This window comes from Phaethon aethereus (assembly GCF_964289735.1).
Source record: "Phaethon aethereus genome assembly, chromosome: 12".
Classification (NCBI taxonomy): Eukaryota; Metazoa; Chordata; class Aves; order Phaethontiformes; family Phaethontidae; genus Phaethon; species Phaethon aethereus.
Window position 1 is genome coordinate 19,175,314 of NC_138588.1, and position 144,179 is coordinate 19,319,492.

The 144,179-nt window shown below is 39.9% G+C and overlaps 1 protein-coding gene across 1 annotated transcript; it reads left to right on the forward strand.

Annotated features, from left to right (window-relative positions):
- Positions 1-3,283: 3,283 nt before the first annotated feature.
- On the forward strand, positions 3,284-113,716 carry TLN2 (talin 2; the record flags this gene model as incomplete). Its single annotated transcript, XM_082004923.1, has 56 exons — positions 3,284-3,419; positions 6,118-6,215; positions 6,881-7,010; positions 8,380-8,532; positions 9,251-9,393; positions 10,858-10,985; positions 16,274-16,337; positions 18,440-18,544; positions 20,414-20,569; positions 21,443-21,544; positions 24,220-24,296; positions 25,923-26,103; positions 28,017-28,130; positions 28,788-28,896; positions 29,601-29,809; positions 30,653-30,751; positions 33,088-33,255; positions 34,775-35,069; positions 37,370-37,536; positions 38,654-38,782; positions 40,401-40,514; positions 42,456-42,569; positions 43,889-44,023; positions 44,994-45,122; positions 45,756-45,858; positions 48,392-48,600; positions 49,410-49,529; positions 50,572-50,769; positions 52,937-53,076; positions 55,076-55,169; positions 58,165-58,254; positions 59,395-59,517; positions 60,867-61,010; positions 61,200-61,361; positions 62,469-62,609; positions 63,793-63,974; positions 65,060-65,192; positions 66,876-66,977; positions 68,872-69,042; positions 70,953-71,099; positions 71,915-72,016; positions 73,371-73,490; positions 75,624-75,770; positions 77,575-77,741; positions 79,159-79,342; positions 81,386-81,511; positions 83,055-83,171; positions 85,428-85,613; positions 90,929-91,036; positions 94,833-94,938; positions 98,170-98,294; positions 105,174-105,299; positions 107,994-108,056; positions 108,154-108,336; positions 112,090-112,215; positions 113,156-113,716. The coding sequence occupies 56 exons, from the start codon at positions 3,284-3,286 to the stop codon at positions 113,282-113,284; spliced, it is 7,629 nt and encodes a 2,542-aa protein (XP_081861049.1). The 3' UTR covers positions 113,285-113,716.
- Between the last annotated feature and the right edge of the window lie 30,463 nt (positions 113,717-144,179).

Consider the following 144,179-nt stretch of genomic DNA (forward strand, 5'->3'; position numbering starts at 1 on the left):
GTTTCTTCCGACACATTTTTATGGTTTCTGTGGTGCATGATCACAAAATGAAAATATTAACAAGCTGAGAAACTACTTAATGTATTGTAAAAGAACTCTTTCGTCTAAATTTTAAGAAATGGGGCCTCTGCTGCTTTTAAATTCATCAAGTGTGTGACACAATGCTGCACTGGCTAAACTGCTTTCAAGTTCTGACTTCCTCTGTTCTGGATCTCACAGGTTAAATGAAGTTTATATGAATGCTCTGGTTTGCTAAATTCATGCTAACCTAGTAAATGCAGCAGCACAAACCGAAAAATCACAATAATTTTACCAGAATATTTTCTCTTATTTTTTTATTTTTCCAGTTAAAATTTCATGGTCAGTCGTCACCATTTGTTTTTTCTTTGCCCCTTTTTCTCCATTCATAAGGGGAGATTAGACACTGGACTGAATTTGGATGCTCCTTGATGTATGTTAGTGCCCTTTTCTAAAATCCATTTTTGAGTGTTACACATAAAAGTGTTATGTATGTATGTTACATATACTAACATCTTTAGTGTTACATACACTACAAGATTAAGTAGATTTTTCTGTATCTATTTTCTTGCCATAGCCTTGTAACCCTTCACCTTAAAAGCAAATGTTCTTTTCTGAAATATTAAAAGATTCAGCTATACAGAGGAAGCATATTACATCACCATAACTTACATGAGACCCACTACTGTCAGTGCTGGTAATACACTATTTGCATGGCATGAAACTTTCAAGTCAGGTGCTAATTTATGATTATTCAATCACTTGACCACTACTCCGTACCAGAAAGCAGGCAATCATTTCATTACATGCAAAGATTTTTCAGGTGGATCCTATTTTCTACCTTAAAAAGAAGCTTAGTTCGACCTTTCAGAAGGTGTTGATGTATGCCTGTGCAACTGTATTATTTTCACTTTGCTTTAATGCCAGAGAATACAGATTAAGCCATCTGCATTACTCCTTTATATTTTAGCAGAAGAGAGGAGAGATCTTTCAATGCCGCTACTCAAGATATCTTTTTAGAAGATGATTGCTGAATGTGCTTACGTTTTTTCTGAATGACTGTTCCCTTTAACCAAAGTCATTCATACCCAAAGTTAAGACTGCAGCTTGTCTATGGTCATGGATACTGACCTTTTCCTGTCACCTTTCCCCATGAACAAGATAATCAGATGAAGTCTGAAGATGTGATGTGTGTGGCTTGCAAGTCTTAGCTTCAGGTGCAATAGAAAGGAAATTGGAGAGGAAAGCTTTTTCTAGAACTTACCTGTTCACTGGTGTCACTTTATACTGTTTCCTCTTTCTTAGAGGAGTAAAAAAAAGGGGAGAGTTCAGAGGGTTTCATTATAATGGCTCTGCTCTAACACATTGACCAGAGGAAGGAGCAGGAATTGCGTCTCACCTTACCATGCTGGAAGTTTCAGAGGTCATCTCTGCGTTAGAACTGCTTTCTGAGCAACTCGTTCAGACTGTTTTTTCAAGCTGATCTATCTCTTTTCCAGCTGTTTAGTGTGCCACCCTTTTTAGTAACAGTACACATAAGCACGCATGAACATATTTATTCTTCCTGGGTTTATTCTGGATTGTGAAAAACTGTTCCAATCTGTGGTTTCTTGGGATATTTTTGTTAGTGTAATGCTGTGATGTTTGCTTATGTATAAATTATAAAATGCTAGACTGAACCCAGTTATGGTGAATCTCTGTAGAAATACTGTAGAGATTTATTTCTTGTCTTGCATTTATTTTGTGCTGCTATACTGAATGATTACTACTAAAACATAAAGACCTTTTGGATGGATTTTAGGAACCAAAATTTGGTAGTAGGGAGAGATCTTCCTTTATTTATCAGACCTCTGCCTAAAATGATTGGTTCAAAATACAGATTGTTTTGTTATTTATCAGTCACTGATACATTAGGAGAGCATTGAAGTGTGTACATTAATGTTTCTTTATGTTTTTTCTCTCATTCACCCCTTTTTCTTTGTCAGATAGTCTTATATCTAGCATTTCATACTGGTAGTGAGTGATCTTGGAAGTACTAAAAAATCTGAAATAGGATGATTTGCTTTTGAGAGTCAGATGGATGGACTGCCACAAAAACATGGGGGAGGATGACATCTTAGAGCCAAAACTGCCCCAAAATGTTGTCGGCAGAGACATTTGTCTGCTGTCTGTGCCTTGGAGGAGGGATGTAATCACAGACCTCAGTGCATAGGTGCATTGATGAAATGTAAATAGTGGTTCCTTCCTATTCCTTAAAGTGATTTTGCCAAACAGTACTGAGTATCTGGGCTGTAAAAAAGATGCACAACTGGGGTTTTAAATTTTTGTTTAACTACTGGAATTTGTCCTGCTCAAATTATCATCAGCAGCAGTAGTCCACAGAATCTCATGTCCTCCTATTTAAAATACACATCATGAATTTATGCAGAAACGATTTGGGGATTCTAGTAGATTCTGTATTTGTGCAGAAAGGACTTCAGTACTGAAGAGTTCTTGGAGATCACTATGGAAAGTCTAATGATGGAAGAGTGATTTGGAGTGTTGTGACAGTAAGAGAAGACACTGAAGACAAAACCCAGACTATCTACAAAATGAAACAAAACAAAAAGCATCTGTAGCTTCCTGTTTCTGTAGACAAATGCTGTCAAATTCAGTGAAGTTTCTGAAATAGAACAGAAATGAAAAACAGCTCATCCTTGAAGCTATTTTATGCTGTGCAACAGAATAAAAACATCTAGCAGATCTGTGTGGAGATATGAAAAAAGCCACAGCAGTATTGCACACTTTAGAATCTTTAGAAGGGAGAAGTTACGTACTAAGAAAATCCTGCGTTCATTTAAGTAGTTATTCTAAGCTGCTAGTCACCAGCTAATCAAAATAGTGTAATAAAAGAGTATGGTGAGAGAAAAATCTTTTTCTGTCAGTAGTAAATAAGTTGGCTATATACACAATAAGTGTATTGTTTCCCTATGCACCATTTTGATATTCCTCAAAGTATAAACATTTAAGTATGTGTAAACAAGGGTTGGGAAAATTAATTTCCAATATACCAAGAAAAATACATGTTTTGGATAATTCTTAGCTTGATGCTGCTAATGAGACTTTATATAGAACTGCATTTGAATACATACAATTCTACTGAAGTAATTTCATTTTTTTAATGAAAAGTTGAGTATATTGAAGCATTAAATGGAAAACTTGAAGCAATAATGCCATTACTGCTTTTTCAGATACTTTACTAGGAACTTGCAAGTGACTTGACACCATGGTAGCTCTTTCCTTGAAGATCTGTGTCCGCCAATGCAATGTAGTGAAGACGATGCAGTTTGAACCATCCACTGCAGTGTATGATGCCTGTAGAGTTATTCGTGAACGAGTGCCAGAGGCTCAAACAGGGCAAGGTGAGTTCCTGTATATGTCCTTAGTCAATTCATGGGCTGAATTGAAAATAAATATAGACCCACAGTTTTTTGACCGTGTTCTGTTCCTCCATTTATCTTTCAGATAGGAGGGTTTGTTCTTTTTTATTTAAATCCTAAGGCTCTGGAGTGAAAGGCACAAAAGGCAAACAGATTTTTAAGTGACAGAAGGTAGCTGCATTTTTTTTCTTCCATCCTGACAGAGATTTTTCTACAAAGGATGCTTTTTGATGGAACTTCAACTTCTTACATAAATTGCTTGCTTGCATGGAAGATGATTCCCACCCCTGCACCCCGCCTCCGCTCGGAGAGCAATTTTTCTGGTACCATCTTTTTAAAGCAATGTTTGTGGCAATGCTTTCTAGGAAAATCTGGGCAGACTTATTTTGTGCCTCAGCAAAGGAAGGGACAGGGTCAATATGAATTACAAACGAATGGCTGGACATCTCCAAAATATGCAAAGGGAAATGTTTGAAACTGGTTAATAAGTAAAAGCATCACCGTATTCACAATGGTGCTACGTGTTCATCAAATTTAACTGTCTCTGTACCTATTGAGCAGATTAGATGAATGCGGACTGAAATATGTCTTCACTTGGACAAAAGCTCTGTTTTAAATGTAGTCAAAGTTGTCAAAACACTCAGATTCTTCAGAAAATCCTTTGGTGTTGTACTGTATGTAATGCCACTTGACATATAATTCTTCAAAGCAGATTGTTTGTTGAGTTTTATGTACAGCTGTCAACCTTTAAAGCTGTTTCAAAAATCTTATCTGAACTGTTAGAAAAACTTACCAGTAATGGACAGTATTACTATTACTTAGAAATGCTTCTCCTTTGCAGGAGTTCTTAGGAAGTCTAGTTACAGAGCTTCAATTTTCAGATACAAGCTGTGCATTTTTACCATACTGATCTCTCAAGGCAGTGATTTTGAACAGCAGTTGAATTCAGAGAAGTTGAGTAATAAATATCCCCAAATGTCAAGAACCTCATAGAAAAGCCTATGAACTCTCCTCAGATTATACAGTCGGGCTTTTCCTTTATACATGATTGCAGTGCAATTACAAACTTCAAACGGCTTCATAAAGTTGAGTGATGAATAGAAATAAAATTACTAATATATCCTTTCCCCTTCTTTGTGGCTGTTAAAATGTGTGTGTTTTCCTGTTAGTTCAGAAGACTCATGGATCAAACTAGTTCCTGCACAACAGAAAATGTAACTGTCCTCCATTATGACTGTCAACCGTGCACATTTCACTTCTCCAACAAGCTTGCATGCTGGCACAAAGGTGGCCATGACGTTAGCATGGAAGTCGCACAGCTGCTACTATTTCATTACTAGGGTGCATCCCCCAGAAATGACTGTCGGAGCAGTCTGTGCTTCCTTGGTAATTCTGTGCAAGGTGCTTTGTGTGCTTCTGAAGGTCACAACCTATTTATAGGCACAAATCTAAAATTTTACGTAACTGATTGTGTATTGAATTTGTGTCATAAACATCTCTGTACATACGGATCACTTGGCTTTTCAGGGGAATTTTTAACTAAGGTCTACAAGAAAAGCTTTTCTTATTCAGTTGTTTGTGGAAGGATTCTTCCTTTGAAATTGTGTCTGTCAGTCAGTTACACTTTCATTAATTAAGTGTAAGGTCTTTTATATACTTGCACCAGTAGCAGTGTGTTTAATGTAAATGCTGTTAAATGTAAATTGTTGCTAGATGAAACAATGTCCAAAAATTGTAGCTATTTTTGCCTGACTTTTTGATCAGAGGGTCTGAACACGTGGCTCAAAGTAAACAAGGTACCATCCCTGCACCCAGGCTGTGTGCGTGCAGCTGGCCAGCTTGTCTGAAAAAGGCTGTTAGCTTAAACTGTAGAACTGCAGTTAGAGCAGGCTCAGCTGATGAACAGTAGTTTACGCTGTTTGTGATAGCGACGTGTACTCTATCAATTCTTCACGCATACAGATGGGCCTTAAGTCGACAAGTCATGGTCCTTCATTTTGTATACTTTGATGCCTAAGCCTGGGTTTGTTATTCTCTGTGGCAATGAAAGTTTTATCATTTACTTGTGATTCTGAAAGAATCAACTGGCGTGTGTTTAACCTGCAATAGATGCATGTTTTTCCTGAGACTGTTATTATGGATATAATTCTAAAAGCCTTGTATTTTCTTTAAATGCCTAAACCTGAAGCATCTACCAAAAAGATTCCGAAGTTTAGCATAAACTCAATATGAGAAGGGTTGGAAATAAAGTGGGGTTTTGTTTGTTTTGTCTTTTTTTTTTTAAATAGAACTACTGCTTGAAATAGTTTACTATGTTTAGGCCCAAACTGCTTGTATTTTTGGTTAGTCAATTCCAAAGCAGGACCTGTGGGCATTTAAAAAAGGTAATCTTGAAGAGAAGTAATGACAAATATAATACAAATTACACAGTAGATGTGACATGTTCTTGTCTAGTGAAGCTTTTGTTCAAGCCTCCTCTAAAGCCTGACCTACCCTGCTATCGGCTGCTAAGCTAAATATTTTCTGAAGCACAGAAAAAAATTTCTATCCAAGTTCATTAAGAATGGAAAGTAAGTGTAATGGAAGCTTGACCCTGAAGCTGAATACCCTTGAATAAAACCATGTTGGCTTTATTAGGTTTGATATTTTTCAGTGAGTCTCTGTCTCTTCTGTTCCACAGCCTCTGACTATGGATTGTTCTTGTCAGATGAAGATCCTAGAAAAGGTATATGGCTGGAGGCTGGAAGAACACTGGATTATTACATGCTGAGAAATGGGGTATGGGGCAAGTCTGTTGCTTCTTTCATCAACACATTTTCAGAAAAACTGTTTCCCATGTAGCAAGAAGAATGTTTAGCATTTGGAGGCGTAGGAGGGTCTTGAGCCTGTTCCTGACATTGGCCCACTTCTCTTCCTTGCTGTGCCTCAGTAGTTAAGTTTTTTTCCTGCGCCTGGCTGTGACTGTGAGCTACTGTGGCCAGCAGTGTCTTCACAGAATGACTAACAGAAAGATAAAAAGTAGATTTTGTAATAAGCTTTATATTTGAGGTGACCTTGCATTATAGTGTAGGCTTCTTGTATACTAAAGATGTTGAGGTCATACTTGCTCACATTATGGCTTGCATTACTGATTGCACCCAAAAGGCTTTGCTATCTCTTTTAAATACTAAACTAATTTTTGCAGCACAAAGGTTCTTTGGTCTGTTGTGCCCTGTCTAGGTTTTGGTCTTGCCAGCTAGGACAAGTTCTTGAAAACTGCCGTTGTCGGAGCTAAAAGTAGTCACTTCTCAAGTTTGTTACAGGAGTAAGTTTGCCTATACTATAACAAAGGAAAAATCTAGCTTGGAAGGTGGGGAGGGAATCCTGATTTAGTCATATAAGTTAGTGGGTTGGCTTGTGCTGGTTTCCAAAAGCATTTAGAAACAGTATTGTTTGCTTCCTAGGATATACTGGAGTACAAAAAGAAACAGAGACCTCAGAAAATACGTATGTTGGATGGTTCAGTGAAAACAGTCATGGTGGATGATTCAAAAACAGTTGGTGAATTACTGGTTACCATTTGCAGCAGGATAGGTAAGATTTTGGGTCTCGCATGCTTAAGAGTTTTGTTTTTTACACTTTTTTGAAATCTGTTGTCCAGGTTCTATGAAAGCCAGTAAAGTTAGCTATATCCTTAAACTTCAGTATTTAGCAGCTGAAGGCACAAAATTATCTGACAGTACAGTTACACATTTTTTATTATATGTTGCCTTTTACAGATGCTTTCCTTCTATGTGGGAGAGAATTAGAACTAAATTTATACCTAATTTTAATGGGATAAAAGATAAATACTGTTGACTGTGAAATATACCTAAACTTAGGGCTCTATATTGTTATGATTAAGAGCTTATCACAGTACTGTGTCATTTGTGAAATGATATATGGAAGCCATCCAGAGCAGCTGGTCAAGAGTGTTTTATATTGGTTATAGTCTGGTTTTGTATTTATCAAAATAGAGACATTTTGGAAAACTAATTCGTATTATATTCATATAAACATGCTCCAATATGGATTAGTTTAAATCATCTTAAAGCCTTCCTTAGTTCTCATTTAGAATTAAAGTGGCCTTAATTTGATTTAGATTAATTTACTTGGAAAGTGAATTAGCTAAATTTAAATCCATCCATTTCAATTCTTTTTGAGTGTTTCTATGCTGAATTCTAATGTGCTGTAACTAGTTTACTTCAAAAATTAGTTTGACTTATTTTCATGAATGTGGTCATGCAGGTGAACATTTAAGTCGCTTTCCTGTAAAACATAAACATGCTTTACCAAACAGTGGAATAAACCCAAGCAGAATAAAGAAATGAGAGCAACTGAAGACATATGCTAAATGTTGGGAACTGATTTTTGATTCAGTTTCATGTAAAATTCATAGGAAGAGTCGAGTTTTAAAACTCTGAAAAAAATAATATATTTCACATGGTTTCTGTTTCTCAGTCTGCTCTGCTACATTTCTTCCACACATTGTGGGAAAGCTGAAATTACTCAGATCTCAGGAAGCAATTGTAGGCATTCATGAAAGAAAATTTTCTATGGCATGTCTCCATTCTGGAATTTACTGCTATTTTAAATTCCATCATGTTTTTAAACTGGCAGCTTGTCTTGATAAATAATAAAAAAAAATTAGTATCTTTCTTAAAGTGGCAAATGCAGCATATGACGAAGGAATGATGTATTTGAAGGATAACGCCGGATACTGGAGAGATGTCTTGAATGTGAAGTTTTTGATTATTGTTGGTATCTCCTTCCTTACACACTGTTTTAGCATTTAATCTGGAATATCTTTACTATACTTGAAATTAACCATTGGTGTTTTAATATATGGAAAAGAGTATTTGACCCATCCTAAAATATATTAAATTTTTATTGTTAAAAACACTGGATTTATCTGTAATTCCAGGAATAACAAATTATGAGGAATATTCCTTAATCCAGGAGAGCATCGAAGAGAAGAAAGAGGAGAGTACAGGAACACTTAAGAAAGACAGGACGTTGTTGCGTGATGAAAGAAAAATGGAAAAACTGAAGGCAAAGCTTCATACAGATGATGATTGTGAGTAGTGTACTCCAGGATAATTCTTTGATTAATATCTTTCCACAGTATAGTGCAATAAAGCCATACAGGAATGCATTTTTAGATTATTCAGTGTGTCTCAGTTGATCCCTACCTGTGTTTTGCACCCTTTTATATATAATGTCGTCTACTACTGAGTATTTTTAAAATTAGGTAAATGGACAAGTTGTTACCTCTAGCTATGAGAGTCAGCAGGTGTTTTGAAGTGTTTTTTTGTTATTTTTTTGGTGGGGGAGTTGTAACTTAAGTGTGAAAAGTTATTTCTATAATGACCACTTTCTCCCCTTCATTGAAGTTGGATATTTAAATACTGATGCCTACTGAAAGCCATCAAAATGTAGTTTTGTCTTTGAAGGTATAAATTTTTGCCAAAGAACTAAGACAGTATTTGATTTGGTTTATGTGTAAAGTCATAAGAACAGTTTCTTTCTGTTTTATGTTAAGGTACTAAGATTAACTGGCTGGTAGGAAGATGTTTTAAAATTATATTCAGGGGTAAGAAAAGTAAACAGCAGTGCTGTTCTTCAGTTCTTGTTTGTAGCAACTTTCAACACTGATGACTAGAAACAAATGAAAACATTTTTTGCAGAGTTCCCCCTCAAGTGGAAATGCCAGTTATCACATGATTTTTACAACAGCTTTTAACACTGGCAACACTGCGTATTTAGTAATGTGCATGTCTATGGTTCTGTTACAGTAAATTGGCTAGATCACAGCCGAACATTTAGAGAGCAAGGAGTTGATGAAAATGAAACACTACTGTTGAGACGAAAGTTCTTTTATTCAGACCAGAATGTAGATTCAAGAGATCCTGTTCAGCTTAATTTGCTCTATGTTCAGGTACAGTATGTGGACCAGAAGTACAGGTTGTACCTTGTCTGAGGAAACTTGTGTAGGTTAATTAGAAAAATTTTGTTGCTGAAATACTCCATCTTCTAGAATTCCAGTTCTGGATGTGCTTTGATTTTCCATTTTTGTCTGTCCCTCCAGGAATACGTGATAACGCAGAAGCTTTGCTGATTTTTTTTAATCAAATACTTTCAACCCAATAATGGACACTGAACCAAAAATCCACTGACTTTCACATCCCGTTTCCTTAAAATTCATGAATGTCTATAGTCTTTTAAGTTGTTCTTTCTAGTTCTTCTCCCCATTCTCTTCTATAGGTGATGCTTTCTTTGTAATACAAAATCTCAGGTCAGTCTTGCAAACAGCTTTCTGCTTCTCATATCTTTTTCTCTCCACCTGATCAGTGAGAGAGCTTCTTCTTTTTCACTCCCCTTCCAATCTGCAACCCAGACAGCACACAAGGCAAGCAGGATACCTATTCAAAGTGGACCATATCTTGTAACACAGTGGGCGTCTACCTAGGCAGGTTCCCCGCACTGTTAGAGGTACTATACATATGTTAGCAAAGCCGAGAGCTTTATGCAGAAGATACTATTTAACTGAAGGCTCCAGTGAAGTTGACTGTAATACAGTCTGAGAAAAGCAGGCTTTTAAACTCTTTAAGTTTTTTTAAAAGTAAAAAAACCCAAAACAAAACATTGAAAGTCAATGGAATGTTCAGTAGTTATACTTGCAGCTGATTCAAATGGGATTGTTCTAAATTGCATTTTAAAACTCTGAGTCAAAAGGTAAAGATGGCATTGCTTGTAAAACTGCATTACATTTTTCAAGTACGTTAGAAGATTATCACATTGAGCTGTTCTCCTGCCAGTTAGATACTTAAGGCCACTGTTAAGACATTATGTGTCGATGCTGCCTTGTCATTGTTTTGTCTATGGATGGAGGAGCCTTCTATTGCCAAAGCTATAAAATCTATCATCTTCTGTAACCTCTAAATTTAAACAAAAGGAAGGAAAATGCTGTTTCCCTTCTCCTGTTGCCATTTCTATAATACTAATTTGTTTTTTACTTACTAGTTATGCAGATCATTTTCCCTGCTATTACAAAGTGGTAAGATAAAGGGTTTTACATGTGTGTATGTACACACACATATATGTGTGTATACACATATGTCTTCTATATACACGTATGGCAGGAAATGGGTGTCAAGTCCTCTTTTTGATGCAAGTTGTTGCAGTCGTGTTTTCAATAAATGTCTATAGATATTCACCAGAAAATAATCTAGCCCTTTGATTTTTTTATTAGTCATAAACACATCCAGAATGGAATAATAAAGATATTCAGACAGAAAAGTGTGTTGCTGGATTCTTGGGCCATGTTCAAGCTTTCAGGGAATTTCAGAGATGTAATAGTTATTTTGGATGTCCCTGACATGTCTTTACTTACCTCCTGCAGGCTCGTGATGACATTCTGAATGGTTCCCATCCCGTCTCCTTTGAGAAGGCCTGTGAGTTTGGAGGCTTTCAAGCACAGATCCAGTTCGGACCTCATGTAGAACACAAACACAAACCTGGATTTTTAGAGTAAACACATCTAACTTCTAAATTTGGGTGACCTCAAGTGTAACTATTATTGAGCTGTCGCAAACTAAATGCATTTTAGTTCTTCGGGCAGAGGTAATCAGATTCAGTGTGTTTTCTGTAGCAGTCTCCCTGTGAAAGGAGCTTTAGTGCACAAATCAGCAACCCCAGATGATGAGGGGACCTTTGGCAGTGGCTTATTAGGCAGCCCAGGGCGCCAGCTCCTCACAGGGTGCCTGTTAAGTATGCAGCTGGATTCCCCAAGCACCTGGTAATGTGTGAGAACTGAGATTTTGTTCTTCCTTAGAAGTCTACTTCCGCCTGCGTTTAGTAATGCCATGTGTGAATTAAGCATGCATCAGTATATATTGCAGATGTTTGATTTGCTAGGAAAGTACACTAATAGAAAGATGGTTTCTCATTTGAATGAAGTTAATATTGCTGTCTGTAGAGGTTAAATTTTCCAAACTTTTAAGTGGCATTAATCAGTTGTTCAGATTCGTGCTCTCGTGGCATTGTGTGAATGGAGATCTAGAATTGTGCTCTTTGTTTCAGGTGTGGACAGGAGTCCTGCTTACAAGTGGCCCATCCTTTAACCTTTATTGTGATGCTTACTTTACTGCTATCAGCAGGGCAAGTTTAGTTTGACTGAAATTTAGATGTCTCATTTTTCTACTGATTTTGATTGGTTTGCTGCAGTAGAGTTTTTCTCAGCCAGAGTCTGAGGAAAGGAATGTAGGAAGGTTGAAGCAAGCTATTTACTGCACAGTCCATCAAGCCTTGCCTAGATATGAGGCTCATAGATCCCTTAATGGGGTGCACAAAACAATGTGTGCATATTTGGTTTCTGTCCTGTTCCACTGGCCAACTGCTCAGTGCTGACTCTCGTACTTCCTTTGTGAGCCTGAGTCTGGGGTTTACTGTATCTCAGGGAATCACTTTAAAATGGTGGCTTGCTTTGGAACATGCTGTGCTGCAACATTTGAAACAATTCACTTTTGAAAGATTTTCCTGAAGTGTAGCAGTTCAGTTATGCAGACAAACAATGTGAACAAATATCCTTCAGTTCCGATTAATAATCAGCTTTTCTTTGTAGTGTCTGTCTGCTACTGATTGGCCTGTGAACCTTTCCTAATAGAGCTACTGATGTCTAAGAATTATGGGGACTCAGTGTAACAGCTTCAGTGTACTCATGGTTCTTTTTCCCTAGACTTGTGACGAGTTATACAACGATCTTCCTCTGGGATTTGTCCATTGTCTTCTTATTCTTCCTTTCTCTGTCCACTCAAGAGTATTCGTGCAGCAAACCACTACTTTTAGTGGTTTTAGTATTACCTCATGACAAGCTAATGTTGTGTCATGGTAATGATTTCAAGAGTTAGGTGTTGCCAGCAATAGTTGTTTTTAATTTTTAAAGCAATAATTCCCCACAAACCTAACCATCATTTTTTGCAAACTGCTGCACAGAGTTCAGTTGCTTAAATTTTTCTAGGTTCTTCTAGGTGTTCTACTTGGTCTTTCAGTATAAAAATTTTTTTTTTTCTTTTTTCGAGCTCCCATATATTAATGGACTGAAACTGCTGGCTGGATGATATTTCTGCTTTGTATGCAATGCTAAATATTTTGAAGTCCATCACAGAATAAAGGCAGAACACATATAAAGTACTTTTTTTTTTTTTTTTAATCCAAATAGGCGTAAGGCATAAATAAGTGAACTGTATGTTAGAAAGAGAATGATACTCCAGTGGAAATCATTTAGAACTAGAATTCCAAAATTTAAAACATTGTTATTTTCTGCAGGGAATTTTCTCTACTATAGGTTTATTTTCATTGAAGTGGGCTTTGACTGTATTAGGATCAAGCCTTGCAGTAATTGCTCACTGTTCTGGTGTATAATCAGTTTCATAAAATTAAGGATTTCTCATTTAGAAGTAATTCCCTTTTTGTCCTCTGTAGAGAATCCTGCTCCAGAACTGTAAGTCCCTAGTCATTGCCTTCAAATTTCAAGTGTGTATGTTTATGATTTAACGTTGTATACATTTGGCTGTAGCCTTCATGACAGCTGTTTTGTGAAACCTCATGCTTTTGTTCTGTGAGTCTAAACAAGCCAAGCGCTCCTGACTCATTATGAACAATATATATAAATAGTTCAGATAAATGCTGATTTTTCTTTTTCTGAAAATGCATCCCTCGTCCTTTCAGAAAAAACTTGTTTTTTTCTTGAAAAAGATTGAGATTTTTTTTAAGTATCATCCAACTATTTCCTATTCTTTGGTGGATGAGCATTGATTCTTTTCAAGTATGAAAGGAATTATGTTTTCTGTAAACTGTATGCTGTAGCTCATTATGTGAAATGCATTTGAAAGCTCTGCATTCACTCACCACTGAAATCTGAACATGCTACAGATTCTCTTAAGGAGAATCTGTGTCTGCTCATACAGAAAACATCATGTAACAGACTAGTATTAGTATTTCATAGCATTGTTTTGAAACAGCTTAATTTCGTTTCCCTTATCTGCAATATGTTTTTATAGAGAGATCTTTTGTATCCTATTTTGTCATTGATAAATGATTCTTGGCACAGATGAAGATTATTGCCTGCTTCTTATTAAGACTTTGGTATTGATTATTGGAATTTCCTTGAAGCTTATGCCAAAGTAAATTGTGAAAACTCTTAAACTATCAAATTGCAAATAGTCCTTCTTCATGCCCTTCCGCACAGGTGAAGTTTTGCATTGCACCTACAGAGGTACACTGTATTTAAACTTGCTGAGAGAATATCTAATAAAGAACTCGTACTGTTCATATGCAGATAGGAAAGGAGCAGCTCAAACTGCCCACTTAAGCTTTTTATTTCCAAGCACGCTTGGTAACCAATAAACTCAATTCTTTAATCTAGCCTGTTTTACTGTCTTAAACTGCCTTTTTTAATAACACTGGATATACTTTTATACTCATGAAAAACAATATGTTGCACTCGTATAACTTTTTTAAGAACTCTAGGAACAAACTCACAGTAAATGAAGTTAAATAAACACTGCTTGCTATTAGATGTTTTTTTTTTAAGAGTTCATTGTCCATTGTAATAATGTGTAATTAAGAGATTTAAGAAGGCTAAATGATAATATATTCCAGCTGTTTTTGCTAACTCCATTAAAAAAGCTGCTAAACAAAGTGAAACTATCGTTGCATCGTAAAGAAAGTATCTTAGTTATAGGTAGCATTAAAATAATTTCGGTCTGTTTCCAGCTAGGATTTCACCCTTTCATTTGAGATGATTACTTGTCTATTGATTGAAAAATAATGGAAGGTGACACAAGGAAAAAGCATCCAATCTAGCTGCCAGCTACATGTGCAGGAGTATACCAAGTGGTGCTTAGTGGACAAAGTGCAAAGTTGTTTTCCTAACTCTTGCTGATTAAGAAGCTCCAAATAATGTTTGCTCAGCAGAGTCTTCTTAAAGGGTATATTAGTTAACAAAGTAAGTACACATGCTTAAAAATATAATGGTCTCGATAGATTATCTATATACAAATATCTGAACAGATTAACTCTGGTTAATAAAAGATGAGAACTGGAAGTGCCTTGATAACTATCATTTTTCTATCTATATCCATTTCCAGAATTAAACTGGGTTTAACTGTGGTTTGGGGAGGTGTTTTTGTTGGGTTTTTTTATTGTTGTTGTTTTTTGTTGTTTGTTGTTTTCATTTGCCTTGGAAGTGAATTTAACCAAACTGGTTTGAATTTATGAAATTCTGTATAAAGGCACCAGTTGTTTCAGAATAACCGCACCAGCTTTTTAGGGTAATAAGCTGTATTCAGTCCTTATCTACAAAATTAATTTGGCTCTCCAGCCTTCCCTACCCCATGATGTGTCTGTGTAAATAAATTCTGAAAAGAGATTACATTATCATGTATTAGTGAGATGTAACTACTGGAACATTGGAAGAAAGATTAGCAAGAACAGTTGTTCTTAGTTTGATTTATATTGCTAGAGCTTTATGGAAAGAACAAAATGAGTGATACTCTTCTCAGTATTTTGGAAGAAAGCACAAAATTCCGATTTAGTCTTTTGAGTTATTTTGTTTGTTGTTTGTAATGGCAGGCTATTGTGTTGAAAAACAAAAAAACCACACTAAACAACCCCCCCCCCAAACACCCGCCCCCCCCAAAAAACAAAACAAACAAACAAAAAAAACCCAACCTGTAGAACAGCTGAGCAAATTTTTTGCCAATCTTTTTTAAAAAAATCCATCCTTCTCGAAACTTGTAGCTTTCTATGATAGTGGGTAGTTCTAGCTTTCTGTGTTAGTGTGCTTGCTTACTGAATAAATCAAAATGAGGAGATTCTCCAGTCATACTTTCTCTGTGTCCAAAGTCGGGGGCATCCTTAGAAACCAATTTTTTTAACTGTGGAAGTTTATTCAGGCTGAAAATGAACCGCTGAATATATGACACAGTTTCATCAGAGTATGAAGATGGGAGGGTGCAATCCAGAAAAGAACTTATGTTTTTTAAAGCATGATGTTGATATGTCTTCAAGATGAGGTGATATTTGGCTGAGATAAAGGGTTTATTTTAATATACAGCAAGGAGGTACAAGTGGTGTGTTTGAAGATTCTTTCTGACTAAACTCCATCATGGAGGCTGAATTTGCTTAGTTTACTTTGTATTCTGAGACCCTTTGTATCTATCTGCTGCAGAAATTAGGACTGGTTATTTATGACACTGTTTTTGAGATGGTGACTGGTATTAAGTGTCCATTTAAATAAATGGCTTTGCAGTTTTTCAGTAAAATATTAGTGTTCTAACATTTCTTGGAAGATGCAGAGGAAGAACTTGGTCCTGCATGTCAGTAAATCAAAGTGCTACTGGAAAGTAATAGCAGTGATCAGAACTCAGACACAGAGCTGACTCAGGCTTTCATGTCCCCTTCTTCCCTGAGATTACAATCATTGTATTTGGATTTAGATGTGAACACCTCTGAGCTGCTGAGGGACATCATACAGTTTAAGAATGGGAAGTGTCCCAGCTATTATCTGCTTTTGATGACTCTTAAAACATGAAGAGGTATTACATGGGGTTGTAACTAAAGTGTTTTTCTTAATTATGCAGGGTATCCTCTTGCTCTCAACCCACTCCGAGTTTTGTTCACTGCATAGATATTTTATGCCCATTTTAGGAAGCTTGCAGGACTTAATGCCAATAAAGGAGCATAAAAAGTATCCCTCCTCAGGAAGGCGCCATTAACTATGGAATTGTTTGTTGTGTTGTTTTTTTTTTTCCCAGCCTAAAAGAATTCCTGCCTAAAGAATATACCAAACAAAGAGGGGCTGAAAAGAGAATATTTCAGGTAATTGTGAGGCTGAAAAACCTACTATAGTTTCACTTCCTGTGTAAGAAAAATACGAGCTTTCACAGGTGTAATACTCTATATATACTTGAATTATGTAACTATCAGAAAAGCAAGTGTAAAGAATCTGACAGCTTTGCTTTTGTTTCTTCAGCAGATTTATTGTCCTGGTCCTTTTTTCTTCACTGATGATTATTCAGTGTAATCTGTTGAAAGGAAAAGAGTCAGTATTCAATACTCTTAAGATCTTTTTCTCAGTTGCATTAAAATGTAAGGATGTGTATTTGTACTAAAATAGAGGCACGTTTAGGAAAAACAGTTTTAATTTCATGCCTTCATTATTCAAGCATGAGCTTCAAGTGATATGGAGTTCTGCTAGCTAATGTTCGAGATGTGTCTGGGAATCACACAGTTGAGTATAAAATGTAGTGATACTGTTGCAAGTGGTCTCAGAGTTTGAGTACTGTGGATACACTAAACGTTTGTGCCTACTGAAATACAAGTTTGGCAATACAATGTAAGTTGAAAAATTCTGAGGTCAACAGCTGAAATAGTCATACAGCTTCTGGAAGGACATACCAGTGACCTGTGATCTCCACTTGGGAGACAAGTTGAAGAGCAGGAACAGATCACATACAAAACTGGTCTGTTCCACTCCCAGTCTAGGAATTCTGTAGCTCAGTAAGGCTGTTCTGCCTGCAGCTTGTAGTACTTCCTTGTAGATGAGGTTGTCTAACGCTTTTCTGTATACCTTTAGCTGGTGGCAGTGATGTTGCAGTTTAACCGAAAGAAGATTCATTCACTTCTGAGTATTGCTATCATGCCATTCATTGCACGTGATTTTTTTGCCCTTGTCAAATACGATCTCTAAGTAGTTTCAGTCATCACATACAGCAGTGCACAGACAGGAAGTTCATCAGTGAGGGCACTGATGCTGGGCAAAGACACAACAGCAAAGTAGAATAAGCAAGCTGTCTTTTTGAAAAAATCAGCTGTTGCCCTGAGTTATAAAATTCTTGAATTTGGCAGGTGATTTTCACCAGATATTCCATCTGCAATGACTACATTTGAGCTCCTTGCTGTTTCAGGATCCTGGTTGTGTTCTTTGTGCTGAATTTAGATGCAAAAGGGGTTTTGCAGTTGCAGTTGCTCCTCCCACTGCTGCTCCGTGGAACATTGTCAAGATGGCAACTTAAACTCGAGTGGGAAAGTGTTTCCCCATGTTGTTGGTGCTCCCCCTGCTGCCATCAGTCAGCATGAAAGAGGTGGCAACCGGCAGTTCAGAAGAATGAGAGGAAGATAGGGCGTGACAGGCAATCCCACAAACAGTATTTAAATATCAGAAAGGTCTAGGGTAGGAGAGCAGATGCTGAGATGAAGTTTGAATAGGTAATATTAGTAGTTGTCATTACTTACAGGTAATGAAGTTTACTAATGAGTAAATTGTTTAAAGGATAAATAGAAGTTGAGTTACAAGACACACCTAGATGAGTATTTCAAAATGAACTATTTGGAAAAATCATTGCTTCTTCCTCACCTGTAGAATTCTTCTCATGTGATGGAAACAAATGCGGATACCTGTGCAACTGGCAAAAAAAGCCCATTGAAAATGCCTACAAGAGGCGTGAAATGGTCAATCACAAGGCATGAGGCTCTCACAAATCAAAAGTTTTGGGCACAAAGCAGGAATAAATAGTCTGTTTGTGGGAAAAAAAATATGGATGCTGGGTCTTTGAAATTATTTTAACACACTGAGTAAAGAGGCATTAATTATATGAATTCCAATGGTGTCAAATAGCAGCAATACCTAGAATTTTAAACTGTTTCAGAAGTGGCTTAAACGTGCTTGTTGATTTGAGGCACAGATAGAATGGATCATGGTCAAAGAGGAGTGTTCCATTTGCACAGGTTGTTTACGTTCTCCAGTGTGAGGACTTATGGGATACAGTCTTACTAACAATTCTAGCCAGTATTTTTTTCAAATATTCTAATTGTAATGTTTATTAACTAAGCATCATTAAACAGGTAAAAGCTATACCCTTTTTTTGTTTGTTTCCAGTCAGCATTGTTTCTGCCTAAGTGATACTGAACTCTCATTGCAGGAACACAAAAACTGTGGTGAGATGACTGAAATAGAAGCCAAAGTGAAGTATGTGAAGCTAGCCCGTTCCCTGCGGACTTACGGAGTGTCATTTTTTCTTGTTAAGGTAATGTAGGTCTTGCTGTGACCTTATTGTATGCTTGGTTATGTATTACCTCAGATTCTGTGCTAAGCAAAGGTGAAAGATGTTCTTTTGGCCTTCTGTCTGAAAGTAGCATTTGGAAAAAAGTGTAAATTACTACGTGGAATAGAATTATAATTTCAGTTTAAATCCTTGTCATACCGCTTCCAGAAAGAAAGTTGAGTCTGACATGATTTAATTTTAAACTGACATTTCTCCTGTTTTCTTTTGATTACCAACAAAGTACTGTCTTCAGAAAAATATTCACAAAGAACTCATAAGTTGTTCCTCTTTAGAAGTTTAATGATAATATGAATTGCATGCTGAAAAACTGCATCTGAGGAACAACTTCATCAGCTGCATGATTAATTTCTTTTAATCCCTACAGCAAAAGAGGTCATGGTCTTAAGGCTGTTGAAACAATTTGGTACCAAGATACTGATGTTCTACTGTGAAAATGGGACTGAAGCATCAATGCCCGAGTGTTCAGTATCCACTGACATAGAATTGAAAGGAGGCTAAATTTAGGCAAACGTTTTCATTCTTATGTTCCCACAGTTACAGCACAGAATCTCTGTGGGGAGCTGAGTATCAATAGGTTGCCTTTTCCTAAAGTACTTAGTCATCCGCAAATTCTAGTGAAGCAGAATGAAGGTGAAAATACAATGAAGAATGTGCAGAGGATGCTACTATTAACATGGCACGCTTTGAAAGACCTCCTTGTTCTCTTGCTTCCTTTAAGGGAATATGTCTTGTTAGGCACCATTAATGCTGAAAGGTGTCTCAACTCTAACAGAGCTGTGTATTAAAAGCTTTACTAAAGTTATGATGTGCAGTTTTCAGTAACTAAAATATTAAAACTACCAAGTAGGCATGTTTAGAACAATTGCTAATTCAGTGGGGGTTTGTTAACACAGTGTAGCTAAGCTGTATGGTAACAGGTCAAAATATCTTTGTATTTTTCATTAATACCTTGCTTTCTTGTGTCATAGCTTAAAGCAAACAATAATTGAATCAAGTAACCATGTCATGAAGCTTCTGCTGGAAGGAATAATTGGTCTTTTTAAAAGTCTATCAAATGACCTACTATGTAAATAGGAATTGATTCTTTGTGGCCTACATAAATTCAGGGGAACGGGATATGTGGATTCATTTCAATTTTATGGTAGATTTTATGTAGCAAATTATTCTTGGGTCTATACTCTGCAACCTTGGAAAACGAAAGAGGCAGAATGTCCAACAAATTGGACAGCTGGCAGCATGCAGATTGACCCTGCCCCCTTCCTTGTGATACTTGCGTGGGGTAGGATGTTCTCATGGATTGAAAAAAACTAAGACTTAAAATCCAAAATATGGGACAAATTTGGGCTGATCTTGCCTAATTATCAGCCCCAGGGGGCCTTCCTTTCCTTTACTTTTATAATTTTATAGAGAAATGCTGAGTGCAACCTAAATTCTCACTCCTCCTGATGCCAGTTTCCCACTCAGCTTCTCTAATATGGTTTTTACAGAGCAAGTCTTGTGTCTAGAAGGACTCCCATCATGTTTTCTTTTTTGAAGTAACTTCCAAAGATTTGTTATCACAATCCCTAAAATGCTGCTTTTTGCTAGAGGAGGAAGAAAAGGGAGTGTCTTTTGAACTGCAATAGTAAAGATCCAGTAAAGACCAGAGCTCCTTAATGCTAATGCATTGCCTGAAAATCACTGTCTGTGACCAAACTGAGCCTGGAGTTTTAAATTGTCCTCATCTGCATGCCAGTTGCTTGCCTTTGTCAGTATATTCCATCATGCTTTTCCTTTCTCCTACGGCAATCTCCATTTGAATGAAAAACAATCTTTCACACCTTGTTGTAGGAAAAAATGAAAGGCAAAAACAAGCTGGTTCCTCGTTTGCTGGGTGTCACCAAAGACTCGGTGATGCGTGTGGATGAGAAGACCAAGGAAGTGTTGCAGGAATGGCCACTGACAACTGTGAAACGCTGGGCTGCTTCACCTAAAAGCTTTACTCTGGTAATCTTTTTGTATATATTCAGAGGAAGAGGGATCTATGTGGCAAAGAGAAAGGAAGATGGACTCAGAACAGTTTTCTTTAATGTAACTTGTTCTATCCGAATTTTCTAGCATTAGAGTCACTGAGACCTAAACTAATAAACTGGCCCATATTGGTGTCTAGGGTCAATCCATATTTTGATATTTCTCGATGGACCAGTTCCTCAAAAGTACTGTTTAAATCTTTTTCCAAAAATACTTCCTAAATCTGTTCTGCGCCTAATGACTAAAACAGTTAAGAAAACATCACTATTCACACCTACTTAAACTCTTAGGATGCTTGCCATTCATAATGCACTTTGTAACTTGCAAAATATGAGCATAAATAGAGCTAGATGGTTCATTAATACATTTGGTAATTACGGATTTAAAGAGCTTGCATGAATGTGATGGTGTTTTAATTATTTGGTCCGTATCCACTGCATTTGGATATGAAAAGATTGTTTAAAGTGGTAGAGCAAGAGGCAGGGGCTAGAAAATTATATGCACTTTAATCATGTGCATCTAATTTCCAATTGCATGGGTGATTATGCTTTAAAATAAAATACTGAAGACTTTTACCCATTCTTCAGTGACTGAGTCTGATAAAGTCAGACTCTGGCATTTCAATTTATGAAACATCTATGATTCAGCTGCAATAAAAAGCATCCTTCCCCTTTCCTCACCCTGGTTTAGAATCTTGGAGCAGTTTCATTTATAGTTGGATATAATGAAATGTCTATGCGAACAATTTTAAAATTTGAATTCTCTCACTCATATTTGGTACTGTTTCTTCATTTATTTATTTGCCATTTTCAAAGAGCGTTTCTCCCTCCTCCCACTCTTTTCCTTCAGGATTTTGGTGAATATCAGGAAAGCTATTACTCAGTACAGACCACTGAAGGAGAACAGATCTCTCAATTAATTGCAGGTTACATTGATATCATCCTAAAGAAGGTATAGTATTAAGCTGACATGTAGTAAAAATGCAGTAAAAACCACTGTACAGCAGTGCAAAAGCTCAAATGTGCAAGCCGCAGTTCTCTTTCATGGAATCAGTGTTGTATCTTATGTTTTGACGTTACTAATTTTTACCTTTAAGTAATACAAGCTCTTTCCCTTTAACTTAAATGGGTGCTTCTGGAAAATATCAAGACTGTTAACTATAGCGGTAGTATGGGTCAGGTTCAGTACAGCATGCTGGGACTTTGTTTTTCTGTCTGGAAGGTGAATTGGTGCCTATGAGTGTATATCCAGAAAAGAGTCCAAAGCTTCACCTGTGGATTTTAAGCTATGGACCAAAGTGGTGAATCAGGTGGGAAGAAATGATCCCCTGGAAGCAGCATTTAAAACTACATTAAGGACTACACAATAGTTGTCTAGCAGGTCTTGTATATAATGCATCAAAGCTGAGAACGTTTTTCGGCAAAAATGAAAGAAAAAAAATATTTTTTAAAAATCATTATATTACATTAAAAATACTGTGATCAGTAAAGCAAAGAATTACATCTCAGTTGTACAGAGAGAGGGACAAAATCAGTGTTTGTGAAGAGGCCAGACTATCTTGAAACTTTTTATGGAGTGTGCCTGCCAGGAGAGAGGAGAGGCTGATGCGCATCTCCAGCATTCAAAATACTCACAAGCAAATAGGCGCAACAGCAAAAAGAAAAACAAACAGTTTTGCCAACAAATGTGGAGCTGAACAGTCATACTCTAAGCATGTTGTATAGAAAAGTGAGGTGTTTCAAATAGCACTGGTTGCTTCTTGACAAATTTTTACTTAAGTAAGGTTCAACCAAACTACATCATATTTGCTGTAATAGATTTTAATAGTAAAGAAATGACAGAAAACTAAGCAGCTCAGGAGAATTTATTGCCTTTGTTCATGCAAACAGTGTAGGATGTAACATCAAGTGTTATGAAATCAGAGATTGAGGAGGATTGCCAGAATTCATCACAGTACATACCTTTTTCCCTGCCAGTCACAGATTTAATAAATGATAAATAAACTGCAGGTTTCTATAGCTGGTTTAAAACGTGATTCTAGCTCTTAAGCTTCAAAAGTAGCTTTTCTCTCTAACGCCAAACAAAAGCAGCCTTTCTGTCTTGATAGAATACAGATGTGCATATTTCCGCTCCCTTACAGTCCTTTGACTTCTTTACAATCTGCTGACACAGCCAGTCTTAAAAAGAATGAATTAGGAACAGGTTAAGTAATAAACACCCGTGATGCGTATGAGAAGCATGCAGTTTCCAATTGTCGAGCCCACGTTCTCTCTGTGATGCATGCCTCAAAGTATGGTTTATTGCTCTCCTTTGCAGAATGTTAATTCTTGGTGTGTTTCAGACTGTTCCAACTCATTTGTTCTTGTGTGGATTGGTGGCACAATTTTTCTGCTAAAGTATTATTGGTGCAATGCTCCCCACCCTCCAACCCCTCTTGTGCTGCAATTTTAGTGATAGGTCATTAATCAGTTGACAGGGAACCCTGAACTTGAGTTACTTTTACCATTTTTTAATCTAGATTTTTTTTTTCACATTAGTTATGGGAGTAAGGCACAATCTTGGATCGAAAATAGGCAGTTTTAGTTCATGCATAAACTCAAACTATAATAGTAAGAACTTCTTTGGAGAAAGTTGGGGGCAGGAGGGGGGTGTATAGATGTGCAGGAGGAGTTCCCGTGAAAAGTGCTCAAGGTCATAGTGGATGTTTCTCTGTTTTTTTAAATATATACATTCCTACTACAATTCTTGTAACAAGGTAGAAAGCAGACAGTATCTTTGCACTAGGTCACAAGTAGAAATAGACTGTTTTTACAAGGCACTATTTGCATGACTTACAGTAGTTTCCTGATGTTTCTAGTAGCTTAGACTTACTCTCCTTGTGTATATTTACCTGTCTTACACCAGGTGTATTTTATGTACTTTTTTACATTAAAAACTACTTCAAAAAGTCAGATGTGCAGACTGTCCAGAAGTTTGAAGTAACTATGGTAAAATAACTTGGATACAGTATTAAATTTATCATCTTTCCTATGGACAAGCACTTTTACTCTTCCGATTCTCTCCCCCGTCCCACCATGGCGGGGTGAGCGAGCGGCTGCGTGGGGCTTAGTTGCCAGCTGGGGCTAAACCATGACACAAGCATTTCCTAATGATATGTAGCACCACATAGTAATATTTCAGGATGCTAAATATGACTTCTAGCTGAATTCTAGTTACCTGAGTCAGTCTGGTGTTCCTGAGTTAGAAGAGAATGGGAAAAGGGGATGGTACGTGTCCTATCTGTGCCGGGGTTTGCTATTGTTGCATATCACTCGGTCCTCAGAACATTTTTTTCTGTGAGAAAAGATAGTATCTCAGCACTTTCTTTATACCTTTGTTGAAAACAGCACCAATAGGCTTTTTTCCTTTATACACTTAATCTGTGAGGGCTTAGAACCTGGTCTGTTAGATGCTGAAGGGCACCTTTTCTGAGGTGGAGGTCACACACTGCCAAAAAGCATGGTGTTCAGCACTGGACAGAACTGCAGATTATTTGACTAGGTTTCTGATAAATGGCAAGGAAATAGTGGAGAGAAAGCAAAAAGCAACACATGTTGTTTAACTTTTTTTTTTTCCCTCCCCTCCAGAAACAAAGTAAAGATAGATTTGGGCTTGAAGGTGATGAGGAATCAACCATGTTGGAAGAATCTGTTTCACCTAAGAAGTGAGTGTATACAACAGGAGGAAATGCCCTTTACTTAAGAGTGACACCTTTTAGCTGTGGCAGCTTTTTTCAAATGCAATAGTAAAGTTATTACTGTTAAGGAATTATTATTTCAATAGAAGGAAGTACTATCCCCAGGCAATTCAGTAGGCTCCTAGCTTCATTCAAGGGTTGAAGAGCAGGTATTTGTTGCAAAATTGTTGGCTAAGGTAACCACCAGTGGTAACTTGACCCTTCAACAGAGGAACACAGGCTGGAATTCAGTAAAATGCTGGGGTGGTGGAGGAATGATGCAGAGCTGAAAACACCCTATTAGATATTTGATCTTCATGCAAACACCTAGGATTTACAAGGTTTTAGTTGCTTGTGTCTGCTAGGTCCATGGTTTCCAGTAAATTTGACTCTTGTCAGTTTAATTGCACACTGTGTCATGAACAGAGGTGGCTTATTTCACCAAACCACTTTAGCCAAGCTAGTCAGATGGGTGGTGGGGGTAAAGGTGAGATTTTGGTACTAGTAGGTCAGACTATGGATCCGATGGGAGAGTAACTGAATATAGCAAAAAGCAGAACTGCAGAGCTGGCCGTACTCTTGAAAATGAGTATTAAACCTTTCCTTGCAGTGAAGGAATAGAAGTAGGTTTGTGACATTATAAGCTGTAATGAGCCACTCAAGTCTCCACTTGGCGCACTGAGGATGGCAGTGTCAACAGTGTGTATGTGAAAAGTCTATTTGATTTATTGTTAAACATACAGTTTATAGGAGATATTTAATGTGGCCTTATGTGAAATTTCAACTTTTGATGGATCGCACATGTTCAGATGTGCTTTATTTTGGCATTGCCCTTTCCAAATCACTTCCAGAATATACTGTTAAGTAAGTGCGGGGCAGAAAAGCCCAAAAATTGTCGTAGATGAATACAAGATTTTTCACAATTTAAATTACTTTTTTCCCCAGCAGATTGTTGCTGTTAAATCCAAATTTTCTGTCAATGCTTCTAGCTGTTAAAGCTTGAACCATATTTAAATATGAGCAGTATATATCTGGCAAAGCAGTTCATGACCATGGAGGACAGTAACTTCGTTATTCTTGAAAGGATCCTGCCTTCCAGCCCATTATCTGATAGGCTGCCAGACTATTAGCAAGTACTGTGTGTGCGTGTGTGTATAAAGAGGGAAGAAAGAATGTTAGTGTTTATCCCAAATCTAGGGTTTGCTTGCAAAACGCAGCTCCACAGGGTTCACGCTTCTATTTTCTGTTGATCAGCCTATGATACAACTGAAGCAAAGCAGTTGTTATGCCATAAACCTTGTTCTGGTTCTGTCTATCATGCATCTTAAAGGGGTAAAACTATTGTACCACATATATCAAAACTGCACGTTTACCTTCTTTCCTTGGTGCCTGCTCATTAGTGCTATTAAAATTTGATCTGCCAGAAACCTTAGATTAATTTTTTTCAAAAAGGTTAGAAAATGATTAGAAAGTAAAACTGTAAAGTTTTCCAGCTTCTCCAAATGTCATGAAATGCAATCTGAAAATGTAGAGAAAGAACCATCCGACAGGACTTGATTTGCAGGAGCTAACTAATTCTCTCTGTGTTGGATTTCTCCTTTTTTTCCTTTTTAGATCTACCATCTTGCAGCAGCAGTTCAACCGAACAGGGAAGGTGGAGCATGGCTCTGTGGCACTACCAGCCGTTATGCGTTCAGGGTCCAGTGGCCCAGAGACTTTCAACATTGGCATCATGCCTTCTCCCCAGCAACAAGTCACTATTGGTCAGATGCACAGAGGACATATGCCCCCGCTTGTGAGGAACTTCCTTGTTTTGTATATGAAACCTTTTTTTTTGCATTTGAAACTTGTCTGTGCTGCAAGTGGTCAGAAACAGCATGTTAAACGTATTACTAAGAGCAGGAGGAGTATATTGAGTGTGACTTCCTGGCTATCCTGCTGAACATAAGTTTTGAGCATCCTTGGAATATTTAGGGTATCCCATTTTGACTTATTTTCGCATTTTCTTTAAGGCCGGCTCTTCCAGCCTTCTTTTTACTTCCAATTAGTTAAACTAGTATTCAAAGGGTAGGAAAAAAGGTTTAAAGGCTAGCAAAAGTAAGCAATTTTAAGAAAAAGGCTTACATTTAGCTTATTGCTAGCCCACCAGTGTAGAGTTTTTTAGCAGGCTTAAACCTGATGCTGAGTTTTCTCATTTAAAAGACTATCAAATGCCCTAAACAGGCTGTAGAGAATATAATCACAATCATGACGTACCACTAGAAGTGTAGTATGTGTAGTGGGTTGATCTTGGCTGGTTGCCAAATGCCTACCCATCTGCTCTTTCACTCCTGCTCCTCAACAAGATGGTGGGGGGGAGCAGAAAATAAGATAAAAAAGCTTTATCTGAATATAGGCCAAGACAAAGGTAGGGAGATCACCAATTACCTTCATGGGCAAAACAGACTCAACTTGGTGAAAATGAATTTAACTTACTGTCAGTTAAAATAGAGTTAGATGGTGAGAAACAGACATAAACTAAGACACCTTCCACCACCCCCATTTTTACCCAGACTCAACTTTAGTTCTTCATTTCTGACTATTCTGTTCCTTGCTCCCAAGTGGTCAGTTTATAACAGTCCCTCTGCTGCCCCTTCCTCCTCACACTTTTTCCCAGCTCCCATGTGGGTCCTTCCTATGGGCTGCAGTCCTTCAGGAAAAACTGGGTCCAGTGTTAGTCCCCTATGAGCTGGATTTCCTTTCAGGAGAGCCTGCTCCAACGTGGATCCTCCACAGGCTGCAGCTTCTATTAGGACCCTGCTCCAGTGTGGGTTCTCCTTAGGCTGTAGTTTATTTCAGGGAAATATCCACCTGCTGCAGTGTAGGGTCCTCTGTGGGCTGCAGGGTGGATATCTGCTCAGGCATGGCCTTCTCCACAGGCTGCAGGGAAATACGTGCTCCACCGTGGTCTCTCCCGTGGGCTGCTGGGGAATCTCTGCTCTGCTGCCTGGAGTGCCTCCTCCCCATCCTTCTGAGACACTGGTGTTTGCAGGGTTGTTTCTTGAACTTTTTTTTTTGCCCTTACCCATGTTTTCCCAGAGGTGCCACCAGCTTGGCTGTTGGGCTCAGCTGTGTCCTGTGGCGGGTCTGTTGGAGCTGTCTAGAACCAGCTGTGCTGGACATGAGGCAGCCCCTGGCCTCTTCTCACAGAGGCCACACGTGCAGCCAAAACCTTGCCACAGACACCCAATGCAGATAGCCATCTTGCTCTGCCTAAAAACCTTCAGGTTTCTGTTAGCTTATGCATATTGATGAAAATTTAGTTTTAGAATTGTCCTTGACTACATCAGTAGGCTGTTCCAGGAAATCGATAATGATATCCTAGAAGAAAATTCAGTTTTCATGTTCATATTCCTAGAATGCAAGTCAGTAAGACACTTTGTGTTTTTGTGTATATCTGTTGGGCATTGTTTGATCTGAGAAAATTCAGCACTTTATAAGTGTGCAAGTACAGAGGAGTATAAAATGGCACAGGCAGAATCAAGACTGTGAGAGGAGTGTTAGGGAGCTCTACTTTCTCCATTGCACCAGGGAAAAACTAGCTATCTGAAATGGCCTGGTGTGATTGTTGGATTGTTGTCACTCACCGTCTCTTCATGCATATGTAGCATCTTCTTGAAGTGCCATTTGGAGCGTAGCACGCAGCCATTTCCTCGTTTTACCTTTCAGACCTCGGCTCAGCAGGCCTTGATGGGGACTATTAATACCAGTATGCATGCTGTTCAACAGGCACAAGCTGACCTCAGTGAAGTTGATAACCTACCACCTCTAGGGCAGGACATGGTGAGTTTCTCTAATCCCTCACAGAAATGGATCTTAATGCTTTGGGGTGTTTGCAGATGAGTTTAGTCATTGTCCCTGGATTTAAAGTGGTATTACTAAAGCTTTTAAAGTGAGATAAAATTTTTGTGCTCTCTTTAAGGAATTCATGTATAGTGTTCCACCTTACTCTAATCAGTCTTCTGAGATTAGATGTAGCAGACTTCCTTACACAACCATGTCTGGAATCCTGTTTGTTTCATGTCCATATGTACAATTAAATGCAAACTATGGGCAATATTTATGGTGGGAGAGACTGCCTCCTGGACACTTGAAAAATAAGAACAAAATACAATCCTGGCATTCCTGGTCCAGGTGAGGGCAGGAGGACTGATCAAGAGACTATTGCTTATGGGGGACTGTCAGTCAAGAGTGTTTAGCCTTCACGGATGCACAGTTTATGGCATTTACCTTTAAAGGGCAGCTGTTGAAATATGATAGCAGATCTGTAGTGAATGATTTGGCAAAAGGAAATGCTTGCCTTCACGTTTCTCTTTAAGGTCTCGGTTGTCCTCTGTTTCACTTTTATAGGTTCATGAAAGAACAAGAGATTTACATAGTATCTCCTCTTACAGAACCTCACTGCAATCCTTAATTCCTGTTTTTGTTATTGCTCTTCAGGCATCAAGAGTATGGGTTCAGAACAAGGTTGATGAATCAAAACATGAAATACACTCTCAGGTTGATGCTATCACTGCAGGAACTGCATCTGTTGTTAACCTTACAGCAGGTAAATTTCAAAGGGAAAAGGATTTCCTTGCAGTCTTCTAGTTATTTATCAGTCTAATTCAAGTAACATAGGGACTGAGTGTGGGGCAGCTGGAGAAAAATTTTCTTCAGAATACCCCAACAGCTAAGTGCATTGATGTGCGGAACAAGCTTTCTGTCTTTCCCAACACAATTTTTGTATCTTCAGTTTCTCTCTTACGCTAAAGGTATGACCATTGATGAAGATAAAATGTAGCTTGCTTATTCAACAAAGTAGAGAGTGTTTGCAAGGTTGCTAGAAAAAAGCATTATTGATCTGACAGTTTTTAGAGAGAGATTATGTGTTGACAGTGGGTTTTTTCTTCAGCAAGTTACAAGTTGAAGGAGCTGGGAGTGGCTTAAAGAGGTCAATAACTGTATTACCTTGGGTTCTTTCAACATTGAAAGACAGCTGAAACTGTGGACTTCTCAGCAAATTGCATTGAATCAAGAGAAATTGATTTTTATTGAAAATTGATTTATTATTAGAAGATAAATTCTCATAGAAGAAGAAATGTAGAAATTGGAAAAAATCATAGCAATCTTTAATTTTTTTAAAGTGATAATTGCGTTACTCAGTAGGCATTGCTTGGCTATCTTGAAATGTCTCTTTCATCTCTCACCAGTGTAGCTTGTCCCTTTTAACCACTAAAGCACTCTGATCATGAAAAAACATTTGCTTTGCAGGGGACCCAGTTGACACTGATTACACTGCTGTGGGATGTGCAATTACAACCATCTCTTCCAACCTCACTGAGATGTCTAAAGGTGTGAAACTGCTTGCGGCTCTCATGGATGATGAAGTTGGAAGTGGAGAAGACCTCCTGAAAGCTGCTCGAACATTGGCCAGTGCTGTCTCAGACTTGCTGAAGGCTGTGCAACCTACTTCAGGAGAGGTGAGCGGATGGAAACTTCTCAGGTTCCTCTCTTTGAAGTGCATGGCGTTGGCTTTTTTGAGACATGTTGGCTTCTAAGTCTCACCTGCTAATGTCCCCTGTGCAAGCAGTTCTTTTGACTACTACTTATTCCTTCATCTGTCTCTGTCTTCATGCCTTTAAATCTTTCACCTTGATATTAGAATGTTCTGTGTTATATGCAGAGGTTAATTGATTTGTGTAATAAATCATTAATTTATCTGAGTACTGTATCGTCTTTTAGAAACAAATTTCAAACAGTACTATGACTCAGTTTAATAGGAAGTGGAGAGACACTCATTCATGTTTTTTTTTTTCTTTACTGTCTTTGTCTACTTTGACATGTAAAACAAGAAGTTAATCCCTCTGTTGTAGTTTTCCAGAAATGAGAGTAGCAGTGACCAGGATAGACTATCTTGAGCAGTTAGTTATGAGTCTGCGTTTGTCTGCAGCCAGTTTGCCTTAGATCTGTTCTCTTCAGATATTTATGTTTTGAAGAATATGAAATCTCTTGATGTTTCACATTAGTTGTGTATTGACTGTCCATCCTTTATTATCCTTGGAGTTATTACAACAACAACTATTCAAGTTCTTCAAAATCCTTTACACATTCTCTGTAAGCACTTCAGATGAAACTCCTGAAATATGGGTGTGCAGTTGTGCATGTGGAAAAGTAAAGATTTTTTCCAAAGCGTTTTGCTTGTGTATATTTTTTTTTTAGACATATTGATTGCACGCTAATGCAGTTCCTTGAGGAAATCTAAAATTCAAGTAAAGCTCGTTTTCTTTGAATTACTGTATTTTTTCACCATTATATTTTCCCAGCCTCGACAGACAGTTTTGACTGCAGCTGGAAGCATTGGGCAAGCAAGTGGGGAGCTACTGAGACAAATTGGAGAGAATGAAACAGATGAAAGATTCCAGGTAATGAGGGTGTTGCTTGTCGCTGTCAGAACTGTGCAGCTTTCTAATGAGGAGGCCACTGCATAAAACCAGGCATCCCAAAGTGTGGTTAGGAAATGCTAGATTTGAAGTTTCTCAATGCTAATTGAAGTTAATCCATTATAAAATAGTTTTTAATTACACAATCACAGAGTGCTGATTTCATAGGAACCTGTGCTTCATTGTGTGCATCATACAGATGCTTTCTTGCTTTATGGAGAGCTGTTTGCATTGTACTCCCCTCAGTTCTTAAAATGCATGGCTCATGGTATGTACATAGGGTCAGACTCTTGCTTTTCAAATTCTACTCTGCTTCTTACTTTCACCACTATGTTCATCACTGGTTTCTTTTATGGTGACTTTCAGTACCTCAATGTTGCACAGATAACATCTTTTATAGCTTTCCTGTAGGATGTGTCATTCCATTTTACAGGTGGAAAATTTGGCATTGAAGTCCAAAGATCTGCTAATTTCAGATACACTACAATCTGTTGATCTTTCAAATTCTTGACCTTGTGTCACACTTGATGTGTTTGAATCACAGTTCCTATTTGCTTCAGTTGCAACAGAGTGCAAGTTATATCGCACAGACACAGAAAATAAGGAACAAACAACTTTTAAAAACTCTGCCTATCTTCACTAAGTGCAGTGTGTCAGATGCAAGTTTATAATTGAGTTTTCCAGGGGGGCATGCATAGTCTTAATCAATTGTTATGAATGCCATAGGGATTTTTTGAGAAGCAGTGTATTAAAACCTGCACATACACACAGACAACTTCAATCCTTGCCCTTCCTTGTGTTTCACTGTCTTTGCAAGCTAATGACCTACTATGCCATGTATTTATGAAGAATGAATGTTAATTAATAAATACTGAGTATTCTCATTAAATACAATGGTTTTCACCTAAGTGTTTGCTATGTCTGTATGTATGCGTGTAAACCAAAAGTTTACACAACCTCTTGGTATACTGAGTAGACGAAAATTACTGTATTACAAACATAATTTCTTTAAGATTACTAGTATTGCCAATTATCAAATCATAATGCCTATCTGACTTAAACTGCTAACAGCTAACACTGTTATTAAAACAACTGTTTTTAAATGCTCTGTTAAAAACATGTCTGGATTTTTTCACTCAATGCCGAGAACAGTTTTGCACCAGAACTAAGAGGGAAGTAATTTACGGCGACAGATGGACCTTTGGAGTGCACTGTATGCGCAATGTCTGCTATTATAACTTACGGGCCATTTTAAACACTTGAACCACTAGTAAATCTATCTGCAGGTTTCATCAGAGTTCTCATTTGTATGCCCAGTTGACTATGTATTTCAGCCCTCTCTTTCTTGGGTAAGAGAAAGAACCTAAACGTTCTCATAATTGCTGTGGAGTGGTGGAGAAGGTGGGTAAGGAGAGGGATGGCTTATCATACCTTCATATCCTAAAAACAAAATGAAAACTAGTGTTCTTAATTTTTTTAATCCAAGGTTTTCTTTCTGCAGTGAAGTTCAAATTATGCATGAATGTATCTAGTATCTTTTTACAGGAAAGCCAGGTCATTTTAACAGTACAGGCATTAGGAAGACTCCATCCCGCTAAAAACTGAAGTAGATGGAATATAGCGTTTAAAGTGGGGAAACGGGAAGAAATTTTCTGAACTTTTTCGTTGCAGGAATTAACACATGAGTGTGTTTGAATTTTGCAGTTTCAAGAGTTAACTAAACTACATTCTGGAATTAAGACTGGTTTTGAGTTATATTTTGGAGCAGTAATTTATAGGCCTATATTTACATCATGGACAATGAAATATTGTGGTTGGATTTTGCATTTTCAAAAATGGAACGGCATTTGCTGTTACTGTTAAGCACAGTGAAGTACTTGAATTTAATATTAAGCCAAGTACTGTCAGTCCTCAGCAGTTTGCTCCTTCAGGATGTCATCCTTATTGCAGATATTTATCACATGTTTAGTGGTGGACTCCAGATGTTTTTGTACTAATAGTGTACTCACAGGAAGTGAAGATAAGTACATTGTGATTTGGGACATAGGTTTGTTCTTATGGACTTTGAGACAATTCAAAATTTGACAGTCCGTACTTGTTCAGTCCAGTAACTTGATCATGTAAATAGAGAAATGGTTGTACTGAAAACAGAAAACTGTTGACTTTTCTGAGTAATAGCCATGTTTGCTGCTTTACACAAAACAAAATGTTTAAGTTTTGATACAAGAGAACTTCTTACCTTCAGCAGGCTTGATCGTAATATAAAAAAGGTATATAATTTTTCTTCATAAGACTGAGTTTTCTCTTTGTTTTACCAGGATGTTCTGATGAGTCTGGCCAAAGCTGTTGCAAACGCTGCTGCCATGTTAGTGCTGAAGGCCAAGAATGTAGCACAGGTTGCTGAGGATACAGTCCTGCAGAACAGAGTCATAGCTGCTGCTACTCAGTGTGCACTCTCTACTTCCCAGCTTGTGGCTTGTGCGAAGGTGAGGCTAACAGTATTCGTGAGGTGGCAAGGCATCACTTCGAGTGTGTGCTTCTGTGTATTTCCAATGGTCTTAGGCAATAGACTGTGTTAATATCATAGCTCTAGATTTATGCAATATCAAAGTTGTTTACTACTAAATTGTCACCAATAACAGTGGCAAACCAGGAGCCCAGAGGATGTGAGGTGTTGCTATAATCTCCAGAGAAAGTGCCACAGATAACAGAGCCCATCTGATGAGTTACTAATATTGATAAAATAAAAAAAGTAAAAAATACTAGTTCAAGAAGCACAGCTTGCCTGGGGGACTGTGTAAGTTTTCTAATAAAGCCTAGAATTAGGGTAGGTTCGCCTCATCTAAAGCTAAATAATTAAAAGTTGGTATTCTTGCTGAAAATAAAATCAAGCTGGTGATCATTGATTTTAAATATATTTGCACCGATTTGCAGTAGCCCAGTCATTCTAATAGATCCATTGCTTTTGTCCAAGTACTGATTTTCAGTCTAAGCAAATTACAAAGGAGTGGAGATCAGACCTCAAACTCTGAAATCTGCAATTGGAGTGTTACATCGTCGGCAGCCTTTTTTGTCTTAAAATTAAATAAATAAAATACTAATAATTTTAAAGATCAAACAGTTTGTGTTTCCTACTTGGATGCTGCTTTTGAAGTCTGCAGTGTCAACTTTTGCAGGGAAACGGGTATTCAACTGTTGCGAAACATCCAGAAGGTTTATATTAAAATTAATAGCCAATATTAGGTATTAAATTTCCAACATTTTCAATATTTTCTGCTTTATGTCTCTGGCTGCAAGGGCTTTTTGGAATGCACACATATGAATTTTCATTATTTGGACTTGATGTTCTTACTGCCTGTGAATTTCAATATGGTCTGAGATACCCAGTAGCACCCTGTTTTCCTCATAAGATGTACACAGTTTTCTCATTGATAAAAGCTGTATGCATATGCCTGAACAAAATGGGGGAGGGTTGTTTCTAATCTGTAGATAACAGGGTTTATTAGTTGTCTTGTGGCTTCAGAAGTAGAATGTTGTTTGATTTGTGCCAAGCACTACTTTTATTTAAACAAGCAAATGAAAGGCTGATACAAGAAGGCTTTACAAGACCAGTTCCAGTTAAGATTTCATTTTAGTTGGAATTCCAGGGTACAGACGTCTGCCAGTGGACATGATTACTCTGGAGGAGTTTGACCCAGGCCTGCTCTCCAGAACCACTATCTAGTGTTTTCTCAGTTCAGTAGTTGCTGAAGAAGCATGAAATAAGGTGGGGGCCTCCATTCTCAGAATCTAAATTGAGATTAAATTAACGATAGGCAGAGCCCAGATTCCTAATCTTAGATGTCTGAAGCTATGTATTTAAATACTCACTTTCAGAGTTTTCTGTCTAGGGAAAACAGATAAGGTAAAGATTAAAAACTAATGTAGTAGATGTTTCACTTGTTAGTAGTTAGGAAATTTGCAAATAGGCCTTTTCTGAATGCTTCGTGTTCTTTCCCTGTGCAGGTTGTGAGTCCCACCATCAGCTCTCCAGTGTGTCAAGAGCAACTGATTGAGGCAGGGAAACTGGTAGACCGTTCAGTGGAGAACTGTGTGCGGGCCTGCCAGGCTGCCACAGACGACGCTGAGTTACTGAAGCAAGTCAGTGCAGCTGCCAGCATTGTCAGCCAAGCCCTGAATGACCTCTTGCAGCATGTCCGCCAGTTTGCGAGCAGGGGAGAGCCCATTGGACGCTATGACCAGGCTACGGATACCATCATGTGTGTCACAGAGAGCATTTTCAGTTCGATGGGAGATGCTGGTAAGTTTCGCTAAGACAGTATTCTTCTGTGGTGCAGAGATGTGCACGTTTCAAATAATGCAAGTGAAAAAACCTTCCCTTAAGAGTACTGTGCTTCTAGGCTAGTGCTGTCATGATGGGTAGTCATTCAACCCATAATATTAAATCAGCAAAATGCATGTAGCTGTGTGCTGGATAGAATGAATATTATGTGAAAACAATTAACATCAGGCTAAAAGATCACTGTAATATTTTGTCTGCTTTCTACCACTGCTTCACAGAATCGTGTAGCAATTTCTCATCTCCAAATATGAAGACAGGTGCCTGGGAGAATACTTCCCAGTGGTTCGTTTTATCATGCCTAGTTTTTGTTGTAGGTTTTGAAACTTCCTTCTGCTTTTTCCTGTGATGTTTCTAAAACATGCAACTTCTAGAATGAATGAAAGCTTGAGATGCCAAAAATTTAACCTAATACAAATTTTTAAAGAACAAGTAAATTACTTAGAGTGCTGAAATTTCAATAGTTATAAGTATTATGAAGTAGCAACAGCATGGAAGGGCACTGTCGAAATCAAGACAATTCATATGAAGTTTAAAAAGGGATCACTTTTAAAAAGCTGTTACGGGGAATAGTATGGTTTTGGTCTTTTCTTTCATGTTATATAAATGCAAGGTCAGGAAAGAAAATATTTCAGTCACAGTTGTATTTGCGTTATTACAGTCGATAAGAAAAAACTAATCTTTTACTGTAGAGTCAGCTGTTACGTTTAAGAGATAAAACTTTCAGACGTTTCTTTTTTTTAAGGAATTGTCATTTCAGACATGCAGCACTCTTCTAGAGTAACTAGTAAAATTCTCAGTGTATTTTGACCCTAGAACCTTCTTTATGAGAAATCTCAGTGATTAAAACTTCTAAAAGATGCACAAAGGAATGTTTGCTCTTAATCTTCAAATTGAAAGCTGTGGAAAAAGTTTTCTAATGCTCTGTAGCTATCATAAGGAATTCAATTACTGTAGATGTGTGCAGGAAAGCATGCCAAGTTTTGTTTAGACGTTCACTTATTACTCAGCTTCAGTATGGAAGGATGCAGTAAAATAGATGAATTTGGATAGTATTTATTTTCTGTTCACAGTCAAATGTCTTGTTGTGCGATAGGTTTTATTAGAAGACATTCAGATTACAGTTTGTGTTTCCAGTTTATCATTGCAGTTCTGTGGTTGCAATTTTAACAGCAGAGAGACTCTGGCTTGTGACTGCTGTATTATTGCCCAAGCAGATTATTCTTTCTGTTTGATTTACTGGCTTAATACTGTAAGAAAGGGCATTTAACGGGATTTTTTTTGAAGTGGAGTATTTGGATTGGGAGCTGAGTTAGCCATTAGTAGTAAAAATTTTAATTGCAAAATTGCGTACTGGGGAACAGTTGGTAACAGCTAGAAAACTTTATTTTTTTTATCTATGCCTGACCAGAGGAGCCTGGTAAGGTGGCAGTTAATTCTGAAGACCACAAGTCACCTTACACATGAGAAAAATGCTGCTTTGGTTTTTCTTTCCCATGATATTTTGAGAGCATTTGAAAAGAATGAGGCCTTAGACCCTTGATTTGACTTGATTTGACATGTCTTACTTGATTTGACAACCTATAGAAAGCCAAAAGTTTTATGGGTTCAAGTCTATTATGAAGGAGTTCAAGTGTATGTTTTAGTGACCAAATGAATTTGCTCTAGAAAGGGTATGTATCCACTTCAGAAGCACTGCTGTTTCGTCTCTGTGCTTCACCATGACCAGAACATGACTCCAGTGTCTTACACATATACCTTATTTTGGGCCAAAACCACCTAATTCATGCTGAGTCTCTTCTACAGAGTTCTTAAGTTAGTTTATATTAGATAGAAGATAATTCCCCAAAAGAACTTTCCCAAAAGAAGAATAGGTGAAGGATAGGTAATTTTTATTAAAAGAGTGAAGTCTTGTCTATAATTTGAAAGTAAAATTGTTAGTCTTCACTGGGCCAGGAGTTTCCTTGAACTGTATATTCAAGATTACCTTCAAGTATTGATTTTTGGGGTTTTTTTCTTGCTCTCTAGAATGCATATACTATGTTTTTTCCTAATCCCCACTGTAGCAGTTTCCTTCATTTCTATTGTGATCCAAGATTTTGTTTATGAAACTTCTGAGTTATGAACTATTTGTGTACCATTTTAATGTCAAAAGAATACTTCAGCAAATGTAACTTTATTTTCATCCTGTTGAGATGACTTTTGAAACCAAAACTGAAATGCAGAGAGAAGGAAAGTAAAAACGTAATTGTGTACCACAGGTGAAATGGTACGGCAGGCCAGGGTGCTGGCTCAGGCCACTTCCGATCTTGTCAATGCCATGAGGTCAGATGCTGAAGCAGAAATTGACATGGACAACTCTAAGAAGCTTCTGGCTGCCGCAAAGCTCCTGGCAGATTCTACAGCCCGCATGGTTGAAGCTGCAAAGGTACCAGGAAAAGGAACTAACTGTCATCTTAAGATTGTACGGCTATACACAAAGAGATGACATGTGGGATATTAGAGATAGGATTTCACTGATTGTAGAGATGGTTTTTCTTATCCTGTAAATGTTCTGCATTTAATGACTTACCCGAGGTATGTTCAGAAAAAACAATTTATTAGTTACCTGGGTTTGTTTTTTGGTTTTGTTCTTTTTATTTTGTTTTAAAAACCCTTCTTGCAACTGCTTTGCTCACCTGCGTGCAGGGTGGTCATGACTCAAGCCATCTGGGGCAGTTACCACCAGCCATAACCACTGTGATGCAAAGTCTTGCACCAATCTACCAATACAAATGGAACAACAAAGCCATAAGCCATCTCTTACAAAAGCTGTTAACAAAGCAACTCTGTCTCTGTCTTAGGAACAGTTTCCTCAACCTGGGGAATCGTGCCTCTCTTGTTCCCCCCACACCCCTGTTCTCACAAGAAAGACAGATATCTAGCTTTTTCTTTCCTTTCTGTGCTAGAAACCTGTTTAAATACACTAGGGAAGTCTATGTTCTTTGAATTGTTTCCCAGATCCTGCACTTGAATGATTTTTACAGATCAGGGCCAGCCATTCTGCTAGGGCTATAGCAGACCTGTATGCCCAGCTACAGAGCATATCCTTGTCTTTCTAGTACTTTCTCAGACTTCAAATGGAGAAAACCTACTGTGTTAAATCTCAAGGTTTGGACTGCAGTTACTGAAAGGCATATTGAATTGGGAACTGTAAAAACTTTTCTAAAACCAGCATTCATCAAAGCACATTATTAGAGATCATAGTGGAAGCAGTTTACAAAGGCTTTTTTCCCAAGCACCTAAAGTAGTACACGAAGCAAAAGTTCAACTCCCTTCCTTAAAGTACCTAACATATACAGTAACAACATTGCACTAGCGATAAATTTTCCACTTCAAAGTCTTATAACATTTTAATATTCTTCTAACTTTGGTTAAGATAATATAAGAAAAATAAAGGGTGATGTAGCAGACAATGTCTGGAACTAAAGCCTTGATATTCGTCTACATTTTCTCCAGGAGCTTTTACTGAGGCTCATGATTTTTTGCTCTGCAATTTTGTGCAGGGAGCTGCAGCCAATCCTGAAAATGAGGATCAACAGCAGCGTCTGAGAGAAGCAGCAGAAGGACTGCGAGTTGCTACAAATGCTGCTGCACAGAATGCCATCAAGAAGAAAATTGTCAACAGATTAGAGGTTGGAAAGTAGATATTGTTGAATTTTCAGTGTACTCTGTTTTGATAATTAGTATCTCTAGGTAATTTCAAGCAAGTAGAAATGCATATTTCAGGAAAAGTGCTAAGCACAGAATGATAGCACTGTGTTAAGCTATCCTGTACCAGAGTACAAGGCATGGAATTACAGATGCTAGTATGTGATACCATAGTCCTCAGAAAATTAAGCAAATTGTATGACTGATGTAGTAAAGTCGTGTAAGAATTTGACTCTGAAGGCATTTGATGGTGGCTTAGTTGTGAAGTCAGAACAGCTGAGGTTTCAAACAGCTGAGCTGAAACAGCTTCATTACTGTTTTAATTTATCTGTATGATCTGTTACTTGCACACAATATCTTTTGGTGATTTTACTGGTATATCTGCCAGAGTTCCATGTAGATTTCCATAGAAAGATATGTTGAGTTGCAGCATATCCAATTAAACTGGTAAGTTATTCAGAGAATCAAAGAACCAGAAACAAAAATGAAAAAGATACATCACATCTGGTAGGACAGCCAAGGGGGAGAAAGGCAGTTTACTGTGTACTAAGGATAAAATATCTCTGAAGTTTGCCTTGTAGGCAAGGTTTGATCTTCCCATTCTCAGCTAAAATGTAGAAGAGAGAGATTAAAAAAAAAAGCCTTTCATAATTCCTAGTTTCCACACATGGTTTTACAGTCGCCTGATTTAAGTGCAGTGAGATTAGACAAACAAGGACATGTAAGTAGGTAACTGTGTTCCAGAAGTGCATTTAAATTACTGTATCTGGCTAGAACCAAAAATCAGGAGTATTTCAGGACATAAAGGCTGATGTCTCAATTTTCTACCAGCATGCAAGAAAGCTTTCTAGAAAGGACTTTTTTGTTTTCCTGTTACAATATATACTGCCTTACAAAGGAGTGAAATGTGTGATGATGAGAATGAACTTCATGCTTGGTTGTATAAGTGGGCCAGTTAAAGGAAAGTATTGTACAAGGTGTTGGAATACCTTTGATAACTTGTTGAATTTTTAATTTTGTAATAGGGAGACATTGATAATATGACTCCTAGATATTTGAAGAAGGTCTCCTCGGTGCCTTTAGACTGAGTAATACCAGTATTTTGTACCTCTGTGTCATTTCAGTATTTTTACTTTTGCCATGGAGCAATCTCTGTGAAGAAGTTGGCTCCCTTGAGTCTTTGGTCGGAGGTGTTAATGTAGCAGTGTGAAGCACTACATGTGCTTTGCTTGTTTTCTCTGGCCTTCTTTGTAAGGAGCTAATTGATTAGACCATTTCTGGTCTCTGTAATTGACTTCTTTTGGCCATGTTGCAACCTAAGCTATGAAGAGTAAGAGCTTAGAATCCTTCTAGTTCTACCTTTTTCTTCATTGGCAAATTAGAGACGGATAACAGTGCTCAGCTCATTTTCATCTTGAAAGAAGAGCAATCCTGAGTTTGCTTAAGGCAAATCAAATTAATCAAGAAATATAATGTATGAATCTGTCAAAGTTGTTACTATAATATGTATTTCATCATCAAAGTTACCTATAATATGTATTTCATCCTCTGAATTACTCAGACTTTTGCCACTGATTTAACTCTGTTTCTTTTTCTTGAAAGATTGCAGCTAAACAAGCTGCAGCTGCTGCTACTCAGACTATTGCAGCTTCTCAGAATGCAGCTGTTTCAAATAAGAACACAGCAGCCCACCAGCAACTTGTGCAGAGCTGTAAGGTAAACACATCACAACCCACTGACAAATAACTCTTGAAACTCTGCTTTATGGGGAACTGAAGATCACCTTCTATAATAATACTGTTGCAACCTCAAAAGGGGATTTAAAACAAAAAAACCCCAAACAACTAAAACCAACATCACACACATTCATCTGTATGGATTCTGGAGAACCCTCATTTATTATATTATCTGTAGTTGCCATACATTACTGTATGAAGAGCTTTGAGAAGCTGAGCTACTGTAAGTGCCATGTAGTATTTGGCTGTTACAAATACACCTGCAAACACCTTACTAGAAAGGACTGACAGGCTTATATACCTCAGCATGTGTCTGTTGAGTAACAACCAATTCACCTGAAGCAAGTGTTTAAAGTAGAAGTTTTGCTGCAAATCAGTCATCAGTACTGTATATGCAGAGCTATGCTAGAAGCACTGTGGAAGGGTCCAGTTGCTCAGAAGTTTGTACACTGGCAGGAAGTCTTGGCCACACATTCAGTGCACGAGAGTGCTTTTCAGCAGGTGAGTAGCTCTATGATCATGAAAACAGGCTGTTGAACGATACATGCAGTGAGATGGGACTGAGGTCTGCTATAGAATAAAGGTAACCTTTGAATTTTCCACACTGAAGGATGGATTAGCAATAGTGATTTATACTATAAATGGAGTGAAATCCTTATTTAATGTACTGGTTATATAATTGGTTATATAACTAACAACACTGATCCTGCTGTTCTGCTGTTCAGCCTACAAGCAACTGGGGCCTTAAATATCACTGTAAAAAATAAGTTATAGACCTTACTATGGGGTTAACCTGATTCCTAGCTTGAAGTTAAAGCTGCCAAGACCGCAGATTTCAAGGTATGCCTGAAGTCAATCATATTTTTATAGTTCCAAGCTAGAATTCAGAGTCTGGTGAGAAGCTCTCTTGTGTTTAACCTAGATTTGGCAGCTTAATTTCTAGCTCCGACTAATGTTGCTTCAGGTTTTTTAAAGAAATTGCATTTAAACAAAAAATTGAAAGAGACAATAGAATGTAAAAGGGTTTTCTCCTGGATGGAAGAGCAGTTATGTGGGGAAGGAGAACAAAACCATTGAAGAAGGCATCCTTAAAAGCCACATTAACATTCAGCAATTATTTCTTGTCACAGTGGTAATCCTAAGAAATGTTGGAATTAAATAAGCTAGCTCAAGTACATCTCAGGATTGTGTTGTAGGCAGCTATTTCAGTATGAATTAAAAAAAAAAAAAAAAAGCAAGCTGATTCACTGTACTGTTTACAGTTCATTCTACTTTGATCTTGATGATGATGTGTCAGATAGCAAAGAATATCCAATACCTGCTCTTCTACTTTTTGGGGGAGGTGGGGGGGAAAGAGAGAGAGAAGAAAAGAGTACAGCGCTACTGAAGTAAGTGTTCTTGTGAAATGGATGGACAAACAACGTGAATCTGGGCAGTCCAGGAATAAAGTTTTAGCAATACACATTTCAGGATGCGGCAGCCATACTATGACGTTTGTATTAGAAGTCAAGGAAAAATAGGCTGAGGTGCTTGTGTGTAAAAGGCAGTGTTTTTCTGAAAGCAAGAAAATCTGTTGAAAAATCTGTCACCTCCACTACTAGCATTTGAACATGCAAAGGAAGTAATTCGAAATACTTTGTGTACATAATTTTGCAGAAAAATCTTACATTGTCTTGTTGGATATTTAATGAGTAGCTTGAATAAAAATTTCTTTATTCAAGTAGAAAGTCTCTGAAAAATCCTATCGTGTATTAATTCAGTTCATGGAATCCTAAACGAATTTTGTGAATGTACAAGAGTATTGTACCTGTGATACTACAGGTTGTCTTTAAGAGGGGTGGGGAGAGGGCTTGCTTTTTAGTGTCAGAGGGTTTGGAGTTTTTATTTATCTACTAAAAGCTTCTCCCTTTGTTTATTATAGAACGTTGCAGACCACATTCCTCAGTTGGTACAGGGTGTAAGAGGAAGTCAAGCTCAGGCAGAAGACCTCAGTGCCCAGCTTGCTCTAATAAATTCCAGCCAGAACTTCCTTCAGGTGAAGTGAATCAATCGCTGTAGTAGATTCCATTGGAGCAAAAAGCATTTTTTAGCGCTGTATGTTTTTATTTGTGATAAATAAGCAGTAAACTGTTTAGAACCATGTTCGTCACTGACTGTGAGCCATAGCTAAGGACAATATAGTTCCTCAGGTCAGATGACCAAAGTATGTTGAATCTTGTGGAGAGTGAAAATTGCCAAAATTGCAGATAAAAGTAACAAGAAAACTGAAGTGTATGGAGAAGAAATATTCACTTGCCTTCTGGGAAAGAGTTTAAAGAGTGAGATGGAGAGAATTCAGCATCTTTGTAAGCAGAGGTCTGAACATGTGAGACACTGTTGTAACCTTTCTCAATGAAGGTAAAGTTAGTGTTGCAGCTCCAGAGTTCTTCACAAATAAAAGGGAATATTACCATGTTTTTTCCAGATACTAGCCTGAATACATAATGGATCTTGATTGAAGTTTTGAACAAAACACAAAATTTGACTCTGTGCTTCTTCCAAAACATCTTTTTAAAAAAAAGTATTGAGCATTGATAACAAAACTATTGGGTTTATTGTTGACATTACGAGAAATGAACAGAAGAAACCTATTTTCCATGTAACGACATGTTCATTACTTGGCATCGGTTAGTCCTGCCTTAAATGTGGAATGGAAATGAATCCTTTCATTGGTTGCTGTTAGCAGGTTCTTTACGTGCCCATGTAGGCAGAGGTACCGCGAACCACGCTTTTGCTCTGTTTGAGTATTTTGCTGTATGATTCCCTCTGGAGTCATTAAAATGATCCGTCTGCCTTCTGGCTGCACGTGTGTAGCATGGTGATGGTAAGAATCAGCAAAGTATTTTAATTGTATTAGCAGCAAAACCCTGTGAAGCATCATTGCTTGAATTACAGTTTTCAATTTATAGAATTTTGGCGGAGTACAAATTTGCCATCTGTGCCACCTGGACCTGCTCATACCACATGGATGTTGAATGGCAGAACTGCACATTTAAATATTTTTAAGTAGTCCATATGAGTACTCAAAGGCCTCAAGCAGACATTGGTACCAATGAAGTAGTCATTGTACTAGTAAAGCACAGAATGAGTCCTGCTGCAGAGAACATGGCAATGTGGAGTTATGACAGGGTGCAGCATATGAATAAAAGGCTGGGACCTGGAAGGTGCGTGGTTAAGGAGCAGGAAGTGCATTAAATGGTCATTACAGAAAATCCAGAAACCTCATGAGTGTGTGAATAGAGGAAGCAGTTTAAAGCTTCTTTAAAGAAAATGAGCTAGTAAAACCAACTGTGTTCACTCTTCTTCTTTGAACAGCCTGGAAGTAAAATGGTGGCATCTGCTAAAGCTGCAGTCCCCACTGTGACTGATCAAGCAGCAGCAATGCAGCTAAGTCAGTGTGCAAAGAATCTTGCTACCAGCTTAGCTGAGCTACGAACCGCCTCCCAGAAGGTAGGTAAATACTAGTTTTAATCAGCTAAAGCTCTTGCTTGGATGGTGGCCACAGGCTTGACCCACTGTGTCTCCCACAAGGGAGTGGCTCACGCTCTGGTAGTTTGGCTCATTTCTCAGTGTTGCTTTTTGTGTGCAGTTTGCTCAGACTCCCAGGTGGCTTCTGTGTCATAATAGAAAGGGAAGGGAGAAGCGGCAAGGAAATTGAAAAGCTTGTGCTACCCTTTCCATACCAGAAAGACAGGAGAAGGATATACACAGAGCAGCATATCCAAACTCTGAGCTGCTGTTACACCTGAAGGAGAGCGAGGAAAGGGGAGCGTATCTCATGCACTTGCCAGACTGGGGAGAACCTAGATATGGCACTGCTGTGGTCAGTGTTGTGATTGTGAACTGGAGCTATCATCTCTAAAATACAGGGAAGCAGAGGCTGTCTGTTTCACATGCAGATTTCTAAACTATGTACAGGTTAAAAAAAAAAATATCGGTGGAAAGTCTGGTCTTTTTTTGTGTCTGTACACTAAGGTGCAAAAACAGGATTGTGGCATATAGGTGGTGACACCTGAGCTAACATTAAAATTTCCAGCTCAGGTACTGATGATTGTGGGCTGCCACATCAGAGGGTTCAGTGTGACTTCAGTCACAATGCATAGTTAGGCTATTTGTCAAAGGTGAAGTCCAGACTGCAGCAGTTATTTTCTCAGTACTTGGACTGTGTAGGGTGAAGGTACATGTACATAAGCTAAGTGCACCTCATTCCCCCAGTGGCTTTTAACAGTGTGTTGTTCTATTCACAAGCTAAGAATATTGTGCAGGAATTTGGAATCCATGATGTGTAACAAGTGCCCACGATGGCCTCTAAAGTCGTGAGAGCAATAATTTGGGAGGGGGAGATTATATCTGAAGCATTTACTATTTCTGATAGCGGCTTACAGCTGCTAACAGTGATATTGATTTGATTTCTGAATAGGCTCATGAAGCATGTGGCCCAATGGAAATCGATTCTGCTTTGAATACAGTCCAGACACTCAAAAATGAACTGCAAGATGCGAAGATGGCAGCTGTGGATGGACAGTTAAAACCTCTCCCGGGAGAAACTGTAATTGAGGAAGGATATTCTTCATTTAAAAACAAGCAAAGTTAGCTTAAAAATTTTAAGCATTACAGGCAAAACAAGTTGTGAGGCTTTGGATAATGATGACACTGAGAGGATTTTGCACTAATTCTCTTAAAAAGAGTATATATTTCTACTATACCAGAAGCATGTTCTGTAGCAGAATTACTCATAGGACTGTAGGGCCTCCTTCTCTATTGTACAAATTACAATTTAGTAGTGGCAATGTTTCAGTGTTTTCTTGTCAAAAAGAATGTCTTTTTCAATAGTGACAAAGATGAGATCTCAATAGATCTATTAGAATGTCAGTCATGGTAGTCTTAGCATGTGTAATGTTTTATTGGGCAAAAAAACCCTTCTCCTCAGAAGAAGGTGTTGATTTCCATTGCTAATTATAAAATAGTTTTGTTCTTCATATTACCTAATACATTCATTTATTTCACCTTGGACAAGGAAAACATGCTAGTCAGGTTTCAGAGAAGCTGTGTGTGCGTGTTTGGTAGCTGAGGTAAAAGCTCGGGTTTTGTGGAATGAGGAATTTTTTTAGTAGTATTTAAAAAAACAAGTGTCTTCAATTGAGCTTAAGTAAAGAATTTTGTCCTTTGCAATTTTTCACAGCTTGAGAAATGTGCTCAGGACCTGGGAAGTACATCCAAAGCAGTTGGTTCATCAATGGCCCAGTTGTTAACTTGTGCTGCTCAAGGGAACGAGCACTACACAGGTAGGGTTTTATTCAGAATGTCTCTGTGAAACCTCTGCTTTCCATAGAACACTTGGTAGAAGGTTTTCTTATCAGACTTAAATCAAGGAATTGCTCACTTGTTTGTTTGCTTGGGTTTTTTTAATGCTGATAGTGAGTTGTGGCACGTTACTAGGAATCGCTAGTGTAAATAATGTGCTTCATTAAAAAAATAGTGTTGCAATCTGCTGTGTGTCTGTATATAATCAGAGTAGTTTGAGTCATATGTTGGTTTTGTAAATATATGCCGCTGACATTCTGTGAAGGACAGAACTAAAATGTAATGTAATGTAAAGGTCAGTGCCACTGGAAATGTTGCTATGTCCTTTCAGAAGGCTAAAAGGGTCTTTGGATATTTTTTGAAGCATGGGATGCAAACACACTTAGGATAGCTTGGTGATGTTTAAAACTGCATCTCTTACTAGATATTACCAGTATACATGTATAATGCAGCTAGTCTCTCTAACTCGTTGATCACATTTGCATAGTTTGAGTTAAAGCCAACAGGAAATGTGGGCACACAGATTCCACAATTTGGTTTTGGACATGTACTTTTAGAAACCAAAAACACTTTAATAAGGAAAACGCTCCTTGTCAGGGACAGGGAGGTTTACTCTTAGGTGGTAAAATGTGTCTCTCTTATTTCTGTAAGAAATGAAAGCTGTTGATGCAAATGCTACTGTACAATTTTTTAAAATATTACTGATAAAATGCATTATGGCAATTACCACTTCATTGGATATAATTGCATCAGGCTACATATCTTACAGTTGCTTTCATTTGAAGCAGATGTAATTGCATTAAGATGGCTCATGTTTCTATCACATAGCTGTGCAGAAGTTAGCACTGGGTATCTGGCGAAGGAATACAGATACTTGTAGCTGATATTGAATAATTGAATCTAGTAGCTCTCTTAACATCAAGTTATAAGAGCTGTTTGGATGGGAAATCCTACAAAGCAACGAGTTCCTTTTCAAAGCTTACATAACTATCTTCTGTCTCATACTGTCTTGTTATGCAAAAACTGTTGTGTGCTCAAGTAAGCACCGAGTGTTTGCAGGTATGACATTCTGCTGTTTCTCTGTGATAAAAATTCTTTACAGCTTATATCCACTATTGTAAGTTTCTTTTCACTTTTTACTGAAAGTCATTGTAGAGGATGAAAGCAACACCAGGTTGAAAAAAAACCAGTCAGACCTTTTTATTTTGCGGTGCTGTGAAAAATTAAGCCAAACTTAAAAGATGCTTACTGGTACTGTAAATAAGGGAAGCAAAACATGTGGGTATTTTTCCTGAAATTTTCTTTAAATTAAGAATGTATGAAGCTGTCAGTGGTTTGTCAAATAGAAAGGTTGTTAATTGCAACATAGGCAGTACTGTTTCTCTGCCTAGTTTGGCTTTATTTTGACGTATAAGATCACTTGCTTTTCATTATCTTCCAAAGTTTCTGCATTTAAATATGTTCAGTTGATCGGAAGAGGAAAAAGTTAAAAGGCACTGGTGTTAAAATGCTAACATGGCTACTTTGTGCTTTGTATTTGGTTGCAATGTCCCAGCTTTCTAAGCATTTCCAACAGGGATATTAAAGCATTCTAATTATTTTGAATACCTAAGTATGGATAACCAAAAGGTCTTGTACAGCAAATGTGAACCTTCTCTATAGCTTTCTTTTGGTAGGAATAGCATGATTTGAACATTATCACTCAAAATATACTACCTACATAAATTGCATATGTTGTTGACTAGACTATGTGCTAATTAAGGGCTTTTAGAAGACTATTTTGTCTTGGTTTTCATTAAGAGCTGAATTAAATTTGGAAAATAGAAGAATGGGACCATTATTCATACAGTTGTACACCTCAGCGCTAGAGCTGATGAATGTCCTCTAATTTCTGTGGCCAGACAGACCACAGAAACTAATTTCATGACATCTTCTCTGTGACTTCATCAGTTATTTTTATGTGCTTGTACTCACAATGATGTTAGATTATATCAAGTTGTATCATCCCTAAATGTTGTCTTTATCATTCCTAGTGTTGTCTTTTAATTTTTTTTTTAATTGCTTGAACTTAAGCTTTTGCTGTGTTTTTTTTTCTCTAAAAAATCCAAAGTTGCGTTTTCAGAAGCAACAGAGATGCTGTGGCTCTGAAGTCATGTGCACCGTTCTCGCAGACAATCACTTTCCCTCATAGCTTGGAGTATGAGTTTTTCCTCATTTCCAGGTTTTAGGTTTTCTTCTTTTTGAGTACTTCACTAAAAATTAGTCACTGATTTAGAGCTGTGCACGAAAGATGGTATTTGGCACATAATATTTACTTTTTGGCTTCACTATAGGCATTTCTCTAGGCAAATGATGCTGTGTATTTCAAACGTGTTCCTGTTTGAGTATTTTCTTTTAAACTGCATTTGCAATGTTATTTTGCAATGGGATTGTTACCTGCATATTCATCTGTCATAAAATACAAAGATTGTCTTTAAGGGTACTAATAGAATCCTTGATGAAATCTGAACACAGGAGTTGCTGCCCGAGAAACTGCTCAGGCTTTGAAGACTTTGGCTCAGGCAGCACGAGGGGTTGCAGCATCTACTACCGACCCTGTGGCAGCGCATGCAATGTTGGATTCAGCAAGGGATGTCATGGAAGGCTCTGCTATGCTTATCCAGGAGGCGAAGCAGGCCCTGGCTGCACCAGGGGATGCAGACAGTCAGCAGAGATTAGCCCAGGTAAGTTGCGACTTGAGGAGCTACATGAATTATCATGCACCCAGTGAAATGCAACATTAAATAATGAGAGAGGACAACAGAAAATAAGGCTGCAAGGAATGTCAGCTTTCTAGTCCTTCAAGCAACTCTCAGATAGTAACATTATGCTTACGTGAAACTATGCAGATGGTGCAAAGTATGATATTTTAGTCATCTTCTAGAAAATGAACTTATATGAAGATGCAGTTAAGTGTTTTTACCGACAACATATTTGAGTAGGCTGCTTGACTGCAAAAATGAAAGAACTGTTAAACAGATCATTATCAAATGAAGGATCTGTATTCATGTTATATTCAAAGAGTGCATGTTTTCCACACATGTGGCACCACTGCTTTTAAAGACTTTGAGAAGTAACAGGTTCTTTTTTACTGGTTTGAAAAATTCTATAATTGGCCTGCATTTTAAATAAGTTGTTATAAGGAGACACTTGTTTTAGTCAGGACTTTGAAAAAAGTAACATGCAAAGGATTTCTGTGATTAGTATATGGTTAACTTCAGGGACATTCCCTTACCTGCAGTGCTGCAGCCTTTATCCCAGGTGCAAGGAGCAGTTGCGGAGCTGCCCTGCCAACACTATCCTATCAAATGGGTGAGCATAAATAATGACTACTGCTAGACTACAGGTGAGCAAACCAAGAAAGTAACAAGCCTCAAAAATGGTCTTGTTAGAGTCGGAATGTAGGAATTGTTGGCTGTAGAACGTGCCTCCTCTTAGATAAATGACCACTCAAGCCTTTCTTGGTATGGATCTGTTTACTTATGTGTTGTAGGTGGCAAAAGCAGTGTCTCACTCCTTGAATAACTGTGTGAATTGTCTGCCTGGGCAAAAGGATGTGGATGTGGCCTTGAAGAGTATTGGGGAATCTAGCAAGAAGCTCCTAGTTGATTCGGTGAGATGTCTTTTAACATAGAAATAAATTCCAGAGAACTGAAAAGCGGATCTGGGTTCCCCATGTGTCATGTTACTATTTAGTAAACGTGCTCTAGGTATGCTTCATACAACTTTTGTTTAAGCTTAGCAACTTTTTAAGTACCTGCTACTTTGGCTGAAATGCTGTTGTTCTAGTTTACAGGAAAGGTGAAATGTGTCTGTGGCTTGCGAAGGCAATATTAAAGTTGTTGTCGTAGATCACCATTAGTTTGGGTTTTTTTGAAAATGCCAACTGTGACTTAACATTTTGAAGAATATGAAAACTAGAAAATTATAATCCATCTCACACCTAAAACTGATGAGTTCAGTTTAAGGAGCATTGCAGTCGGTCAAAAAATGTTTGGTGCAGCTACGGTCATTTTGTGCAAGGTGAAGAATTGTTATATTGCTGTTTAACTGCATCCATGTCAAAAAAAAACCCCTTTGTGCACTGGTAATTTGCCAGAGGCTTATAGGATTTGAACAACTTTTTTCTGCACCCACCGGTGATCCTGCTACCCTGTGAACGAAGGAAGAACTGTATTTTGATATGTTTGTGCAATGCCTCTTGGTAAAACAAGGAGTTTAGAGTCATTGTGAAGAGCTACCCATACTTGTGTGGTGTTCCAGAAAGCTTGTTTGTGGATGTGAATGATGACTTGGAGACCAAAATTCTCCAACTTCTGCCACTGAGTTCATCACTTTGAATTTCACAGTTGAACCATAAAATAGCTATTGTCATCTCTGTCCCTTGAAAGGCCTACCTACTTATTTGTCGCTTGAAAGAAACAGTGGGACTAAGGTCATTGTATAGATTTCTGGTTGATAGCTGTCCCGTAGTTGGACTATTCTGCATTCAGGACTGAATCACTAGCAGTCCAGTTTCAGTACCCCATTCTAGCTTGTATATGAAGCTCAAGACTGTATTGCATTTAGTGTTTTTGAATTCTGTTGAACTTTCCAGTTGTGAAGGGCTGGTGTGACGTGACAGACAGTAAAATACGGCACTTGGTCTCTTACAGCTACCCCCAAGTTCTAAGTCATTTCAAGAAGCTCAGAGCGAACTGAACCAGGCAGCAGCAGACCTGAATCAGTCAGCAGGAGAAGTCGTCCATGCTACACGGGGCCAAAGTGGGGAACTGGCTGCAGCCTCTGGAAAATTCAGCGATGATTTTGATGAATTTCTTGATGCTGGTATTGAAATGGCTGGCCAAGCACAAGTAAGTTTCGTTGCTTTTTTTTATCCTGCTAATTGGGACCTCGGGTTATCTTGGGCATAGTATCTTGCAGTGCAGCATCTTGGTTATCTTGTAGCACAGTACAATATGCTAGTGTGAGCCTATCCAAATATGGCAGGTGATATTTTTTATGAAGTTGTTATCTTTAACTGGTTATCCGGAGTGAAGTCAACTCAGCATTTGCATTTTAAGCAGGATACTGGTATTTGTTCCTGTGCCCAGTCAGAAATGACTTCATACTCCTCTGTCTACTTTGGGCTGTTAAGTAATTTGAGCTGTACATCTGGAGGTACAAAGGTGTTCTAAGCCTCTCAAAGCAAAGGCTAGGGTTGCTTCTATTTTGGTAGAACTACCATGAAGCATAATTTATGTGAACACTGTTCAAAATTTAGCACTTTTCTTCGCTAATTTTCAAATGCTTTAAGTAGAAGGGGGAAAAGATGCGTTTAAAATCCTGATTTGATACAGGTCTATGGTGCGTGCTAGTGTGAACCTGCTACAGAGTGGGGCTGGCATTTGAAAAGGGCTGGCTGAAATGCCATGGAACCTAGAGCACAAGCACATGGACTTAGCCTTAGTGCTATAAAATCTGGCAGAGATCCATTCTGATGAACTCAGTAACAACCAGGAATGTTGGCACTTATTACCTATCTTATTCCTAGAGTAGTCTAGGACTAACAAGTGTTAGTCCTACAGCACAACACTTGAACTACTTCCACTTGAAGTTGGAGCTAACTCCTTCATTTTGTCTTACTGGGTTTAGGTGTACTGAACTACACTAATTGGTCATTTGGAGATGATTTAACATAATAAATATCAGCATACAAAAAAGGGTCAGGTACCGGGAGAGCTAGGAGGACTTGCAGAAAAAAGAATCGGCAGACTGTTTTGCCCTAGTTAGGAGGCGGAAGGAACTTGCAAACCTAAGAAATGATTGCTGAAAGAAAACTAGCCAGAAAGTGTGCCAGTCCTTTGCAGTAATTTATGAAGCGTCTCTATGGAGCTCTACATAGAGCTGAGTAGAGCGATCTGACAATGACTGCTGATTATTCTTCATCAAAACTTAATCAGTCAGGTTCCAGATCAATGAAGTGAGTTAGACACCAAATCTTAGCTGATTCTCTGAAACTGAGTAGGAGCTAAGTGCCTGACTATCTTTTTAGCTATGGGCCTCCTTGACTTTTTAGGGTGTTTTGAGGCAATTCAGTGATGGCTAAGGTAGAAATAATACTGCAAATAGCCATTGAAAAGAGAATTCCAGCTGCTGCTGACCCTGCGGCACCTGCTGATTTGCTTATCCTGCTGTCATAGCGGATGGTAACCATCTTAGTTATTAATGGCTGATCTTTCAAAAGAGAGTGCGTTCTGTCTGTGTCTAGTTATTTGGCCTGAACAGAAGCAAGACCAGGTCATTTGAATGCCCAGCAAAAGGGGAGGGGGGACACATGACAGAATGTAAATACATAGTGAAAGCTATTCACATCCACTGAGTAATATGCAGCCTCTTTACATAAAACTCTCAACAGACTGTTAGAAAGAACAGGTTTACTTCTGATCATTGACAGAAGAATCTAGTCACAGCTATTTGCTGTGACAATGCAGTACTTCCCTGTAATTGTATGCGCATGCAGGTTTTCCTTTTCAAGCAAATAAGTAATAGAACATGCAAATCAAAGTGTTTACCAAAGTAGGCTTATACAAACGTATTTTCTTGGGATAGAGGACTTTCTGGAGGGATCTTTCTGTGTGAGTATTCCCAGTTAGATGCTAGGGAGCCTGAGGATGCTAGAATACAGGCAGTGTACACTGAATAATGTGGATCAGTTGTGCCAGGCAGAGACACATGAGAGTCTTGACAACAAAAGCATTGTTCAATGAGTAGTAAAGTTTCTCCGTTGCTCACTTCTGAATACTGCCATTGTTAGAAACCAAGCTATTTGTTATATGGGTTTCTTCTTCTGTTATGTAAGTGAAGCTGGAGGCACCTGTCTGGGTGAACAGAGGCTTTGGTCCATGTCATTCTCCTGAGTATAGTGCCCTGCATGTTAGTGGCCTCAGGTGGATAAACAAACCGGGTTTCCAAACATGGTTTTAGCACATTCTTTATTGCAAACTTTGCACGTAATGTTATGCTGCTGTGGCTTTGCAGACTAAGGAGGACCAGATTCAAGTAATAGGTAACCTCAAGAGCATCTCTATGGCTTCCAGCAAGCTGTTACTAGCTGCCAAGTCTCTGTCTGTTGATCCTGGAGCTCCTAACGCCAAGAACCTCTTAGCAGCAGCAGCAAGGTAAGGATGTGTTGCTTGCTTTAGGTTTTCCTAAGATAGTTGCTTTTTTTTGTGATATTTATGTGTCTATACATCCTTATGCTATTGACAGTTAACTGAGTGGTCGGAACCTGCAGTTCTATTTAAATGAAATAGGTTGGAGGAAAACTGCTTATTTTTAATCAGAATTTTATTTTTATTTTATTTTTTTAAGAGTAGTTCCTTAACTGGCATAACTTGTTCCTCTTGGTGGAAATAAGAACCAGCAGTTGAAGAGTTGGCCTGGTTTTTGAAAGGGACTAGTGTGTTTTACATACTCTTTTTTTACAATCTGTGTTCTGACAACGCAGTAGCTAACAGTAAGCCTCTCAATTCCTAACAAAGAAATGGAATAATGTTCTTCTATAGAATGTGCTTAAAAATCACATCGTGGCTCCCTATCACTAACAGTGTGTATGGATGTATAAGCACGAACACTTGAAAGGGTTAGATGCTATGTTTATTTGCTGGAAGATACCCTTACTTTAAGGATTCTGTCAACCATGCCCTGAATTTAATCTCGTGGACCCTGTTTCTCAATCAAGTTGCTCAGTGTTTATGTGAAAAACATCACAACACTTCAGTGTTTGACTTGATAATTGCCTCTCTTTCACTTTGTCAAATCCTTTTCACAATTTTTTTTTTCTGAATTAACTTTTTATTCAACTGTCTACGTTTGCAAATGGAATGTTCAAATATCAAACTGGAAGAGGTCTGCTGAAGGACAGATAGACATCAGAGCTAGAAATGTCGACGTTAAATCAGATGAACGCCTGAGATCATGTGGATGTAGCTTTTGATATTGTTCTCCAAAATGTTTACACTCACAAAGATTAGCCTAGAGAGGAAGTGAGTAGGTGAAGACTGTTACTTTCTTGGGGGTAATGTAGTTGATATTGTCCTGGACCTTGTAATTGTCCCTTTCTAATAGGAATAACTTTATTTCTAAAAAATAAATCCACTCCTTTAATAAAGGACTTCTTAAGGAAGTTATGCTACTTTACTTAATTTTGCTTAATATCAGAGCATTAACCAGAAACACAAACAGTGAATATATTGTATGTCAGATTCAGCCTATGTTCAAGAGCACCAGAACTGTAAACTTCTGTAGAAACGTAATGCAAAAATACCTTGTTCTCTGTGGATTTAAGCCTAAGGGAGCCAATGCATGTTGACTTGGAGAATATCAATAATTAGTTAAAGAGAAAAAAAAAAACTTGATAACAGGCTATAGAAATATATAGCAGGATTATATATGTGTGTGTGTGTGCGATACAGTATGTCAGATGACACAAGACTTTGCTAGCAAAGGGCATATAATATAACTTTACATTCAAACATTTTTTGACATACTGGCCACTTGTTTCTTTGTCTTTTAAGTCTTCTGGGGTGCTAGTTGAGAAATTATTCAGTTAGTATGAGACCTGGAGAAGTGCTAAAATATCTTTTAGTAACTAAGTTACATCACTGTGCTAGTGTGGTGTTTCTTACCCATGTTTTGCCAGAGGTGCCACCAGGTTGGTGGCTGGGCTCACCTGTGTCCTGCGGTGAGTCTGTTGGAGCTGTCTAGAACAGCTGTGCTGGACATGGGGCAGCCCCTGGCCTCTTCTCACAGAGGCCACCCGTGCAGCCAAAACCTTGCCACAGACACCCACCAACAATTGCTGCCGTGAGATGAAGCTTCTGTTTCTTCTGGTCTGACTTCTCAATTGTTTGCACTGATGGTGTAGATTTTCAGGTGTGGATCGCTACCAAATACTTTAGTGAGAATGTTCTTGCTCCTGTGAAGCTTGTTAAAGAAGAGGTCTCTAGGTGAACTGTTTAACTTACAGGTAATCCCCAAACACTGAAAAGAAAAAATGTAGTTAGAACATCAAAGTTTTAAGTCTTCATGCAGTGTACAGCTAATGAAAGAAAAGTTTTAATAAGAGGAATAGTTTAACTTTAAAATATACCTTTTTTTTCCTTCTACTCTCCCTAGAGCTGTGACCGAGAGTATAAACCAGCTCATCACGCTGTGCACCCAGCAAGCTCCTGGGCAGAAGGAATGTGATAATGCACTCAGAGAACTGGAGGTATTACTACATTTCAAAAGTTTTAATGAGCAAAAATAGGCCCCAAATGTTTGTTTCCTTTATTTTCCTTGTCCGATGAGCTGCTGTCACCACCTTCTCACTTGGGGCAGGGGTTTTAATTGCATATGAGGTAAGCATAGAACCTCTATGAACATCTTGTCGTTTTGGCCAGAATGAAATTTGCTGCCCTGTCCCCATTTCCTCTTTCCTGCCCCTCAAAAGGTACACTTTGGTCCCTATTATTTGTACTTAACTGTGACTTAAGGAAGAATCATGACGAGATGGACATTCCTACTACCAGCAGTGCACTGGAGACAGCTGCGGTATCTTGATTTTTCTGCTTGTAGAATATTGTTATTGACATCCCACATTAAGATAACATTTACCATCTTTTACCCTGTTGCTCCCTGCCATTTCTTAGTGTAGGTTTTGGATGACATGTATCTGCTTTGTCACAGTCAAGCTGATACGACATGTGTGTCAATACAGGTTTTTGCAAGGTATGTGTTGGTTCATGAGTGAAATGTTTGGCTGGCTAAATAGTGGGTAGCAGGTCAGTTGAAAGACCTAATTCAAAGGCTGTGTGCTGATCACAGACACAGCTGCTTACAATAGTGGGAAATAGCATCTTTTTAATTAAATGTTTGCTGTCAGTGTCAGAAGATCAAGGGATGACTGGCCTGTGTAGTGAGCATAAAACACTTTCAGCCTTTTTATTTCTACCCCTTGGTATCAAAAGGGTACAAAGGCCTTTGCAGTGCATCTATGTTATTGTGACCTGTTGTAATATGCAAGTCCACAGTTGTCATCCCAAAATATTGGTAAGGGTTTGCCTATGAGCTGCTCTGTACTTTTGAATTCTTACCTTCTTGAGCTTAGAAGTGTTCTCCCCTTAGTTAAAGGGAGTGGCAGCAAGTCCAAATAATAGAAAGAGAAAACTGGACATTGGTCCATAATGTAATGGCTGACTGAAATCATTGCAGAATGTAGGGGTGGAGCAAGCAGGGGTGACGAAGTGCCATTTCCTAGGACTTCCTGAAAGACTAATGGGGAGACATCTGCAAAACAGCAGGAATGTGAAAGCATCAGAATTCCCAGCTAAAGAGCCACAGAAAACCGAGAGCTTATGGAAGAAACGTAGGGCAGAACAGCCTTAAGAAGCCATTGCAGAGGGTTCTGGCCTGGCTTATATGGACTGCTAGCAGAGCCCAGGAAGGGCAGAAGGAAGATCTGTAGCATATTGAACTTCAGGAAATACTTGCCTGAGAGAAAAGGCTAAATGGCTGAAGGCTAAAGTGAGAAAAGCCTGGCTGTATGAAATTAGATTAATTTCTGAGAAAAGGGAAACTGAAGCAAAACCACACAGTCCTGAAACCAAACTGGAGACTGGCTATCAAAATGACCCGAGGAACCTGTCAAATTTGGGGGAAAGCATTCTTAGTAGTCTTAACTTTCAATTTCTCTTTACAATGATTAAACTCTCACCTCTTCCCTTCGTTTTCCCCAATTTATTGCCTACTACTCCTGGTGTCACCAAGGCTTCTTAAAAGTACTAAGTAGTATTGTTTCTGTAGAAAGAGTGTGTCTCAGCTTGGGTTTGATAGACTGTCAGCATGCTCTGTAGTCTTCCCTGGAGACTCTGGGAAAACTGTGTTTAGAGAGGACCTTACTGTATGACCTTCAATGAGATAGCTGAATGTGCCCAGGACTTCAGCTGAAAGCTATTAACAAAGGTGTTATAGTAATAGCAAATGTATGTCAGTGGGAAGTTATACTGCCTTGTCTTTTGCTGTTTTGTTGCCGTACATTCCAAGGGCTTCTGTCTCTGTGGTAGTACAAGTACTGCAGGAACATTGTTTGCTTTACAAGTTGTTATTTAAAGATGGAGCACAACAATGAAGAGTTGCTGCAATATCTGTGAGAACTGAGGAAGAGACGAGAGCCAGCTGGAACCTGTTTTCTAGATATGAGTTCTTCCTCACATCACTTTGTTCACAGTTTAACTTAAGGCCTTACAGCAATTGGTTAGACTATAGCTTTTAAAAAGCAATAGATGAGCTGTTAAAAATATTGTATCTTAATGTTAGAAGTTCAGTTATGAGAAAAGTCTAAGGGTTTAAATTCATGTCTAAATTTCCTTTCAGTTTGAAGGCAAACATCAGATACAGATGTTAGTATCTTTCTATACGTAGTGATTTCACTTCCATTTGAAAGATTAAAAGTCTTTTCTACCTGATATTTGGCAGAAAATAGTGTTCCTCCAAACTTGGAAAAAGGCATATTGCAGATTTTTTTACGTAAAAAAGCATTAGTCTGCTGCATTTTACAGCTTTTTACAAGTTTTGTTATCTAAATGCATTGATTCTTCTCAATGAATATGTGACTGACTTCCATGTTGCTATTTACAGGAATCAGAATCACCTCAGAAAAAGAAATGAAACCCAGCTAGAATATGTAGCTTTCTGGCAGAGGGAGCTGCGCTGGTGGAATCTCTTGACAGTAGTAAGAGGCAGGCAGGTGGTTGACTCGCACTTAGTTTGGTAGCCCTTTGCGTGTCTAGACAGTACGCAACAAATGGTAGCTGGTTTTCGTATCGCTCTTGTAATTCCATTTTTGAAATTTAAAATAGTACTGAAAACATGTATTGGAGTGACAACTGACAGAAAACCAGATTGCCTCACGTCAGCTGAGGATCATTAACCAATCATAAATCACTCATCACAAAGACAAGGTAAACCGCATTAGCCTATACTTCGAACAGATTTGTATTGCACAAATGTGTCATTACCACAGTTCAGTTAATGTAGGGTAGCATTTAATGAGTAACACACTTATCTGTATGTGAGCTCTCGATGAGTGTGTAGTTTTGTTTGCTTGCTGGAGACAAGGTTGTAAGATTACACTGATATAAGCAGGATAGTTGTGATGGTCTGTGTTCTTCTCAGCTCACTATTTCAGGCTCTGTCAATAATCAGAGTATCTTTCATTATTTCAGACAGTTAAGGGAATGCTGGATAACCCCAACGAACCTGTGAGCGACCTCTCATATTTTGATTGTATTGAGGGCGTAATGGAAAACTCAAAGGTAACTTTTTCTTCCCACTGTGGCAATTGTAAAGTGCATTTTGATTATTGGAAACTTACACGTGCATATTAAACATGCTAGAAATGCAGCACAGTGCTTATAGCTAAAATGTATGCTGCATTCCTCAATAAAACTCAGCCTGAGATAGGTCTCTTACAGCTAATTTCAGGTTTTGGTTACTTATAAGGCATATTGCCTTGGTAATAAATTTTTAATTAAGTGACTGGTATGCAGTGCTGTTAAAGTCTTGTCCTCCCTTCCTGTCCTGTGTATTAGACAGCATGTCTTTCGTGATATATTTTGACTGCAGCTATGTTAGAATAGCCCAAACTGTAAATGGGAGGCTTGCCAGTGAAATATTGTTGTATTGTTCTGTGCAAAACAGCTTAGAGAAACGTCTGAGCAGTCCATACGTTCTGGCACATCAGAAAATCTGTGTAAAATCTCCTAAGTTATTTTTAAACATAGTATGCTATACATCTATCTTTGAAGCTTTGCTTTTGGTGTCCTTATTTGATGCATTGGCATTGTCTCAGATCCTTCCTTCACTAAAAGAAAAAGTGCTTAATGGATGTGCGTGTCATCTTGCATCTAATGCTCTACTGCAGTCAGATCTTATTTTGGATTTTAAAAGAAAATAAACTGAATTCAGTGGAAGGCACCGTGGGAATGTGTATTCTGACATTCAGATGGTTCCAGCAGACTAGATGCAATTTCATTTCCACTGAGTTTCAGTGAATTTGGGGGTGAAGAAGACCCCAGATGTGTCAACAGTAGCTGCGGGATTGGTTGTCATGTTCCGCAAGGCATGAAATGTACCTAGAGCCAAGCTAGCTGTGATGAGTAGTGGATGACAGCAAAAATAATGAGGGTTAATTCTGTATCCTCTTAGTCATTTGTGCTGTAATAGTGTTTATGTTCGGCACTGTCAACCCAGTGTTGATCTGCGTGCCTTATCCCTTATGCCACGCACAGAGGAACGTGTCCAATTCCGCAAAGTCGTTAACTAGCTAAAGTTTCAGGAAGCCAAGTCAAAGAGGTTTGTGGGCCAGAACTGGCTCAAGGCCAGGAATCACTTGCCTTTGCTTTGAGTGGTAGGGAAGCATATTGGGAAAGTAACTCTGTTTTTTAATTTTTGAGGTTCTTGGAGAATCAATGGCAGGCATTTCCCAGAATGCAAAAACTGGGGATCTTTTAGTCTTTGGAGAATGCGTTGGAGTTGCATCCAAGGCTCTTTGTGGCCTCACAGAGGCAGCGGCTCAGGTAAGCTACTGAACTCTGTAAAGCAAGTATATGTTTTGATTTTTTTAGAAAGCTCATGTTGTGGGTGTGTAAATCTGAGATTCTCTTCCTTGTGGCCAAACAAATGATGGCCTTGTCCAACATGGTATGCTCTGTGAAGATCCACAGAAATTGCGCATGCACTGCTGTACATTGCAGAAGCAGCAGAGTGCAATAATATGCGTATTTTATAAGGAAGGGAAATGACATCAAGAAGGAGACTTTCCTGAGGATAAAGCAAATGTCAAAGCTGCAGCATATGGAATTCATGTTTGCACCTCAAGCTCTGAACTATTACCTCATAAAGAGGTGCACAAAAAGCAGCCACAGTTAAAATGAATGAATCAAGTTTGGTTTAGTTTGTAAAAATTCATAAGGAGCACTACTAATTTCAAACATTTTAAATAATAAACAACCTCTTTCAGCTGTTCAAATACTTTTGGAATAACCAAAATTATTAAGCTACTAGAACAAATTAGAGTCTGGAACTGGTCACTGTGGTTTGGCTGATCTGATAACTGTGTGACTTTGATCCAGCCTCATCAGTGAAGGATTTGGCTGTGGGGGATCACACTCTGCAGCTGGAAACCGCTTCTTGATTTTCCCCAAATATGGAATGGCTCAGTATGGACTTAATCTCCTCCACATCTAACCCTGCGTTGCCTTACTGGCATATCAAGGTGACAAAGAATTGTATCTGTAATGGAAAGTCATCAAGAAATCTTCAAATACAGTTTTGACAGCTCAGACAATTTCTCCTTGTTGAGAGGCATGAAACTTTTATTTAATTGAGAAAGAAAGTATGTTTGGTCATCACACATCTTGAGCTGCAGTAAGACCAGCAACTGCAGACTTGATGGATCCTACACTCAGCAGTAGTGCATTTGCTGCACATTGGTTTTCTACTAAGGCTTGACAAAAACCCTCACCACCTCCAACTGTGGCTAATGCGGTAAATAATTTGCTGGTGCTTGTGACCATTAAAGCTGTTCCCATCGGCTATGCAAGTGAAAAATAATGTTTCCAGGGATACCAGCTGCTTAAACAGTGGCGGGGCTTTTTTTTTGACTAAATAAATTTCACACGTGTAAGGGTAAGTTCTCTTGGTTTCAGAGGATTCTGGAGATTTATTACTTTTTAAAAAATTTTAATAGTACTTCACGGTGCAATAGTACTGTTATTACTAATAGTACTATTACTACTTCACAGTAATAGTAATTTTGGATAATCTCTGAACGCCATGTGCTATGACATATGGCAAGCTTATCAAAGAATGAAGATGGATTTAATATTGTTTCTTAGGATTTTCTTCTTCCTTTTTCCATTTCTAGGCTGCTTACCTGGTTGGCATCTCAGATCCAAACAGCCAGGCTGGTCAGCAAGGTCTCGTTGACCCAATTCAATTTGCCAGAGCCAATCAAGCAATCCAGATGGCTTGCCAGAATTTGGTAGATCCAGCAAGCAGCCCATCACAGGTGATTCCAGAGGATTGCAGTGAGACCATTGTTGTTAGGATGCATGACTTTGCCTTATTTGTGACCAAGCAAAGGGGTTTTGTTTGAAACTGTTGCATGGCTTTGAACTGCAACTTTGAAGAGCTAGAGTATAGTTAACTGTCATGCTCCTTTGACAATCTGCTTGTTTCGTGCCATCTATTTTTACAGGTATTATCAGCTGCCACAATTGTGGCCAAACACACTTCTGCTTTGTGCAATGCGTGCCGCATTGCTTCATCAAAGACAGCAAATCCTGTTGCCAAGAGACACTTTGTGCAGTCTGCCAAGGAAGTTGCAAACAGCACTGCCAACTTGGTTAAAACTATCAAGGTACAAATGCTGCTTAATTGTGCTTCCTTCTTCCTTTGTGTTGCTATTTCTTTTCTCTCTCTTTCTTTTTTTGTTTTTTTGGGGTTTTTTTGTTGAGACAGAATCAGAACGGTTAAAAATATCTTTTTACCTTCTGTGATATGTATGGTTTAAGTAATCATTATGTGGTATGACTGTGCCGTCGTCAAGATGGAAAACCTTGGGCAATATTCGTGTTAGGAGAGGTAGCTGCCCCATCCAGTATGAGACACCTCTGTGTCGATGTATTTAACGAGCTTGCACTGTGAGAATAATTTGCCAACAACTGAATGTGAAGGCTTTTAATAGTGTTACATTGCTCAGTATCCAGAGGTTTGTGGAGGTATTTCTGACAGCTTTACCATATTTGTAAGAGAAAAATAAAGAAATAAATAATACTGGGAACCAAACAGAAGCAGTTTATGTTGCTGCTGTTTTATAGTCTTCTGTTAATAGTCATCTTTTATTTTCCAGATACCTGCCTGCAATTTGGCAGGAGGTAGCTTTTCCTCATGCAAGCAGAAAATAATACTCGTTAAGCCACAGAGGACTCACAATTATAAACCCTTCAGGAAGCCATTACCTGGTCTGCTAGTGGAAGTCTTTTAAAATAATTATGCTCTTAGGCCTGGAAGGTTCTATTATGTTACACAGAAGGTCCTTCATATTGAAATCTTTCCTATGAGATTATGAAAGAGATCAATTGACTCGTGAAAAATGAGAGCAATATATTATTGGTTTGCTTAAAAAAAATCAGTCTATAGAAAAGAACCACTTTGTTAGCACTTCCACCCTTTGAAGCATGTGGTGTTCAGACACGATTTATGACAGTCACCAGAAAGCAATGATAGAAAACCTTTATTCAGTCTTGTGAAGCAAAGCAGCAGTCGTAGGTTTAGGGTCAATAACCAGCTAAGTAAAAAAATAGACATTTAAAGGATCACACTCTTTGCATCAGCCTTGTTTGTGCAGGATCTTTTACATGTCATGAGCACACAACGGTTTAAAACTACAAAGAATTAAATCACCTTCTGTCAAGTTTGCAGAGAAACCCATCCAGAGGGAACTCAATCATGATTTCATTTCCAGGCCCTGGATGGTGATTTCTCTGAAGAGAACCGCAACAGGTGCAGAATTGCTACAGCGCCTTTGATAGAGGCTGTAGAAAATCTGACGGCATTTGCTTCAAATCCTGAGTTTGTCAGCATACCAGCACAGATCAGCGCCGAGGTAAGGCAGGATGTTGCGCTTCCACCCTGAAAAAGTTGAAAATGTTAAATTAATCATGTGTCAGGAGAGAGGAGGTGACTGTAAAGAGGGGACTCTGAAATGCCTCTCTGTGTTCTTGAGTGTTCCTGGGGCATTCTGCTGTCTTTTGCTTAACCTCTGACGTTGAATTTTGCACCGGTAGGATAAAACCAGTTAGGGTACGATAAGCGCTGCCAGTCTTCTGTTAGTGAAGTGATGCAGTACAGGCGACTCACATGTCTTGCTAGCTGGATCCTTCCATGTGATAAAGTAATAAATATCCCTTCTTCCCCTCAAGAGCAGCTTTAACAAATGGAACCTAAGTAGTTCAGAAAAGGATTGAAGGGACATCACTGGGGTTTTTCCCTTCCAAAAATGATGCAGTCACGATTCTTCTGGGAAGAATAACTTTCTCTGGGCCTTCTGTATTTTGTTCTAAGCCATCCTCAACCTTCCTCAAAAACTGTCCAAAACCATCCTCAAGCCCTGTAACTACAACGAAATAGTATTTAAAGTAACTAATAAAAGGGGCGGGGGACATAGAATAAATCCTTCAAGCCTCATAAAAGCTTCGAAGTAGAGGTCATGTATCATTACTGGCTCTCCAACTGCTCCTTCCTGCTTTGGGCAGCCTCCATTCCAGCTAGCAATATCAGATGATGCAGTAACTGCTGCAGTCTTAAAGTTGTGGGGTTGTAACTGAAATCTAAGCTTGTTCTCCAGGCCTGTGGTACCTGGCTTTACCAAATTACTGTCAATATAGGCAGGGAGATGATGACCCAATTAGAGTGTCATAGTCCAACTAATGCCTGGGAAGAGAGCATGCTTGGTTGAATCTTGCACGTTTTGTGACAAAGTTTCTTTTCAACAATATCTCCGTAGTCTACAATTAGACAAGTGTCATTGTTTTCTCCTGTTTCTCAGCTGGATGGTGGCTTTTGAAACTTGAAAGTGTTTCTTAAGAATATTACAGAGAAAACAGTTGGACTGCAGTATTTTAGTACTGTTTCGGTGTTGACTATCCGTGAATATAATAGCGTGACGTGAGAGATGATAATGGCATTTTATTGCTGTTCCTTAAACAGATTTTTAGGAGCAGAAAGTATGGACGAGCTCAAATAATTATCTAAATGAACTTTGTGTTCTTGTACCTTTCTGACCACAGGGATCGCAAGCACAGGAACCGATTCTAGTTTCTGCTAAAATGATGTTGGAGAGCTCATCTTTATTGATCAAAACCGCTCGTTCTCTGGCTATCAATCCAAAAGACCCTCCTACGTGGTCTGTACTAGCTGGGCATTCCCACACTGTCTCAGATTCTATCAAGAGTCTTATCACCTCTATCAGGTATTATGTCTTTTATAGTAACTTCTTTGTATCCACATTTAAGCTGTAATAATTGGGCGGCCGTTCATAAAGAATAATACCATATAGCCATTCACACTGTGGTATTTTTCACTAACGGAAATTATTTATTCTGTGAGGCACAGTATCTCCCCAGTAACGCTACGTGTTTTACTGATGACTACAGCACTCTGCAGCATAGGGTTGTTCTTTGTATTCTGTTCTCCTTCCCTGGCTCCACCTCCAATTCAGTTTAAGGTAAATAGAGAATGCTGTAGCATAAAAAAAATGTAGCTAATATTACCTCCATCCAGGTCACACACCAACATGCCGTACATGGAAAACGGCTTGCTTTTCTTTTTTTTTAAGGTGAGTCAGAGATTGTATAATTACCTTTGCTGTCTATTCTTTACCATAGCATTCTCAGTTTAGTTGCAGGAACGCCATAGCAAGAAGTGAATATTCTTTCCTTTTTGGACTAAACCTGTCTATCGCTTCCTTATTGAAAATTTTCAAGTGTAGTTCTATACCTAACCTCTTAATATTGATTAAATCAAAATCGTATGAAAACAGTGAACTAAGGAGTCTTTACGGTTTTTTTGATCTCTGATAACGATTGTACCAAAATAGCAAACTGCATGCTAGGACAAAGTACTTAGAAACTAACCTTTGTTAAAAGATACCTTGGACTGAAGGTAACACCCTATACAGAACAAATTGTTTTCTGAGACAGTCGATCAGAAACTGTGAATATTTTTTCCTGGTGTCCTCTGCATTTTCATGTTGACCTTCATTATTGGGCCAGTCTGGCCATCCCAAGGAGGTGGAATTTGCACTGTTCTGAGGCAAAAAAAATTCTTCTGTCTAATCAGGAAGAGAGGAGCGGTATGCGTGCGTCTGTATTAAAATGTGCAGAGTACACTGTACATACGTCAGAATTTTGTAGGTAAAACAAAGCTAACTTTTGTCCTTGTTGCTGTCCTCCCACGTGCTTTATGTATTGTCAGGTAATGAAGCACGCTTGTGTGAATTCATGAAAGAGCCTGCCTCCTTCCCACCACGCTCAGCATACTGTCTCTGTCTTTCAGGGACAAGGCCCCAGGCCAGCGAGAATGTGATTTCTCCATTGATGGGATCAACAGATGCATCAGAGACATTGAGCAGGCCTCCCTTGCAGCCGTCAGTCAGAGTCTGGCTACCAGGGATGACATCTCACTTGAGGTAAGGCAGATAGCTCAGGAGCAAACAGAGTAATGTCAAGGAGCGTCACTTACCCTGCTGCTTTTCTTTCCATTTGAAGATTTGGAGCTGAGCACTCAGCACAATCTACCCGTGAGGGGAGAAGTATTCTTACTGTAATCTTTCTAGGCAAAATCACATGCCAGCCAAAGTGTATCACATCTGGAAAGATACCAGAGTCGCCAGGCAAAAGTGGGGGTGAAAGCAGTTATTTTTAACCACCATCCACATATTACTGTGACTTCCTGTGCTGACGGGACCGACTGGTAGTGTTTCCGTGGTGCCTTGCCATGTGGAAGTTGGAATGTTTCTGAAACTAATCTGTTACTAGAAGTCCGGTGATGTAAATGTCTGCGTCTTTTTTCTTAATGCCCATTTTGTCATTAAATTAAGTGAAATCTGAAGTTGATACATTTTCAAAGCTTTCTTCCGTCCCCCCTTCCCCGCCCCGTGATAACGCAGACCAATCCTGTGGTACTTCAGCCTTTATCTAATTGAGGAAGGGTGGTCATGCTAGACCGCCTACTAAAAGTCGACAACTCACGATCAGATTCTCAGCTTGGTATTTAGTGTCGTCTTGTACTATTCCTTCCTGAAATTACATGTCTATTTGTGCATTCCAGCGGTTTCTTTGGGCTGGAACAGTGCATACTGAAAACATCTCAGACTAAATGAAGCTATACAAAAGAAGTTGCTACAGGAAATATGTCATAGATAAAAGGATTTTCTATTTAAATAACGAAGTCATCTTGGACACCATACGGAACTGAAGTAAACATTACTGAAAATGGCAGTTATTTATAAAGCAGTACAGGAATGTAACAAAGTGCAAAAGAAGTATTTATTTTCTCTTGCCTTTCATGAGTGAGCTAAATCCCGGCAGCTGGCAAGACATAAAGCGGCTATGAATTCAAAGCCAGTATTTATGTCTCAACAAGCCCGGTAATATGCTTTTCTTATGCTCCTGTCCCATAGATGGTATTCAGGAGGTCAGTCCACAAGTCCGCATCTGCGTCCCTCAGAGATGTCATATTTTTCCTTTGTCTTTTCTTATAGGAGATTTTGTCCTGCTAGCTTCAAAGTCTACAGCAGAGCTTTTTGCTCTTATGCTGTACAGTCTGCTTTGAAGAACGCTTCTTGATATTTAAATCAGAGCTCCTGCTGGTTTCTCTGGTCGGTGCAGTGATACTAACTCTTTGGCAGGGCAAGAATACTCAGGGGGGAGCGTGTCACGTGGCAATGAGAAAGGACACCGACTCCTGAGTTTGCAGCTGTAGGCTGAAGTGGGAGGGAGCTATGTTCCCCCCTCTCTCCCCAGGCTTGCCATATATATCTAAAGAGAAGCAGGCCTATCTCAGGGTTCTTCTTGCTGAAACAGGGTAAAGGAGAAGAAATTCTAGTTAAAGATGCCCCTGCTGATGGCAGGGTTTTGGACTAGATGACCTTTAGAGACCCCTTCAAAACTAAACTATTCTATGAAACGAGCAAGAATTCTGTGATTCTATGCAAAGAAAGCCGACAGCGTGGATTTCTGCATCCTGCTATAGCGATTCGCTGGAACACGGTTCCGAGTACGTTGGTTGGTCTGAGGGTGATAGTTACAGTACGGTAAAACTCAATAAAAGAACAGCTGCGATAGTAATTGACAATTTCTCTTTACATTAGGCTCTGCAGGAGCAGCTGACATCGGTTGTCCAGGAAATTGGGCACCTCATTGATCCCATAGCTACTGCAGCTCGGGGAGAGGCCGCTCAGCTTGGGCACAAGGTACTGTCCTACCATTACGAAGGTAATGTACCATCAGTAATTACCATTACCATTGAAATCTCGGGCAGCTGGACGTTAGGAGAGACCATCATTTAGTAGCTTTTTCACTTCCTACAAAAGAGGAGAAAAAAGCATGTGGAAGGAGGAAAGATCTGGGATTTCCAAATACTTGGAGCTGACACCAAATAAACCTGTTTATGTTTGGGCCATTGGAAAGATATTTTCATTGAGGTTTTTGGTGAGGGGCAGGTTCGCGGAGAAAGGACAAACGAAGAAAGGGGAGGGAAAAGCAAAGACAGAAAGGTGGAGCGCAATATTGTATGTCTCCCTACCTCTGGCTGCTGCGGCCAGCAGCTGTCACACGTGTCGGTTCTTCTGTCTCTTGTGCTGTGTTAAGGGTGACCACAGGACCTGGACCCCATCTCACTCCAGGCTCCTTCAGCAGGTCACGGAGTCATAGTTGAACATGCAGCAGAATTTGGCCAATTGGCGAAGGCTGGCAAAGGTTTTTCAGATCCTGTCCTGGTCCGAGGTTCTTGCATAAAGCACGCTACTCCGTTTCCTGGCCAGACGAAACGAGAAGTGTGGGATATGCACAGATATTACCTCTGGCCTATGAAGGCCCATCACCTGAAGCGGCTTCTGTAGTCTGAGGAGAGGGAGATTTAGACTCTGGTTTCTGAGGAGTGGGATGTGCCCGCTTTCCGCCTTTGGAGCGTCTCCATTGATTAGAGAAGGAGCGTTAGCTTTATTAGGAAAAAACAGTAGTGATATGGAACTACCCTCAGTTCTGGTCCCTGCTGCAAATTTTTAGGGGTTGGAGGGGTGGGGGTGGGGAGAAAGGCTTGTAACGGTCTTGCATTCTATTGTAAGTGTTGTGTAAGCATGTCCCTCCGTTATGTGGAGTGTAAGAACTTGTGCTTATTAGATCTCTGTCAAAAAATGAAACGTTACAACGCGCGGACCAGAAGCGTGCGTTACTTACTGTGGTTATTACAAGATTTTAGCAGTTTCTCAGATAGTAATTCCTCACGCTACAATCTATTCTGAAGAGAAAAATAAATACAAGTTTTCTGTGTCAGTGCATTTAAAGCCAGGAAGGAATCACTTTGTTAGTGTGAGAGCTCTGCCAGAGTGGTACCCAAGTAACTCTGTTTAGCTTTGGATAACCATCAAATGTTTCATAAAGTCTCAACTATTTGCAGTTTTGATTCTCAGTCTAGCTAGCCCTTTGAGGCACGCAACAACTCAGGATTGCAAAGATACAGGTCTCCTTTTCCGCAGCAAGCAACACTGCAGGGCTGGGCCACGTGCCTGGCTTGGGGAAGCGTTCACGCACCAGCAGCAATGAACCGTGTCTGGAAGTAACGTTAGCATTTGTGCTCGCTCCGGTGTCTTGGACAGCAGAGAACCGTCCAGGTCTGCACTGGAATCCAATGAAGAGGGTTTGAGAGGTTAGGGAGCAAAGGTAGCAAACACAAGCAGCCCCCGAGTTGAACAGAGCGGTCCACGTAGAGCACGGTCCCATTTGTTGTTTGTCATTCGCAACGAAGGTTGACAAGTTCCTCCCTTGCACGGAAGAGACAGCTGTCACGGATGCTTCTAAGTAGCATGCGGCTCCTGTGGCAGTTTTGAAAATGGTTTCATCTGACGTCAAGTGACCATGTGCGTTTGGGGAGGAGACACGTGGCTTGATGAAGGAAGTTGAAGGGGAGGGGACACAGAATCACACGGGCACATAACACAAACTAAACACCGTACAGTGGAGAAGCACTAGGACAGCAGGCTGCTTGAGCTAACCTGCGGCCTGACAGTAATCGGGGAATGTTGTTCCTCTCAGTTACAGGAGTGAAACGGGGTTAATGGCTTTCTGTGGTTGTTCTGGCTTTCGTAGGTAACACAGCTGGCAAGTTACTTTGAACCCTTGGTTTTAGCCGCAGTGGGCGTGGCATCCAAAACACTCAATCATCAGCAACAGATGACGGTGTTGGACCAGAGCAAGACACTAGCAGAATCTGCCTTACAGATGTTATACGCCGCCAAAGAAGGGGGAGGAAACCCCAAGGTACGGTTGCCGTGTGTAACGAAGAGAAAAATGGAGAGGGGTGAGGGCAGAGGGCAGGTGGGCAAGTGGAGAAAAAAGAGGGTAGAAAAAACAGCATCAACCTGCTGCACGGCAGAGCGAAAATGCTACCCACGCTTCACAGGACCTCGCTCATGGGGGGAGCGTAATGATGGGTCAAAGACAGGATTCCAGTCTACGTCACAGCGCTTGCGCAAGGGACGCGAAATCAGGGGCTGCGGACAAAGACCCGTGCACTGCTACAGCAACCACCCGATGAAAAGAGAGGGCGTGTCTCCGAGGCGCGGCCACGGACGGCGACCTGCACGCCCTGGTGGTCGAGGCCGCCGCGCCGCTTGTAAGAAAGGCGACGGCAGCCGCTTCCGCCCCGCAGCCGCAGGGGCACATGTCCCAGCCCGCGGGGGCCCGCCCGAGATGGGGTAGAAGACAGGCGGGCACCACCGCCTCCCAGCAACCGCCCCGCCCCTCGGGGCGTGACCCGGCTGGCCCCGCCCCGAGGGCGGAGAAGCGCTGCCCCGTGCCAACCGCGACCGCAGCCAGCCGCACCGGCCCTGCGCCGCCGGCCCGGCCCCTCTGAGGCCGCCGCCGTCCTCAGCGCCCGCGCCCCGCCCCTCACGCGCCGTCCGCCTGGAGAGGGGCTGGCGCGTGTGGCTTCTAGGGGGGTGGCCGGAGGCGAACACCGCTTGCACCGCTGACGTCACGACGTCCGGCTGCCTCCCGCGCGCACCACATACAGTGCAGGCGAAGCGACGGTCCCCTGCCCCACGTACAGGCGCGCGACGCCTCCTCTGAACGAAGGGGCGCGACACACGCCTGAGAAAAGGAGCCGCGCGAGCCTTGTACATACGCGCTTCTATATACGCTACGGAACAAAAGGGCGGGCCGCGCGCCACTGATCCTCTGGCGACCTTCGCGCAGCTCTTACACACAGAAGGGGTCGCGCGCGGCTCTTTCTCTCTGGCGCGCTTCGCGCGCCCTTTTCTGCAGGCGCGGCTCGCGGCTCTTTCTGGCGCGCTTCGCGCGCCCTGTTCTGCTGCCGCCGCGCGCCGCAGTTTTGGTCCTGCCGCGCCCTTCTGCACGGGCGGTGTCTCGCTCTGCCGCGCGCTCCCTCTGCGGCGGCTGTTCGCTGTCGCACTCTCGCGCTCTCTCGCGCCCTCTTGCTGTCTCGATCCCAGTGATGCGGCGCGCGCCGAGCGTGAGGCGCGCGGCGCTTTGCCGCTTGGGCGATTCGCGCGCTTTTCCCTGAAGGGCGCTCGTGCCCCCGATGTTTTTCCCCTCTTTTTTTTTTTTTACTTGTATTTTTGATGGACTTTTCTTGCTTCTTTTTTTTTCCCCTCCTTTTGAGTTTTTGAGTGAAGATCCAGGCATTTTTTGGAAGTTCCTTCTTATTGACATTAGCGGGTTTGGGGGGGTTGGTATTTGGTTATACTCTTTGTTTTAACAACGAGATGTTTTTAACAATTCTTTTGGAGTGTTGGCTTTTTTACAGTCTTTTCTACTGTTTTCGTATGATTGTGATTTTAAAAATTTTTTTTACTTTATAGGGTAGGCGTTTTCTTTAGTTATTTGTACGTCTGCACGTGTCTCTTCTGAACGCTTTGCTGTGACGCAGATATAGACTGGTTTTACTGTTTCGTTTTAAGCCCTCCTTTATCTTTTTTGCTGCTGTCCCCTACGACTCATGTTCTTTACTGTTTCCTGGAAAAGGTCTTATTGCTTTTCTGAGGAATTCCTGTTGAGCGCTGCTTTTTCTTCTCTATTCAAGTTTTGTTGTGTCGATATTGCTGTTTTCGGAGCTGTTGTTTTATCAGGCTCGTTAGGTATGCTTTTGGTTTGCAGGTTGAGGCATCTGTTCTCTCATCGCCTATGGTTTCTCGTTTTCTCCTTTCCAGGCATCCCATACTCACGATGCAATCACTGAGGCCGCCCAGCTGATGAAGGAGGCTGTGGATGATATCATGGTTACCTTAAATGAAGCTGCAAGTGAAGTAGGCATGGTTGGAGGTATGGTAGACTCGATAGCAGAGGCAATGAGCAAGGTGAGCATAGAAATCAAGACCCCTCCCTTTTTGTTTTGCGCTTGAAAGCGGGTCAGGATTGCAGGGGCTTGCAAGAGCTGCTGCTGGTTTGCTTCGGCGACGGTCGGTAACCGGCACGCGACGACAGGAAACCTAAAACGTTTTTTGTTTTGCAAATTGTAAAATCGAACTTACGTGGGCCGTGATGCTTGTGTGAACGACCTACGCGATACCTGCCGATAGAATTACTACAAAACGTTTTTATTGGGTAATATGCTGGTATTTCATTGCAGTCTTAGGTCAACCCGTCTTTTTGCTTGCTTTAGTTACTTGTCTTTCATCCTAAACAATCATCAGGCCAACGCTGAAGCAAACTACAAGAAATCAAAGCCTGAAGTGCTTTGTATAGTTGCAAAATGTAAATGAGTTCAAATAATAGGCTTTTCGTATCTCCAGTTAATGGTGTGCAGCATCGAAACCTTTACCACATAAAGGAATCTTACGTTATCTTCTCATGGGAACGCTTCGTTTCCTAACTCTTGCACGTTCCTTTTTACGTCAGCCGAGAACTAGGGGTGGTTTGACCTTGCCTGAAAAGTTGACCATGTGCTCGAAAACTCTGCGCTCTAAATTCTTTGTGTCTTCCGTGCTTTTAACGTGGCCTAACATCTTTCCTGAGCTTCTCCGTACCTCCTGCCGCACTGTCTTCCCTTGCATGTTTTGTGAGAGAGGAGATGATAAAAATGAATATATAACACGATTTCGTTATGCCGCGTAAAGTATGCTGTCGGTTATGAACTTCTTATTTTTGCCGTATCTTTCCCTCTTTCTTGCAGCTGGACGAAGGTACGCCTCCAGATCCCAAGGGAACATTTGTTGATTATCAGACCACTGTGGTGAAATATTCTAAAGCCATTGCTGTAACAGCACAGGAAATGGTAAGATACTTTGTTATAGCTGAGTACAAACTCTTCTGCCTACATAAGGACTGTGGAACGTTTCACCCGGTGTCATGGAATTCATTATAATGCCGGTTTTTTATAACCTTATCTCTTCGGGGGTAATGGATCTACGGAAACATTGATTTTGTCGATTTAACCATTGGATTTTAGCGGCCTGATCGTAGGGGTGGCCCTCTACGGGAGGAGAGTGCTGGATTGTGTTGTTGCTCTTCTGTGCCACCATTCTTTATTTGGCTCGTTTTCTATGAGAAAGAAAAGGAAAACATTTCACCTACGTGTTGCTTCATCAGCCTGTTTAGTTGTCCCTAATGTTCGTTGATGACTTTAGGTTACCCTTTCCTACGTAGTGTTTCATTTAGCCTGGTAAAGAATGCCGGTACGTTCAGACCCCTGTAATACTTGTGAATGAATGCACATGACCATCTCAAATTGCTCTTTTCTTGCATTTCTGTGACTCCCCTGGGTTTACCAAAATGAAGAAGAACGCTTGTTGAATCGACATTTTCTTAACTCAGGTTTCACAGTAATGCTTAACATAACACGTTTGCCTTCTGAAGAGTACTTCCCTTGCTCCTTTGTTTCTAAGAGAGGCAAGGGGGCTATTTATGTACGCTACAGATGAGATTTTTTACCGAATGCGTTGCTGTTGCAGTCAAGACAGGTTGATGATTCTGCTGTATACGATGTGGCAGCTTGTTGTCAAACGGTATATGTTTGTCTAAAACTAGTTTTTCCCCGAGGATGGAATTCCATGGCTTTTGCTAACATAAATTGGAGACAGAACAAATATCTTTGTTAAAAGGTAGGCTTTTTCTAAAGAGACGTTCGGTCATTTATACTGACGTTCTACCGAGGCATTCTGCATAGTCCTACCCTTCCCGTATCTTAGACGTGTTTTGCATCGATCCTCAGTTTTTTCCATTTTCGTGCTCCCGTGCCACGCCAGCTGAGACTGATGTAGGCTAGCTTACCTTTGACAAAATAAGGTGGCTGCGACATGCAAAACCTGCTTCCTCGCCCGGTCCGAGTAACCATGTACTTGGCCCGTTGCCCCGCTGTGTCAAAGAGTGAATTACCAGCTCTAACTGCTGCTCTTTGATTACTCTGTATGTTCAGCGAGTGCCCAGTTACCGTGACTCTAATAAAGCATGTTTGCTTGAGTTGCCTCATGGAATTCTTGCTGGAGGACAGGTCCCTTACATGGTGAGCGGTTTACGCCCTTTCATCGGTGTGGCCAAACGAATGACTGTGCTTCTAAGCTGGAGTGTATTAACAAATTATTCTCACGCCTGTCATTTTTCTTTTTCTCTTGCCTGTGTTCTTTTTTCAGATGACTAAGTCGGTTACTAACCCGGAAGAGTTGGGAGGACTTGCATCACAAATGACCAATGACTATGGGCATTTGGCTCTCCAGGGCCGAATGGCTGCAGCTACAGCAGAACCAGAGGAGGTCTGCAGTTTTTAGACCTCTTTATTCTCTGTACACGGTGGCGTCAACATGGGTATTCTTTTATCATAGAGAATGCAGTAAATATGGAGCGAAGTGACAAGGGCTATTCACCTCGCTCGGTTGTGGCAACACGCTTGCAGCCATTGACAAATGGGATGCATCCCTTGTGTGATCAGACAGATAATAGGTTTCAAACCCTCGGGTAATGTGTTTTATTTCAAATGTCTTTGCGATGATTCTAAAATGAATGCAGTGAACGCGTTTCCGCTGCCTTCGCTTCATTAGCCGCTTTTGTATGCGAGCGCTGCCTATACCGTATGTGCTCTGTCTGATATGCAAAGAGATGCCCTACCTCTGGCCCGCTGACATTTGAAACGTGGGATGGGACAGCACGTCTGCTCCCAGAAGGATTTCATTTGGCCTGCTCTCTCTCGATTGAAACCGTGACATGACCCGAGTCAACATTATAGGTGTACTTTGGCTATACAGATCTGTCTCTTTTACGATTTACTTCTGTTTTCCCTAAAAACGGACATTAAGACACAAACTATATGCGGCCAGACAAAAACTCCAACGAGTTTGTTTTCATTGGACAGGAAGGAACCGATGAGCTTAGCGAAATTGTGTGTCTTTTCAAAATGCCTTGAACTCTTAGAATATCAACAGTTATTTACATGCATGCGTCATAAGTACTGTTTCCTTCTTAGGGTTTGTAGAGGGATATGTATTTTGGTCTTTGATGTCAACCTTTCCCTCCTCCAAATATAGTCTCTATTCAGTGTGCCTTCACAGGTTGGGGCAGAGCTGCACGTAGCGCTGTGGAGTATATGTTTACTGATAACGCATCTCAGTGTCACCACTGCTCGTGTGCACGGGTGTATAACACTAGGAATCAGGATTTACTACAAAACCTTTTCAGTGAACATTCGGAACTTCAAACCGGCTTCGCTTCTGTTTCCCTTCACCCCTTCCGTTGCTCTCAATACACATGAATTGTCTACGGAACAAGCTCGCTTCTAGGAGCGCTAGGAATCGGACGATTTTTAACAACGCTTAGGGACTATGCAAAAGACGTAATATTTTACTTCATAAGCGTGGCTTTTTGTGCTACAAGCCTTGTTGTAAGAATTGCCCGATCAAAGAACAGAAACCTTTTGTCAAAACCTCTGTCCAGCTTTAGAAAGAAACCGTTTGCGATAGTAGCGGACAATTACGTAGACCTGGAGAGAATCATCGCTGAAGGTATCAGATTAGCTAGCTAAAAGACCTTCAGTGAGGTTTTGGCTTTATAATTACATTCCACCACTGACAGACTACTTGAGTGTTTCGTTCTCGGTAGCTACGTGAAAAGCAACGGCTTGCGTTTGGCTCGCTATTGTTAAATTCCATTACCGTTTCTGCATGTTACTTTCTGCCTGAAGTTGAAATAATTCCATTTGTGATGCTAATGACCGTGATTCCTGCTTACTTATTAATCCCGATACACACCTGTATGCCCAAGTACATGCAGGTATTAAAACTATCACATGTTTCTAAACGGGGACCGTGCAGCTTACGCTGTAGGACTAGTAATAAATCGGAAGTGCTGAGGGCAGGACTTGCCACGTTTCGGTGCTCCACGTGTACGTGGTCAGTGCTAGAGAGTTGAGACTCTGTGCGAGATTCAGAACCAAAGAAAGAGAGACATATACTTTTTTACCCGGTTTCAGCAGCGTAGAGTAAATGTGTACTTTTTTACCCATCGTACATACTTTGAATACAGCTCACGCCGACAGTACGGTTCTGGGAGATGAGCTCATGTTACTCGAATGCGGTGAAGTTGCGCGTGCTTGAATTACGTACGGTTGACTTGGGTACACGCCTTACGCCTTTGCTTTTCCGGGGCCCGGTTCTCTAGTGCTCCTGTTTCATCAGTAAGCCTTTTATAGGGTTGTGCTACAGGAGCACGTGGTATTACATCTCTCCTTTTTGTCTGATCTCTGCAGAGACTGTAGCAATGGGCGGATTATCAGTAATAAAGATTCACCAGAGAGACCGTGTTTCCATTTGTGTTGACACAATGTACCAACGTGACATTTATTTATTCACTTTGCTCTTGCTTCCTCTTTTCCCTGTACCTCCACTACCATCTAGATAGGGTTCCAGATCAGGACTCGGGTGCAAGAACTTGGCCACGGCTGTATCTTTCTTGTGCAAAAAGCTGGAGCTCTCCAGATTTGCCCTACAGACAGCTACACCAAAAGGGAGTTGATAGAATGTGCTCGTGCTGTCACGGAAAAGGTAAGACATCCCTCTATCCTGCCTCATGGTGTTTGTCTACCGAGCTTCCCTGGGGAGTAAACCAGTCAAACGCTTTGGGTTCAGGAAATTTTATTTTTTCAAACTTTCTATGATAGTATAATATTGGCTGAATTACACCAAGTTCTTACTTTACTTTCAAGCATTCGGTGCAGTTCATGTGCTAGATTAGCCCATGATTAGCCCTTGCCCATGTCTCATAATAAAACTTCAGCCTCGTGCCAGAGGGAGACTGGTCCAGAACTAATCCCTAAGACATGAGCTAGCACTTGTGCCTTATGAGGCGCTCCCTTGGAAATAATAAATCCATGTGGATGGCCCCAGTTGCCGAGAAGAGGTTGCTCAATGACACGTGATTTCATGGAGTGATGTCTCACAGAATCACAGGGTCATCAAGGTTGAAAAAGACCTTTAAGATCACCGAGTCCAACCGACAACCCGACACTACCGTGCCCACCAAACCGTGTCTCAAAGTGCCACATCTACACATTTTGTCTTTCTCCCCTCACCAGCTTTGTTGCCCTCCTTTGGACACGCTCCAGCAACTCGATGTCTTTCTTGTAGTGAGGGGCCCAAAACCGAACACAGTATTTGAGGTGCGGCCTCACCAGTGCCAAGTACAGGGGCACAATCGCTTCCCTACTCCTGCTGGCCATGCTATTTCTGATACAGGCCCTCCCCTTTTAAGACTGGGCCAAGCTAAAGCGCTTAAAATTGCATCCGCAAACTGTCTGGGGTTTCTTGGTCTTTGGAAATGTCCACTTCAAACAGACGGCCTGGGTGGCTCGGCTTTGCTGAACGTTTTTCGTGGCCTCTCTCCTTTTGTTGGGCACAAACACTGAGAGTCAAATGTCAATTACTTTTAGATTTCACCAAACATCACTCATTCAGCCTGTGTTAGTGTGCTCTCAGCTGTACAAATTTGCCAGCGTGTCATGCCCCAGGAGTATCAGCAATCCAAATTTAGGCAGGGGTAGACGGTATCTTGTAAAAAGAGTTAAAGCTGATAAGGAGAGTAATAATGAATCACAGGGACAATCTATTTGGGGACAATTTTGAATCTGAACAGAACTTCAGGAAGAACTGTACTATTAGAAGTCAGTATACACATTCCCAGATGTGGATCCTTTCCTGCAAAAGCAGAGCTTAGGACCGTAGTATGGCACGACAACAGCATCCCGGCTGCAGAGCTTTGTGAGTACGATGTTCATTAGATTAAGTGGAGATCTCTAGCTTTTTTCGTCATCGAAAATGTTGCTAGATACGAAGCCATATAGTGTCTCTCTATACTTTTCTATAAATATAACAGTATTTAGTGTCTGAATTCAGGCAGTCTATACTTTCTGTTCCTCTGATGTTAAAGTTTACATCGGTGTAGTCTACATGACTCTTGGGGTGCTTGAGGCCGGTGGTTATTTTGCGTGTGCTAGGGGAAAAAGCCGTAGCTCTTGGCTCTGACATTTATCCTGACAGAAGTTTGCTGTATTTCAAGGAAGTTTCAACTGATGTGCTTCATCCATGACGAACGGATGGCTTCGTTCTGTCTAAGAAGTGGACTTCCTAGCTGAAGTCTCGTTTACTTTGAGACGATCTTTAGCCATCGTAATGACTACTGCACAAAGAAAGCAAATAAGGGAAAGCAGAAGGAGAGGTTTATTAAAGTTTGCAAAATGACACTGCAGAATGAATTTTGATTGTTGATTCCAGTCACGTTAAAGAGCTCACTTAACGTCCCATAATGAGGCTTTCTTTCGATGACCACCTCGTTGCTTTATGTTTTTTCCAGGTCTCCTTAGTTTTATCTGCCCTTCAAGCAGGAAACAAAGGCACGCAAGCCTGTATTACTGCAGCTAGTGCCGTGTCTGGCATAATTGCAGATCTAGACACCACTATCATGTTTGCTACTGCTGGAACCCTTAATGCCGAGAACAACGAATCGTTTGCAGACCACAGGTCAGTGTAATTGAAAAAGATGGAGGAGCACGTGCACAGGCGAACAGTGGAAGTGGCAGAAGCGACCGGTGTGCGGAGATAATTTTTTGCCTTTCTACGTTCCCATGAAAGAAATTGAATGAGGCGGTGGAGTGAGAGGAAAAATAGGAAAATTGGGATATTGGTGGAGGACAGCAAACTTCACTTTGATTATTTCTGTAAGGAAAGAATTTTTAAAAGCCGGGGAACATCTGCCGAGAGCAGTTCCAACAGAAGACCACAACCGTAGCGCTATTTTCGCTTTGTTGTTGTTGTTGTTGTTGTTTTTATCCAAGCCGTCTCATTGCGTAGACTACCGTGCGCTGTTATTCCAGTAGCAAAAATTAGCTGTCCGTCACATTGAAGAGGAATCTTCTATATACTTTATTCCAACATCTGTTCTTGACTGTCTGGCTGTTTGTCTTGCTAAATCGTGCTTATGGTTAATGCTGTTGTGGACAGCAGTGACGGAAACGGCACAGCTATGCCACACGTTTACCCCTTTGGCAGAGATAAGCCCATTTTTCAACTAGCATCTGCAACAAAACGATCCCACAACATTTGTCGTCATGTTAAAAGATTTGCAGCTGACCGTTACTTCCTTTGCAGTAAAACCCAGGGCTTCACAGCCGAGACACTGACTTACTGCTTCGCAGCCTAGTTGGCCTACGCGACAATTGCGTGGCCGGTGTTTGTTTCCCGCCTTGTCAGTTGCTCCAGAAAGAGGAAAGATGCAATGGTGTGTTGCTGCCATTCTGCAGACTGAAAGTCAGGGATTTTCATACAGGTCTCATTAATTTCCAGGCTGACATTTTACATGAATATGCTTCTAGTTCTCAGTTAACTTGACTCGTTTCTGAAGTACATACGACAGTGGTTTCTTCTTTTACCCAAATGTCGCTTTAGATTTGTTGTCCTGACATGTCAAAACATGTACATGGTGGGGGGGAACCATGACTAGGTCACATCCTCTATTCCTTTTGCCATTCTTGCTACCGCCTTCCTCGCAAATAATTATTTTAGTTTCCTTACAATATGCTGATTAAGATGGAGGTTTGACAGCTGTTATTTTCCTCACAGCGTGGCCGGATTTTCGTTCGGTCTTAAAATGCAATGCTCTCTTCTGCTACTGCCCTACCTCGTTTCTTTTCAAGATGGGGTCATTTTAATAAGCTGTCTTGCATCTGGCCCAAAATATAATGCTACTGTTTTAATAGTTGTCTTCCCTCCACCCCCCACTTCCTAGCCTGCGGTGTATTATCATGAGTGGGCACTGGCATAATGACTTACATCAGCTCTTTTATGTAGCTGTTAGTCACCGTAACGTTGAAAACCACGGTTTTTTTCCCTCTTCTCCATTTCCACTTCCTTCCCTGCTTCCTCTTTTTTTTTGCTACAGGGAAAATATCCTGAAAACAGCAAAAGCTTTAGTTGAAGATACAAAATTGTTGGTTTCTGGTGCTGCCTCGAGTCAGGACAAACTGGCCCAAGCAGCTCAGTCATCAGCTAACACCATCACTCAACTTGCTGAGGTAGTAAAATTGGGAGCGGCTAGCTTGGGATCCGATGATCCCGAAACACAGGTGAGATGTTTTAAGATTTTTCTGATACTCTTAAAGACACCAGAGGCAGTTTTCAACTGATAAAATTTTGTGGGACTTCTGTAACACAATACGGTTCAGCTCTTCTGGGACTTTTCTGGGTTTATTCAGACATCGCTTTTTTGGAATACAATCAAGACGTTAAAGCATCGAGATCAAGTGGAACTAGACGGGCCTTCGTATAACGCTTTTTCTTTTATTTCATGGGTGCGTTCCAGCTGGGATGTTTTGGCAAAGTACTTGTCTCGTTTTTACTAAGTTGTGATTGAACCCCTGACTCATCCCGTTTTTGTTCTAAAGAGCTTGCGTGACTTTAAGGCTACTTAACCAGCTTACGACTGGGCTGAGCTCTGTGTTAATTGGGTAGGCTAACAAGCCCGTGCCATTCTTAGCTATGTCTGAGGTGTTTTTCAGCTACCTTGGTAACTTCGGCCTTCGGTGTACATTATCTCAAATATTTTTTAGGTTTTTTGTTTGGATCTCGGTGAAATGGAGGTTGGCAAGCATATTGCAGATGCGCCTGTGATGGCACCAAATTAGTTTGAAAGAGCCTGCTTGTTTGTTTAATGCTCTGAAAGCGATGTGTGTTCTGTTTTGCTTGACCTGTATGACGGACTAAACTTCCAAGATGTTCCCATCTAGGAAAATACTACTGGAAACACGTTTTTTTTCTTTTTTTCTTTTTTTTTTCCCCCTTTTTTTAACAGAAGGATTTCCATAAACTAGCAACATTTGCAAAACATTTATCACACATTGTTTTTCCCTAAATGCAAAAGCCGAGAAGACGGTACTTAGAATAAAAGCTATTATGCACAAGTAATTATTATTTATTTGGAGCAATTTTATATTGCCAGTTTGAAACTGTAGGTGCATCCTGTGTCCTAAATGGAGCATTTCTAATAGCTCTAGCAAACAATACGTTCACAACGTTTTTCCATAGCAGCAACGCTTACTCTACCCAGTGCAATAGAGTTTCAGATGTCGTACGCTGCAAGTTGCCGCACGACGTAAGACTGTTGGACAACAGAGAATTGCATCAGTCCGTCCTATGTCTCAGGCTCTTTTCTTATTTCCATGGTCAAGGAGCTTCTGTGCTACCAAAAGCTAAATAAACTTTTCAGGAAAAGGAAAGATTTCACTTCTGTACAAGTTACAGTGAACTACAAACACAAAGGAATGAGGCTGTTTTCTTATTATATATAATGCTACAGAAATGCAGTTATTGAGAAGTCATTGCTCCACACGTTATTTTTTTCCCCCGAGCTTTCTCATTTTTCATGCGTCTTCCAACATTTTCCTTAAAATGAACTCTTTGGAATTCCAGCAAAATACTTAAAGCATCTGATTTTCTACTAGTGGAAAGGGCAAAGGAGAAGGATTTGGAGGAGAGGATTATTCCAATAATACCCTAAAATAAGTAACGAGCTTGTCGTAGTGTCTGTATTTTGTCTAGGACTTCTCTCTTTGAGCTTGGGTTTAGGAGAGAGTATCTCCAGGTTTGACTTTTCCTGACTTTAAGGACAACCAAGTTATTCAGCATTTAATTCTGTATAACCTCTTACAGAGGTTCAACTTTCTTTTCCCCTAAAGAACATCTCCCTCTAACACCTGGCATAGCGAGTACATTTGGTACATAGCTGTAGCATTAGACTGTAAGCTTATAATCAATCTGTTTTCTAGCTCTTGGCCCACTTCCACTCAAAGGGTGAAGAACGTGGAGAAAAGTAAACCTCCTCTTAGGGAAGCTCAGAGGAAGGAAGTCCTAGTTGCAATCAGCATTTCAATTTCTTCACAGGAAGTAGTCATTTGTATAAATTCTGACTGGTTGTAGGTAATACGGTAGCTATCAGCACAGCTCTTCTTCTTCCAGAATATTACATGTTTTACTGGGGCAGAGGGAGGGTGGTACTAACTGTGTACCAGTAGTAGATTGTTTGGGGTTTTTTAGCGGTGTTCTAAAAATCACGCCCTCATCCAGGCTACCATTTTTTGCCTGAGGCTTTTGGCTATTTCTCATTCCCGTAGGTTGTCCTGATCAATGCTATCAAGGATGTTGCAAAGGCCCTTTCTGATCTCATTGGTGCTACCAAAGGAGCTGCCAGCAAACCAGCAGATGATCCATCCATGTACCAGCTGAAAGGTGCTGCCAAGGTAAAACCTTACTCTTACGTTTTATTTCCAAGTATCTGTGTGATCACGCTTGATAGACTTGCGAAGCTTGCATTTCAGCAATTCCAGATTGCCTGAAATCTCATTTCTTTCTTTGTTTCATTATCATCCTGGGATACAGATAAGATGACACTCTTGAGTTTCCATGAAGCTATCAATTTTTGTAGGCTGTCAGATTATTTTGTGGTTTTGATGAAAGAACTGCAATCTTTCTGAAAAGAAACTTCCTTCTTTTGCAAGCCCATATCTGAGGGCAGGTTCTCCTTTAATAATGTCATAGACTACAATTTATCCAGTATAAAATGGTACCCAAGTACTACGTTCTGAACCATGACGTATGCTCAGGATAAGCATGCGGCCTCTTTATTTAGACCCTGCAGCTTGGGGAACGGGGGGAGAAGGGGGAGGAGGGAAAAAAAACCCTCCAATAAACTCTACAGTAGGATATTGTGCATTGCTGATACCTCTCAGTACTTTCCAGAAAGTATACAGGCATCAAAGCTGAAAACTCTCACAGATTACACCATACTTGCGATATCTTTGTGCTTTATTTTCCCTGCACCTGACACGTATTATGACATTTGCCTCACAAAGGCCTTGTGGCTTCACGTCTATAAACTATTTCCAGATATTTAGGCGGCATTACTTCTGCTTTCACATTATGTGAGCATTGTGGTAGCTTCTGGCTCGGCTGGAAGCTCTTCTCGCTCTCATGTCTGTTGCTTACCTGTAAGACTTGTGCCTCTCTTCCTTTCAGAGCACATGGTAAGAGTATACCGTTGAGGCACTGCTTGAAAATGACCCATCTAGTCAAGAAATGTGGCTTCTTGGCTCTTCCTGCTGTGAAGAGCTCTCTGTGTCTAAAGTCGTAACTGTCAAGAAGCTGGTCTTCCTGTCTCTTCTTTTTTCATTGTAGCTACTGTTTGTATCTCAATATAGCGGGGTATAGGAAAGGTGTAACTATTACAGTGACGATTAGGTTATTCTGCATCAGGACAATTGGCTTTGTAGCGGGAACGGTGACACAGATTCTATAACTGCATGTGGGCTTGAGGCTAGTGTTTGGCTGCTTGCTAACCTGGGGTTTTACCCGATTGCGGAGAATGTACTGGGTAAATTTCAAAAAGAAATACCGTACCTCGATTCACATCTCTTTCAACTTGCAGCGTAAGATGCGCCAAAAGAAAAGATGCTAACATAATCAATCTGTATAAGAGACCTACCCTGGAAATGTTGTGAATTCTCCATTTTTTGGTAAAAGTTTTGACACAACGCTCGTATTTAAGACAATATTGCTCTGCAGTTAGTTGTGCTACAATTCTGCAACTTACATGGAGCTTTCAGAAACTGGCCAGCAGGAGAGTTGGCATTTGGTCCCTTATCAAGTACCGTTCAGGAAGCCTCTTAGGCCCTACTGGAAGTAACAATGCTACCTAGCTTAATTTGCCTTGCTTCATACCCTGCTGTCTCTGAAAAATAGGAGGAAGGAATCACGTATTTTTGTCTTCACTTCTCTCTTCTTCAGGTGATGGTAACAAATGTCACATCGCTTTTGAAGACCGTTAAAGCCGTAGAAGATGAAGCTACTCGAGGGACAAGAGCTCTTGAGGCCACAATTGAGTGCATCAAACAGGAACTCACGGTACAGAACAAAATAGCCATACGTGGCAGGTTTTGAAAGTACGCTCTTACACTCAAACCAGCCTGCCCAGGCACTCCTCGTCAATCTATGCTTTACTCCCTTGCAGTGCCTTGGATGCAATTTTTCTCCACCTGTTGCAAATTATCTGTGAAAGTACAATTACGACACCGCTTTAGCCTACCTACTTTCGGACGTTACTGGTCCTCATTTTGAGATTCAAGATGCTACCGTCAAGTACGAATCTGGAAGCAACTGCTTCTTTGTTCTTTAGACGTTAAAGCTTTCGCTATGGATATTCTTTTCTGAGTTTGGTGCTCTTCACTTGTTTTTTGATCCTGGCTTTGCTAATGTCTCCTCAGCATCATAGCCGTATTGCACCTGCAGTTTCATTGTGTTTCTGTTTTTGCTTTATATTGAAATGATACTACCAGTGATACACAGCCTGCTATCTGATATTCTCTCTGAGGAGGAATTAACAATAGCGTGGAATTCTCTGCCAGATTAGGTGTTAGACCATGACAATTGTTTTCCTTCCTCTTTAAGATATAAAAGTTCAGCCTCCAGCTGCAGCTTTCAGTTATTTTTTTTGCTAGTACACTACTCAGTGACATAAATTAATACCTGCGTGTTTGTGAAGAAGCCTGATTTTTTTTTTCTTCCTTCACTTACAGTCCATTTTTATAAAAAACCTATGGACACAGTCTTCAGCAGAATATATTTTGTTGTATAGTCTGCAGATTAGCAAATCTTACACTGTAACTGCACTGGCACAGTTTTGTCAAGTGCTCTCCATAAAACATCCATTTTTCATTGTGTGAGCACTTCTGTTGGAATGAAGAAATAACTCTTGTTTATTTAATTTTTTTTTTTTTAATACCTCTGTATAGTTGTTGGGAATTCATACAGTGTCTGCAGTGGTAAAAACTCCTGATTCAGTACCTGATTGGGAATGTTCTGTACAATATCTAGTGCACGTTACTGTCGTGTATCCTCCTGAAGGCCTGGCTAAGCTACATTCCTTCCCGTAACTCTGATCTAAAACCTGTCGAGGTTTGTTGTTGAAGGATTCTGCATTATCGCATCTGCTTTCTCAATTTGGTTGGTATCTCTTTGAAATGTTCGTCCTCTTCCTTTTCCTTTTGTCAACATTGCTAAAGAATGGGTCTGTGGTAGTGGTGGTGTCATCTCTTTCATGGGGAGAAAAGTGGAGTACTAGGAGAGGGTCAACAGGAACTGAGGATGGCACATATGTGCTCAAGAAAACGCGTCAGGCTTGACTTGGAACTCCAGGGACCGAATCTGAGCAACGTTGAGGGAGGTCCTTCACGTATTTAATGAGACTTCATTTTTTAACATCGCTTCCATTTCTGGAGAGAGAAAGTAAAAAACTAATCAACCAGGAATATGGGATAGACCAGGCTCATTTTTGTCCAGACATTTGCATCCTGTAACCACTAGCCTTCTTATGTTGCACTGTGTGTAGTCAAGACAACAACTCTCCCGATTAATTGTGCGCTCCCAATTGCCCCTGCACATTAAAAGAATGGCAAGCAAATACAGACTAAATCTTGGGAAAAGGAAAGACAAGATAAAAGCAAGGCTACCCAGCTCTTATTACCTGCATCTTACCACAGTTCATGTATTCCAGTATTCACGAGAGGAGTGTATCTGAGTGTTCAGATAATTTGAACTATTTTCACAGAATCACCCTGCAGATTTATATCTTTAGGTTTCTAAGGGAGACTAAGTAGAGCGTCAGAGACAACGCTCCACCTCCACTTTTTTAAGAGACATTTGAATATTTTAGTAACGTTCTTGGTCTTGCGCTGTGCTATCCGCAAGGGCTTGGTAAAGCCCAGCCTTTGCAGGGGAAGGATCTCCTCGTGCGACTAGACCAGCCTAAGCAGCAGTCAGGATGAAAAAATAATATAATTAAAGGAATAGCAATTTTTTTGATCCCGTAACACTCTGAACAGCTGTCTGTAACAGCCATCCAAGGTAGTTAAATGGCAGATGAAATGAACGGCTTAACCTTTTTTAGTATGCTTCCCTCAGCTGTTTGTTTCTCTCAGCTGTCTGTAGGTGAACAGGCTTATCAGGACTAGGCTCGTGACAAGCAAGAATGATATTCAACTACTCTGAATATGTTTCTAATTTCCTGCTGTTCGAAGGCTGCTTCCAGTTGCTGTCTCTTTCTCATGGTTGTTCTGCTTGGATTTGAATGGTATCAGGCTTTCCTTCTGCTTTCACTTTTAGGTGTTTCAGTCAAGTGAGGTTCCAGAGAAGACATCATCACCTGAAGAATCAATCCGGATGACGAAAGGAATCACCATGGCGACTGCCAAAGCTGTTGCAGCTGGGAACTCATGCCGACAGGAGGATGTGATTGCTACAGCAAATCTGAGCCGCAAAGCAGTAGCTGACATGCTAACAGCTTGTAAGGTAAAGATTCAATTCCTTGCCTAAGATAGAGTTTGGTTTTGTCTGTGTGTGTGACTCTAAATCCCTTGAATGTTATAGTTTGTGTTCACTTTCTTTGTATTAATGCTCTACTTTTCAGATGAGAAAGTTAATGGTTATGATCATTTTAATGGAACGTTTTTCTCGGAAGGGATTTTCTGTGCTATGCACAAGAAAAGAAGCAGCACTAATATTGACTGGCATTGTTTTTTCTGAAAATGAGAAGTTTTATTTGAGCTGGAATTTCCTAGTTTTCAGTCTCCTATTAAACTGGAAGACAAACAATCTCTGCCAATTAGTAGAATATACAAATAATCCTATAGTCTCAAATATGATTTCAGTATTTCTAGGGAATAGAAATTTGAAAGGAATCACTAGGGTCTATTTTTAGTACTCCTTTTCCCCCTAGCCAAACCTGTCGGTTTGCTCAATTTCTTCTGTGCTTTTCAAAAATGTATTTTGCCTTTGCACTAAAAATATTAGTACCCTGTTTTCTACACTTGCTTGAGCTAGACAACTTTCAAAAACTGACCTGCAAAACTGGGACAAAAGTATGTGTCATGGAAATGGCTATTAAGCCATTTGACTGTGTTCCGATGATAAAAAAGATCTAGGTATAAATTTTTAAAAATGGGATTATAAAGATCTCATTCCTTTTGGTCTTCGATAGTAACACAAAAGTGCCTTTGCCTGTAAATTATGTTCATTTACTTTTGCCTTTACGTGTATGGAAGATGACAGTAAAATAATCATGCTCTCGGTGAGATGTCTGATTTTCAGTATGTGGTCAAATCCGAACTGCCTGCGTCAGCGCTAGATTAATTTTTCGCCTAGTACTGCCCGGGTGGAAGGGTTAATTTTCTTTTTAAAATGATCCTCATAAAAAAGACCACGTTCTAATATAACTTAGAACTGGATTTATACAAAACCATTGAATGAAACTTTTTATTTTGACTTCATTTTCTGACAGGGTTTTTAGTGTCTGACAGTTTTTGACCACTTTGCGTGTTTCAAATTTTGATTCTGTCCTCTCCGCTTCATAAACCCAGAAGGTCAACAAAACAAAGCAGCTTTAATTTGCATGGGAAAATTAAACAACTGTGCTATTTACATGAAAACCATCGCAGCCTAATATGTCTTAGGTATAATCCAGTTAATTGAAATTTCTAAGGGAAGCTAAAAACAGTGCATAGCCGTGCAACATTCTGACAAATCGATTCAGGCATGAACTCGGATGCTGGGGCACGCTAAACATCCTTTGCCATTTGTCAGCGGCTAGTGCAGACACATTTTTGTTTAGAACTCTCCGAGTTAATAGGCAGCAAATGCTCAGGAACAGAATCCTCTGTCTCCAGAAATGTTATAAACACATTCACATACACAATATACAGCCTGATATGTAATTCTGAACATTTAATTATGAACATTCATCTTCTTATGTTTACATTGGCTCCTAGTTAAGCTAATGGTTTCGAAGTTCATGCGTTGTGAGTGACCGACAGGATGAAACATCCTGCAAACTGAACAACGGAGGTCTGGGATGCTGGAAAAGCATTCGTGATCTCCCAGGGAATTACCTTTACAAAGAGAGCAATCTACGGAAGGAAAATGGCTGGGAGTCATTTTACTTACCTGTAGTGATACACTGACAAGGAGTAAGATTAGTTTTATCCTGTCTAGCTTTCCTAAAATCGAGAGCTGTTATTGGGCAAACAGGAATACAAGCTTCCAGGTATACTAATTTTATGTGCTATCTAAAACATGACAAAATAGCCATGCCATTTAACAAAGCTTTTAAATACGCAGCTGGTACCAGACTTTATTTAGAAAATCCTGTTTTGACAAATTTTGCTCAGAGACTTAGAAATCTTATGCCATTAATTTCTGCAAATTGATTACTGTACACGGCATTCCCATGATAAGCCACATCCCTTGAATTTTAGGGTTAGGAACCAGCAATCTTGGCCTCACTATGCCGTAAAAGCTGTGCAATGCAGTGGGCTTTTGGTTTTTGTGATAGTTGACAAACACTGGAGGGGTTTCCGGTGTGATTAAGTGAGTCCGTACAATAAGCACTGACAAGTAATCAGATTTTGATGTCCTTTGGGCTAAGACAAAAGTGCGTGTATATGATCTATGGTAGAATTGTACAGAACATAGCTCAGACTTCCCTGGTGTCGGGAATTTACATTTCAGTTCTATTTCACTGTCAGCTGCCTAAGGTAAGTAGTATAAGGGATTTGACTTACTAGCAGTTATATATATGCTTGTGCTCGTTCTGCTATACATGAATTTACAGTGCTCGTTAGTAATTCTACGCTTATAAGTAGATGCCATTTCAAAAGACAATGAGGTTGATTACTGCAGGATATAATGAACCAAGACAACTCTCATTAAAGTCACTGGAAACACTGTAATTACATTTACTGAAGGTTAGAGAAGCCCCTAAGATAATAACAATTCCTGTCTTTATTACCTATTTGTATAAAAAAATTACTATGCAGTAAGTAACCTGTGCATAAGGTCACTGATTTTAGTGATTGCTGTTGGAAAGGAAACAGGTACGAAAGGTCCATCAAAAGCATAGAAAATAATTGAAGCGGGTAATGACTTACATCGTTACATAGCCAGTAGATTGAGGAAAACGATTGTTCACCTTTTCTCAGCACTCATTAGACTGCATCTAGAATACTGTGTCCAGTTTCAGGCTCCCCAAAAGAAGGCAGGCACTTACTAAACTGGAGCAAGCTCAGCGGAACCCACCCAGACGGTTGGGGCTGGAGCACGGGCCCTGTGAGGAGACGCTGAAGAACTGCCTGTTCAGCCTGGAGAAGAGATAGCTTTAGGGGGATCTCTAAAACATACCGGGAGACTGCCAAGAGGAGACCCTGTTGGGCTATTTACTTGAGGTGCACAGCAGGGGAACAAAACACAATGGTCAAAAATTGAAACATAGGAACGTCCAGTTACTCCACTGTGGGGATAATCAGGCATTGGGATGGGGGCCTAAAGAGGACATGAAATCTCCATCTTTAGAGGTTTCCAAAGACCTAAGTGATCTGGTCTGAATTTAGTGCTGACCCAGCTTTAGGCAGGAGGTTGGACTATGTGAATTCTCCACGTTCCTTCAAACAGCACCGATTTTTTGATGCTATCTCAGTACCTTTTATTGCCACAAGTTATGCATCGGTGCTGACGGGCTAGAGGTTGTAGTACTAGAGTCAAGTAGTGCTTGCTGCCTTACTGTTTTGAAAGCACGTGAAAAGAAGATGAGGGCTGATAGTGAAGAGAAGCCTTCGCAAGAGGAAATAAACGTGTATTCTGGTTCTTCGGACACGCACTTCAGTTTGAGATGCTTTGGCATCTTTGCCGAAGGCTTTCTTTGCAGGGCTGGAAAAGTAACCATTTCTGTTGCGAGTCCTAACTGGTGTAGTGAGATTTCTGTTGGGACGTGTCTGTGTTATAAAAATGTCTTCCTAAAATGACTTTATCACCTCTTTAGTCTGCTCTGAAGTATACGGTTTGTTTTAAGACTCCTCAAACCTTAAAAATGCTCCCAAAATATTCTGATATCAGTCCTCGCTATGTACTCAAAGCATAAAATGAAGTTTGTATTTCTCTCCTACAGATGTTTGCTCTAATTGCATGTGTAACCATAATACAGAAGAGGCATATTACAGTGCTTACAATGTATTCATGTGAAACACTGGGGGATCCTTCTGCCCTATTTGAAAATGAAAAATAAGCTGTTCTGCATTTTTTTTGACTTCTGGAGCTTGTTTGAAGTATGCTGAAGATGGGAATCCGATGATGTTTCCTCCCTATCTCCTTTCCCTTCAGATTGTTTGTTGACAAGATGGTGGTGGCTAATGGGAGCCGTTTGCGTGCTCTGCTGATCTTGAACTTCCCGGCAGAGGGAGCCCACAGACCAGCTCCAGCCCCAGCTGACACCAGCGCTTTCTGGGGATGTCGAGGGGTGCGGGAAGGGCTCAAAATAAGTGAGCAGTGAGATAATCCCCCGTCCCAGTGGAAGATATGAGGCTGCAGGGGTGGAAGGAGCTGTTCTGTGAGAGGCAATGCTGATTTTTAGGAAGTTTCACTTGTCAACAACTAGCACTTCCGTTCAATAAAAAAGTTCCCTAAAAGTTTACTTTAGAGTCTTGAAGAAGCTGCAGTTTTCACTTTTTATTAAAAATAAAATGGTTGAATTACTCAGGCTTGTGTCAGATGCCAGATGTTATACTTAGCTGAAATCCTTAACAAGTCAAAGAACTGGCCCTGCTGATGCCGTTTCTCTGGATTTAAACAGATGGTTCCCGCCACTGCCTGTGCTGTGTTAAATCCTTATGTCAAGCTACAGCTGTTAATAAGCTTTTACTTACAACGTGTTACCAGATAACAAAAAGCAGCTAACGCTTCTTTTGGGTGGGCGGGTTGGTTTTTGTCTCTCTCATATAGAATAACGATATCCTGGCACTTCCATAGCATTTTTCATCTGCTGTTTGCAAAGCTTTCTATAAGGAACAAACTATTATCTCTATCTTGAGGAATGGAGAAGGAAAAATGAGAGACCCACATTTGACCCACACACTGGGCTGGTGGTTGACCTCTGATTGGCCCAAAGTTTTCTGGCGCCAGCCCAGTGCTTTGGTCTCTAAACCAGATGGCCATTTCTACTTTCATTCCTTCATGGTAGGCTGTGCAGGCTTACAATAAAAAAAATGGTTTTAAGTATATTTCTAACCTGTAAGATGTAAATGGCCATTTGCAGATGGCAAAACTACACTTACAATTTTTAATTTCATTGGTATTAGTAAAAAAGAAGAGCCACAGTAGCATAACCTTTGCACCGTAGAACAGTATATACGCAACCCAAGAGTCCCTTCCAGCCCCAAGGTGTTTTCCAAGTGATATATTTGCATTAGAAGAAATCATAAATCCTTCTGTAGTTTCAGATGGTTCTTCAAGGGTTTCTCTATTTGTTCATGACTGGCAGAAAGCAGTAGTACTATAATACCTAAAGAAGGACACTAAGAAAGACTGCAGATGCACACCCAGACAGGACGATGTGCTGATAAAAGGGAAAGTGTTCTCAACGCCAGTCTCAGAACTGGAACTCTGCTGCTCTTTGAGCACAGTTTAGTTACACCTTTACAACAGAAACAGCTGGCCCTCAAGCTCATATGTCATTTGCACGTTACGAAAAATTTCTTCCCTTCTCTTTCCCCTATCTTCTCTGTGCTGACCTCCTCTTCTGTGAGCAGTTTTGGAGTACTAACATTGTTTTGCCTCCTCAGCAAGCATCATATCACCCCGATGTGAGCGAAGATGTTCGAGAGAGAGCCCTGCGCTTTGGAACAGAATGTACCCTGGGATACTTGGAACTCCTGGAACATGTTCTCCTGGTAAGGAGTCATCTGCATGCACATACTGGATCCCTTCCAAGGAGAATATTCTCTCTGACCTCTTTCTATAGTGGCTGCTAGTAACACATTTTTATCAGTTTGTCACAAGATTATCAACAGTTTTGTTATTCAGGAAAAGCAAGCTCAGTACTTCAGCTCAAACTGCGAGACAGAAGGAAGACTGGAAGTACTTAAATGGGACTGAATTCTGGATCAGATCTGGAGGCAGTATGGGTCCTGACCTAAAAATGGTCCCCAGAAAAGAAATTAAAATAAGACACTTAAGTATTCTTTTAAGCCCACTATAAGCATTAGACATACTAGGCACGCTCCTGTCCCCAGACCAAAGAGGTTACGTTATCTTTATGAAAGCACTTTTACATGCCTTTTGCAGTCCTTATGCCAGGAAAATAAGAGGCACCTACTCAATGACATCCCAAAACCCCAAGCCAGCACTGCCTCACAAAGAGCTTTCCAATTCATGTCAGACGTGACACCTCCAAAGCTCTGCATAAAAATTCTCCACTCAAATCAAAACTCATGAATCCTGCTGTCAATTGGCTTTTCTTGACTGTACTTAATTATCACATCGCATATTGTTCTTCTGTTGCTTTTACATTTGTAGGAAGCAATAATATGTGTTTGAACTAACATTTGTAAGATATTGGAGGTGACTTAATCAGCAGTCAGCTTCATGGACGCCCAGAGATTTCTTTTACGTGGCTTTAAGCTGACATACTAAAGTCTCTTGAAACTGAAATTTGCAGCTACCAACTGCAGATTAGCAAATCCAAGTCAGCTTTACTGCTGAGAATACGGCATGTCTAATCATTTACATCAGCTTGTCAAAATATACGTAACAGTTACGCTTGCCACTAGTAAGGAAAATAGTTCAACAAAAGTTGAACTTGTTAATGTAATTCCTAGAGCTGCATAGCAGTAAGTAATTTAGCGTTAGATGTGTGATCCATTTCTAGTTTAGAACTACTTTGGGGAATTTTTCAGATCTGGTCTCCTGAACTCTGTCATAGTACTTGTTTCAAACTATATGCCAGAACGGAACGAAGACGTGAGTCAATTTTTGCTCATTTTATTTTCCTCTCTCTGCTTAAGTAAAGAGCCTTAAGGTAAGAAAGGCCTGTTCCTCCAATACAGCAGAACAGGCCTTTCTTACCTTAAGCTTCTTTACTTTCAGGGCCCTAAAGCCATGAGAAAGTTCCCCTCCACCTCTCACACCCCACCCCCCCAATGTTTGCTGCCTTAGAAAACTGACTCTGACCCAGATTACAACCACGATTGCACAGCATAATGCCTGCAGGAAAAAAAAAAGGAAAAAGGATGTATGGAATGGTAACTTTATCTTCACTCTGCTGAAGTCTGTCTAGAACTAGTCACGTACACATAATAGCACGTGCTGTGCTCCATAAATGTAAACAGGATCTGGAAAGTAGATGATGAAAAAAAGATCGCTTTCGAAGGAGCATTGAACCAAGTAAATGGCAGACTTTTTGCTCTAGGGACTTTTGCCTGCTTTACCCTGAGTTCCAACTCTTGGGAGTTGTGGCAGACACACAGTCTCTGAGTTGCCTGAGCAACTCCTGCCATACACAATCTTGCTAACTTAACATCCTAGCTCAGATTTCTTTTGCTCAGATAAAAGAAAATGATAGCAAGATGGTTTCAGTATCAGACAATCCTTTTGCCTCCTGATGCCTGTTATTCTGGTAGTTGAAAACCCCTACGTCTACAATTTGTATACAATTAATGTATAACCTCCAGAAAACACAGATCATCTCAGATTAGAAATCTCTACTTAGTCCACATGGCACCTTGTGATACAACTGTTAGTAAGTTCAGTCATGCCCTTGGTAGTCAGGCTAGAGATGACGTCCCTGTGTGTCTCAACACAGGGATGCCAAGGAGTACTATTCAGCAGCCATATTTCTTTGAAGATTATACTTTTTAGGTGCAAGAGTTGTCAGATGCAATATCGAAGATTCCTTAAGCCAGTGCATTGAATTGTGCAGAGGTTGCACCGGGCGAGTGGCATAAAACTGACTTGATTGCTCAAAGGAATATTCCTCTAATCACCTAGCTAGGGGTAAGGCGCAGGAACACGCTAATTAAAGCTGTTGGGCATGCACAAATTCGTATAAAACAACTTGTAGGTTGTATTCTTAGCCAGGTTAAAGACTGGCCTGCCCTCCTACATATTCATATGCTCCATCTCTGTCAGTATTGATGCATGCTGAGTTGAGGGGAAGTCTGAAGCTTTTGTTATTGTTCTCATGCCATGCCTGTACATGACTGCAGGGGATGAGAATCTGCTGTGAGTTCTAAACTGGTGTTAAAACAATGCAATTTGTAAACCACCTAGTTTTAAAATTTGCATCCATTTGTTCAATTCCAACATTCCCGCTGCTATCATAGGTAGCACTACTGTCACTGTTTCTTGCTGGAGCAGAAAATGCCATTTTTTTAGTCCTGACCACAGTCGTGTATTTTTGGACATTTTTGTTTGTGTGGGAAGATAAACCTTGAGATGCTCAATGCTCAATTTCTGCCATACTAAGGGATTATGCAGTGCATAAACCTTGGTTTATGACTGCGTTGTTACATTTTGTTAACATTGCAGATTGTTTAGCTTTTGAGGGTTCATGTACTTCTGTTTACTATGGAAACTAGTTGACTAAAGATCATCCTTAGGAAGCAGGACGCCAGTCCACCCATACATTGACATGGCAGTTGCAGAGAGATAGGATTCTTCATGTGGCAGAATTTTCACCAGGCAAAGTTAAGAAAACAATTCAGTTTAGTTTATTCTGTCAAAGTAAGGGCTTAGGCATTTGACTGCAAAATGGGAAACACGCTTACAAAAGGATAAAATGTATTTTCAATGTGCACATAATTTTAAGAGCTGCTTTGCAGGGGAGTTTTTGAAAACATTAAGAAAATGCACACCTGAATGTGACTTTCGAGACTCAATATCCTGTTTTGCTCTTAAATATCTCTCGCTATGTGTCAGTCTCCTCTCAGAAGTAGTTTTTGAGTATACATGAATTTCCAGAACTTAATCTTTTTTCTCCTTACAATATGGTAATTAAAAATGCAAATGTTATTCCTGTTCAGGGGAAGAACTCAACTTCATTGTCTGAATGTCTGACTGTTTTCCATTTGAAGAAGCACAGTTTAATATGTGATGCAAATGGGGCTAAACCACAACAGAGGTGTCTGTCTTTCCCTTCTATTTAAGGGTCTTGCCCAGGGTTGGCCTTTCCATTGTGTTCCCCAATGATTTTTTCCAGAACTAGGCAAATAGTGCTAGCTTGCAAAACTCTGTAATTCTATTGCTTAGGAATAGTGACCAACCAGTTTGTTAATACTAGAAAATCAGCTCCTCTCCAGCAGTTCAGAAAGACTAAGCCTGATGCGTAAGTACAATGACTACAGTATCTGAGAATGGAGTGCTAAAGCTACAAATTCCTCCCACATACTCATACATGCACCTCTGTTTTGGAGAATTCTGTCCTAGTTTTATTGCTGAGAGCTTCCAGACAATATTGTCAGTTCCTGTAGAAATGCAAGGCAGTGCACTTTCTAGTATGCAACAGACGTTGCAGTCTAAGCCTTTGCTGCTACTGATGCATTGACAATTGTGTTTTTCTCACTGGACTTATGTTTTCTCTCAGCCGATTGCGGTATAAAACAAACCTGCCACTAGCGTGCCTTGGGAATGTTCTGGCCTGCTCTGGAATCCTTACTAATATGCATTATTGCATTTTATCTTTTTCTCTAGATCCTTCAAAAACCAACTCCAGAACTAAAGCATCAGTTGGCCTCTTTCTCCAAGCGGGTTGCTGGTGCTGTTACAGAGCTCATCCAATCAGCAGAAGCAATGAAGGGTGAGTTGGGCAGCCTGGCTACCAGTATGGTGTGCTTTTTACTCCACAGATGGTGATGATGATCTGTCATTTTTGGAGTTTAAAACAAAACCAAAAACTAAAAAAAACCCTTCTAGTATGTTCTAGGTGTCTTGGTACTACCTACTTCCATTCTTTTAATTTCTCTGCTGGTATTCACTTGTTCACAGTGTTGGTAAGTATGTCTATTTGACCCTCTCCCACTTCACATGATCAGTCATAAGTCATCTGTAAACCACATGGCCTTTGAAGATGGAACCATCAAGCAGAGCACTCAAGAACCACAGCAGCAGAAAACAAAATACAGTATCAGTCCTCTTGAACTGGCGGCTGAATTGTAATTGGACGGCTGGTTCCTTTCCTTATACTCATGTTTGTTCAGTCAAAATAAGTCCTTTCCTTTGTAGTGATAGTTGCTTTACAACTTCAAATAAAAGGGGATGCCACCATCTTACTGAATTAATACTCAGCCCCTAGCAATGATGTCAGCTTTAGGTCTGTGGTGCTTACCATCCCCTGCCTGGGTCCTGCCCTAACAAAGTATGTTAATGAAACAATGAGACTTCAGACAATTTTGGTCTGGATGATTTCCTGAACTCTTAGAATTGAAGAACTTGTGGACAAACATAAATTCAGCACTCAAATAAGCAATGAATTCCATTGCTTAGCAAAAGTTCACTGTTCTTATCATAGACAAGTGATATCTTTCTCAGCTACTGACTTCCTTAGTAAAATTTTTATCCAGTGATGCATGCAAACTCTTAGGACGACATTTCTAACATTCTGCATTTTAAATGAGATGAATACATATAAAGGGTGGTGTTATTACATATCAGACCACTACTGCTGAAGCACATCTACTACCAGATTTACTGGGAATTTTAGTCTAAAGAAATCTTCACAGCCATCAGAAAGGCAAATGAGCATTCTAATCTCACAGGTAATAGAATGCTACAGTAAAATATTTTTAATAAAGCATTGTAGTAACTTTTTATTTTATTCTGTGCCACACACACCCCCAACAAAGGCTTCTAGTAAATTCGTATTTGTTCAAGCATTCTTTCCTAAGCTAGGCCAGAGAACACTATACTCATTTTTCTGATATCCCGTATAATATACATTTCAGGTTTTTCTCAGTTATTATTTCCTGATTTTATCAGTACGCATTCCTTGGAAAAGAATCCTGACCAAACACTTTTCATATATGGGAATTCATTATCATTTTCTTACTTTTTTTCCCCCTCTATGTCTTAATATAGCTACTCTGTTTCATAATTATGCTTTTTGCCCGTTCAGGTAAATTTATTGAATTCTTCAGCCTTTTCTGCACTGTTTCTTATGTTCCAAAATTTCCATTTTCATTTGCTAACAAGCCGAGCCAATATCAGAATTTTTCTGTTCCCTAAATGCTTTTTAAAAATCTTTTTATTGTTCTCATCTTTGGAGACATTTATTCATTTCCAGTATTTTTTGCATTTTAATTCATATTCATTAAAATAAAAATTTGCTTTTTATTTCTTTTTTCACTTGCTGCCTGTAGGGTTTTCTTTTTATTCACTTTAGAAGATTTTTTTGTGGGAAGTAGTATGTTTTTTAACCCTTCTCAATTTTCATTCCTAATTTTCATTTATAGATACTTGACAAAACTCTGTCTCCTAACCAATTTAGCATGTAAATGTTTTAACCTTCATGAAATGCCTTTTTTTTTGAAGAGGAAGTGCTACATTTTACAAGTTTGGTTTTGACTGTGTTTATATGTGCTGCCTGTATCAAAAAATTTTTTTCCCTGCTTATCTGCCAATATTAGGCTTTAATATAGAATTCATCTTGTACACCATTTGAGCTGAGAAATTGTCTTTGGTAATGTTTTGATACTTGATATAAAATACATATATCTGTACTACATAGGGATTAGCAGCATGAAATGTGGCTCACTAGGATTAGAGTACCATGTGTGTCAGCTTTCTCCCAGCACATCATAAATAGCAGCGAGTCATTTTGTATTCTGCTGTGATTTGGTCATCCATAGCAGAAACTGCCTCATTCTTTAGCTGGTGCAATGTTGATCCATAAGCATTCAAGGTTATTTCCTTTGATGTTTGATGAATCAGACATGGGTTATGCTAGTCCTGAGGGAAAGTGCCAGTATCCTTCTCCCCAGTTGCTCTTCCTTAGTAACGATTAATGTTTCAGTTGATATTTTAATATTAGGTTCACCCAAGCTTTCTGATCCAGTTTCAATAAGTTTAACAAAACTTCAAGGGATTTTTGCTTTCCTTTGTTTTTTTCGTTCTAACTTAGTTTTCCTTTGCCTGTGTACATTGCTTCCCACCCTCTTCTGTTTCCATCTATGACGCCACTTCCTCCCCTTGCCCTTAGTAGTTATGAACTTAGACGTTTTCCTTCTGGTTACCTTTCTCTCTCCATCTGTTTTTCCTTTGGGCTGTTTCATTGCTTCCCGCAATCCAGAACATGGATGCTTTCTCAATCTTGTCATCCAAAGAATATTGTTATGAAATTGATAATAATAATGCACTGAGAACTTCCGAAAATCTGAGATCACCTCCAGCCAACTATTTTGTGGATCTACAAAATTTCTGTGAGCCAAAAGAAATGCCAAAAACTCAAAAAAAAAAAAAAAAAGGTTGATCTTCATATATGTTACAGAAACTGCTTTGCCCTTCTGTACACTACTGTTAGAAACACATTGCCAAAAGCATGCTTTCTTTAGTCAATACTAGCTTCATCTCTAACCACTTCCAAAAGTGAGAATCTGAAAAGCATGCTGTGGATGATTATATGTTGTCTATAACATGTTCTCTTTACCGTTCTGTCAGACTTCTCAATGTACCTTACAACTTGGTCAAGTTAGAAACCATCTTAGTAAAAGCTTTGATACACAGAAGTTGAGTAACAGCTAGTTCTGTTCCCAGTATGGACAGTATTCCTTTTCGAAGCTGCTTTGTTTACACAGTTGTCAATTAAGTTACTTTCATAACAGAATAACCCTGCTAAATACTTTTTTTCATTCTGACTTACATTTTGCTTTCAGTGGCTTAAACCACAGTGGTTTTATGCCACTATGGTACTAAAATCAGCTTTCTATGATGTGCATTCTGTATTTGACACTTGAAGTGTGATTGTAAATCACCTTGTTTGAATGGCAGCTCACAGCGGCACGGAAGTTATTGTCTTCGTCTCCATTAATTTCAGGGACAGAGTGGGTGGATCCAGAAGACCCAACAGTCATTGCAGAGACAGAGCTACTAGGGGCTGCAGCATCAATTGAGGCTGCAGCAAAGAAGTTAGAACAGCTGAAACCAAGAGCCAAGCCAAAGGTGAGTGTCCATCCCCCTTGTTTCTTTGAAGTTAATAAAGCAGAAGATGCATATAGCCCACATATTGATGTATACTTTGTTACTGCCCACGATAATGGTATAAACAACCAAACCTCGCATCAGTCTCAGTGCCACTAGACACTGCACTGGATGGGACTTTCCCCTGAAGGGGGATGCTCTTCAGGGAGTGAGTCAAGCACCAGCCATGAGCAAGCAAAGGAAGAAAAGAAAAATATTAGAAATGCTTTTAAGAGTCACAGTACCCTTACTGTTGATTATTTACTTTTCTGTTTCCAAACACATTTTACTGATGCGAAAAGTCATTCTCACTTCCTTTCCTTTGAGAACCCTTTGTTCTCATCTGAATGTGCGTAGTATAGCAGGAGAAGGCAGCAGCAACACAGAAGGGATTCAGCAGAATGCAAAAGACCTTCAGGATTTTTCAAGATACTAAAAACATAGCATTTTATGCCATGCTAAAAGAGTAGCTGCTTCAGTATCAAATCAGATATGTGGTATGACCATTTCTGTTTAATTTACCGGAAGGAAAATAAATTGCAGTTGATTATGAAAGCAAGTAGCATTGCATGTTGCCAGGTCATTTCAAACATGTCTCTGAGTATGTTATATAAAATTAAGCCAACTATTTTCATGTGCAGTACAGAGGAAATATATGAAACTGCTGTTGCTTATGGTTGTATGCATAGCTCACAAGACTGGATCACAGAGAATTGCTACTTTTTGCCCAGTGTAGAATAACAGGCAGGTTTTAGAAGAAATTACCATGTTGCCTACAATTGCATCTCTTTAAAATGAAAATCATGCTTTGGCTGTGTAATTGACTTCAGGAAAGGAGTATGTATCTATTTCCCTGTTTATGCTGCTTTGTGGGTGCAAAACTGTTTTCTAAGTAAAGCTAATGAGAAGTCTTTCTAAAAAGGAGGGCCTCAAGAACATGCAATGTTGGATGATTGTTGTCAGTGCAAAGTGGTATTTTGTTATTCAGGAACATCAGATGAAATAGTTCTTGGTAGCTTCACTCTTTGAGGTCTTCTCACCCACACCCTCACCCCCGCTTAGTGATGGAAATAAATTAGCTCATGAAAAAGAGATGCTCTTTGTCCTGCATTTTTTAACAAGTACATCCATTTTGTTTATAAAGAAAAATGGTCCTTTATAATGAGATTCTACAGAGCAGAGGACACAGGCTGAGTCTGAGGAGAGGAAGAGTCCTCCATCACCTTTTCTATACAATCACTGCACAATAGCATATGTGTGTTGCCTAGTAACCACAGAGCAGTTTCCTTCCAACATCTAAGCCACTCCAGGGTCATTGTAATTTCCCAGTGAATACAGATCTCACACCTGCTCCTCATTTAACATGTTAATTTGACTACTGAGTCTGCCTGTGATTTATTGGTCTGTTTATTTGTCATTTTCTGAAACTAAAATTCATATCCAACTGTTTGTTTAATTTGGGTTTTAAACAGCCTTTACATCCTCTTTTAGATGTTTAATCCCTTTCACAATGTGAATTGTAATACATATGAAAGGTACTAGGAAGATCACAGAATGGCTCAAACACTACTTTCCTGCTGAAGACTTGTAGCTTGTATCCTCCCAGAGTAGGATTTCCTGCTTTGAACAGGCTCTGTCCTTCTGCTGCTGGTCTTTGCCAACATTCATAGTGTTGTAGTGTGAATGCGTAGACTAGGTAAGGGGGTTGACACAACTGATTTTTCTTATGCTTAGTCTATGAAATGCAAGAATAGTATCTATCTTCTACAATGGAACAGACTGCTGGTCCAGCTAGACCAACATCCTGCTTTGATTAACAGTAATCATCATCAAGTGAATTTTCAGAGAAGTCCTTAGTTGGCAATTTTAGATTAATCTGCCTGCAGGAAATCCATCATCATCATTATTAATTGGTGGCTGATGCCCTATTTTTGCGTAAGCTTCTGTCATTGGGGCAGGGAGAGGGAGTCATTTGATTTAGGCTTGAATTTTCATCTTTGTGTGTTCCAGTGTGTTATCTCTAAAGAAAAAAATCCATAGTTGAAGGTAGGGGTTTTTTCTCATTTGGTCTGCTATCTTTTTTTTGATATATATATACTTCTAGATTTCTTTAATTCTTCTTTTCCTTGTTTTCTCTTCATGTTTTTGCACCTGTCATACCCCCTTGATGTCTTAGATTAAGATCAATAGCATGAAATGTCTTTAATTTTGCACTGCTGGGAATCATCTTATCACAGAGAACAATCTCTAATATTAAAGACACAGACCAGCAAACTGCTGCCCATATTTTAGTGTATGATGCATATTCTGTTTGCTTTAAATCCTGGTCGTCTGGCTGCTGGTGAATGTGCTCCTAAAATGCTTAGTCTGCTAGTCTGCTGCCCCATTGATGCCCTGTTAATATCTGTCTTTCTTCTGAGCTTATATCTTGCAAGCACTTTGAGGACTCTCCTCAGTAGGTGTTGTTACTCCTCCCCGTGACACAAAACCTGTTCAGTATTCTCATTGCGGTGTTCAAGGTGGAAAATGATTTGTGAAGCAATGAGATCTTTATTGTTTATTAAACAAGTTTTGGCTGTCATATTTCCTTTAAATACAATTACGTTTTTCCTGAGTGTGGACTCTTTTTTCTCTTTTTCCATTTTTGGAGGGTCAAGTGTCTTGCAGTGCAGCCACATACTCTTCCTGTTACACAAATATGCCACTGGCTGTAAAATAACAATCCCCAAAAATTAGTAATTTTTTGAAGAACAAAAACATTTTCTCCAGTGAAAACTACATTCTTCACTAATACTGGAAAAGGAACGCTTTTAAGGAAAAAGGCGCGGTAGATGAGGTACAGCAGCAGAGAGCATTGCTGTACCTATCCTACTCTGTTGGTATGCTCTTCATGCTTCTACCCAGGCTCATGCCTTCAAACATAAGTGTCTTTAGTAGTCAATAAGAGTTCCCTGTTGTTAGCTTTCAGCAGTTTGTCCTTTTTTTTTTTCCCAAGATGAATCAAACCTGGATGCCTTTTTCTGCAGGACTCTGTGTGATATGTTTGATATATTAGGTTGTTATTTAATCCAACTATATATCAAACATATTCCTACAGTGTCCTGCCCTGTCTCCGGGGGTTTTAACATAGTAGAAGGCAATATGAGGGAGTACATTCACTCACAAGCAGGTTTAGAAGACTTCCTGCAAACTCCTAATCTAATCTGATTTAAAATATATATATGAACGGCTCCTTCATCAGTAGAGTCGCTCCTGGAGGGACTTTTAAGTTGTGTAGGGCCTTTTATGACAGTGAGCAGCAGCTGTGCCAGGAACTGACTTTCACTGAAATGGTTATTGTGTTTTTCATGGCCCAGTGCAGTAACTTACCCTTATTGGTTTTCTTTTTATGAAATAGAAGATGAGAGCTGCTTCAAAACAAAATGGTTTGTCTTTTGTAATTTTTTTCTACTGTTCAGCAATGAGATTGGGGGCTCATTTGTTCTCCTATTAACCCTAACTTTATTTATGCTACCCCTAATAACGGAGATTCTGCAGAAAACTGGTTAAAAATACAGTACAAAAACATCTCAAATTATTTTTTTTAATGGCGCCATCAACATGTTCAGGATATTTCATGCTACAGACTTTGTAGCTAGCCTAATAATTTTGGTTCATCTGTTCTGGTGACTTCATTTTCCAATCCATTTATACCCATATATAGTCAATAACAGCTTATTAGTTTAAGCCTGTGGAAAAAGAGAGGTGCTGATCTTCATGGGGGCTACTTTAGGAAGTAGACTTGTCTCATAGATCTGGTTTTCTAAAGAAACCCAAGTAGCCCTCTCAAGTAACTAAAGGTTACAAGGTGAGATTTTCTGCCACGTATCACATCATTGCTCCTAACTTTGTTCATGAAGGCTGTGAACTGACACATGTTGTGAGAGTACTGTTGGTGAATGGGAACTTAAGAGAATTCAGGGCACACTCTTTAATAAAGGGAATGGGTAGAAGAATTACTTCTCTTGTAGAGCACTTTGCTGTGTTCAGTCTTGGACTGCTACATCTCCTTCTTGCTAAGGAATGCTCTTTGGAGAGTACAGGCAGGTAAACATACCCACAGCGCTGACGGAGCATTATGCCTACTTCCCCATTTCAAACATGAGTATCCAGCCCTTAGATGTCAGACTTGAGAATGCTGAAGGGAAGACTGTGGGGAAGGACTAGAAAACAAGGATTTGTTAGACAAGATGAAAAATCCACAGGAGTTCCACAGTTTGAGTGCTGTGTAAGGCTGCTTCAACAATAAATTCTCCACAGAAGAGAACAACTGTCAAGAAAAAAACTTGTCCTTCTTTTCCATAAATTTAAAAAAAAAAAAAAAAGTTGTGAGATAACATGAAATGTAGGATTTGGATGTTTGAGAAACTCAGGGTATGGTTTCTTCTCCTCCTCCCCCCGCTTCAGTATCATTGGAAAGAAATTCATTTGGTACACTGGGGGGCCAGAAATCTGTTATCTGATGAGATACTAAGGTTTATCTGTTTTCCTTCTGAGCTTTACCTGCTGGTCCACAGTGGAAGGTAATCCAGCCATTGTACAATAGCATTCTCAGTAATGCAAGATTTGATTTCTCTGCATTCCCTTTGAAAGTAGTCATTTTTGCTTAGCACTTATGGGCAAAATTTAGTCTATTCACTATGCTGAATTGAGTTCAAACAACTACTTTTCTTCAGCCTCTTTTTAGTGGCTGTTTTTTTTGCAAATTGAATACCTTCTGGGCACATACACAGCTGCCTAATAGATCAGAGTATGGCCATGGGCATTTTATTAAAATTTATGAAATAATTACTCCTCCTTTATAATAAATAAGCAGCTACTGAAATGCTCACTCACTTAAGTCTAAATTCCTGACAACACTGACATATAAAGAATAATACACGCAATATATTTTTTTATGTTGGAAATGAAGATTTAAAAACTCTCAATAACAGGGAGCCTTGGACCAAGGTAAAAGTGCAATAACAGTCTGTTAAATTGACTATCATCCAGTGGTACTTTTGTTGATATTTCAGTTTAAGTCTCTAGTCAGCTTATATCGAAGTCAACAATGCATCTATTTTAATAATGAAAAGAAATTTGATAGTGACTACACTATATTCCTGTAGTCACTTTGGTTTTGCGATGTCAGGATTTGAAGTAAGAGTTTTATAAATAAGGCTTGAGGCCTGTTGCATAAATTCAGGACCAATGTGATTACCACTTAAATACAATAATGGTCATGATGTTACATTGCAAGCATTGCCAAAAATTGATGTGGAACATGACTTGCTCACTTTACAAAGCAGTTTCTTATACTCTTACTACAAAGAAATATGTTTCAATTGATGGGATTAGCCCAATAGCAAGGCAAGACAAACACTTTTCCTTTAATTAGGTGGCTTTTCCTAAAGGATAAGAAAAACTTTAAAGTGCCAAACAACTTCATCTACATAGCAGTTTTCATTTACAGATCATTCAGTTTTTCTGGTGTCTATGGATGCTACGGTTTCATGTCCTGGACTTTGTTTTAGTTATGTGGCAGTTATGTGAAGTGCTGTAGGACTGAGCACTGCTTGATGTGCCATTTTGTAATGATTTGTAATTACTCATCTTTTAGTATTTTATAATTGACTACTATTTCATCAGATGGCAGGAACAGGAGAACTAAACCTGACTTAAATTTAGATGGATGTGCTTAGACTGGCAAATGAAGTGCCCGGCTTTCTAACTCAAAGCCCACTTAGCTGGTGTCCCTAAAGTTAGTTATTTGACACAAGAATGCTGTGGTTGCGTAAGTTGGAAGAAACCTGTATTTCAAAAGCCTCATCCTTCACAAGGTGATCTGTTCTGGTATTGTATCCGCTAGCCCTACTGGTCATACAGCGTTGGATTCTGCTGATAGGCTTGTGATTTGATCACAAATAAAATACATTCTGTTGGTTTATTTTGTATAAAAAACAATCAGAATGCATGTCCCAGGCCTGGTTCTGTTTAAAATAACAATAACCATTCATCTCTATCTATTTTGTTAACTGTTCAGAAGCTAGTAAGTGCGCTTAAATGGATAAATGTTTTCAGTATGTGTTTAAATGATTAGAAAGTCAGGGAAATTGTTCTTTTATGGAACAATAGATTTGCATTTTAAATAGCAAGAAACCTCATTAGGAACAGCTGATCTCTCCATTTGCACATGCTTGTTGAAAGACATGTGTGGATGACTGAAGTGTTGCAGACAGACCTTTGGAACTTCCTGTCTCCAAGATGACTAACCTGGACCACTTCACAATGCTGCTCTCTGTGAAATGACAGCTTTTAGCAAAAGCTGTTAAATCTATGCACTTGCTTGGCATCTACATTAGATTTCTTAGTACAGGTGAATGAGACAATATACATTTATCACTGTTCTTTTTTAATGTTTTAGGTCTTTAAGTACTTAGAAAATGCTCTACCTAATTTAGCAATCCTGGAATCCATTATTAATAGCACTACAAAGATAATTTTGATATGGAAAACCAAGAATTTCTTTTCAGACCTGCACTTTTCTGAATGTAGTTTTGAGTAGCCCTAATGGAGATAATGTCTTAGAAAGTTGAAGGCAATTCTTTAAGTATCTTGTGTGATACTCAATTTCACGTGTGAGCAGCCACAAGGGCAACTTAATATTTCAATTCACTTATGTTGACTCCCAGCTTTAGTCCACATGAAACTCCTTTGCAGAAAATGATGTGTGTACTCATGTGTTCCGAAATCTTCTTGTCTCACTTTGTATATGTCCTCAATCTTGAAAATACAACTGCTTTCAGGTGAGCAATATGTGACATTGTTCTTTCTTGCTTATAGCAAGCAGATGAGACTCTGGATTTCGAAGAACAGATCCTGGAAGCAGCTAAATCCATTGCAGCTGCTACCAGTGCCCTCGTGAAGTCAGCTTCAGCAGCCCAGAGAGAACTGGTGGCACAGGGAAAGGTGGGTAAACAGGACAGGTAGCAATGGGGGGGGTGGTGCAGGCGGGATCAAAACTGAATTTAGTCTCTTAACTGTTCTCTTGTTAAAACAATAGGAGAGCAGCTTAGGAAAGACTAATGAAAATGTAAATCTTTCATTCATTGCTCATCACCATACATGGCCCAGTCTTCATTCTGTTTAAAAAAAACCAAACCCACAATTACATTTATTTAAACCTCACAAGTGTAATCAAGTGTTGGGCTCTTCAGATGTTTCAGCTGTGGGGAGTTTTTGTGTTTGTGGGGTTTTTTTTATTTCTTGAAGATCTGTGATTAAAGCTAGTAATGTATAGTCCCACAATACAGCCTGGGGATCCAAAACCAAATGTCACAGTATACGATACCACTCTGGACCAGAATAGCAAAGGGCCTCACTAACTGTGCCCTCAATGTTTTGTTGTCTGATTCAATGGCGACATAGGCCTGCGCGCAAATTCAGTACATTTAAGTGAACATGCTTGTAATTGTTGTTGGGACCAACAGAAAGAGTGCTTATAACATGTGTCACCCTTTTGGTCTGGTCAGGATTGAGGTCTCTCATTCATTTCATATCCACCACTGTTTTTTTCCCCAGTTAATATACTTTGAAACTTAAAATCTGAACATCAAACAGATATGTTGCCTGTGAGAACAATTTGTTATAGTACCATTGTTGTATAGTTATGGTTTCCAATTTCATTTATTTCTTTATTCTGAGCAGACTGTGTCATGGATCCTGTCACAAAAGCGCTATGCTGTCTCTCTAGGATTCCTGGGGAGCTTGTGCTTTTAGTTCCAGCAGGAGCACAAAGCACTTGTTTCTGAACAATAGTGATGTAACCGTTTGAAAAGACCCACCATAAGCTGTAGCTATGGAACTTATCAATAATGCATAAACCAAGATATTTTTAATACTCATTGAAATCTGGCTGTGGAGACAGTCCAAAATGTGAGCATTTTGACTTACCTGCTTCGCTTAGATTATTGTGCAGTCTGCTTTTATGTGATAGGACCTGTTCTTATTTAGTTTCATTATGACATACAGCTTGCTTTGCTTTCCTCACCACCACCACTGTGAAGTTATACAGAATGATACAGAGTGTATTTCTATCCTGGTACCAGCCCTGAATCTCCCTCAGGTAGCTTTGGCTTCTTTGCTCCCACCGATACATTTCTGTTTGTGTCGTTCAGATTCAGGCTAACAGCACTTGCATCCTATCATCCAAGTTCAGATAATTGCTAAAACCACTTTAATTTGTTTGTTTGAGGAAAGCTGTAGCTTGCTGTTCTAATAGAAGCACACCTGTCAAATATAGTGCCATATTAGCAGATCTGTTCACCCTGCTCTGCTGAATTTAGCTGTGTTGCTTTATCTGTCATTCTTATATAGTAACTTGCTGAAAGACCATGAATTTTTGCAGCGAATGGCTTTTACTGATAGTTTCTTGCCTGCTTGGAGGATCTGCAAATAATACTGTGGTCTTTAAGGGAAGAAATTCATCCCAACCAAAATCAAAATTTAATGAAATAGCAAACTTCAGAATTGTTTGTGGCACATCCTCTCATTATGATACTTCTCACAAATAAAGCAAGCTATTAAAATACTTCCTAATGTTAGGCAACTGTTTCCATTTCTGCAGTACAGATCAAGTCTGGGAAGTTGCATCTGACCTTTTTCCACACCACTCCTCTGTTCACTCACACACACTTGCGCACACACACAAAATTCAGACACCACTAACTAGGCTCCTATATCTGTGATCTACTTAAAATAGGCTTTCTGGGGATGATTAGGCAAGAAAACCTTGAACCCTAAAGAATTCAGGGACCTAGTGCGTTCTTTTGATTTCTCAGTTATACAAAAGTGTCACGAAAGCTATGAGAGAACGCATCTTCTATTTAGTTGATGCCACACATAAGGATTTGATTCTGATCCCTGGAATCCTCATTATGCACAAATCCCTGTTTCCATTTCTTTTAAAATACAACAAGTTTCTGGACCGTGTTTACATTTCACGTCCCAAAAACTCCCAGACCCAGGCAGCTGGGGGTGGGAGGCTGGCCAACCAACTGTAGAATTTTGTTTCATTACTTTCATCTGATGTGGGAAGAAAACTGTCTCCTGGTTGTTGCCGGTACTGCTGATGCCATGAACACTTAGGTGGATGAGCCATGCAGAAAAATGGGCTGCTTTCCTCAAATGCCATTATTAGGCATGAAGACAGTTAAGGGGCCTCCCTGTGGAGCTTTCTGTTTTGTACCTTCCCATACTGCCAGAATCAGAAGAGATTCAAGAATGACATAAATCCAAATGTGTTGTGGAACCAGAAATAAGTTATTTTAAAGGCCAGGAGATTAGGAACTACTGCTTCAACTGTTACTTAGGCCAAAGTCTTGGCTGCAACAATCATTACTCTGGGACTTCTGCACATGTTCCAAGGATGGGGGCAATTCAAGCAGCATAGCAAGTTGGACACTGCATGAGCAGGCAGATGTGTGCTGGAAGCACACTTATCAGGTAACTAACTTTCAGTTGGATTTTCTGCTCCTGTATGTGCTAGGCACAGTCGCAGTTGAAGATGTTTCCTTTTCTCATGGATTACTGTTTGTCTAAATCCGACACAAAGCAATTGTATTTTCTGTTTCATTGTAAGCCATCTCTGAACTGTTTTTTCAGGTTGGAGCAATCCCTGCAAATGCAGCTGATGATGGACAGTGGTCTCAGGGACTTATTTCCGCTGTGAGTAACTACTTCTCTTAAGGAAAAGTAGCACCTTCTCTGAAGAAATAATATTCTGTGAGAATACACAGTGACTTTTTTTTCTACTGTCTCCTAGGCCCGAATGGTGGCAGCTGCAACCAGCAATCTCTGTGAAGCAGCTAATGCCTCAGTACAAGGCCACGCTAGTGAAGAGAAGCTCATCTCATCTGCCAAACAAGTGGCAGCTTCTACTGCACAGTTGCTTGTGGCTTGCAAAGTGAAAGCTGATCATGACTCTGAAGCCATGAGGAGGCTACAGGTACTTGTGTTCTTAATTGCTGAAAACCCGTAGTAGTGGGTTTTGATGTTACACATCCATTTCATGTTTAGCTTCTCTGAACTATTACTGAATTAACACTGTGTTATGATGGGTAAAGTCTAATGTCTCCAGGAGTTTAGTTTAAGGGTGTTCATTTTAAAAATGGCTACAGCCTTCTCTGACATCCTGTCCTGCAGGCTCAGCCTAGAATAGAAGAGCTATTTCAGCTCCTTTTTTCATACCGTCAACATGGAGTATCTTTAGTTGCAATGAAATTTACTCTTTTCCTCTTATTTGCACAGATGCTACTAATGGACACTCAATATAACAGTTGATGTGTGGATAGGTAGAATCAAGTTCAACAGAAATACATATCACTAAGTATCTGTCTGAGCAAGAGGAATTAATGTCATAATTTTTTTCAGAGTAGAAAAATGGGTTAAATATGTAGGAGGAAATAAGTGTATCAAAAATCTGTTTGTTTCTATAGAAAACAATGGCATGCTAATGTTATCTCTAGGGATGAGATGGGTTTAGTGCTTTAAAATAGATTCATATAGATTGACTTTTTTGAGGGTCTGTGGGGAGGTATCAGTAACTGGAAGATAGTTCTTACTGTAATGCAACCTGCACCTTAATAGCCAAATGCTGAGATTGGTCTGAAGGAATTTTAAATGCAGAACAAAAAATAGAGACGGGAACAAAATCAAGTACTAGAGACTGTGTTTTCTCAGCTCTGCCAGGAAATTCAGGGTACTCGGTCACTGTAGGCAAATATTAAACAGACATCGAATGTGAAAAGTTGGAAGGGAATATGAAAAGGAAAAGAGCCTGAGCACGGATAGAAATTGAAATTTGCCACTTTACCAAGCTTCGTATTAGCCCCAAAATTAATAATGAAGGGAAGAGCAGTTTGCACTTGGAAATAATGTCCCTTATCATAGCAAAACCAGTGAGTTGATGTCTACCAAATATTTTTACTGGTGGATTTGCCAAAACTAATGAGGCTTTTCAGCTGGCTTTGCCCCCAGCGCAAATGTTTTCACATAACTTTAATCAATAGGTTAGGTTCAGGAGTTTGAGTTTATTAGCTCTCTCCTACCCTACAAACAACTGCAAGCTTTGGGAGACCTTTAACTGCATTTCCCATGAATGCTAACTTGGAATGCACTGTTACAGAGTCTGTTCCAAAACTTAATGAAATAGATGGAAATACTTTCGTTCTCTTTGGGTGAGGTCCAGACTAAGCAAAGAAAATTTCAAATAATTTGTCCTTGGGTCATTTCAGGTGGGAAGAGAGTTAAGTTCAAAGGGAAATGAAGCTGGAAATATGGAATGGGACTGAGGGGAGGTGGGGAGCAGGTTCAGAGCTGGTCCATGTGGCTTCCTCTTGTGCCAGTGTGTCTTCAGCATGTGAGAGCAGGCTGTCTTAGCCACCGGCCTGTGTGAGAACGAGTGTTCCCACAGGAACATGACACATGACATCTGGGTGCATCGGGAACCCTGGGACAGAAAACTCTACTCCTGTTCTCTCTCACTGCCTGTCACAACACTGCAAGTACCTACCATTTTTCTGCACATTGTGAAAGCATTAAGGTTTTCTATCTGTGGCATTGACTGATTTGCTGTTAGATACTAGGGTTTAGGGTTTAATATGAGAACAGCCTTACTGGATCAGACCAAAAATTCATTAAGCCCAATCTATATCCCTATTCCAGCAGTGGTCACTAGGAAATGCTTAAAGGAGCAACCAAGAACAGCGCAAGCATGTGTGATACTATTTTCTACTATGTTCTTAGATTCCAAGCATTTTCAACTCGGGAACTTCCCAAGTCAGATGCAGATTCTGTATGTTTAGTTAACCCTCAGTGGTTTTCTGCTCTTAATTTATCCAGTCCTCTTTGACTCCATGTAAACTTTTAGAGTCTAATTAACACTTCTTGGGGCAGTAGATTAAGTTAGGACAGCTGTACCTATGTCTGTCCCAACCTGCTTCTGCTGGTTTAAATTCACACAGTACAAATAGCCGAATGACATGCAAATCCACTCCTGTAGCACACAGGTCTCAAATTTCATTTATAGGATAGGGACCTTCAAAGTGCAGGGGTTCTAGCAAGATTTGACCACTCACATCCTTCTCTTCATGAAGTATTCAGTTGCTCTTGAGAGTGCCTGGTACAAGGTAATACTGTGTCAGTTTGAGTAGTGATAAATTCATGTCACTTTGACCAGACTATGTTACTGCAGCAATGTTGACAACATGTTGCTTCTGGTATCTCAACTAAATTCTTCACAATTAAGTAAGACGCCTCTCCACATCATTCCACTGTGCACTGAAGACTCACCCATAGTAACAGTGATCTAGGTGTTCTTCTTGCCCAGGAGGTGGAGATATCTTTGAATGGTCCTCTGCCGCATTCTCTAAACTTGTTTCTTTGCTAAAGCACTTGAAATACATTTGGGGGCCCACCTTTCAGTATTTGTATGTATAATTGAGTAGACAACATATAGCTAGGTCCCCCAGTCAGTCCCTCAGAATGAGTGACCCATGACCCCTCCTAGTGCTAAGCCCACATCAGCCCAGAAGTTTCTTTTCCTGCCTCTGTCCTGACATTGGTGAATAGATAAAGAGGTGGAAAGGAGGAGGACTCAACTAAGAGCCAAGAAGGAACCATAGATCAAATTTTGGTGTATAAGACATAAGACTTATCTGGGACTCACAAATTTAAAAGACTGCCAGTGGTATACGAAATATCTCATTTACACCTCCATGTGCGGTACCCCTTAAACCATGGACTATTCTTCGCCCAGAGCCAGCTTTCCAGCACGTTCACCAGCTCGTAGTACACTGGAGCAAATTCAGTGCCAGATCTTAAGATGCTGAGCCCTATACTACTGTCACCTGCCTGCACAGGGTATTTCCTAGCCAAAGGTCTTCAAGACCTCAGTGCTTCAAAAAAGGTGCCAGTGCCATCTTTTAGCTTTAGTAGAAAAGAGGTTTGCATTTTGTTTGTGACAAGGACTCTTCTTCCACTCCATGCGGATCACAGTACGAGAATCCAAGGCCACTCCTCTGGTATCCTCCTCTGTATCCATTAAACCAGTGCCCGTGGAAATGGTCATTATTGAGCATGCAGTGTGGAATTTCTACTGCCTATATGTATTATAGTATAGCAAAGATAGCTTTGTCAACATTAGAATGCAGGTAGCTTAATTACGTTCTCCTTCTTGATGCACAATTGCTAACACTACTCAGTTTAGACAACAAAAGATGTATTACAAATGTATGACTGTTTATCTTTAGGACACTGAGAATTTTTAAGGAAATCAAAGTTTAAATGTGAGAGAATCATGGCTACTTTGCCCTGATGAAAGTCCATTAATTTAAAAACTCCATTGCCTTAAAATGTTTCTTTATACACTAGCTTTCATTTTCTGTTGTTCTTCCTCAAAAAAATAATCTGACCAGTGTTGTGCATAACATAACTTGTGATTTCATCCACTGTTTGATTTTAAACGGTAGGAAAAAAAATCTCCTTTGTGAGTTTCCCAATTTCTACCTTCTTAAATAAAGGAATTGTGTTCCTCTCCGTACCACTGATTTTGAAAGATTAATTTGCTTTTCACTGGGAAAAACAAAACACAACACACCTTTCCTATGTCAAGCAAAGATGTTTTAGTTTTGATGCTCAGATGAATCCATGTTAGTTATGCATTTTTGTTATTACTAAATCTCTTTTGTCTTTTTCAAAGGCTGCAGGAAATGCTGTCAAGCGAGCATCAGACAATCTTGTCAGGGCGGCCCAAAAAGCAGCATTTGGGAAAGCAGATGATGACGATGTTGTGGTCAAAACTAAGTTTGTGGGTGGCATTGCTCAGGTTGGTACAATCACCCAAGAAGTAAAGCAGAGAAAAACTATCACAGAAATGCAGCATCGTGTTACAACGTCCATCTGCTGCATTGCAGGCTGGACAAATCTATGTAGAAATCTGTGATAAATTATTTGATGCCTCACTGTTAGGTAACCACTGACATAACATCAAAGTGATATGTTGTAAGATGTCTGCACGTCTTCGTTGAGCGTTTACCGTAATAGCAATCACCATTGTCCAATATCTTTTCTTTTGTTCTGATGAAGGTAATGGTTCTTTTCAAACCTCTCTTATGTACTTCAAACATTCCCAAATCTTAATGGAACACTAGTTTTTTATGTATACAATCAAAGAAATAGAAAGCGAGAGATAAGAACTGATGACATTTTGTTACTGTGACCATGATAAATATGGGGAAATAATAAGAATATTTTAAAGTAGATTTCAAGGCTTTGAGGCTGTACCAACTTCTGGATTCACTGTTGTGAACGAGGAACACCATACACTGTGGTCACTACTTAAAAGATACTGAAATATATCTGCAGCAATGAGTGTTCAATTTTACTATCACTCAAACATTATGTTAAGACAAGGTGCTTATCCTATGTGTGCTAACCCCTCACCCCGATGAATGTTGGGGGAGCACACCACTATAAAATCTATCATGAATGTATAATAAAACTATGCTAGTAGATTCTTTTTTTCTTTTTTTTTTAGTCCTCTTTAAGAAACAAGTGGGAATACGATACTGTTTTTGATGGCATAGTCCTGGAACCTGGAAAAATTTGAGTGATTCCTCCCAAAGTAATTTTATTTTGGTGCTTCTCTGAAGAATGCTCAGGGCCTAGCTGTGACTGGTGTCATTGGGAAAGAGATCTTGTTTTACAGACAGTAAATGTAAACAGTGACAGTCCTTGCTGTCATAATTCATGCTTCTGTTTTCTAGATCATCGCAGCCCAAGAAGAAATGCTGAAGAAGGAAAGAGAGCTGGAAGAGGCGAGGAAAAAACTGGCTCAGATCCGCCAACAGCAATACAAGTTTCTACCCACAGAGCTAAGAGAAGATGAGGGTTAACCTGCTGAGATTTTCTTTTTTTTCCCTCCCCCCTTCCCCCCCCCCTTTTTTTTTTTTCCTTTTCTTTTAAAGAAATAAGCTAAATGGGGACAGTACAGTGAGAACTGCTCTGACAACATTCTGGTATGCCAAGCACTTACCTAAATAAACTGCCTGTCATAGCTTTGGATGAGCAGAGGGCAATAAACACTTGTTCTTTCTCATCTGGTCAGCTGAGGTGCATGATGATCAAATAATGGTACAGTGTTAGGTTCATCATTCCTGTTCCTTCCTTGACTTATATCTCAGGAGAGAATGTTTCACTTTTTACTAAAGATACTAAGTCAGTATTATTGTCACTTTCCTGATGCTTGAGGTATTTATCGTTCCTTGACTTCTTATAAACCTTCCATCATTTTAATAGGAAAACAGTCAAGAAGTCTTTCATATGATAAATATCACATGAGCTGGTAATTCTTCCCCAACTACCCATGTAAAAAGATGACCGAGACAGAGAAGGATGTATGTCTGAGTGGAGAAACATGCATGAGTGTGGGTTTGAAGAAAATGCCCGTCCTCTTTCAGTGTTATATACCTGGTTCACCCCAAAACTGGAGGAATTGTCTCTGCACCTGTTTGCACTAGTAGTATTACTCCTCACCTGATACCAGCAAGCTTCTGCTTGTGCAGTATTTAGGTTTACAAAATGTGGCAATAGCCATTCTTTAAAGAGCTCAGAAAACAAAGAAATGGAAACCTTGTCACTGCCTCAATAATAGCAGGTTCATGAAGGAAAATGCTGTTTCAGTTATATACCTCTAATGTGTGACTACTTTTACAGTATTTTACACACATACACATGCTCTAACATTGGACTGAATAATTTGCATTTTGTTTTTTAATTGAAGTTATCTGGTTCGTACTGTGGGATTTCTGTTAGAATGTACGTTAGTTAAAAAAGGGAAATGCCCAGTACAACAAAAGACTATCACAACTCTTGTTATTCTTTTAATAATTTCATTTATAATTATTATGTTTTGAAACCTGTGGGTATTGTAGGAAAAAAACAGTAAGTGATTTACGAGTTGACTTTTCCTGTAATATATTTAAAAAAAAAATATGGACTCTGGGGAGTTTGTTTTCATAGTTGGTATTGATGAAAACTCACCAAGGAGTTACAGAGAAGGAATAGCAGCAATCTATCAGCAATCTTTGTCTTCAGCTGCAGAAAGGTATGGTATGCTCTCAGTATCTCTGTTGTGACCTAAACAATAGCAATATGGGTAGAGTGAGTAACACATTTTACCCTGTCAAAAAAAAAACCACAAATCACAGCAACTTTAACTAGCAAAAGCTAAACTATTTGACTATCTACAGAAACACCATCTCTCTTAACAACAATTTCCAACATGCCTCCAACTCCACTCAAGCCCTCTTAAACAATAATGTCAAATCTGTTTAGGTCAAAGTATGTTGCCACTCCAGTCCTTCCGAAGGCTGTGCTGTCATTTAGATACCTGCCAAGTACCTTTAGCTGAGCTTGTTATGTTATGTGCATACCCACCTAGTTGTCATTGTTGCAGAAATACTTGTCTTGTAGACTCAAAAGTAACCCCCCGAGTGGTAACTTTACCACTTTAGATAGTGCTAACTCCTCATTTAAGTTACCTGCATGAGATATAATTATCAGGAATTTTGTCACGCTAGTGTTAAATATATAGCAAAAAATGACTAGAGAATTAATAAATATTAAAGTGTACAAAGATTTTTATTGTTAGAGTCTCTTCTCTGGTACTGACATATTTCAGACTCAGTAGAGTTGCTGGAGAATCTACAATCCTGAGAGGAAGAATTGGCAAATCCCAAATGCAATCACTGGCATTGACAAATGTACTGTGATGTGTAGGCTTGTGTGCATATGCAAACCCTTACTATCAGAGACATGCAATTCCAAGTTCTGTAATTTTCCACTTCTGCACAATTATTTTATTTTTTTCACTCAACGCACTGCAAGCAGTGTCACAGAATCTCATGTCAAGTATTCCTACACCAAAAAAAGGCTTCCTGTAAATTTTTAGGCAGAAGGCTAAATTGGGGTTAATTGCTGTAAGACGTAAATAAAGACAGCTGTAGTGATAGGGGTTTTCTGCTGCTGTTGCCAGGTCCAGCTTTGCAGCTTATGGCTTTATCTCTTTATTTTCCTGGATAGCCTCACATTCCCATCTCTTTTTCAGAAAGATCTGCAAGACAGATTTGTTACTGCTTCCCTTTCAACCTATGTTTAACCTATTATTTGGTCTCATTAAAGCACGAAGAAAGATTATGCTGTCCTTAGCACTATGCAGGTATTTTATTGTAGGTATAATACTCTTGTAATATATTTTGGGCAGGGTGGTATTTGCCACTTTGAAAGAAGCCAAAAGTCTGGTCAAATGCAACTATGGAAATTGTGTAGCTAGAAAACTTTATCACTATGTAGAAGGAAAAAGCATGCTCAAATTGTGTTCCGGATAAGTTTGTTTAGGAAGTCCATTTTAGCACAAGTATTTTGAGACCTCTCTATTTCTGATTTAATGCCCCCTCTTATTTGACAGAAAGTATGTTCTTTTTTCTCCTTATCTATGTGCTCCATAGAGGAACCACAGACAGATGAGTAGCTGAGCTGAACAACTGAAGTATTTTTTTACTCTGAGTTTTGGGTCTTCATTTGGGAAATACTAAGATAATACAAGCTCATCTAAAGTCTTTCTATTTAATTTTTTTCTTGCTGTTGTAATTTACAGTACCACTGAAGTCCACATGTGAATGTCTGTGGAGTTCGGAACTAGTCCGTGCATTTATTTGGCATGGAGACTTGCAACAGGAAGTGACAAGTTGGAGTAAGGGACAGAAGCTAGTTAAGAAGGACAGATGTTTACTTTCTTCTGTTAACCTGTGAAATGGTAAACGAGCTCTGTTGTATCTCGCCCTTCTTCATGTGGAATTCACTTCAAGGAATTGTATGCAAATTAAAAGCGAAATGCCTCAAAGTTGTTCGTGTACAAATAGTCTAGTGTTTTTTCCCCAACTATTCAGAAAATAATTAGAATGCTTTATCATTTACTTAAACTTTTCTACATCAGAAGCCTCAAAGTAAGAAAAGTTTTAAAACAAAAATTGAAGCCTAGACTCTTGTTTCTCTGTCCCTTTCCCTTTGATTTTCTGCATCTTCGTTATTTAATTCCTAATGAAGGGAGGAATACATAATCTAGAAACCTCCTCAACATGTTTAGCTCATGAGCACATTTTTGCTTTTCATCAGTCCAAACTTATAAGATATTCACCCCAGGTATATGGCATGTGCCATTACTACATTTATCTTCCCTACAGTTTTTTTAATCTCTGGTTTCGGATTTGGTTTGGTGGTTTTTTTTTTACTGCCTTACACTGTGAAAGTTTTGTCCTTATGTACCTGCATCATGATTATCAAAGAGTTTTCTGCCCATAAACTGTCATGATTCCTGAAACCTGCTTTTCTGTATTCACAGTAGTATACATTAAACATACTATGGTTGTTCATGTTGATGGAGGAACGCATTTCCGTGGCAATGATGCCAAATGCAGAAAGTGTTTGGTCATGTGAGTTACAAGTCTGTTACAAATTGCTGTTTTGCCTGACCATAGTACCTGCAATGAAGCCTGATAAATTAGTTTGGAGTTAGACAGATGCACAGACTGGATCTGGCTCATGAGCTACTCTTCCTTTAATGTGAACTCTGTCCTTGGGCACAGCATATGGCGCAGTGGAGAATGAGGCAGAGATCCTTGAGCAAATGTCACTAAGTGCACGCAGCACTGGGTAGAGCCACACTGGTGTACTTCAACCCAAGAGGCAACATCCCTACTTTCATCACAGTGGTCAGGGGGACGCACTGCCAAACTCACACTGCTTTGGTCAGCGCTGGGCAGAAGGAGGACCTGGTACTGAGGCACAACACAAGCAGCATTCATTTCTTCAGTGGCTGGTAGTTTCAATAATTCTGGCAGAGTATCCCCTATGTCAACTGCCTGGTATCAGATTAGGCCCCTCAATCTGATACTTCCTAGTTGGAGTCAACAAACTCAACAGTGCCGAACTTTTGTGTATTGCCGTTTTCAGCCTGCTGGTTGTGAGCTATAGAGAGGTCTCCAGAAAATATGGTAAAGATTGTGCCAAACTTGGTGTAATCTGCCTAGCTGCTGCATAAAGCAGATACTGCAGAAGAGTTCTGGGCTGCAATGTTTCAACGCCAGAATTTAACAAGAGGAGAAGTGATCTAAGCTAGACGTGGCTCAGTTTAAGGGGCAAGCTGAAGCAACCCTGTTTCCTAGAGTGTGGAAATGCTATAACCTTGATAGTTCATATCCAACAACATGATTCATTTTGCCTAAAGATTATTATTCGTCATTTATTGAGCTACAAATAAGCACCATTTTGTCACTTTAACTTTTTAAAAATAATAAAGCAGTAGAGACTTCTGTTTTCTCTCAAATTAGTACACTTTGTTGCAGTTGAAGAACCTTCTGTTCAAGACAATTTTGTGATTATATACTGGAGTTTCTGGGGGGTTGAACTCTCACTTTACTATCTTCCCTTCCTGCTAAAGTTTTAACCCCAAGAAAGGCACAAAGGGGTTTGTAGTCATGCTGCCACACCATTACATGTAATATTTATCTTGCCACAAAAATAAGTAAATAATATATTTTATTTTTGTCTTCATCAACAATAAGCCCTGGAAGGAAATCCTCTTTTTTCTGCGTTTGTGACTTGCGTTGCACTGGTGGTCGTGCAAAGGATCATTTTGCTCCTTAAGCAAAATAAAGCAGAAATTGTATCTATCTGCAAGGCTGGGAAAAGGCAGAATTCCCAGGTGACAGAGGAAAATGTTCTATTTAAAGCCCTGCTGCTTCATAGACAAGCTATGAATGCTTACTTTGTGATATATGTCAGTGACCTTTCAATATCGTTAAAATAAAGCACATGTTAACCACACAAATACATACAAAAGTCAAACACCAGTTATTCAAGGGTGTTGGATGCCTGGTGGTGTTGCTTGTTTGGTGGGGAAGGCTAATTTTGCTTTTATGTATGTTACGATTTCCATTTCATTCAACATTTTTCCATGTCAAATATAACTCTCTGTGTGTAAGTACAGTTAGGCTACTTCAATTCTCCATATGAAATCTATGCCAGAAATCTTGCCACTGATCGGTTGCATTATAACTAGTTTGATGTTGCTACCAGCAGGGGCTGTTTCTGGCATGACTGCATTCATGTCAAAGTGGGATCTTTTTGGCATTCTGTGTCCTCATCAAGTGGATCCATCACCAGATGTGTATATCATGTCTCTGATTATATGGTAGCTTTCTTCCATGTATTCTCCATGACAGAAACAAGACTGAGGAAGCTTCTCTTTCAGAGTTGGTTAGCAGAATATTTAAATGTCAGCCCTAGGCATGTTTTAGGCTAACATATTTTAATGTATCTATTAAAATCTTTTAAAATAGATACTTTAAACTACTAGAAGAAAAGCATTTGGTAAGTTTGCTGTCTGTTCTTATTTTCTGTGCAGTATGATTTTCATTTGTGTTGGAAACATTCTAGGCACAACTTCAGAGACTCTAGGGAAGTTAATTCTTTGTGCTTGCACAATAATGCCTAAAGACTTGAAAACTAAGCCACAATGTTTCACATGCTTGGGTCCCTTTTGACCTCATCTTTCTTTACACGTTCCTTTGCTTTTCCCTTTCTCTTTTGTTCTGAGTATTTATGAGAGCTGGACTCTTTCTTCCTCCAGCATCTTTTAACAATATATACAACAAGTCTTCCACCTGTGCAAGTCAGTCAGTTATGTCTAGTGTGGCAAGAGAAATGCTATATGTGGGGTTTACCCATGCTGAATTTGGCTAATGTAAAGCTTATATAGCAAACATGATTTTATTTCCCTACTGGTTATTTTCTTGAAGTATATTTATTTATTTTTAAAATGGATACTAGAGGCTGGTGACTTCTTAGCATCCTAAGGTGTTCACTTTGAGGGTTTATCCCAGGTGAAGAGGGTTCCTTTTGGTGTGTTTACCCGTAACTGGTATTGCTATAAAGTCAAAGTCTCTTTATTAAAAATATACATGGAACATTAAGTTCAGAAGTTCAGAACTTCTGAAGATGAAAACTAACTCATGGAATCAAATGTTAATTTAGCAATCTCAGAAGCGTTTTGAAGTCTTTGGAAAAGATATTGCATTAGGACAGTGAGAAAATGTTGATGGCTATTTTCTTAATACAGTTCTTGCTCCTAAAGTACTGAATTTAGTAATACTGGTTGGAATCTTCAATCCCACACAGATCAATACTCAGTACTTCCTAGGCTGTTAGTATAACCATTTTTTTTTTTTTAGAATAATTGTCTGTACTATGCTCCATCCCCTCTAACTGTGGTTCAAAATCAGTCATCTTTGTGGCTTTTTGTATTTTGTAAGGTGCAACTGACTAAGTAAAAAGGTTAATATAGAAGTTTCTCCCAGCATTTTAGTTGATGATGTTTGCATTCAAATTGCATTGTATATTCTAAGTTATCAATTAAAATATTTACTTGAACATAAGTCACTGGACCATTGACTTGATTAAGTCGTGGAAAGAGTGGTCAGATTCTGGGGCAGTGGGTATATTATAAATATGTATTTGTACTGTCTTGTACATTTTCCAGTTTGAAAATAAATACATTGCATTTTATTAAGGATGTACTGCCAGATAATAGTTTAATCAGCCTTGCTTCTGAAGCAGAAAAGGTATTTATGCCCCAGCTCACCAAATGCTGTAGCGCATATATACAGTATTTAAAAAACAAAAAAGTCCTTCCTACTCTGTCTGCCATATAGTTACCTCAACTTGACCTAAATGGGATTAAGCCCATGCTTAAGGGATTCCTCAAAAGACAATGTTTCAGACACTGAGAGATAATGCATGGCCCATATGCTTTACTGCATGCTACTATTTAGAACCACCTTCTCCATCTTATCCGTCCCAAGATCGCCACAGTGGGTTTCAAGTATTAATAAGAATACTCTGCTCTTAGAGACTATTTCGTATTTGTGGTTCATAAAGCACTACAAATGAGTCACTCCTATTTTACAGATGGCAAAATTACATTGCAGGGAGATAGTTTGTTCAAATCTACAGAGCAGGTTGCACTGAATATAATAGCCAGTCAGGTTTCTGTGATCCAAGAACTAGATAGACCAGTAGTAGCCTTCTCCAGGAAAGTGTTAATATTTATATTCCCATCTAGTTTCTAACTGCTCTACATTATTTTCTGCATTAATGTTTCTGCACTCTGTCAGTTCCAGAGAAATCAAATGCATTCTTCTTTAGTAACTGTATAGCAGAGGGACTTAAAACAGTGACCGTGATTAGTGCCAAGAACAACCATCTTTCACTGCCAATGCTTTAGACAAACATCCTGTCTTCCAGAGTTGAATTTCATCTGCAAGAATGTCTGCTCAGTGCCTTGGCTTTGCCTTATGTTGTACCCACTTCTGTTAAGGCACCAGCCTCAGTTCTCTTCTCTTCAGTAAGGACGGACTTAACACAGCATTTTTCTCTGACTTTTTCTACAAGAGAAGTGACAGCTTTAATACTCCAGACAAAGTTCTTGCAGTTTATTTAAATCGGCCTCCTGCTTTACCAAAGCTTCCTGCAAAATATGATGAAAATCTTGAGGCACTGAGGCCTTTAGTGTGACACTTTTAGCCAAAGAACCAGTTTTGAAGTTTACTCAGAGATGCCTTTAGTCATCTGCAATTACATGAGACTTACACATTAGGAACACCAGACTAACGATTCTGGTCTATCTGCAATTACTTACTCTTTGCCTTGAGCTATATAACCGTAAGTATTTTGTCTCTTCTAAACATTCATCTTTTGTTTGCATTTTTTAACGATAAATGAGTTGAAATGACACTATATTTCTAAAATGCTAGCAGAGTTTCTCAAGATCCAGTCTGAGGATTATATTTAGTTCTACTTTTCCTGTCTAAAATGTTAGCTATTAAAAAAAAAAGTGGCATGCATGGCAAAGTTGGTGTGAAACCTCTAGTACCTCAAGTGCATATTAAATGCTTATACTTGAGACAATTTTTTAATCTTTTACCAAGGGGGAAAGCACATTGCTTTACTAACAATTTAAAGATTGTTATTTATTTTTATTTGAAATTTTGTGAGATGAGGCAATGCAGTCACTGTGGGAATATTTGAGTTATGACCTAAGATGGAGGCATGTTAGGAAACAAAATGGGTATATTCTTCAAGCCTAGACTGAACTTTTGTCTCATGAAAATATTGGAGAATTCAGCTGAATGTTTATTTCTCTTCTCTTTTTGGTTATTGGTTTTGCCTGCATCTGGTTTTCCCTGCTTTCATCTGCTCATAGTTGGCTTTTTTCCTTGAAAGTCAGTATGTTTCAGTATGTGCAGGTTTAGTCAAAATTGTGTCTATCTGTGGAGAAAACTTAACTTAAAGATTTCCAAAATCAGGAACAGTATCTTCTGTGAATCACAATCAAATCCTCCAGTGGTATTTATCAACTGTCATGAGTGCAGGACACTCAGTGCCTACATTCAGGAAAATACAGTACAGGACCTGAATTTGTCCCCTCCTATGATGGTCAATAAGAGAATGTGATTATTCATATTTAAATAGATTTGAAAATTAGTGAGTTCAAGCAACCCAGACACTGTAGGAATATCTGTTATATCTGTTATGACTTCAAACAGAGGAGTATTAGGAAACAAACTGGATATATTCTTCAAGCGTAGACTGAACTTTTGCTTCATGAAATCAGTTGTGATTTTAGTGAAACGTTCGTGTGCCAACATAACTTTGAATATTTTTCTTTTTGCCTCAGAAAAATGAAAGTGAGTGGGAACCTTAGTATGAACACATTGCTGTTCTTGCTGATCTCTTCTGATCTGGGACTTTGTGTTACTGAGATTTCACACATGAAAACTGTGGGGGAAAAAATATGGAGTTAAAAAAAAAGACCACAGAAAAACAGCTTCATTGGTTGTTCCATTGTGCTTGGCTTGCACTCCAGTTGCCATCCTCTATCATTTGGTGGTGATCATAAAGCTATTTAGGGTAATTCTCAAGCCAAACCACTGCTGTGAGATGCCTGTAATGTTTCCAGATCCTGTAGCCCAGCAATTCAAGCCACAGAGAGAATTTTCTGGTTCGTTTCTTGACTGTTCAGGAGTCATCTCTGTTCTCTTGCAAATCATGGGAGTGGCTCTTTTTTACATGACCAGATCATTCATATTTTGGTTTGTCCAAGATCTTGTTATCTGAGAAGAGGCTAGATGCAAAAATTTCTCTTTAAGGGTGTCCTATTCCTCTCCTAGAACTGGGAAAACTCTAAATATGCTGAGTTTTTGCTTTGCAAAACAAAATAGGCTGCCAGTGCACCCACCTCAGAAGAGGTCAGAGCCTATTCAGATCTTTTTCCCTATCTTAAGAGTAAGACCTACTAAAAAGTGAACCTTCAACATATAGTCCCTTATCAAAAGTATTTGCTAGCAGCAGAGTTCACACTGTTTGGTCCCCATGTAGATTCATAATGTCCACCGATGAAGATAACAGGTATTCCTTTTCATTTTTTTGTTTCACACCCTTCTTCCCCCCTGCTTAACATGCTGGATGGTTCCCAATATACTAACTACCTTTGAGTGGAGAGAGAGCTGCTGTATAAAGAATAGAAAGTTGCCTATTCTTTTCTCCTGGGATCATAAGGCAGGCATAGGTTAGGAAGTAGCTTTGGGATTTGCAGTCTGGTGGGTCACATTATTGCAGAGGAATTGACATGCCAGCACAGCTTTGGATATGTGTGAATGTGTACTGGAAACAGGGCTGGCCAAACACCACAGCACTGGCACGTCTAAATCCTGTGCTGGAGGAAAAAAAAATTCACTGTGAGCAAGAGCAGGGGGGCAAGGCATGAGATAAGCGCTTTCTACCCTTTTATAGACACAATGAAAGATATAGCTGTACCTCTACTGTGTTGCAAAAAGCAAACAGGATAAGGATTGGAGAGACTATACTTGGATTTTCCTGTAACAGGTAAATGCTAGGTTACCTTCAAATTCTTAGTGGAACTCCAAAAATACATAGATTGAGACAACAAGCAGACCATTTGAGGCTTGTTTCAGATATTTGCTTCCAAGCAGGTATTATACTGTCTGTAGTTGCTCCCTGACAGTAAATATGGCAGTGTTGAAAGGGTGTCAGACCTGCAGTGACACTATTGATGGTGAATTACGGAATCATGCTTAAAATTAGGTAAACGCAGATGTTGCTTTGGTCGCTTTTGATCTTGCGACAAGTAGGTGGTGGCTTTTGAGACGTCCATGCATTTCTGAGAGTCCAGGCCACCTTCAGAGTTCAAACAGAAATATATGCTATAACTGGGGCATGTTGAAAGCAATGACTTCACTTCTTAGAACTTCAACAGTTGTATAGCTCAAAGACAAATAACTCATCCCTGGCTGGTCCCTGTAATAACACAGACATCCAGAAAATGCCTGGCATTTTTTGGTTCACTACTTGGGATCAAATTTCTCTGATTTTGTTTCCCTCTTGACTAAGAACAGACTATTCTTAATGTTGCAGCCCTAAGGAGAAATCTTGCATCCCGCTGCAGCTTTGTTTCTACACGTGTTATACGGTCCCTGGAAAATTCTACTGCATTAGCAGTATTTGTCCAATCTCATGTCCAGCTCCTTCCACTGGCAGTGACTTCCTGTTGTTTCATTCAGATTTTCAAACAAAAAGGCTCAAAAGGCATCTGGCAGCTCTTCAGCCTAACTGCTTCCACAGAGCCCCAGGGAGCTCTTTCACAGAGCTAGTTCCCGCAGAACTAATTCTGGGTGCCATTTCTGAATGCCCTGATGGCTTTTTTTCCCCTACAGAAACTCTTCTGTGATCAGCAATCTCGAGCTGTCAAAGCACAGCATTTCAAAGTGCAGAAATTCTGAAATCGAAAGGAAAGGAGAGTCTGTCCTGGGAGGCGAAGGGAGAAGTGTTTTGGTTAAGCTCAGGAGTCGGAGAGCAGATATGGCTCCTCTGCATAAAAACAGCAAGAAGATAAGTGCAGATTTGGAAGATAGGGAGCTATTTAAATGCACTACACTGTTGGCATAAGAGGAATCGATCTGTATTAGTCCTGAATTAGTTTAGGCAGGAAGGTAATTCTGGACTAGTATGGCTTAGAGGGGAATAGAAATCAACCTGCTTTTGACATCAAGAATGAGAAACAGGCTTATACAGTCACAGTAAGGGTTTGGCCTCAGGGGCCTTCTGTCTCTGTCCCTTACAAAGTGTTACTGAAATTTGTGACGGGAAACCAGTGCTAGGGTTACAGGTTAATCAGCCTGAACCATTTAACCTAAACAATTGCCCAGATTACTGCAGTCTGTGGAAACTGATCTGAGCTTTCTGTGAACTCTGTTCCAGCACAATGCTGTGTTTTCTCCAGTAGGACTGTATTTCACCATGACATGCTTCTCAAGCATACATCATGTGAGACATACTGTAAGGTCAGGTACAACTATGGCTTTAAATGGCTGGAGTTGGTGTCTAAGCCACTTCTGTTGGCTGCTGTATCTTAAAAGCACTCTCTCCAGTATAAACTTCAGATCCCTGTTTGTGTCTGCAACCAAGCCAACCCATGTACAAGTTTATTAGTGCATCCAGTTAATCTCTCTGCTATTGCAAGTACTACCACAGAGGTGACATTTTCTGATGCCTTCATCCAATCTACCGGTTTTAATATATTTTCTAATGCTTTCCTGGAGACCCCTGTTGACTGTGCTGGGAATTGTTTTCTGTCAAGTTAAGTTGTTTTTTCTCGTCAAGTCAACCATAGTTGATTAAATCAAGAAGGTGGAAGTGGGGGTACATAATATCTTGCAGGATTCCTCTCATGCAATCCTGGGTGTTTATAATCTGCCCTTCACTGCCTCACAGTGAGGTTTATGTTGAAATCTTTACCCTTCTCTCACAGCCTGGCCAGCTCTTCAGAGCTTTTTTCTCTTATTCCTTCATTCATGTTATTCACTGCCCAAAATAAAATATAGAGTCTTGAAGTTGAGGATTGGGTAGAAAGGAAGGACATTTGAGTGACAGAGCCTGCAGACTGAGTGTGGCTTCTGCACACTCTGTTTGTTTCTGCAAACATGCTTCTGCAGCCCACTGTTTCTTGCAGGGGCCACTTACCAGCAAAGCCTGAACTGTTGTTGAAAGCTGCATTTCCTGCTACACAGAGCTCTCAACCAAAGCAGAAATCAAAACAAGAGCAAACCCAGTGTGGACTCTGGCAAAGATCACCCTTCTCTTCATATATGAAAGGGAAGCATTTAGCCTGACCTCATAAAAGAGAGAACTTAAAGGACTGTTCCACACTTTGAAATTTTACCCTCGATGGCATGGAAACAAAACGCTGACTTGGGAATTTCAGCAGCTCATTTCATGTTCTGCTCAGCCCACTGTACTTCCTGAGCATGAATCGGCCATTGCATCATCCCAGGAAAATGAAGGTTATTGGGTCACTAGTTGCCCTTATAATCTGCTCAGTAAGGAATGTCTCAAGGGTATAGACCAGTGCCCAGAATAACATTTAACAAGGTCTGGAAAATTATGCCTGCTACAAGCAGAGACCTCTTAAAAGTTTGCAGGAGGCCCACTGTTTGGATGAGTTAGCAGCCCACCCCCCTCTATAATCATCACTTAAAACAGCTGCTTCCAGGAGCCATGGAGAGAAATAGCTGAGGGAGATTCCAGATGACTTTGCTAGTAGCTTAGTACTTTTCTTAACATGCAGGCCTGTGCTAAATGGAGAAAAAATGGTGTCAAGATTTTCTTGATCCCATTTGCCTCCAGAATGTGTCAGGCAAACCTCTCTTACACAGCCACTCACTCTACATGCAAACTGCACCCTGGAGTGCAGGTGTGGCTGAAACCATGAAAAACAGCACTGCCTCTTCCATTGCAAGTGCTGTATATTCTCTGTATGTGCTGTATATGAGTCCTTTCTTTTGAGGGACAGAACAGTATCTGCTTTCTCTGGATTGTGTACCAGACCATAATGGACAATTCAATGGCTTTGTTCTCCAGATGGAGAACATTCCATCAGGGAATGTTCCATCAGGGAACAGATCCTGGGATTTAAAGAAACCTCTCACCTACTGGGCAAATGCTGTGACAGACGAGATTTAACTTACTGATAGCAGAAAAGTGCTGTCACTGTAGAAACCCAAATACATTTTGCTGTGCAATCTCAGGCTCCCTCTCCACTTGCTCTGGTGATGATTTGACTGTGAGCTCAGAGGGTCTCCCCAAGCTCTTCTACAGAGCTCCTCTTCACTCAGCTGTGCCTACTAGTTCTGACAGTTCCTATACGCCTGTGTGAATGACCCACTTTTGCTGTCTTTGCACTTGATTGCTGTGGGAGTGTTTGACTGGAAAGCATTTCCTGTTCACATTCATCTGTTCACACTGTCTCTTTGCCCACAGAAGAGAGGTGAGTTGATGAGGAAGTGATTGTTTCAGGAAGTGATTTTGGATGAAGCTTTGCTTTTTTATTTTCTAATGGTTCCTTCTCTTATGTTCAGTCCACAGGCAAAAGCTGTATCAATCCTAACTGGTGTTCCTGGCATACTGCTGCTTGGGACCACTTAACTTGGCTTTGCTTGAAAGTAATTGAGAGACTGAAGGGAAGGAGGAAGGAAGAACGTAGGAAAACTTTATCATCATATCATGGATTTCTGGAGGATTTTTCTCCCAGCTGCTGCTCACAGTCCAACTCAGCTTCACAAGCCAAATTAGCTGTGTTGATGTTCTTGTTCCAGGCTTCCTGCCTCCTCTCAAAGCTGTTTGGATTTGTTAGCACCTCTCTGGCACGAAAGTGATCTGAAACCTGCAGAGTCGTCAAGGCAAGGTTTGGGCTACAGCAGAGCACAAAGTCAGAGCCTTCATCCTAGACAGGGAGGGTAGAATCGTATGATGCTCCTGCTTAGCTAAGTCACAGCCACAGATGCTGTTTGCACTGTTCAGCTGTAGGGATATGCACTGGAACGTAATAAGAGTGCTCTTCTCCAGGAAGAGTTTCTGATTTCTCCCATTTGTGTATTGCGATGTCAGCTGGGCCTATGCCTAGAAAAGCTGCTGCTGCTTGTGCTCCATTACCTGATCCCACACCACGACTACTGTTCACCTCTTCTTCAGCAAGCAACGCTGAACTGTATCACAGTTTTTCTTCAGGCAAAGTGTGAAACTGCAAATATACTAGTGACCACAATTCCACGCAGCATCCTTGTACTACAGAGATAGATGAAATGTCTATAGACAGACAGAATGATCAAAGCTCAAAAATATTTGTGGAATAATTTCTGGTTAACAAGCCCATTGTTATAATGAATAACATATGAGAACAAAAGGCGCAAGGGGACATAGGCTTTGGAAAATGGAGCTTAATACAAAATTATATATTGTATATTATTTAAAAAAACAACAGCGTAAGTAGTGCTTAGCTGTGATTAGAAGAAATCTAAAACATCTGGAAGAGCTCTTAAATAAACCATGGAAAGTGGGAAGAATTCAACAAATGTTGGGAAACAAAAGAACAAAGAGCTGGGTGGAATTTATGTGTCTGCCTCAATATGCCAAGCTTTCCCCCATACTTGTTGTCGCTACCACTAAGCAGAAATTGTACTTTCACTATTTCATTGTGCATAACTTCCATTAATGATCTATAGCCCTCAAGCCTGAGAGCTGAATTTCTTTAACCATTGAACTTGGCATTTGGCAATTTTCTCTCTATTTTCTTTCTGAGTGTAGATAATGGCATTAATTTTTCTCATTAGAGATTTAGGGTTAACTTGGGCAAAGAGCTAATTTGGCATCTCTTCTAAACTGTTCTTAAATAAAAATGATGACATAATAATTTGAAAAGTGGGAAAAAATTCAATGCTAATTTCACCTCTTGTTAGATTATCTTTTAACTTATTTTGCTTCCTCTTTATTTATATCCCCTGAAGACATTTAGGTGAAGTAGATCAATCAATGAACATTGCTTTCTTTAAACATGCCTTGGAATAGCCCACAATTCAGATCCAGCACACTTGCCAAACTTATCAGCAGCACAGCTGGGCACCATTCCTGCCCCCTTCTTGTGGCAAGAGTTCCACCCACACTTCTAAAATCCACAGAAGCACAAGAAGTAGAACCAGTACCCATCAGGCATGGCGACACAGGAAAATAAATTATTTCACATACCTGTGGAGAACTTTTCCTGTAACCTGGGAAAAGGTTTGTTTGTTTGTTTTTAATTAGAGACGCATCCTTCTTCAGGAGTCTAAGGTAAGTAGGATTTGGGGGAAACCACCTGTTTTGGCACAAAACACTGAACTGCATTGTCGGAATGGTCAACAAAATAATTTCTCTTAATTTAATTTTCAAATTGTTACAGACAGCACTGTTTAAACCATTTTAAAAATAAAATCTATTCAGAACAGTGTTGCACAGAGGCATGAGACCCAGGAAGTGAAATGACAGAAAGCTTCTTCCCTTTCCCCCTCCTGCAAATTCAAACTAAACTGTTAGAGTTTTTCTCATTCTTGCTATTTTTGGCTCAGAAACAACTGCTGTCATCATGAAAAGGAAACAAAATAGGGGAAATTTCTCAGTTCTGGTAACCTGCAGCATTAGCTGTAACAAAGAGAAGGAAAAGTCTTCCTCGGAAGTATTTTATTTTTCATATGACTGCTTCTGGCGTCCAATCTCTCATTTAGGACTAATTTCAGTACCTCTATGCTATGTTGCTGTGAGAAATCCAGCTCTACAAATGGAAGAAACTAACACCAAGTCTACGTATTCCTTCTTGTCAGAATAATTCTTCTTTGAGGTACAAATTGCTGTTGTAAGGCAGTCAGAGATACATTTTGTACACAGAAGTGAAATTGTTAACCCTCTTCTCCCTTGTCAGAATCAACAGGACAATATACCTTCTCTGTCCTTATTTAATTTACCTGCTGTGCCCACAGTGAAGCACTGACCGCTCCAAATGGCCTTTAACTGCTAGTTTGGATGGCAGCAATTGTCATCTTGCAGCACCAGGGAGCTCTGCACAAACTGTGAAACCCTTCCAAGAGCAGGGCTGCGTAGACTTGCTCCTTCACATGTGCCAACAGAGCTTCTAGCTATCACACTGGAACTTTCCAAGCTAATATCTTAATTTAAAAAACAGGCGGGGGGTGGAGGCAGGACAACACACACAACCACTTGTGGGTTTTGCAGTAAAAATACAGCACTGAAAAGTATAATCCAGTTCTTGTGTGTGGTGATGAAAACTTGCTGCTACTCAGGCACGTGTATCTGTGAAGGCATTTTGGGATGCTGAAGCATTACCATATTTGGCCACTGCTCTTCATAGTCCCTGTCTCGTTGTAGAGAAGGCTTTTGCATCCTGCTAGCATTCCTGGACTGCTGCTAAACTTGCATTAGAAAGCTCTGCTTTCAGTCTTCAGAGTTGTCAAACAGCTTTAAAGAGATGCTGACTGTTTTGAAAAAGAAACAGAAAAAAAGACTTCCAAAACAACTGAAGTCAGTCTCCATGCACTTCTCTCCCACCCAGGTAATAAGTATGTTCTCCCAGTTTTCAGCTTTGAACTTGTTTGTGTCATATTTGCTTGCACACATAACATTTTAGGGACTGCTCCAAATGACAGTAGTGCATAGTAATCTCTGAATTATCTGATCCCCAGGATACTTTGCAGTTTGTGCAGCTAAACTATTCTGAAGTGGTGTATTTTTTTCAATCATTGATTTGAGTGTTTAGACTTCCTTCCCAAGTAAATTTGGTGTGTAAAGAAAAGAGGGAGTCATTCAACAAGAGCAGCTTGTCATAGGGGAAGGCCTGGAGCAGCAGTATGTCATGTTGAACGGTTTTGAGGAAACATTTTTAGCAACTCACTGGGATCACCAAATCCCTGAGGAAACCAGGGTGTATGCTAGGAAACAGCATCATATTGCTGGCCTAAAGTGCTTGATAAAGAAAGGAGAAAATTCAGCATCTAACTACAGCAGCCTTAAGGCTTTCCATGCTAAAAAAGGGTAAGTGATCAAGACAGGGCAGAGTAAAGTAAGTAGCAAGTGCATATAAGACTGTTCATCTGTCCCCAAAATCTCATGGAAAACGAAGCTAGAAACTAAGAAAATGTCATAAATTTTTTTGCGCTTAATAGAACAAGTAATTTCCCTCAGTAATTTCATGAGATGTCTCTTTAAAAGTCATGTTCAGCTTTAGAAATAAATGTCTACTTTCCAATATTCATACCAGCCACATTTCTAGTAGCTGTTTGCTATTTATTGGTTGCTGTATTTCCCAGGGGCCCCAGTTCTCTTTGTCTAAGTGGAGAAAAGTACAGTGTTTTCCTGAAAGAATGGGAGAAATTTTGACCATGAAGAGTTAGGTCTCAATTCTCCTGCTCCAGGGTACAGTACTGGAAAGGAGTCCCTGCATGGGACTATACTCCCATTACGATGCAAATAATTTTCAGTCCTCTGGAACTGCACACCTCAATCAAGCCTGATGTCTCCTCAATGCAGGCTGGTGTCACACCTTAGGCAGCAGCCAATTCCACATGTTTCAGAGGAAGGACAAAGAAATCTCATGGTGATTTCTCCATGAGTTAAACATTGTAAGTAAGCACGCTTGACTCCCTTCTTTTGGGGTGGGTTCTGTGCTGTCATCTGCGATTCACAAGAAAGAAGAGCAGCAATTTAACATTGTTCCCATCTGCAGTGTTAACCTTTTGCAACAGGAGTTCCCTTGGCTGAGTCAAAACTACAAGGTGGCACTGGTAGCTTCAGTGTTACACCTGAAGAGTTTTGGCCCTCCTAAGTACCACGCAGTTTAAAAGGCTAATGACTTTCTTTGCCTTTCTACCTCAGAGCAGTTTCGAAAGCCTCCTGCTTCTGAGAGTAGACGACATAGCCTGATACTAGGGAGTAGCTTTCCAAGAAGGTTCTGCACCCTTAAAGACCAGATAAAAAGATGCACTGGGCCTATAAAAGCACTGTTTGAAGGGCTGGGGTTTCTCATTTGGCTGGTTTGGTTTTCTCTAAACTAAACAAAAACTACACAGAGTGATCTCTTCAACATAGGGGAAGGTTGTAGAAAAAGGTGATGCGTGTTAACCTGTCATCTCATAGCAATATTCAGTTTTGTGGCCATCTATGAGTTTTAACTTGCCACTTCAATGAAACAGACGTTTGGAAGATTGCCATGTTATTTAGATGGATACATGGATAGATCTGAAACCAGGTTATGCTTCTTTAAATAGAAATGCCAGCAAGGTTGGGAAATTTCCAGTAACATGGTGCACCAGTGCAGAAATTTGCAATTTCACTTAGTTCCCAGACTGAAGGCAGAATTGGTGACAGACCTGTGAGCAGTCTGGTCTGGCCCTATGCCACCCAGTCTGATGTAGATGTTCCAGGATGTGCTCCACAGCTCCATGCAGCTCTGCCAGGAGACTCTGACATGCCTACAGGCTTTGAAAGGGAACAGGATAGGAGCAGAGTGCCTGTCACATGTAAGACTTGGATACTCTTACCTCTTTGTGAGAAACAAAGAGGTGGTGCCTTGGACTGAGGGATACACTGTATCCTGGCCTAGAGGTGTCACAGGGTAGCACTTCTGAAAATACAACCATAAATTTGAATAGTTATTGCATTCTGAGAAAATTCCCAGCCCTTGCCTTGAAACATTAAAAACTTAATTGTGTTAGGGTTTTTTAATCTTTCCATACTTTGTAACTAAAGATCTAATGAGTTTCTTTTTTTCTATGAAGCTGGGTGTTGCTCTTTCTATTTTGGCAGAATTCCAAGCTGCATAATTGCATTCCCACCACAATTCCTCCCCTCAGCAATGGTGGTGTGGCGTGCTGCTCTGCATGGAGCTCTTCAAGTGTCAGCATGTCAGAAGAATCACTTCTAGCACAGCAGTTATAGCGTGCAAAGTGTGTTAGAATCAAAGGCATTGAAGAAGCATCAGCAATTATTTTAAATCAGCAAATATCCTACAGCTTGAGCCACGATTTTTCATCCGAAGGGATTTCAGAGCCCCCCCATGGCAGGGAGAGGAGCTGCATTCTTTTTAGGTTTCCCAAAGAGACTTGCTTTTGTCTACTAACATCACAGTACCATAAACAAACTGATCAAAGCTGTAAACCCTCCCATACAATTCCCTTTATTCCTTCCCTTTATGTGTTCATGTAGATGCATTCACTGTCAACAGGGACTCTCCTTGTATCCTCTCAGAGTCTGCTGCAACGATAAAGGCAAATCTCCAGTGCCACACTGGAGATGGTATCTCACCCAGGAGATGATGTTAGCCAGTTCAATACCTCATCCTCCCACAGACTTCCTGCACGACCTTACACAAGTCTTATAGTCTCTACACTTTCTACACCATCTGTAAAATGGGATAATTGCACATAAAACTCACAGAGACAGATGGCAAGATTAAATGCACTAAAGACTGAGAGGTGCTTTGATCTTACACTGGACTAGTTCCTAGAGAGCTTTGCAGGACTCTGACTATGGATTTAACTTGGAATGACTCCAACCAATTCTCCTGCAGAAGAGGAATCCCAGTGGACCATGCTGCACAGTCAACTTGCCTTTTTGTTTAATACTTGTCCATATTTTCTGAAGGAGTTCAAAGCAGCCTCTAATTTGTACTCATGTTTTTATCTCTACAGATAATTCCAGGCAAACAGGATTGAAAAGGACATCCCAGTCCAGTGCCATTCTATGTAGGCAACTATACTGGAAGCATTTCTACAGCAAGCTAGATGTCTACCAGGTCAGTGTGAGGGAACAGACTGCTGTATTAGCATTACTCAGGAGTGTCCCTATATCTACTCGCCAAGATTTAAAAACCTAACCTGGAGGCAACAGTAACAAACTGAAGCCTGCTCCTTACCAGACAACACTGTTAGGATCACGATAAAAATAACATATCTTTATAGAGGGAAGATACAACACTGGTAGGATCACGATAAAAATAACATCAAGTTATCTAAACTAATCCCTTGTCAAATTCCCTAGATCCTCTAGGCAATGTGTGTGCAGTTAAGATGTTAATTGGTATGGGAATGTATTGGGCAAGTTAACAGCAGTTATTGCTGTTGAGGATACTCTTATCATCCACAGCTCAGTAACACGCTTTGTCTGGCACTCGCTGGTGTCAAGTGCTTCAGATGCGTTACTGGGGACAGCAGCTACCTAATCTGCTAGTTGTAAATGTTACAGGCTGATGATCGTCTCCACGTTTCCTCTGTTGAGATATATATGCCTTCTGCCAGGACTAGGGGATCTACGTAGCCCAGTAACCACAAGCAAGAAGCATTCCTGGTTCCCTGCTTTTTCATTTTCAGATGATATGTTTGGACCACAGGCTAACAACCCAAAGCAAGGAAAATTCCCTGCCCCTGCAGGAAAGGATGATTTGGGAACCTAAATAAGTTAGGAATGTCTAGTTTTGAATGCAAGTAGCCAGATGGTTTGTCTTCCTTCCCCCAACTCCTCATACCACCATTAGTCATCTGGAGGAGCACATGAGTGTAAATGTCCCAAAATGGAATAATAGCCATTTTGGGGTAAGATTTTTGGCGAGACGTTCAACCACTGTAAACTGAAACGGCTTCATTAGAATTGCCTTAACACAGGTCATGCTAGTTTACTCCATTCTGGAGATCTGACCCACTGAATCAATCCTTTAGTACCTGCTCTTGAAAGAGAAAAGGAAAATGTAAACCAGATTTTGGAAAATATAAAGATGAAATCTGCTCAAGCCCCCCGTGTTATTAGTGGTGTTCAGAGGAAAAGTGCAGGGCCACTGGCCAAATTTGGTAACTCCCACTTCTTTGACAGGCAGAAGCAGTTTCAACAACAGAGAAAACATTGTGGTACAAACAATGTGGTACAGCACAACATTCAAACCTCAGGCCCTCCTGCACTGACCAAATGTACCCCTCTCTTAGCACAGCTGATGCCTTCAGAAATGCTTTGAAAGCTACAGAGAGTTTCCTCCCAAGCAGCTGGTTTGCTCTGACACTGTTTAATAACAGTTAGGCTTATCACCATCTTCTTCCAGTTCCCCTACTCCTTCTCATACATTGTCATTTAAACCAGGACAGCCAGGTTGGGGCTGTTTCTTTTTGCTTAGCAACTACTTTGACATTGCAAGGTTACAATTAAATGATACAGTCAACAGCACTGCATTTAGAGCAGTCTGTTCAGATGTGGGAGATGGTGCTTCAAATTCCTGGCCGTTTCCAATAGTGCAGGGACCTGAAACTGAGTTTCGAATGTCAGAAGTCAGTGGCTATTCCTGGGTAAGTATGGATGTCTGATCTCAGGAGCAGGCATGTAAAGATAAACCATGAGCTCAGCAACACAGTGTTATCCTGCAAGAAATGTCAAATAATCTGCAAAAACCTCACTTTGCTTCTTCATATCCATAGGCCAGACAGAGTTTGGGGATACTTAATCACCGATCTGCACCACCACCTGGTGCTATACAAGTTCCTGTAATGTTTGGCTTCTGTCCTGCATGGGAATCCAATATCCTTAAACTCCACTGGAATTGATGTGAACAAAGGCAGGACGCAACTTCTCAGCGGGTAAAATTCCTGTAACCGGTAAGCACAAGGTTGGGTGAAATCACGTGACTGATGTGGAAAGTTAAATATGTGTTAAAATACATTCAGCTACTGTTCAGCTTTACTAGCAACACAGCCAGGATTCTCATTTTAAGTAATGAGGCCTGTATATTTTAAAACCATAGTCTGGCAAACTAAATTCTTCCAGATTCAGGAATATCCTGGAATTCTATAAATCATATAATCTTCTTTTGATAGCTCCAACAGCATACACCCAAAGATTGTCTTTCATTAATACCTCCACAGCTAGCATTCCAGTTGTGCTCTTGCCTCAGCAGTAGAAATCCAACAGTGATCGTTATCACCATAATTTTGTGGGCATAATCAAGGCACAGTAGGATAATATGTTTTGCAATAATAAGGCATATGTGTAAGGGTGTTGCCAGGTGAGCTGCCCAGGCAGCTTTAAAATAGCTCCAGACTAGTGGCTTTTGATTTAAGCTCTGTTCTCTAGCTCATTCCAGTGGCCAGAAAGAAGCGCTCCAAAACTTACATCATCTTGCTGTCTGCCAGATCCTGCTTACTGTTGCCACTTGCCTCTTGAACAGCCAAACCTCAGTCCTCTTAGCAGCTGGTGGCAGCCACCAAATGACTATAATGGGAAGCTGAGAAAGAAGCATTTGAAAAAAGAGCTACTCAGATTGCCTAAAAATTCTCTGCCTGTCCTGGAAAACTCTGTCAGCTGAAGGTTTTGGCAATGCCTGTGTTGTGCTTGGGAAGCTTGGATAGTTGAATTTAAACCATAGCCTCAGCTCCATCTGCACCTGAAGCAGAGTGGTGATAGGAGGGAGAAGAAGTGTTTGCTAAATGGAGCAAAAGAAAATTTAATTCCAGGTGGCTATGTATAGGAGGAATAATCTGTTCTTTGATGCGTATCTTTAGCAACACGGTGACTGAATCAGTTATTTTTTTCTTTTTTTTTTTTTTTTAATATTCCCAGGAACTATTGCAGTAATAAACAGGGGTTTATGGCATTCTGACATACACCATGCATCTCGGTGTGTGAAGTTTACCTAAGTACATGGCATTAGGATGTGTTACAGGGTAAGTAACTTCAGATGATCCCTCTCTTCCCACTCCTCACTGCTGGGGAGCCTGACTGTTGCAGCATTCAGGAATTTTTGAAGATCTGGGATTTTATTGTTCTTTTCCAAATAACCAGGCCAACTCTGGGGATCCGAATTTATCCTACTGTCCTTGGCATTGATGGAGCAAGCTATTGCTATGATGGATCAGAAATGTCTACATATATATACTGTCTCTTGGGAGGAGGCAGAACATCTGTATTCATAGGTAATATATTATTTTGCTGTTGATTCCGTTATGACAGCCTGCCCATGATGGAAAAATTCTTTTGGTGAGGCACTTAAAACACAGATGTATTTTTTTCATGGAAGTTAACTGAGGTTGCAATTCTAAAGGCCCACAAATGCTGTGTGTAATGAAACTTTGGCAAAGGCAGATTATACGATTCTGACACTCTATAAAAGGCAAGATCTTCCCTTTGTTTATTCCCTAGTAAATCAGTGAAGTATGTCATGGTATTTTAGCATCAACTTAGGATATTTTATTTTCCCTTCTAATTTACAGGCCAGTGGAAAATAGAGCTTGACCAAGTTGACTAATGGCTTAGAGGTTGTTCATAAAAAAGACTGGAAAGCAAACAGTTTCTCAGCTCTACAGGCAATGGACAGCACAGTGCAATTATGGTGTGGTATTACAAGAGTCAGGTGCCACAAGAAAGCTAAGCATGATTTAAAGCCATGCTAGCAAGCAATAAACTTGAAATGCCATTTAAGCACAAGGGGAAAGTCAGGCTGCACGTACATAAGAGAAATTATTGCTACAGACAAGGTATCATTGACTGAGATTGATACTATTGATACAGACAAGGGATCATTGACCTTTCTGAATGGTTCTGAGGGTTTCTCTGCAAACAGTTATCAGAAGAATGGTACAGTGCTGACAGGATCACTCATTTGCACTATGCACCGCCAGTGGGACGTAACATGTAAGTTCATTAGCATTTTATTTTAGATCAGGATTGTAGTTTTGATGTGAATCTCTCTGTTAACCTGACTTCCTGTGCTTTTGTTTGTATTGTTGGGTGGCCTTGAGGCACACAAACTGGGTACCTTTTAGATGAAACCAGATGTGGTCAGACCACAAATAGGCATTCAGTCCAGACAAGACTAAAGTTCGAATTAAAACTCCCCAAAGTGTATATAGGGCAAACTCTGGTCCTTAGTACCAAATTATTTGCTCTACAAATCTGTTACTTTTACACCACTCTACTTGCTAATGTAGATACAATTATACTAGACTATCAGTACACACACAAATACATATGTATATGTACCTATATAAATAGCTTCCCTCAGTCATGCTTTTAGATTTATTGCGTTGGATATTTAGCTAGCACAAGTCAGTGCCATTTCACTGAAACCTGCTACTATCAGTAAATAGTATTTCCTAAATATTACAGTAGCTTTATAGTCAGTTAAGTTTGCCAGCTACTGTCCCATGTTCTCTAAAATATGACCTGCAGCAAGCTCAAGGATAGATAGCTGGAGCTGTTCTAAGCGGCAGGATTCCCAGTCCCAAAGCTGAGGAAACCTAAATTCAAAGAATGTGGTTGGCAGAGAAATATGTGTTCTGATTGGTTCTTTGCACTCCACCTTGACATGACCAGCAGACTGCGTAGTTGTCCCCCTCTTCGTGTGGACAGGGATGGGTAGTTCAGGATAACGTTCCTTTAATCTCTCATAAAAATACCCATTAGATGGATAAATTGCATGTAAAAATTAATGCCAAGATTAAGCCCTGTCACAAGAATACCAGATGAACCTTCAGAAGGAATAAAAGTATTTCCATATTAAGGGATATACTCAAAATAAAGCTCATGAAATGGGATGTTAGAAACAGATGAGTTAATATTTGTCACTAGTGCCTAGTAACATGAACAAAAGCATATTGACTGTCCTTTAAAAGGGAAGTTAACATTCAAAAAGGAAATGTGGGATGGTGTGAGACTGCAATTTATAAATGGGGTTAATGACAAGAGACCGGAGTCTTGCTTTCCTTGAAGTTTTCCACAACAGCAGGTTTTGAAGATACCTGTTTAACTTCAGATGTAATCTAACTTGCTTTGATATTTACAGCTTTTCCATGCAGACTATTATGGAGAAATACCTTCAAAAAAGTAATTTCAGAGAGGAAGAGAAAGAAAGTAGTCAAAATGAAAATTTCCATCACCGTATTTTGCTACAGTTTGGATTTGTCCTGTCATTGTCTAGGATGAGATTTCAAATACTCCCAATATGAGAAGGGCAGTGTGAGACAGTGCTCACTCACACTTCCTTATTCAGCTTGAGAGAGCAGCCAGAACCTTGAACCAGTGAGAAATCCCAAGTATGGCTATGAAATTGTATCTGCCAGGACTAACTGCAGCTGTGAGTGCAGTCTGATGCTTTTGCGTCTCTTCAGAAGCTGCCTGCCAAGACTATCCCTCACACTGGTATCCTAAAGGCAAGACAGAGCGCTATGCACAACTCTTGGCTGTCTGGTTAAGACTGAATTCCATCAAAGGATGCTGTTCCCTCATGTGCGCATGTTTGCCATTTGCTCCTTTTGATGATAATGAGCTGCCACTTGTGGTAGCTGTTTCACTTGTGTTAAAATAAACACTGAATTATGTATGCAGCCAACTGCAGCTTTAATGTAGGCAGGCATCCTTTTAGCATTCAGAGAGGGGAAAATGCACAGGTGGAAAGAACCATGGCCATCTGTAAACTCTTTTTCCACCACAGCAATCACTTTGAAGTGGGAGTGATCTCCACGGATGCTCCAACTTCTGCACATGCATGTGTCAATAATAAAAAACCTGCTCTTCAGGATCATGGAGAAGTGTGAAGTCATGGATACCCAGGGCCTAATTCTAAAGTCATTTACCCAAGCATAATTGGAAGTAATTCAGCTGTGACGTCATCCTGGCATGAAATGGCTTGTGAGATCAGAACAAAGACTTTCCTCTTGTCATTAAGGCATTTTTACTGGAGCTATTTCTGATCAGAAGGGCTGTAAAATAAAAACAAGGGCAAAACTCTGCCTCAAGCAGACATCCTGAAAGACTTGGATTTCTTTTTCCACCTTACGAAAGAATGAGCTTACTTCAAATTTAGACCAGGGAGAGTTAGCTTCTGAATCAAATGTTGGACCCTCCTCTCCACTACAAGTTCCAGTCAAGCTACCATTTGCCTTAAGTGACATTTTGGCTAAATGCTTAAAGATCAATCCATGGTATACATGTGATTATTGACTATACAAGGGAATTGCATTTGTGGAAATATGCATACAGATCTTGCAGGTCTCCTTTCCTGCCACTGTAGAACTTGCATCCCATTGCTATGTATTGTTCCTCTTCTACAGAATCCAATCTGACTTACAAAACCTTTTGCCCTTTTCCAGCAATCTTTTGCTGAACTTCTATGCTCTTTCTCAGAATGCTGCTTTTACTCCTTTAATGGCAACAACCATGGCTGTTACACATTCTGAGAGATGGCTGCCCTTTCAGGAGCAGCATCCAGTCCTCTCTGCTTGCTTTCTCTTGCTGCAGCTTTATTCTTCATGCCACTTAACTGGCCCAGTTGGTATCCCTAGTTGCGCTGGTTGCATCTCATGCCACCCCCTCTTTTGTGTGGTCTTTTCTCAGACTCCATGACATCCCTGAAGTGCTTACCTTCAACCCTACCTTATATGCTTCTGATTTTTAGTATAGATACATTCTCCACTTGAGTCCCATAAGCTCTCACTTGTGTCCCAAAACTCCATTCTTATGGCCAGAGTATATCTATGTTTCATATGTCTATCTAATATTTCCTCAGTCTTCATCTGCCAAGTGAGATTCCACTCCTTTCTGGCTTTCCCCACTCCATGTCCTGTTTCATCTACTGCCTTTGCTTCAACCAAGCCCCTCACTGTAAGAGAAAAATTAGGTCAAGACTGCAGAAGTAGCAGAGACAAACTAGCTGAACATTACAGAGGCCCCAAACTTCCTCTTGAATGTCTCTGTGCAACACTGAATCAAAACTTATGTTAGCATTCCCGTGGTCCTAGAGGCTCCACGGGGATCAACTGTCTCCAAGAGAGGTCAGGTCTTCAGAATAGAGGCTGTTGTAACTCTCAATCTGACTGTAAGAGCCTTGGAGCCACACACAGCATGGGCCGTGATACATAATACAAGTATACGTACTGCACAAACCAATGTTAAGAAAAGAGCTTAAAAGCTTTTTGAATACCCCTAGTAAATACATTTGGTTTAACTAGAACTACCAGCCAAAACTGAGATGGGGAAAACAAAGCTCAGAACACCAGGACTTGCTAAAAGTCAGAAGGTAAGCAGAAAGCTGGATTTGGAGTTGGATGCCAGTGCACATGTTTCCAGGCCACTATCTTACCTATTAGCCTAAGCAGAATCATAGATGTGTCATTCTCAACTATGTATTTTTATTTTCTGTTAATTAGTTCAGCCCTTTTTTTTAACAACTGCTCCCTTAATCAGGACAACTGCACAGTTTGGATGAAAAGCTACCCACAAGTGTATCCCAGCTGGAACTGTGGTAATTAAACCCAAATAATTAAGACATACGTGAGTGGCACGTAAAATCTCTGGAAACTGCCAATAAATTTTTTTGTGCAGGCTCATGTCACAGTGGGCTTGAAGCCAGAGCTGCTGAATGTTTGCATGCATGCGTGTGTAGAGAGCTCACTTCTTTGGCTTTCTCAGGGATGAACAGATCAGTATGCAAATGTCAGCTTCCTAATTAAACCCTACTTTCATGGGTTATTAAACAAACAAAACCCCCACAAAATAAACCACAAAAATATTTTGAAATGGTATTACCAATTTAAACCATTTTTTGAGACCAAAAGAAAAATTAACTTGTATACCAAGCTTTCAGCAGACACAATTTAAATACTAAGTTATTAACCACTACACAACTGTATTTATACTGGAAACTGCATTTGACCCTTTCAAAGAGCTTCAAATGCATCCCACACTCAGTGCTATAGATACACTTGAAGCTGCAGAAACGTTAATTCTTCTATTTAGCTTATGAAACCTCTGTGGATTCAGTGTGCTGGACTTTAGCCCGAACTTTAATACTCAGTCTGAAGCCTTACAGGGAGCGTTCTGGAAAATGCTTTTGGCATTGACAGACTTCTTTCTTACCTGCCCATATTAGACCAAAGAAATGCTGGCAAAAAGTATGACTCAGGCACTCTGAAAACTCCAGAGTGCCAGAATGTTGGATATATTCAACGCAGTCGTGGTGTAAAAAGGAAGGAAAAAAAACCCTTAATTCCCTAGAGTCCACGTAAGTTCTTCTGAGCAAACTGACAGGCTAACTTCATGAATTATGGAGTAACAAGACTCCCTTTCTTACTTAAAATATCTTTTCTAAGATGTAACTATCGTCCACATCAACTGAAGTCTTTGGCTCCTGCAAGTAGAAGGTTAGCTTTTAGACCTGAGGAGGGTTAATCTCAGCGACATAAACAGGCAGAGCCTGACTTTTCCTTCCAAGCATTTCCTAGACTCCAATAGCAAAATTCTAGTGGACAGAGCATATCTAGTGTTGTTAATTAAAATCAAGCTATGATTGACCCCTTTCCTAAGACCAGTAGAAGTAACCTACTGCAGTGATCTTAATAAAGAATAGTGGGCTAGAGACCAAAGCTTTCCCTTAAGAAAGAGCTCTTAACCCATAACCATTCAAATTCCATTTCCTTAACCCAACTGCCAGGACCCAAGGAAGAGGTAAGAAACGAAGAGAAAAAAAAAAGACAAAAAGTGGTTCTGCTTATCAGTATCTTCTTTAACGCAGCAAAAAAACTCAGCCATAATCTAAATCCAGAAAGAGGCTATTTCATGGAGTATTTTGGTCACACGTAGCACACATGCAAAGATTTCCTATACTAGAGACAGGAATTAGATCCCTGATGAAAGATGTGAAACACTGAAAGCACTTACTTTTTTACTTTGCATGCATTCGGTCTAGAAACATACTGGGCTTGTTAGACCCTGCACACAAGTACTTCGTAGTGCGTCAATCACACAAGCAGCAGGGCTGGAGCTCCGCTGAGCCCAGGAGTGCTGCTCACATTCTTGAGTGCCATCTGCTGGCACCTTGTCTGTTATCACTGCCATATATATAACCTGTGATGCTCCCAGAAGTTGTTCAGCGTCTCACTGAATCCACCCCTATGATTCTGTGAGACAGAAGGCTATCCAAGGGTTTTTAAAAATTGAGCTGACCTGTCTCCCTGTGCAAACTTTGGACCAGAGGCTCTGAGGAGCAATGCTATGGTGGTGGGAAAGTAGCACAGGTAGCACCAGACTATGGTTTCCACGGAGCAAGGTTGATCACGTTGTGTGGTCTGCTTTTGAGGCTACTAAAAGCAAGAACGTGGAAGGCTGACAGGCCCTTATCTAGTTAGAGGTGTTTGCTTGCCTCACTTGAGAAATATGAGTGTATTGCTATTTTCATATAATACTCTAACAACTTTTTTTTAAAGACACTTCAGTCAGCAAATTGTGTGTGGGCATGTTTGAGCACAACTGTTTGTAAAATTGTACTTAATAATAAAAATAATCTCTCTATTTTGGCGTTAAAACTCTAGCCTACCCTACATTCGCAGGAGGGTCATGACTCAGATTTGCACAGTGGGCAGCAGATACATACCTGATATTGTTTCAACTGCTATTCTACCAATGCTGAGGAGCTATTGCCATTGCTGTTCTGTTACAAAGAACAGCCAACAGCTAGCCAACTAGGCGAATATAAACTTGGGGGTCATCATATTGCTGTCATATGAGCAGATGATTTAAGTACCACTTTTTGAGCTGCCACACATGATCAAAGCTCTCTGCAAGTTCAGGACCCTTAAAGTGAGGTTTATCCTACCTCACAGGAAAGAGACACAGTCAAGTAAGTTACTCCAGAGCAGAGAAAGGGAAAGAAGCTAGGCTGATAGCCACCGTCTCCAGTTTATACAGAACAAATAATGGGATTTTTATGTCTGGTATTCAAAATCTTACCTCAGCTGTTATTTCCCTGCATACAAGTGTTTCAGAGGTGACTCCAGGTAAGCTGGGTTCTGGGCTCTGCTCCTTGCAAGGCCTGGCATATTTTACCTGACTGGGGGCTTAGACAGACAAGCACCAACTCATCTCGCTAAAGCAAAGTAAGGGTACACCTCACTAAAGCCTCGTAAGCCATGATTATTCCTGCTGTCCACTCTGCCCATCTGCCAAAGCTTACTGCCCTCATGACAGAGCTCTCAGAAAGTAACAGGCTGTGCTTGAGCCCCTCCCTTGCACAGGTTGGTATCTTTGCTCCATCAACTTTCATTTTTGTTGTAAACTAAGCTGGATTACATACTGGAGCTGCTGAAGAGCCGGGACATCTCTCCTCTTCTGCCCTCCGTGCTGTGGGGAACGCCAGCGCTGGCAGGGAGGCAGGGCACTTAGATGGTGCTGATAATGTTTCAAACCGCTGTGGCAAGAGTCTCTGGAGTGCAGTCAAAGCCTGTGGGGCCATTTCATAATCTCCCTGTGCCACTGAGCTCTGATCTTTACAACAGCACAGTAGTCTGCTTTATCGATACACAAGACAGATTTTGTGGCTGATACTGTATAATACAACCTATATGCTGCTGAGCAAAATGATGCTTTCGCTGCCCTTTCCTTTGTGGGTTTTGGCACAAAGGTCTTTCTGTGTAAATGTCGTTGCATTCTGCATTATGCAGACAGGCATGTAAATGCCTTGGTGTTTACTTACAGCTCGTGTAGCCCAAGGTGTGCCCAGTGCCACCTCTGACAGGCTCCAGTTGGGGCATGAGGTAGGGCAGTGCAGCCTGGCTGCCTGCAGGCATGGCACACCCGGGCTCCTCAGTCAATGGCACGCTTATTTCTGCTGGTGTGAGGAAGGGGATCCTCTAACCTTTTTTCGAGCTTTTATCCAAAGAGGTCTGACACTTCTTCTCCTCCCAGGCTTTTTCTCCCTTTCGTGAGGTGAAAACCAGTCTTTGCTGGGCCGCAACTTCTTCCCGCCTTTTG